This window comes from Ursus arctos, unplaced genomic scaffold (assembly GCF_023065955.2).
Source record: "Ursus arctos isolate Adak ecotype North America unplaced genomic scaffold, UrsArc2.0 scaffold_30, whole genome shotgun sequence".
Classification (NCBI taxonomy): domain Eukaryota; kingdom Metazoa; phylum Chordata; class Mammalia; order Carnivora; family Ursidae; genus Ursus; species Ursus arctos.
In genome coordinates this window covers 8,523,624-8,664,933 of record NW_026622986.1, presented here as the reverse complement: position 1 = coordinate 8,664,933, position 141,310 = coordinate 8,523,624, and the positions used below count along the sequence as shown (strand labels likewise).

The following is a 141,310-nucleotide window of genomic DNA, read 5'->3' as shown; positions in this document are numbered from 1 at the left end:
ATGGAGACGGATGGAGCAGCATGAGCTCCTTCATCCTTGCTGGAAAGGTCCCAAGAAGGGCTTATGCCAATACTTTCCTGCTCAAGACTCGCGGTTTTAGAAATCTTACAGTTTACCACAAGGGAACCAGAGCAGATCTCTGAGCAGTTCAGATAGCAGGTCTTACAGCAGAATATTCTGTCCTTTTAGTTAATGGTCTCAGCCTTTAAACATTGCAAGGAAAGGTCCCCGAACCCCTTTCTGGTTATGGAGATTTGTATTTATAGACATATCTCTATCGAAGAAGATGTGTCCCTGAAAGTCTTTTATTTTTTATGTCAGACTTCATGACTAAAGGCAAAAATGAAACAGGAGCCCCAAGAGAACATTTAGAGATGTCAGGGGGAGAAAGTTGTGGCAGGTGGCACTGCTCATGTGGTCTAACAGCATGGTGGAGAACATTCCGAAGGGCATAGAATACTCTCGCTGGTGGGTGTTCCCGAGAGGGCTGGAAATGTTGAGCTCAGACTGGGTGGGTGTGCTAGGCTGAGCAAGGGAGGAGAGGCTACGGGACAGCGGGGAACTATGACCACCGGATTCTGACAAACCTAGGGGACATGCCGTTAACTGTTTGAAAGAAAATGCTGTCAGTTAAATTATTACCTGCCTTTGACTATAAGTTCATCCCGATTTCAGAAATGTTAAGATGTGAGACAGGGATGTGCCCACATGGTTGATAAAATGCAGTAATTCACCTTCACGCCCTCTCCCAGGCTTCACAAACACCTCTCTGCCCAGGTGGGGCCTGTGGGGTTGGTTCTGGAATGACCAGACTGTGCTCCAGCAGAACTCAGGCCATCTGCACAAGAAGTGGCCCCCAGAGCTGCGGCTTTCAAACCTGGGTGTGTATCCCAGTGCCTGCAATTGTTAAAAGAGAAAAAGGGGCTGATTTAGGGTGTCGGGTGTGAAAACTAGGACACTTCTTTTTTAACGAGTGGCCATGTGATTTCCACATCCATCGCCCCACAGACATTTGGAGAAACTCTTCTGGAGTCTTCAGAAGCGATTCAATAGGGCACATACCACAGCTTCTCTCTGTCCTTCCTAGCTTGGAGCCCCTCCTCTTCTCTGGACAAGGGCCATTTGCCCTTCATTTCAGGTCCTGCGACAGCTTCCCTGACATGGCCACGTAAAGGGGTGGCATGGTCTGAAAGTGTCCCCCCCCAAATCTGTATGTTGAAGCTAATTGGCCAAGGTGATGGTATTGGGAGGTGGAGCCTTTGGGAGTCGATTGGGTCAGAAGGGTGGAGCCCCCTTGAAGGGGATTTGTGACTTTTATAAAAGAGACCTCAGAGGGCTCCCTTGTCCCTTCTGCCACCTAAGGACGCGAGAAGACTAACACCCAGCAGAGGGCCCTCATCCAACCACACTGGCCCCCTAACCTCAGATTTCCAGCCCCCAGAATTGTAAGAAATCAATTCCTGTTGTTTACGAGGCACCTGTCTGTGGTTCTTTGTGAGAGCAGCCCGAGAGGACGAAGACAGGTTGCGTAGCTCTGGGATGCATTTCTCTTGTAAGGCACTGACCGTGACGACTGATGGAGCATACTTAGAGTGTCAGATGTCACTGTCCCTTCATCCTAGGGGACAAGCATCTGAGGGTTTACGTCGTGTCTGTCTTGGGAATCCACAGGGCCGAACACAGTTCCTCGCACATCTTGACCACCTAGGTTATCAACAGACCTTCGGAAGTAAGACGGAAAGGAGGAGGAGAGGCTATTAGGTCCTGCGTTGTACTTCCGGAGAGCAGGGAGTCAACACCAGAAAGCAGCCAACATTTAAAACAAGCCTGGGCGTGTTTTCAGCTAGACGTTAACAATTGTTATCTCCGGAGCCGGGATTACGGGTATGGGTGTATGGGGACACACACCGCTTATCTGTTTTCTATAGCAAATTGCGATTGCGTGGGAAAAGAAGAAAGGGTTTAAAAAGAGAAAGAAGAAACAATGGGCAGTGAATTGAACCAAATCCTGAGGTGGTGGGTGGGGCCGGAGTTGCCCGCATTAACTCGGGGTAATTGGGATTCTAGGATTTGGATGGGGAAGGGGCTTGCTGGGGAGGGACACTCAGGGCCGTGGAGACTTAGCAACACAGAGAAGGTCCCAGCTCTGTCCCGGGCACGCAGGGAAGGTGGGCAGAGGGCTTGAGCAGACTTCACCCTCCTGCATGGCTCGCTGTAGAGTCTGTCCTCCCCACACAGCCGGGGCTGGCCCTACCTGTCTTGACGGTGGGCCCTGAGGATGGGCCAAGGGAAGGACCCCCTCTGGAGAAAGCCGGCTGATCCCACGCGGCCTCTATCCCAGTTCACTCTTCCCAGGACCCATCCGGTTCCCCTCACATCTGACCTTATGAAAGTCAGCAGGAATGGACTGCCCTGGTCCATCCCCACCCCTCCTGGCGCAGGCCTACATTCTTTCAATATGGGGCAATACCTTCTATAACAACTAGGGATGAGATCCAGTGCTGGTCCATGCGATTATTGCCTGAAATCTAATCACTCCATGAGCCTGTGTCAATAATTGATATTAGATGAATTTCCATTTGAACAGGGGAAAGGGATTTCTTTTGAAAGGCCCCTGACAGTGAGTTGGAGGCCGGGGAGCCAGCCTCCAAAATGGCCCCCGTAATCTTCGCTCTAAGTTACTCCTGTGCTTATGGAGTCCTCTCCCACATTAAGTAAGGCCGAACTTCGTTACCGAGGGCATGTTGCAAGACTTACGGTGTGCGGATTCTGAAGCTAGATCATAAAAAACACACTGTGGTGTCCAGCTTGCTCTCCCGGATGCCTCACTTTGAGGGAAGCCTGCTGCCCTGGCAGGAAGGAAGCCCCTGCGGCCCTGGGGAGGGCATCATGCGGTGGAGAGCTGAGGCCTTTCACTGACAGCCAGCACCGGCTTGCCTGCCACGGGAGCAAGCCACCTCGGAGGGGACCTTCTCGCCCCAGTGGAGCCTTCCAGAGACGGCAGCTGACATCTTGAGCATGGCTTCGCCAGAGACCTCGGAGCCACCAAGCTCAGCTGCTCCTACGGGCTGGCAGAAACAATGGGAAAGAGTAAGTGTGTACGGTTCTTTCCAACTGCTGTGTTGGGAGGTGATTTGTTCGGCAGAAAGAGAACACTGATCCTGGGTGTTTGACCTTGAACCTGAGCAAGGAAGACAGAAAGCAAAGAGAAACTTGTGATTGCTATCAGGAGAAGACGACATGTCAGCCTGGGGCCTGAGAGGATTCATTCAGACAGCTCCATAATTTTGCCATGGGGTCTGCTGTTTTGGTCTTCAACTCTGGAAGCACACATGGAAGCAGTCAGGAGAGTCATTTCTGCCTTCGGGAAACCCTACATGCATGAACTTGGACAGAGCACTGCGTTCGAATCACGCTGGCGTGCGGCACGGCGTATATCACTCTTGTTCAGTGACTGTCTTTCTTAAAAAGGTCTGTTACATAGAAGATTCCCCGTCGGAGTTACAATGGCACGCGTATTATCTCTGGCTCAGATCCATCCCACATAGGTAAGGCTGTCCCCTGAAGAAAAATTAAGCTGAAGTGGGTAGAATTTGTTGTTTCATTTACAATAGACCATCTTTATTAAGTTTGGGTGCCGCCAGTGGATGGTGCCTGTGGAGGGTTTCGGTTTGTTCTTATTCCAGGGAAGTGTCAAGGTCACAGAACCATTGCATAGATCCTGGTATCGCATACGGTGAGAGAAAACATTTCCTTACGCAAATAAAACGTGGCTTCCCAGAGCAGGTCTCTCCAATATGCCTCGTTCACGGACTATCAGAGACGCTGTGCCAGGCCACCCGTTTCGAGGAGTGACTCTGGGATGAACCAGGAGTCTCCCAGAGTAGTGTCTCCGCGGGCACCCCGCTTTGACAACGCCGAGCACCTGCCTGGATGGAGAGCCCTCAGCCCAAGGAAACTGGGCCATCCCAGAGCCTCTGTCAAGTGGACCTGCATAGTTCCGCCTGTGCTTGAGTGGTTTTTATGAAGAGTAGCAACTGGTCATAAATCCTCCTGCTCAAAGCTGGTGCAGGGCAAGGGGTTGTCCACCAGCGAGGCAGCCAGCACCCACTTCCGCATGGCTATGTGCCTCCCACCCACTGACTAAGTCCAAGGCACGTTAGGGTCCAAAGGGGTGTAATTGTTCGGATTACAGTTGAACAAATGTTTATTCTCTAATCTCCACTCCCCCCTCCCTGGTGCACACTCTGGGGGCAGAGAATAAATCCCTGCCACTGATTGGAGGCTTGGCCACGTGGCCTGCTTTGGCCAATGACGTACCAGCAGATGTGATCTGAGCAAAGACTTGAAATGCGTGCACATGGTTGGGTTTTCCCTCTTGTGCTTCTCCCATTGCCAGGAGAATATGCCCTAAGCAGCCCCTCATTCTGGAAACATGAGAGACATGGAGAGGCCGGCCACCCCAGTCAACCTGAAGACCCACAGCCTGAGGTAGGGTCAGCCCAGCTAACCCACAGACGTGTGAGAGAAACAAATGCTCACTGGGGTATGTTCCTGGAGAGCTTGTGGCCGCTTGTTACACACCACGACAACGGCAGTGCTGCTGCCTGGGACGTGGGCTAATTACGTTTTTTATTTATATACCATTGCATCCGAGGGGAGCATGTACCTGAGAGGTCAGGGCCTTCGGGAATATCAAGAATCTTCTGGAGACAGTGTGTACTCAAGTGACTGTCTCTCTGCCCTTTGACCTTGCGCCTGCCCTGGAAACGGAAGTGCTAGATTAACCTAGGCCTGCTGCCTTGGGAAGTTTCCCCACGCACCCTCTCCCCCATTTGTTCCTGGTGGTCAAGTTGAACTCAGACTTGTCCTCTTACACTTCTTCAAAGGCTATAAGATGATGAGAGGGCTCCTCTGCTTTTTATACTCATGAACATTTTTCTAAAATCCTAACACGAGGAGTTGATGTATTCCTTAGTGTACGGATCTCTGGAGCTAGGTTTCTAAAGGGATGGTGACATGGGAGAGAATAGGAAGTATATTTGAGGTTTGTGGAATCCAAGCTGCAAATAGTTCAATATCAACACGTGCCATTAGCCATTGGGATAAAGGGCTTCCGAGGGGACCGTAGCAAACGGCATACAGGAGTCCCTGTCAGAGAAAAATCCCTTCTGGTAGAGCTGAGCTCGCAGAGGGTGGCTGGCGGGGGGCTCGCTGTCGGTGTGGGACGGCCCTCTGGGAAGGAGCCCGTTCTTCTGAGTGGGAAAGTGGGGGCTCTGTTGGGCTCTTCCAGGGAAGACCAGGGGCCACCCGGTGCGGCCCTCCCCGAGGAGGTGTCCTGCTGCCCTTTGAACGCTAGAGGGCAGCGTACGTTCATGCCGAGGACAGAGATGCTCGGCGTCCCTGTCCCTCCTGGATGTGACAATGGCTGCAGCTTTTCCTGCCAACAGAGCCCACAGGGCAGCTCATCTACAGATCTAGGCTGAGGAGCTTTGCTGAGAGGGGCTGGCGCGGAAGAAAGCCCTTTAAGGGATTCTGCTCCTGGCCCCCCACTTCATTCGTGGAAGAGAAGCCACAAGCCCTTGGCTGGAAGCATACATGGATGGATGGGCCTTTGATGAACCGGAGTTGTGTGATAACTCATGTGACTCGAGCACGTCGCCACAGACATGCGTCTTGTGAGGATTAAATAAGATGGTGCATGCGAAGGGCTCGTCCCAGTGCCCGTTCAACCAGTGTTAATCGGCTGTCATACTGGAGAACTGACTGGAAAGAGGCTCCCACTGGGCACAAGGCCCCTGAAGAGACCGAGCCGCAGGCTGCGGCCCCTGCACAAACCCCTCCCCCAGGGGGTGCAGCGAGAGCCCCTCGGGGCCCCGCATCTGTGGAAGCAGAGACCTCTGTCCCGGGGCCACATGTCCTCTTGAGCCTGGCAAACTTCGCAGCTCCGAGGGAACCCCTCAGGGCAGGACTCCTGAGGACGGAGCAGAGATGGGTGTGTGGGTGTGAGGGTGCCGGCTGACCCCCACCCCACAGGCCTGCTGCTCCCACTCCTCCCAGGCGGCTCCTCCATGGATCCCCCGTGGGGCCCGATGGTTCTGGGTGTCGGGAGTTCTCTCTTGTCCCTCTGACGCCCAAGTTGGCAGGCCAGGGCAGCCCCGGGAATCATTCTGATAACCCAGAACAGAGCCTAGTTATTTCGTGCCCGTATCACCTGTTTTCAAATGAGCTCAGCCTTGGAAGCTTCAGAATGTTCTAAGGGAGGTGACTGCTGAGCGCTCCCGGGTGTTACAATTTGTAGATTGTAGTGGGGACGAATGAATGAGAGATCATCTTGCCAGTGGCCTGGACTCGAGACTTCTCAGTGTTAGACGTGGCAGTTCACCAAGCGGCTGGGTGGCCGTGGGCAAATACTTAACCTCTTCCTACCCCAGGCTCCCGAGCCAGAGAAGCGGCAAAAAAAAAGTGATTTCTGTCTCTCTCTCCCTCCCTCCCCGCAGGGCAATTGTCACAGTCCATGAAGCAGGATCGTCTGTGCGCTCACCCCTCACACAGCACTTTGCAGGGAGACAGCTCTCCACGGGTCTCCTGCCCTGCTGTGCCTTGTGCCCACAGAAAAGCCCACTGCTTTTGTTTGGACGTTGCTCGGGACCAGCTTCCCGAGGGTGTGTGCAGAGTGAACAGCCTGGGGAGACAGAGGCTGCGCTGTCTCGCATCAGGCAGGGCTGTTCACTGGGCAGGGGAATGAGGAGAATGCATCCCTCTGGGGCAGGGCCCGGCTGGGTCCTGTCCCGCGCCCTGCGCACCGGGCTTCGGGGTTGGGCGTAAGAGACGCTGCTGCCCTGCCCTGCGAGAGCCGGGAACAGCACGGGCCTGCACCTCTGACCCGAGAGAGTCCTGTGTCTTCCACCACCGCCCATGGAACCCGCAGGCTCACGGGCCCGCTTCCAAGGAGGGCAGCCGTCCCAGCGCCTCCCTGCTCCGAACCAGGGTGAGCCAGAGTGTCCTTCCCAGCCTCCCGACTGTCCGTCCCAGCCTCCTCGATGGCCCGAGGGCCAGCACGGCAGTGTTTTCAGTCCCATCCTGCAGGTGAGGCACCAGAGGCTCAGCCAGGTGCCCCCTGACACCAGGAGGGGAGACGCTTCCTTCTGGAGCCTAAGTGAAAACAGGCCTTGCTCCAAGCCTCTCTTCTCTTCCCAAACCTGCACGGGGCCACTAGGAGTTACATGCTTGCTTTTCCTTACTGTCCACTTCCCTACAGAGAACCAGGGGTGGCAGTGGGGTTTTGCTCTTGCCCTAGGGGCCAAAGTCATGGGGGTTTCCCTCAGCCACTCCTCCAGCGCGGTCTCCCCTGCGCTGGGGCAGCCACACGCCTGGACACCTGTGGCGGGAGGCAGGGCTCTCTCCACTCAAGGAAATGCCTGCGGACCCTGAAAATCGCCCCACACCCCACCCCAGCCTCCGGGCGCAGGGGTGGGGCGGGGTGGGGGCTGAGCGCAGTAGGGAGAGGAAAGGGCTGTGGCTGGGCCTCCCAGCTTCCTCAGCAACAAAGGAGTTGGCCTGCGGGGCCTGGAGGCTCAGTGATAAGAGGCCGCCCTTGCAGGAGGAGAGGAGGGGCGTCTGCGGAGCACAGCGAGGAGCTCTCCTATTGTGTGTGTGTCTCTGTGTGTGTCTGTATGTGTGTGTGTGTGTGCGTGTGTGTCTGTATGTGTGTGTGTGTGCATGTGTGTGTGTAGGGAAGGTGAGTGTACACACTAGAAAGGGGGAGAGGGAGGACTAGGCATTTGGTATCTGGTGATCACCTCAGGCTTTTGATAGAATAGAACTGATACGATGCGGCCTGGGCTCCGTGTTCGTTTGTTGTGTGTTGTTTCAGGCATGAGGGATAGTGATTATTTTCATCGCCCCCCAGCTGATTCTAAAGCCCTGCGAGGCCTCAGGCCACCCTGTCCAGCGTGCCCACCACAGGCCAGTGTCCATGGAGCCCCTATGATGTGGCCTGTCCCAAGATGTGCTGTAAGTGGACACTACACCCTGATTTGAAGGCTTTATGAAAAACACAGATGTAAAATAGCTCAGCATTTTTGTATTACACATTGAAATATTATTTTCATATACTGGGTTAAATGAAATACATTATTAAAATTAATCGTACCTATTCCTTTAACTTCAAAGGTGCTGCTAGAATTTAAAGTCACCCATGTGGCCTGTATTTGCAGCTCACATTGAATTTCTACCGGATGCTGCTGTGCTATCAGCCACTTGGTGTCCCAGAAAAGGGGCGGAGATGAAGTGGCTTCCTAATCTCACACACCTGTGGCAGGCAGGGCTGGATCTAAGGCACGGCTCTAGGGACCCACGCCTGCCCCAGAGTCAGGCGGCCGCACGCTGGCTCGGCATGCAGCCCCATGCGGGAGCCTTTTGGAAGGAAGCTCCGTCTCGAAGCCAGAGACATTCCTGTTGTCCTCATCGCTGGCCCCTTGCGGCAGCTCGCACAATGCCTGGCACACAGCAGACTATCAACTGAGGCAGGTTGTAAAGGGAATCCTCCGTGCTTGTTGGCTCTGGAGGCGAAGTCCTGGTCCTCCAAAGCCTTGGCAATGCTGCCCCCTGCTGGCTATTTCCTGCAACTGCTCAGTGAGGTCCCTCTGAAGCAACTGTGTGCGGGTGTTAGCGCACTGTGTGCGGATGTGAGCGCACTGTGTGCGGGTGTGAGCGCACGTGTGTAAGGTGAATTGCCTGAGCGTGTGTTACACGTGCACGGGTTGTGTATGTGCATTGCATGAGTGTATTACATGCGCTGTGTAGGTTGTATGAGCGTGTCTTACAAGAACAGGTGTTGAGTGTGTGTTGCAGGTGTGTGTTGTATGAGCGTGCGTTGTATGTGCATGTCCCGTGCTGTACTGTGTGTGTTGCGGTGAGCGTGTGTTGCGTGGGGGGGGGGCTGACAAGGCGTGTGCACAACACTTGCACCTGCTTTAACACTCCAAAGGTGATAGCGTCCCTTAACTTAAGCCTTCCCCGCATCCGTGTAGCGGCAGTCCCAGGGCTACACACCCTCCGGCGGCTGGGGGAAGAGTCCGCTGCTTACCGATCAGCGGCCCCAGACTTCGTGAAGGTCTGCTGCAGACCTGGGTCTTTCTACAACACACAGTTGTTTCTATAGTTGTACACGAAGGTCCTCTGATGGCCACAAGAAGTCTCAAGTAGGAAAAATTCTAGCTCAGACCCGGCTTTGTGGTTCCCATGCCCCCTGCCTCGCACCACCCGGCTGCTCTTGGGCCCCGAGGTGCGATTTTCTTGCGGGAAGGGGGCAGTGAGTGATGGAGAGCACAAGCGGAGAGTTGGCTTCTCCACAGTGGAGAGACCCTTGTCTTGTGCCAGACAAGAACAAGACGAGACACAAATGTCTAATGGCTGAGCCTCCTGGAGACACCAGAACCATGCGGCACAAACCCCCCCGCATCGGCAATGTGCGGAGCAGTGACCGTCCTCGCTCCCCTGCCTACAGGCTCATCCAAGTGTGGCGCGGAGAACACGGGCGGGGCCCCGGGGACGCAGATGGCCTTCCCTCAGTCCCTGCTGCGAGAGTAGAATGAACTCATATCATCCCTAGAAGCCACCCAGGCAGGGACCACCTGTGAATCCGCTTTCTCCTCCAACGGGCAGTTAAATTGCGGTTTTGTGGACAGGAATTGAATGGCTCGTCTCTGGGACCTTATGCAAATCATCTCACTTTCGAGAGATGGTTTCCTCATGCTTCAAATGCCCCAACTTCTGTGAGTGGGCTGGCCGATCACTTGAGGTCCTGCATGCCGCCGGGCCTCAGTCCCGGTACACGTTCAGGAAGACTGCCGCCGGGTGTCCATCCAGACCCGCTCCATCAGCACTTCTGGGCGCCTGAGTCAGGCATGACTGTCTGCTCCGGCGGGGCCGGACTTCTGTCCGTCACATGATGGACACGTCTCTCCTTCTGCCATCCTCTGGGCACTCCCAGTGGCAGATGGGGCGACAGAGTCGGCTTTGGGAGAAGGGTGAGCAGACTCGCTGACGTTTGACTTCACCTGGTCCTGCCTGTGGGAGGAACCGGACCAAGGCTCCCCACAGGAAACGCGAGCCTCGGGGCCAGGCTGTGCAGCCTCAGCTACTCTGTGGCTATAGGTCCTGCACTCTCCCTCTGCCTCACCCCTGCCCTCTGTCCCTCCACAGACCCCTTCCTTCGGTTAGTCTTTCCGAGGCTGCCCTGGAGATAAGGGGAGGGCTCATTTCCATTCCTTCCCTCAGCCAGGCCAGGTGTAGGTCTGTGGACCAAAAACTCACAGCAAGGGAAGCCCCTTTGCTCTGTTTTATCGTTTTTCCCAGGCCCTTATGTTACGCGTACTTAGCTCTGACTAATGGTCAGAGATGGGAAGGGGAGGAAGTTGGGAAGGTAATGAATTCCCTCAGCACAGAAATTCTTCAGGGAGGTAGAGAAAATGTCAGCTGCCCATCGTTGGCATTCCCACAGTCCTAGCGCGGTGCCGGCTTCGGGAACACCCCCAGTGCTGCTAGGGACGTCCCCGAACCCACAAGCTGGTGTGCCCTCATCGCCTCTCAAATGACCCGGGCCCTCAGATGGCTTACTGTCTCCTCCCCCAGCACCGTGGTTTGGGAAAAGTAGATGCCTGTCTTTAAACAATCTTTGGTCCCAAATCAAGGAATATGTGGAAAGCGAGTACAATCTAGAGAGATTAGAAAAAAACACATTACTTGGAGATTAATTAACACATTAAGTGGAGAGTCACCACTTCAGAATTTGGACAGGAATTCCTCATTTGGTAAACTCGGGTCACTCTTCTCCCACCCTGATCTGCTCTCCCTTTCTTTCTGGGTACATGACCCCGAAACTGAAGTCATGTATACACACCCCTGCCTTCCTGTGGCTGGGTGAGGCCACATAGCTAGTTGTCATCCGTGGAATGCGAACAGAAGAGGTATGCGCCCCTCCTGCCTCACTTGCTCGAGAAGGAATTTGCTGCCCTGGACCCTCTTTCTCGTTCAGTGACATCTCATGATCTGGCTGCAGTCTTGCAGCCAAGGACAGCACCCTAGGAGATGGCAGGGTCACGAGACAGGCATCTGGGTCCTTGCCAGGAAGAGTCAAAGCTCTAATCTGTTTCGCAGAGCTGGTCTCGCAGTGTGGGGACTATTAATGAGTGGGGAATAGGCATCTGTCTTCCTTAGGGCACCAGTGTGGGGCCTGTTTGTTACAAGAGCGTAGCCTCTACCCAAATGCGCTCACTCACCGGGTAAGTTTCATGGACCACATCCCCTACACCTGGGTTCACGCCTCTCGCGGCCATTCATGCCTGTCTTCCCAAGAATGGCAACTTGCATGCCTCTATTTTCAAAATGCCCTGAATTCCATCCACCTTTCTTGTAATCCCAGGAGAAGCAGAGGGTTCTTAAAATGGAATGACATCCTACTTAGGGGTTTGGGTCTGAAGTCAGAGCATAAAGTGCGGATCATGCAGAGTCCACGTCCTCATTGAAGAGTCTTGTGGCACCTCTCCTCATGTCAAGAGCATCTCTCCACGAGCCCACCACGGCCAGCTCTTCAGCCACCCCAGATAAAGTGTCTGGGTTGCATTCACAAGTCATATAGTAGAAGAAATATATATATATATATATATATATATGTATATAATTTATTTTTTAAAGTAATCTCTACACCCAACATGAGGCTTGAACTCATGATCCTGAGATCAAGGATTACATGCTCTTCCAACTGGCCCAGCCAGGCACCCCAAAGAAACGTCTCTGAATCATGTTTAGTGTGACAAGATACGCACAATTTGAGACGGGCGTGGGTTCTGAGGTAGAAGGAAGGACAGATTCCCAAGCTCACTTTCTCGAGGGCCCTGGTTCCCAACCAGAGGCAGTTGTGTCCCTCAGAGGCACATTTGGCGATGTCTGGAGATATTTCTGATCGTTAGGTTTGGGAAGGGGGTGCTACTGGCATCTGGTGCGTAGAGGCAGAAATGCCATTAAACATCTTACAATGCACAGGACAGCCCCCTTAGAATTCTCTGGCCCCCAGTGTCTATAATTCTGAGGTTAAAAACCCCTGCTCTATGACATAGGTTTATTGAGAGGAATGGCAGGTGAGGTTGTACATGAACTTTCCAGAACTCTTCCTAGCCCTTTCCCTGACCTGCACGTGTTTACTTTAGTTTTAATTTGAGAAAGTTACACATACTGCTATTGCAGGCCTTTTGGACCAGACAGGCTAAAGACAGCAAGATCATGTGTCCTTGACAATTTCCTTGATGTACTAGTGTCCTGGAGACCAAAGATGTCCTATTTGGGTCAATCCTCGGCTGGTTCAGGACGTTTCATCAACAATAATATACAGTGCTTTATCTTGTCTAATGTTTTTGCTTTCTAAGTGACATAGATTCCTACTCCCCTGTTGAAAAGAAGCTCTCCTGACCTGCTGCTTGTGGTCAGGGACAGCCTACAACAGCCAGTCTCAAAGTGTCTCTCCTTGGTTTTATCCTGGAGTGTTTCAGGAAACATCCTCCTCATGCTAGCCTCTCACCACATCAATAGTTGCTTCTGCTCTCCGTGGCCCTTTCTCCAGCCATGCCTTGTAAACTAGCCTCTCTGCTGTCTTCATCGGAGCCATAGCTCTTCTCTAAACCCCTCCACTGGTCCTGCCCATTTTGGTAAGGAGACGCCAGAGGTGAATGGACAGCACCCGTGTGCTCTGTGGGACCTCTCCAGCCCTGCTCTGGGTGGCACACTGGGCAGCAGTCACTGTGGGGGCAAGAAGGGAGGCTTCAGAAAGCTTTAGTGACTGAGGAGCTAAAACAGGCACCTCATTTCACAATTCTTGTGGGTGCCTTTCATGGTGGACAGCCCCACATAGGCCCCTGGACAGAAGGTGAGCCACAGACAAGTCATCTGGCACTATCACAGTCAGAACAATGATGGGAAAAACTAAAAACAAAAGACAAGCCACCATTCACGAGGTTCTGTTGTGCTTGGGATGTTATGCCTGCTGCTTTACATATATTATCTCATTTAACCCACAACCTCATGAATGTTACTCTAGGTATTTATTCTAGGCACCGTGGAAACAACAGAGAACAAAGCAGACAGAAAGTCCCTGCTCCCAGAAGGGCTGCATTCTAGTGAAGAAAACAGACATACAAAACAAGTAAAATATGTAGTACTTTAATTCAATCCTCATCTGTGATAAATAGAAAATTAGGAATAGAACTTCCTTAATATGCTAAAGGGTAACTCTAAAACTACCACCAGCAAACATTCCAATCAATGGTCAAATATTGACGTCTTTCCCTCTGACATGAGGAAGGAAACAAATAAGTCTGCTCTCACCACTTCTATTCATTCTGTTACTGGAGGTCCGAGCAGTTGCAATAAGACAAGAAAAATAAATTGATAAATAAATAACTTTTATAAGAAATGATACTTTTATTATCACCAAGCATTATGATTTTGAACATGGTAATTCAACTATTAGGATAAATAAGTACATTTCTTAAGGTTACTGGATTTTAATTATTTTAAAAACTCAGCTGTATTTATAGCAACAAACAATTAGAAAATTCGATTTAAAATGACATTTACAATAGAATTAAAAAGTCAAATATCTAGGAACTAAAGGTATTCAGTATCTTTACACCAACAACTACAAAATATTGAGAGAAAGTCGAGAAAAACCTAAATAAATGGAGGGACAGCTCATGTTCATGTATTGAGACCAAGATTGGATATCATAAAGACTACAGTTTTCTCCCCAATTCTCCCCAAGCTGAACCAGTAGATTCAATGCAATTCCATTTAAAACACCCGCCATTTTCGGTAGAGATTAGCTGATTCTAAATTTTACATGGAAGTGCAAAGGGCCAAGAATAGCAAAGACAGTTCTGAGGGACAAAGCTGGGAAGTGTGCACTGTCAAATATCAAGTTTATTACAATGCTACATAATTAAGAAAATGTGGTGTTGGCCCAAGAAGAAAAAACAGAGCAGAGAAAAAGAATGGGAGGTCCAAAAACAGATCATCACCTCCACGGTCACTTGATTTATGACAGTGCAGTGGCAAAGAATGTTCTGACCAATCAATTGTGCCTGGGGGTACTGGATATTCATATAAGGGAGAAATCAATTTTATCCCTCCCTTATGCGATTAATAAAACCAATTCCAGCTGGATTTTAGATTTAATTATGGTAGGTAAATCATAAAGTTCTACAAGTTAATACAGCAGAATATCTTCATGACTTTGGGTAAGCAAAGTGTCCTTAAGCACACATACACAAAAAACTGACTTAAAATTTAAAAAAAATTGGGATATATGAAAACGAAGAATTTCTGTCCATTAAAAGCTATCACTAAGAACATGAAGAGGCAAGCCACAATGTGGGAGAATATATTTACAATTCACGTCCCAACACGAAAAACTCAGATTTGAAATACATAAACAATTCTTACAAGTCAATAAGAAAAAGGCAGATAACCCAAAGAAATATTACAAAAATATTGAATGCCTACTAGAGGAAAATATCCAAACGGCCATCAACATAGGAAAAAATGTTCAATTTCATTAGTCACTAAAGAAATGCAAATGAAAACCACAATGTCGTATCTATACACTCATACCAGAACGGTACGAATTTTTTTTTAAAGATTGACAATATAAAGTGTTGGTGAGATGCGGAGCAATGCAGACTACCTGCTCTGCCTGTGGGCATGCAAATTGGTGCAACCACCTTAGAAAACTGGCTGGAAGTAGCTGTTAAAACAACATACAGGAGCCCTGTGACCCAGTAATTCCATTCTTCAGTCTAAACCCAAAACATTAATCAAAAGATGTGTAAGAATAGCCCCAAACTCAGGCACCTGGGTGTCTCAGTTGGTTAAGTGTCTGCCTTTGGCTCAGGTCGTGATCCCAGCATCCTGGGATTGAGCCCCAGGTCGGGCTGTCTGCTTAGCAGGGAGCCTGCTTTTCCCTCTCCCCCCTGCTCATGCTCTCTCTCTCTCAAATAAGTAAATAAAAGCTTAAAAAAAAAAAAAAAAAGAATAGCCCCAAACTGGAAACAATACAAATGGATAACTAAACTATCTCATATCCATACAACGAAATATACACAGCAATGGAGATGAGCAAGCAACCTAGTGCTGTGACAACACGAATGAATCTCACCACACCGAGGGGTGTGCGTTTAGAAGCAGGAGGGCCTGGTCTTCTGCAACCGCCCACACACCTCCTCCTCTCCGAGCTCTTCGAGGGAAGGGAGTAAAGTCTGATGAGGACTTCAAACCGATCTGCTAACCAAAAATTCTACAAGGGACCATATTCAGAGTTATTTTGGGGGGCAATCGATACTGTCACGCACAGTATGATGAGAGTGTAAATTGGAGGCAATCTGGCAGTAATGGGTCACAGGTTTTAGGACACACAATGTCCCATCCAGCAATCAGTTCTAGGGGTGTGTATGTGTGCTGGAGGGTGTCTACTGCAGCATCCTGAGAGGAAAACAAGCAACAATCTAAACGTCAATAGGAAATGATTAAGTGAAATACAGAGCATACGCAGAATGGAATTTTATACATTATGCGGCCATTTAAAAGGATGAGATGAGCTGACGTGGAAATATATTTACAAAAGACATTGTTTTAAAAGATTTATTTATTTATTTATTTGAGAGAGTGAGAGAGCACGTGTGAGCGGGGGAGGGGCAGAAGGAGAGGGAGAGAATCTCAAGCAGACTCCCCACTGAGTTCACAACCCTACTCAGAGCTCGATCCGATCCCATGACCCTGAGATCATGCATGACCTGAGCCAAAACCAAGAGTCGGACACTTAACCGACTGAGCCACCCAGGTGCCCCAAAAGATATTTTTAAATAAAAAAATAAATAATAGAATCAACAGGGGCGATGGTCTGCCTTGGTCATAAGCAAGAGTTCTATAAGCAGACAGGTGGGGCTCAAACCCTGGCTCTGCCACTTCCCAGCTATGTGACCTAGGACAAGCCGCTTACTTCTGTGTGCCTTTTCTTCTTCTCTGTATAATGGGGGTACAGATAGTACTTACAGGGCTATTATGAGACTAAAACAAGTTATGCACGTTAAAGACTTACCATGGTTATACTCCAAAAATGTTAGTTGTTACTATACATATAGTGTATATGTAATGTGTTCATGAAAATCAAGACAATGGTAAACATATGTGTATCGCCACAAATACGTGCTGATACATTTAAACAAGAGCTATATAATACTTGCCTCTGTATATGTATTGGTGATGTAGTATTTTTAATGGTACAATGGCAAAGGGCACATTCTCTCAACTAGTCAAGCTGTATAAAGCAGAGAAATCCCTGCAGGTGCTGTCAACCTGGCTTTAGGATACAGTCTGCCGGATGCTCGGAGTTTCTCTCACATTTCTGAAGACACAGCCTTTTTCGCTCCCCACCCCCACCCCCCAGCTCCACCTTCCACAGCCCCACCCCCATTGGTGCATGATTAGGAGACAGTGGACAAGGCAGGCAGGCGTCCACACACAGTAAGGGGCTCGCACAATTAAAAAGTCAGAGTCTTGCCTCCTCTCTTCCTCCTCTTCCTGCAGTCTTTCCCACTCTGTCTCCCTGCGCTGGGACTCTGTTTCTTTTCCCTATAGAAAACCTCCTGTAGTAAAGTTTTTAATAGACACACTCATAATGAATTCAATATAGGCTGACAAATTTTCATATTTGTTTCCAGAAGTGTTTACCTTTTTTCATGAATAGAAGAGAAGACTTATACACCCAAAGAAGACCCAGTAATTGCACAGCAGCAGAGAGCCATGGTGTGAGTCTCTTCCTTCTAATGGGTGGAGAGCATGCTTCCACGTGTGATGCCCCCTCCGTCAGGAGAGTTGGGCCCTCTATGGCAACCAGAGCCTGCCCTGATGATGCATGTTAATACATCAGGCCTGCTGGTAAGCCCACAAGTCACGGGATTTGGAAGTGAGGCCTGGATTCTATCTTGATTGACTCTGGGATATCCAGAATTATGGTTTTAACGCCAGACCTTAGAAAATGGGGATGATAACAGTTCCTGAGTATTATAAAACTTATGACATTTTACTCAGAAAGTACCTTAAAGTCTCTCAATGTATTAAAATAGTTTAATGTTTTCCCTTTCATGTATATTTATTTAATCACCTAGTATTTTTGCTTACAAATAAATAATTCACTTTCTCTTTCTTTTTTCTTATTTCTACCGGTAGTCAGGAAAACATTCACTGAATATTGCAAGACAGCATCATTAAGAAGCAGCACTGATTTTAAACATAAAATTATCACTTCTTAACCAGTACAATCAAACAAACATGTTGCCCTGAAAGCAACCAAGCATCTTCTCCAATAACGCTGGAATGTTCTGGAAGTCCCAGGGGTTAAGGAATGTAAACTAGTACTGAAGCCTCAAAGAGGACTATCAAAGTAACTCCCTTAGAGATAAATAGTACTCACTTAAATGTTTACCTTTCACACATACTTGTGGGAATATTTATTACTTGAGTTTGACTCACTGGTTCAAGCCTGAATTGTGAGAAAGTTAGAAAGCCTAACAATCCGGTTCCCACGAAGTTTTTAATAGGGTACCACAAATAAGGCAGGAGATGCTAGTAGTCAGTGCTGCATGGACGAAGAGAGAGCAGTAAGGGACATCTGGGGGGCAATGGTACTGCTTTGTCTTGAAAGCCAGATAGCATCAGATGAACAAAAAGCTGTTAAGCAATGTGAGGAAAGATGGAAACAAGGAATGCACAGAGCCTCCAGGGCAGTCTTTCTCCGCTGACTGGGTTTCTACTTCCACCTCCAGTTGAGTAGTCCATTGGGTTAACGGGGGGAGGGAGGGGCGGTGTGGTTGGAGCCTAAGCAATGGAAGGAGGAAGTTACCAGAAATACACTGAGCTAGGTGTTGTGCTGGGGAGCTGCCCCCAGTACACCAGGGGTTTATACAGAGGTAGCAAGTAGCCACGGAAGATTTAAATTATTATTTTCATCATGATAAGTGTACCCCTATTTCACCCATCCCCCCACCCACCTCCCTCTGGTAACCATCTGTTCTCTACAGTTAAAGGTCTGTTTCTTGGTTTCTCTCTCTCTTTTTTTTCCTCTTTGCTCACTTTTTTGTTTCTTAAATTCCACACATGAGTGAGATCATATGGTATTTGTCTTTCTCTGATGGATTTATTTTGTCTAGCATAATACTCTCTAGCTCAAGCCATGCTGTTGCAAATGGCAAGATTTCATTCATTTTCATGGCTGAATAATATTTCATTATATATGTGTATGTGTGTGTGTGTATATGCCACATCTTATATATATTCCACATCTTATATATATGAATATTTCATTATGTGTGTGTGTGTGTGTGTGTGTGTGTGTGTGTGTGTGTGTGTACGCCACATCTTCTTTATCCACTCATCTATCGATGGACGCCTGGGCTGCTTCCATATCTTGGCTATTGTAAATAACGCTGCAATAAATATAGGGGAGCACTTTGGATTAGTGTTGTTATATTTTTGGGTAACTACTCAGTAGTGCAATGACTGGGTCATAGAGTAGTTCCATTTTTAATTTTTTGAGGGAACTCCATACTATTTTCCACAGTGGCTGCAACCAGTTGGCATTTCCACCGAAAGTGCATGAGGGTCGCTTTTTCTCCACATCCTCACCAACATTTGCTGTTTTGCTGTGGAAGACTTTTGAACAAGTGCGTTACTTGATCAAAATAACATTTGAAAAATACTAGTCAAGCAACAGGCACTCTCATTCATTGCTGGTGGAATACCAAATCGTATGAAATACCAAACTGTGAAAGTTTGGCAGATTTTTACGAAATTAAACACATTCTAACTATACAATCAAGCAATTGGGCTCCGTGGTATTTCAACTCATTGGTATTTTCAATTCATTTGGTATCCACCCACACAAAAATCTGCACACAAATTCATAATTGCCCAAACTTGGGAGCACTCCATGGATAGGTGAGTGGATAAACAGCGCATTCATGCAATGAAATATTATTCAGTGATAAAAATAAGCTCTTAAGCCATGAAAAGACATGGAGGAATCTTAAATGCATATTATTAAGTGAAAGAAGCCGATCTGAAAGTCTACAAACTGTATGATTCCAATAACATGCAAAACTGTAGAGACGTAAGATCAGTGGTTGCCAGGGGTGGGACAAGGGAGGTATTACCAGATGGAACACAGAGGATTTTTCAGGCTGTGAAACTAATCTATACGGTAACGTAATGGTGGACACATGTCATTATACATTTGTCAAAATCCATACGATGTGCAGCACAGAGAGTGAACTCTAATGTGATCTATGGACTTTAATACTCTATCAATATTGACTCAAAAAAAGTAACTGAAAAATTTAACTTGGGAATGCTTGGGAATGAGGTTGGCCAGGCTTGAAATACAATGTCGAAATGGGATTTGAAAAGCAGAAATGGATGTAATAATAACCTGGTGTGCTTTCAGTGGGTTCAAATTCTCTTGGGGTTGGGTCATGGGACCCATGCTTTTATGAAATTATTCCAGATGATTGAAATGACCAGCCCATGTGGGAGTTCCTGGTCTTGAGGTTCTTAAGGTGTCTGTGACTTGTGATTCTTTGACTTTGCAATTCAGCCCCAAGAGTAGTCACCTGAAAGGTAATGTTTCCTCAATTGGATTTTAAAAAGCCACTTGCAAGCATTCTCCCATTTCAAGTAGATCTCTCTGATATTTAGATAAGGATTTTGAGTAGATGAAATATTTGCCTAAAATCATTCTGTGAGTCAATGGCCAATGGAATCCACCTTCTCTTCTCATTCAAGCTTCTGCCTCTGGGTGGATTAACCTGTTTGCACACAGCCTTTCTTCTGTGGGGTTGCCTGTCCCCCCCTCCCCCCTGCAGTGCTCTGTGTTGGGCCAGGAGTACAGGAAGTTTCTGGGTGAGATTGGTAAATACTATTTCCAATTCCTTTTTGTACAGGTGCCCTGGGCTTAATGTCAAGACCTTTCACCCAGGCAGTGTAGACTCTTGCTACTCAAAATATGACCACCAGCGCCAGTGTCATCTGGGAACTTGTTAGAAAGTCTCTCTAGTCCCACCCCAGCCTTAATGAATCTGCACTGTCATAAAATCCCTGAATGATTCATTTGCATTCTAGAGCCCCCCTCTGCCTGCCAGGCTCACCTGCTTTTCTTTCCCAGCTTTGTACCTTGGCTCCCCATTCTGCCTGTGGGTCCACTGCCATCTCCCAGGCTTGGCCTGGGTCTCTGGATGTCCACCTCTGTGCCATCAACCCCATCACCATCACCATTTTTCTGCTTATCTGCCTATGGAGACCCACATGGTTATGGGGACAACCAAAAAGAAGCCAAGAGTCATCACAGAAGAAAACCGGTCTGCTAGTTTATGCTCATGGTTTTCTTTTCCTTCCTTCCTTCCTTCCTTCCTTCCTTCCTTCCTTCCTTCCTTCCTCCCTCCCTCCCTTCCTTCTTCCCTTCCTCTCTTCTTTCTCTTTCTTATTCTTTCTTTCTCTCTCTCTCTCTTATAGTTCTCTAAGTGTGTTCTCTGCACCAACAGCATCAGCATCACCTGGGAATTTGTCAGAAATGCAGATTCTGGGGGCCCCAGCCTAGTAGTAGGGAATCAGCAGCCTGGGGCTGGGGCCCAGCAGCCTGTGCTTTAACAAGCCAGTTCTCTCCCTTGCTCTTCAGGAGAGGTTTTGTGTGGTGCTGCCTCCCCTTTAGTAAGGCAGCCCCCCACAGGTGAAATCAGCAGCTTTCTTCAAATGTCATAAGCGCTCTCTTGATTCTCATCTGTCCCCACGTGTTTATTGATTCGGAAAACAAAATAAAAGATACGTGAATGGCTATCGAACTAGCAGATCATGGTATCTTGAGTAGGCTGATGGTTCTGTGGCAATTAAAATACAGTGGAGGGTATTTCTGACATCTGATTATTGATCCGTGGGGCTGAGGAGCCATTTCAGCCCAGTGTGTGAACTCAGCTCCTTCTGCTTCAACAGCAGGCAATTCTGTATTCCAGATAGACCCTCCTCCCCACACAGCCCTAACCCCATGTGATGGGAAAATGATTAGCTGGTTGAAACATTTGAGAGAAAGAAATCAGATTCAGAAGCAATTTTTTGTGTGCAAAAGATTTCAGTTTCGAAAATCCATCTCCTTCCAGGAAGGAAAGGCATCATTTTTTTACATCAGAGATGAGCAATGAATGAGTATTTAAAAAGTGGCTCAGCACTTAAATTTTATGTTCTAGCACTTAAGCTCAGCACATAAAACAAAGCAGAGGTGCAAAATTCCGTGTAAAGGTGTTTCAAACCTTACTGTTCACCTTGATATTTCAGGCCAAGTTCATGGTCATGAGTAACAGGGAGAGATTGTTGGGTCCCTGAAATGAAACTGAGCCCTCGGGATAATTAAGGCCTGCTCTTACAGATAGAAATCTGTGCCTGTGTCCTGGGTCTTGGGGGCAAGCTGTTCCTTGTGAGGCCAGGGAGCCCACATGGCTCCTCCTGCCTCCCGCTCTGTGGCAACCGACTTGCCATGTCCTACTTCTGGGCCCTTCCGCCCTCCTTGCCCCAGTATGCCCTCCTCTCTCCTGTGGCCAATTCCTACTCATCCTTCAAGTCTCTGTTGGTAAGTCATCTCACAGAAGAACTCTGTGACCACCAGACTAGTTTCTCTCCCTTAGCGCAGTTGCCCCACGGTTCCCCGACCTTCTTTCCTAAGACAGCATGTGATTTACTTCAAAATCCATCAGCAGAGACAGCTTGGACTAATTTGTTCCCATTAGTTGAAAGACTAGCGCCTAAGCAGGTACAATCATCTAACACATTAGAAAAATAGTCTGATTTAAAAATAAGCAAAGGGCCTGAATGGATATATTTCCAAAGAAGACACTTGGATGGCCAGTAAGTTCAATGAAAAGATGCTCAACATCACTCATCATCAGGGAAAGACAAATGAAAACCGCAAGGAAATACCACCGCACACCTGTTAGGATGGCTACTCTCAAACAGGCAAAGATAAATGTTGGCCAGGACGTGGGGAAAAGTGGATCCATGGGAATGTAAATTGGTGCACTCACTGTGGAAAACAGTATGGAGAGTCCTTTAAATATTAAAAACAGAAATATTACATTATCTAGTAATTCCACCTCTGGGTATCTATCCAAAGGAAAAGAAACCAGTATCTCGAAGAGACGGGGGCACTCTCACATTCACTAAAGCATTATTAACAAGAGCTAAGATACAGAAACGACCTAGGTGTCTGTCAACGAATGAAGAACGAAGACATAGTATATATACACCACGGAATATTATCCAGCCAGAAAAAAGGGGAAGCCTGCCATTTGTGACACTATGGATGAAACTGGAAGGCATTCTATTAAGAGAATAAGCCAGAGATGGAAAATACCGATCTCCCTTATAAGTATAGTCTAAAGGAGTCAAACTCATGGAAACGGAGCCTAGAACGGTGGTTGCCAGGGGCTGGGAGGGGAGGCTAGGGAAACCGGAGGGATGTTGGCAAAGGGGACAGACTTTTAGTTTTCAGATGAATAGGTCTGGGAATCTAACATACGGCACGGTGACCGTAGTCAATAACACTGTAGTGTAGATTTGAGACTTGCTGGGAGAGTAGATCTTACATGTCCTCACCACACGCGCACAGATGTGATGTGAGGTGACGGATGTGTTTTAACTTGATTATGATAATCATTTCATAATGTATACATATATAAAATCACATTGTACACCTTCAATATATAAATTTTATTTGTCAATTATACTTCAATAAAGTGGGGAAAAAGAAAGCCATGGTCTAAAGGTGACCACTTCAAGCTCTTGTTATCTCTTCCTGATCACCTGTTCATGCTTTCCTTTAGTATATGATCTCCAGAAATCGGGTTTTTAATGTTGAAAATAATGGACTGTCGACTCGTGTGTTAAATGTTGGCAATAAACCCTCATTCATGAAATGAAAGGAGGTCAAGATAGGTGAGCTACGTGGATAGGAAAAATATTTTAGAAAACTCCTCACCTTGTAAAAGGGAGGTCCGTACTCAGGGATGGTTCTGTGGCTTGGCCGCAATGATCTTGTTTCTGATGGACTTTTGGGGGGACATTTTTGTTGCCTGAAGCTCACAGATTCTGTCCATAGAAAGTGCTCTTCTCTGGAGCAAGCTTTTCACGCAAGGGGACACGAGGATATCTACACAGGCAATGGAAGAGCCTTCGTCAAATTTTCAAATTAGTTATCTAAACCATTTGGGGTCTGCACGCTAACAAACATGTGTTGAATACATGTCTCCATGCTGGGTAAAATTTGGTCAAAGCCTTGCTTTTTCGATAAGCCGGTTGAGAGGTGGAGAGGACTGCCAAGTCTCCAGCACCCTGAATTTCTTGAAGGCTGCAGTGGCCGAGCAGGAGGAAGCCAGGCGTTGTGCAAGCCCTGATCGTGATCGCCCCTGCCTTACGTCTGGTTGTTCCTGGCCAAGAGTCAGGCAGGCAGTGACCATTTATTAAGCAGCAAAGAAGCTTCTGGAATGGATGGCCAGAGTGTTCAGGCTTGCCAGTACAGATACATGAAGATAGCCCAGGAACGTGCAGAAAGAAAACATAAACAGACGTAGGAAGCCTAAGTGTGAGAATCCATGTGCCCAGAAAATACTGTGTTTTAGGTAATTTTGCAGAAAAGAATGTTGGCAGGTAGAAAACCAACTAGGGTTTTCATATGCTGACTTTTTTTTTTTTTTAAGATTTTATTTATTTGACAGAGAGACAGCCAGCGAGAGAGGGAACACAGCAGGGGAAGTGGGAGAGGAAGAAGCAGGCTCCCAGCCAAGGAGCCTGATGTGGGACTCGATCCCAGAACGCCGGGATCACGCCCTGAGCCGAAGGCAGGAGCTTAACCGCTGTGCCACCCAGGCGCCCCATATATGCTGACTTTTTAAAATTGAAATCATTTTTCTTTCGCGTGTTGGTCCTTATTTTCCGTAATTTAAAATTCTCTACTTCCATAATGATTGGAGATTCTGTGAGAATATGGGGAGGGGGACAGATAGTTCCGGTATTTTTAAATTACCGAATTCATTGTAAAGTTACCCCGTAGCTCAGTGTCTGCCATTTCCTTGTGCTTCCGTGGCAGCAGGGTACAGAACACAGCGTGTGTAAGGAATTCAAACCAAACCCAAACCAAAAAACAGGAAAAAACCCCCTCCCAGTCCAGATGTGTGATAAGTATCTGTTAGACTGAACGGAGGGCAGCCCAGAATTCCTTCCTTCTGCTCCTTATTGTCTTCATCCATCATCAGGCATGCGCCGAACCTCTCGTCATAGCCAAAAGCTCTTCAGACGGACTACTGATTATCCCAGGAAGGATGATTTCTTCGGTCCCGTGGCTCACTTCTTCCGACCAGCTAGGACTTGAAGGCTAATCAGCGTTGCTCTAGATTCTGCTCTGGAGCCCCTCTGCACAGTTTGGTAGCACCCGGCCACGTGTGGTTCTTGAAATGTGGCTGTGTACAAATACACTGGGTTTCAAAGACTTCGGATGGAAAAAAAAAAAAAAAGAATTTAACATATCTCTGTTATAACGTTTTTCAATCACATGTTAAAATACTGTTTTGGAAACATAGGGTCAAATAAAACATGTTTAAATTTAAGTTTACCTGCTGCTTGTTACTTTGTTAATGGAGATGAGAGGAGATTTTAAATTACATGGGAGGTTTGCTTTTGTGGCTTGCATCATATTCCTGCTGGAGAGCATTGCTCCAAAGAAAAGTTCTGTTGGAAAAGTGGCAGATGAAATGAAGCTGGGGTTATCTGGGCTGTAAGAGGAGTCATTGCTGGCACTTGGCCTCGGCCATCCAAGGTTCCTGCTAAGATGTGCCTCTGGACCTCTGGACCTGGGTAACTCAGGCCAGGTCTAAAGTCCTTCCTTTCTGCTTAGCCCCATTTTTTTCAGGCCTCTGTTCAGTGCCAGGTGACGGCCAGCTAACCTGCTGCATTAATCCTTGTGAATGAGTGACAGGTGGGTTCATGACCTACCCCTTTCCATGCCCCAGTTCTGAAATTCTGCATGGTCTTTGTGAATATACATGACGATTTATCGCCCCTTCATTCAAGAAATACCCACTGACTACAGACTGTGTGTCATACACACTGCTAGTCCCCAGGCCGGAGACACTGTCTTCTGAAAGAGAGAGAGACGGAGAGACAGAATTTCAGTGCAGGGAGCAAGATTCTAGAGCAGTGGAGTAGCGGTCCAAATATGTGAATGGATTTGGAATAGGGAAGAGAATACGAATCGATGTTCAGACAGGCCCAGGGAGCTTTCACAGGGGAGGCAGAGTTTGAGAAGCGTTTTGAATAGTGAGTAAATAATCTCTAGGGGGAGAAGTGAGGAAAGAGCCTTCTACGTGCTCCTTTGGGAATCCTGTCGGGATGGAGAGGGTTCTCCTCTCTCTCTCTCTGTTCCCTTGGGTTCCTGATTCGATGTGAATATAATGTTCATCGCCCTCTCGCTGCCTCACTAGTCCCTACTAATGAAACACTCCATGTAGCATGCAGCTCTGCCTACGCCAACGCTGGCCGGGGCTTCCTCTCTCCCCTCGGGAGCCATTCGCTTCTCTTGCACATGTGGAGTTGAACTTCTCTTCTCCCCTTCCATTCTGCTTAGTAAGCAGACCCTGACTAACAACACCTGCAGGCTATTCACTCTGCAACCCGAGCCAAAGGGTAGAGAAGCTTGTCTTTGGGGGGGGGGGGGTGCTGGGCGCAGCGTGAGGGCAGCCGGCTTCTCTTCCTCCTCATTTCCTATCAAGGGGGGGCCCTGGGAGGTTTCACAGAGACTCGTGTCACCCTCGCACAGATACTGCTGCTGTCACCGGTCGACACGGATATCCTAGCCAGGGCGACTCGTGGCCAGCCCCTCGGTGGCCCCTGCGTCCTTGCTACTTCCCTTTTAGTCCAACAAAAAGTGCACTCCTCATTACGAGCCGTCCTGTCTTCCTAAGGTGGCTTTTGGAACCCAGGAGAAAGCAAAAACAAACCGTTTCCTTCCCAAATGGAGCACTTCGAGCACTGACCTCTGCAAAGCATTATTCACCACGTATAAGGACGGGAGCCGTTGCCTCGATAAACCCCTAGTTTGAGAACGGGGTCCTCCACGTTGACAGCGATAGCCTTGGAGTCACTGTTAGCGGACCCAGGCTCGGCGTGCGCGTACACGGCAGCCGGGTACGTCCCTACCACGACCTCGTTAGTTCTGGTATTTCTAAAAGGTTGTGGGGACGTTAACATCACCAGTCCTAGGAGCCAGATCATATTTGTTCTTCTCTAGACAAACACTTAAGTCACATTTTCCATCCCTTTCTCCAGCTGGGCTTGTGCGACATCCGATCAGCTCCCTGCTGACTGATAGCCTGGGACAGGGACCCCAGGGCTAGCGGCTGAGCACTGAGGCCAGGGGGCCGCACGTCCGCACGTGAATGTGAATTTCTTGCTCGAGAGATACTAGCTAATGCTAATGCTTAGCTGCCGAGCACATAGGGGTCCTGAGCACGGTGCTAAGGGCTTTACGGATGCCTTGTTTATGCTCTGCCTTTTGAGGTGGTTCGTAAGTAGCAGACTGCAAGTGAAAACACTCTCCATCAATGGATGAATGGATAAACAAAATGGGGTCTATACACACCATGGAATGTTATGCAGCCTTTAAGTGGAAGGAAATTCTGACGTATGTTACACATGGCTGGACCTCGAAGACATTATGTGAAGCAAAAGAGTCAAAAAAGACTAATACTATATGATTGCTCTTATATGAGGCACCTAGAATGGTCAGACTCAGAGAGACAGAAAGCAGAACGCTGGTGTCAGGGGCTGGGGAAAGGAAAACGGGGAGTTAGTGTCTAATGGGGACGGAATTTCAGCTGGGGAAGAGGAGAAAGTTCTGGAGATGGACAGAAGTCATGGTAGCAGAACAATGCGAATAACGCCACTTAAAATACTGTCACGTGAGAAACTGACGATGCAAAGAGACGATCTTCAGTTTGGGAATTCCTATCCGAAAATTTCTTTTTATTTTTTGAAAATGCACTGTCTTTAGATTTAACACTTAACAGCAGAGATGTTTTTCGTGAACGACCTAAGTAATATTTTTCCCAATGTCCTAAAAAAAAAAAAAAGAAATTTCTTTCTTCTGTTTATCATCATACATTTCATTTACCTCTTACGTGATAGGGAAGCTTTCCTACCCCCCCTTCCCCAAATGTCTCTCTCTTGGGTTTACTACCACTCCTTTCTCAGGAACTCCAAAGAAAAAGATTCCAACTTGTCTGGGCTGAAGTAACGTGGCGTCGTGCCCATACCTGCAGGGCCTACACACCTGAGAATCTGGAGTCCCTTTCACTGCAGACGCTGCAGGACTGAACCAACCCTGCTGAGGACGAGTGACAGGTTTCATCACGCTGTGGGGATTTAAAATACGGTCTTGTGTGGGGGCCTCTTCCTGACATTCTTCACGATGAAGACCATTCCTAAAAATAGAAAGCCCTAGTCATTGCCAAAAGTGGCTTTCTTCTTCAGAGATGTTTTACGCTTCGCGTTGGTGATAATTAGTTGTTATTTATTAATAATTTGTTAATGTTCTTTGCTATCTGTAAGTGCCTTGATCAGCTTATTTCATCCCCACAACTTAATGGGGTGGATGGACCGTGACATGCCAGTTTTACCACGTTGAGGGGTGAGAAAAATAAGACCAAAGAGATAAAGGGATTTGCCAAAGGCTGTGACTCTTACACTTCAGTATGTTTCAGGGTCACCTCGAAGGCTTCTTAAAACAGTGTGCTGGGCCCCACTCGTAAAGCTTCTGATTCACGAGATCTGTGGCCGGCCTGAGAATGTGCATTTCTCACAAGCTACGAGGTGACGGTGATGCTATTGCTGCCGCCTGGCAGGGGTCCCACTGTGGAAGCCCTGGCCTACAGTCACAGAGTGGGTGGGTGGCAGAACCAGGCCATGTGCCTTCCAATCCCAGTCCTGCACACCAGCCGGTGGTGGTATACGGAGAAGGAGTGGTGCCATTCATAAAACGGACTCCACAAACCATTCCCCCAAGACGTGTCATCATTCACAGTCAGGCAACCATTCCATGAGCCTTGAAGGCAGGACTCATGTTGTTCACCCCTTTCCCTCCAAGCTTCCGGCGCAGTAAGCCATGGGTGGCTGTTGCTTAATAACGCACGTATAATTTGCCGAGAGAAATAATTCACCCGGTCCATCTATTGATTTCTAGGGTGTGCTTTACAAATGGGAAAACCAATGAGCCACGTGGGCCTTGCACTGCACCCTCACCTGCTGGAATGTTCTTCATTATCATGGAGCCAACTTGATGAATTGAACTCCTCCCTTTCTTCTGCCTGCAACACAGAAGGCTCTGCTCCTGGAAACAAAATCTATAGCAGAACACCCTAACACCCGTAAATCTCCTTCTCATGAATCGGGCCTGAAGGCTGCGTTGGCTATGAAGCTGGGCAGGGTCTGCTGCTGTTAGCGAGGCCAACAACAATATGGAGGCTGCTCGCTGTCATCAGGGCGTTGGGGAGTGGCCGAGAGGCTCTCTGGCTCCGAACGGCCACATCTGCTCCGAATTAACGTGGGGCCAGATGATGTCACAGGATCTGCTGGGTTCCTGGGAGGGTTTTCTCCATCTCTCTCTCTCTCTCTCTCTCTCTCACGCACACACACATAGGCACTACTTTATTTGTTCAAACTTCCAGATGAATATATATCCTCAATGACACAAATCATTTTAGCTCTTCTTGTTTTAACCATGTGGAAGAATGAGTTTCGGTTTTCTGGCAAACACAAATATTTAAATATTCGTGTGTGTTTATTTGTTAGATGTGAGGACGAGGTCCACTGAGGCCTAGGGATCTGGCAGGAGGAGGATCGACTGCTTCAGGTCTGAATTCTGGGCTCCACTGGCCTGGCTGACGAAGTCTGACTCTACCCTCACAGGCCCACAGGCCTCCGAGGCTGCATGTCTAAATTGACGGGGCACCATTTTAATTATTTATGTGTTTTTACTTTCTCAGGCTCTGCCAATAACAATGGGAAGCTCTCTGGTTTATATCAACAAAACAGAACAGTGAAAACTCCATTTCTGAAGCATCTGAAGGAGAGGAAAAAGGGAGTTTCTAAAAGTCTGTTTAGCAATTGGAGTTTTTGCTAACAGTTACGTTTCAGAGAGAAGAGAGGAAATGTGTCTGCGCCCCGGGACGGTGTGGGGCGCGCCCAAGAGCAGAATGAGTGAACTTGAATTTGTGGCTATGAGTTTGTGTGGCTCTCTTGGACCCTGAGGGAAAAGGGAAATTCAGTAATGATGATTCCATTTTTATTTAAGGTTGTGACATTTTGTTCATCATGGATTCTTCTGCCTTATTTTTTATTTTTATGGATGTTGTATTAATTAGAGATTTTTGGTGCCCCCTGAAATTCTGCACTTGAGGTGAATGCCTCACTCTCCTGACACAAACTTTGAGTTTGTGTACAATTCTCAGACAGCCCCAAGCCTGAAAACCTAGGTTACTGAAGAAGGTCTAAGGTAATGATTTGGTGAAATGGGTAATTTTGGGGGGACGATACAAGCCAAATTTATGGAGAGCTTTGTATCTGCTGGATACTTCTCATGCTTTCTCTTGTTCTATAAGCCCTGTAAGAGTAGACACCATCTGATTATTCCCATTCTATTCTTCCAAACAAAACAAGGACAGTCCCTACTACCTAGTAGATATTCAATAAATATTTGTTGGAACATTCCTGTGAAGTTAGTGTTATTTTCTTCATTTCACAAAAGACGGAACTAAGCTTTTGGAGGAATCTGATAATGGCCTAAATTCACACAGCTGATGAGTGATGAAGCCCAGACATCCACACCAAACCCTGTGCTCTCCACAGATGACCTCTCTGCGGTCACATAAAGCTGAGGAGCCTATCCCTCAAAGTTTCCCATTGCCCGTAGGAGTTGATGATTGTTACTTCTTGGGAAATCAACTAAAATAACTTTGTGATTGGATGCATTTTTTTTTTCTTGTTTAAGCCTTACTGGATATAAGCATTTTAAAATTCCTTGTAGCTGTCAATCCCACTATTTTATTTTGAGAAATGCTTTCAAGCCTGACCTATTCAGCCTGCTGTTAATTGTAGCAAAGATGTCAAGATATCTAACAGACACAGACAAGGGTGTGCCTCTGTTTCCCACCTGGGAGGCAGCTGGGAGCTTCTGAGAGCCATGGGTGGTACCCTCTGTTAAGTGCCAGTGCCTACTAGCCACCGAGACTTTGTAGGATCTGGTCAAAGTATCCTAAGTATATTCATTCAGAGTATCAATCTAAGATAAAATGCCAGGACCAGTGGCCTTCATGTTCAATTTTTATCAATCCTACAGCACAACAATACATAGAATATAACTGGTTGTACCCATCTATCCACAGCACTTCTCTTGTCTAGGAAGATTGGCAATTGCCTTTACCTGGAAGGCAGAAATGAGAGAGGAGCCGTGAAGCTCTCAGGATGGGCAAAGCCAGAGAGAAAACAGCAGGAGATTCAGCTTTCATCAACAGGAAGCATAATGATCTAGCATGGGGATTAGCAAGCTTTTCTGTAAAATAATAAGTATTTTAAGCTTTGCAAGCCCTGTGGTCTTAGTTACAACTACTCAACTCACTGGGTGAAAGCAGCCATAAACAATATGTAAATAAGGGGGTGTGTGGCTGTGTTCCAATGAAACTTGATTCACGAAAGTAGGCAGCGGGCCAGCTTTGACCCACAGGTGAGCTGTGCTTTGCCAGCTCTTGCTCTAGAATGCTGTTTCCCTTTACTTAATGACGCTATGTTAATTTATCTGTATACCTCCAAACAAAACACATGGACCATAACAAGAACAATGAGGGTTGATACTTGTAGCACACTCGCTACTGACTGAGCACATATGCGACGACTCTCTCTTGGGCCCGCAGAAACGTACAACCAGCCAGTCCCCTCCATCTTGTTTCACACCCTTAATCCAAGCCCATCCTCTCACTTGGACTCGTACAATGGACTTCTAATTGGGCATCCCTTCCTCCAGCCCTGCCCGGGACAATTGACTTCTACGCAGAAGCCAGAGTGGTCTTTTAAAAACGTAAATCAGATCATATCCTCTTTGATGACTTGCAGCTTCTCTTAGGATAAAAACCCAAGTCTGCCCCTGTGACCCACAGAACACAGCAGGGCCTGGCCCAGCTCCTTTGGCCTGTCTCCTGCTGCCTCCTCACTCTCCGGATTCTGGGCAATTGGCCTTTTTAAAGCCACTTGACTCACTGGCTCCTTGCTGCCTCAGGCCTTCCCACAGCGGTTTCTTCTTTCTGGACTCCTCCCCAACCCCCATCCCTCTTTCCTCTTGGTGAATCCCCCACATGCATCTCAAGTATCTGTTTCTGAGGGAGCCTTTCCCGATGCCCAGATGAGGTTGGGACTCCGGTAGTCTGCTTATTCAGCTCCCCAGAGTTTTCCTTTGTAGTGCTCATTTCCCTTGATGAATGATTTCTCCTTCATCTGTCAGATGAACGGCTCCTGTTAGACCATCAGCTCCATGAGGGCAATGACACTGACTGTCTTATTCAAGCTATGTCCCCAGCACCTAGCAAAGAGACTGGCACACAGTGGGTGCCACACAGATACTTCATTAAGGCCCGTGGAAACAAATCAAGGCATGACGTATCCGATGGAATAGGCCCCTCACCCAAGGCGCCATCATTAGCTAGGTTAATGGAAAGGAGGGAGTCACAAGGATGTGAGGTGACCAAGAACCTGGGAGTGTCATTCAGCTCAGAGAGAGGTGGGGAATGGGTGACAGATGCATGTAGAAGGAAGGATAGCTATAAATCTCAGGCCAAGGGAGCAAGCAGGACCACCCAGGAGAGCAAAGGAGCAAGCGGCCTGCTCAGGACAGGGAAGTGGACATCTGGGTCAAAATAGACAGTGTCTACAAAGACGCATGTTACCACAGTCCAGTTCAGTTTTCTTCTTCTTGTTTCCTAACCTAGCTGGTTAAGGTCAAAAGGCTGATGCCCAATTCCTGCATGTGCAGTGTGCCGAAAAGCCACTTGGGCCTTTTGCCCCTCTTGACAACATTTGTGAAAACCCACTGGATGGCGTAACACTTGAATGCAAGCCTACAGTTGAGGTTCTAACAGAAGTTTGTTGTACACAGAATAATGAAATTTAAAAACTACTTTTCCTCCCTTCTCTGCCATGTAGAGTCAACACAGGGTTGAAGGCATGAGATCCAGAGGCCGACTTCCCGAGTATGGATCTCAACTCCACGGCCTATAGCTGTTGATCTGGTGAAAGTTCCAGAACCATACTATGTCCCATCATCTCCGCCTACAACATGGGAGAAATCAGAGTGCCTATCTCAAAGAGCAGTTGTGTGGATTAGATGGTACAATCCAGAGAAAGAGTGACACAGGCCTAGTACATTATACACACAGTGACAGCATCACTATGATGACATCAGATCAGACTGTGGGGTCATCCTGGCTTCAAAAGACTCAAATGATCTACAGGCCATGCTAAAATCTGAGACTTCTTTCTCATTCGGGGGTGAGGTGGTTCTTGGGATCCTGGTGTGGAATGTATCTCCTGGCTCACCCTGGTGTAGGACTGTGACCAGACAGGGCCAGGGGAATGGGATTTGGTGAAAATGGATACAGCCATTCTCCCTGCCACTGAATTGTCAGCTTCCACGGTCCAGAAGAAACCGCTCCCCCTCCCCGGGGCTAAATCACAGGCTTCCTTTTAGGTTCCCTCAAAAGGACACAATAACAAAGCATGGGGGGTGGAGGGACACTTCTTTGATCTCTGTCCCAACCATTCTTCTCCAAATCACAGAACCAGGACCTCCTGCCAATTTCTGATCTTTTGTCCCAAGTCGATTCATGAACACTCACACATTACTTTGAAGATAAAAGCACCACATCAGTGCACCAGGATAACACTATTATTTTAATAAGAGGAGCCTGCACATGTCTCTTTGACATATGAGCTGTTCAAAATATTTGTCTAGTTCTTCTGTTTGGCTGCATGGGAGAAGCACTGCCTTGCCTCTCGTGTATACTCCTACATCTACCATTATGTGGAATGAGCATTGTTTTCATAAAAATGTTGGCCTTTTCTCCAACAAAAGAAATGGATGTTTCTCTTGGGGATACCTCTCTGTTAGCCAAAACTCGAGTAATTATTTTCAGAGATATGTATATTTTAAACGTCTAATTTATCGCCACGCTTACCAAGGCCAATAAAATGTACTATAATAGTCACAATGCCAACAAAGTTGAGAAGAAATTGAGAAGAAATGTGTGTGTACACAATAATGGATTTATAAGCAAACAGAAAAATGGATTCTACTTGAAGAAGAGGAAGAGGAGAAAACATTTTATTCTCTAGATCTACCCCAATGATTATTTTATACCAGACTCCAAAGAGCCTCTCTGGTGAGAGCATATTTCACCAGGTCCTAGCACATGGCTTTGGCCACCTCCACCAGCCCTCTGCAGGTGTTACCAACATCTCACGTGCTCTCAGCTGCTCAGGTTCATTGGCAGCAGAAGCACCAGATGCAGCACCAGAGCTGACCCGTGTGCCGACGGCCGGGGCTGGGCAGGGAACCAAGAAGGGCTGCTGGAGTTGGTGAGGGGCCACGAGCTGGAGGCTGGAAGCGCAGACTCTCTCATAAACCCGGGACCTATGACTGGGGCCTGGGAGTGGCCCTCACACCTGCCACAGGCTGCAGGTTTGTCCCTTGATTTCCACTCCAAGCCTGAGCACGACACTCAGGTGAGCCTGGTTTTGCCTCTCAGCCATGATGGAGTCCATGGTGTGGCCTCACGGCCTTGCCTCAGAGAAGATACTACTCCATTCTGCTGGAGGAAGTCACATTTCCAGTAGCCAGGGCTCCTCCTCTGTCTTGGGCTGAAATCCTTGGGGTTTTGGTTTGAACCATTTTCCTGATTCCTGTTTTGTCCAAATGTTTCCCTAGAAGTCCATCTGGCTTTCCACAGACCTGACTCTCTGCGGTTAGCCAGGGGCTCTGACCTGCTGGCTCTGTCAACTGCCCTTGGACCCCCAGAGCTCCACTGACCACTAGCCCACAGCACCGTCCCTACCCCTCCAGTCCCCAGGCACCCACTGCCTGTCCAGTATCTGGAGTCTGTCGCCCATTTGCCTTGTGGCATCTCTGGCATTGTCGGGTCCGTATTGTAACTCAACTTTTCTTGTCTGACTTGTTTTCTCAACTAATTAGTGCAGAGCAGGAAAGGAAGAAGCAATCTGGTTAGATCCACCCCGAGGAATTCCGATGCCGGGATGCCTGCCCGGCACTGGCAGCCACTCCAAGTCAGTCAGCACCCCACTGGGCTCGGTTTCTCTGACATATGTTAGACTAGACACATCTTAGAATAGTTTAACACCCCCAAAGGCAAGAATATGTTCCAGAATAGTCCCTCAAATACCTCCTGAGGGAGAGGGTCTCCACTCGTAGCAAAACTAACGAACGCATTCAAAGGTCTCTGATCTCTCACTAGAGCAGTCCCCGGCTGTCACAGAGGTGCCCCTCCTATCCCTCCTCTCACTGGCAATGCGGGCTGATGGAGAAAACTGAAGCCCTGACTTCAGGACGTGGGCATTTGTGGACTCCATCTGAGCCGCGGCATTTCCGTGAGGAGTTCCAGGGAGTGACAGAAACATTCTTCCCTGGGACCAAGTGTCCTGTTTTACTGATGATTTCCAGAAGGTGCCAACCTCACTTTGGGCATGACTTACTCTTCAATATGGCGCCGGTTCCTGAGGCCCTGGGGGGCTGTGCCTCCCTCTGCGCCCGCCCCCCGGGCCGGGCTGTCTGGGCGGCCTGCGGCAGCCTCTCTGCAGCTGTGAACTTGCACCCCTGCCTCTCGCCGCGATCTTCCAGGGATCGGACTGTTTTCTCACAGCCTAGACTGACAGAGGCTGGATCCCTTTCTCTCAGGGCAAATTCAGCCCCGTGCAGCTGGCTTTGCTGGCAGTTTTGAGCACAGGACAGGAAATCCATAACATTCACAGGTCGGGCCCAGCGAGCGGCATGTGTCCCAGTCCCCATATGGCGCAGCCTGAGAACGCCGTTCCTCCTCTTGCAGATCGCCGGAGCAGCCCATGAACACAGACGTTCGTCCATGTATAATTGATGACATAATAAAAGCGGCTCTGGCTGCAGGAGGAAATATGATATGGCATAAATCACCCTGCCAGGGCGCAAATGAAATTGAGATCCAAACTTTAAAAATAACGACTGCCCTTTCGCTCATTAAATCCTCATGTGATAAGGAATTCTTCCCATGTCTCAAAACCTCTGGTGGGAAGGGGGGAAAGCACCCTGTTCTGCCCAGGGGGTCACGAGCACGGGGAAGAAGGAAGGAAATTTCTGTTTGTAGGGACACCCTGCTGGTGAATCCTCCTTGTAATCCTCCCAACAAGCTGATGGGGACAGCCCTCATTTGACAAAATGGGAAACTGAGACAGAGAACTAAGAAATTGTCTGCGGTCATGCTGCCAAGGGATGCACGGGGAATTCTGATCTGAATCTTAAACGTGGGGCCCCCTTCCAACGTCACAAGGTAGAAATGAGACAGGAGGACAGGGAGTCCCACTGCGGAGAGGCACAGGCAGGCAGAGGCTGGGGGCAGCCCCGGGACGGCAGGGAGGGGGCTGGGAAAGCAGCAGACCTGGGAACTGGCAGTGCCTGCACAGTCTGACATGCAGGTGGGGGCTCTGGCATCAGAGTGGAACTGGGAACTTCATACTTGCTGAGGAAAATGTGTAACTGCATCCTGAAATGAAAGCGTCCTCTCTGACGGGGCAACGTGCATATTATCACGCACAGAGATGGTCTTCCTTAGCTCCTTTTCCCTCCCGTGGTGCCTGACCGAAGACTTTGCGCAGAGTAGGTGTTCAATAAGTATTCGTGAATATCTTATTGAGTCCAGGATGACAGCCATCATCCTTTCTGTGCCCGCGTGCTGCTTCCCCGCCCTCATTTTGGTGTGCTTACCGAGCTAAAGCTGTGTCCAAATGAACAGCTCACTTTACACCAATGACATCTACGGAGACAGTGTCGTTGGAACGAGTCTCTCAATCCCTTCTCTGAGTGTGTACATCTGAGAAGTGTCTCTTGGATGCTTCCAGCAAGGACTCTAAAGCCATCCAGATTGTGTGCATTGCACAAAGACTGCTTATTCTTCTGCGGACTTTTTCCCCTTTAAATCCCTTCCTTCTTTGGACATATTCATCTCCTATATAATACATCACTGAGACAGAAGAATGAGGGGGTTTGACAGCTGTTTCACACGAAGTGAGAGAGGATGCCCCGTTTTGCAAGGATGAAGACAAGAAGTGTCCCCCTGGGACTAGGGTTTGGGCCCCCGATGGACTGCCCGTGGACCCTTATCCTGCAGCTCCCACAGAGAGCCTGGCCTCACATGCGTGGGGGGCCCAGCGACCCCGGCACTGACTGAGCAGCATCTGCCTTCCCTGAGTGTGATGGCACAAGAGCGCCCCGCACACAAGGAAAGAGGGAGAAGGGTCTTAGCTCCTTACAGACCACGGGGTCATGTTGTGCAGAAGATGAAGAGAAATAAATCCATTGGATGTAACCTCAGTTGGATCATGCCAGAAGTCCCTAGGCATTCAAAAGAAAAGTTTCCAATTCGAAGCAAGTGTTTTCCCTCTTATTCAATAAGCCCAGGTAATCGTGGCTAAGTTCATGGCCAGGTTCATGCCCAAGCAGCTGCTCATTTCCAGTGCTAGCAGCAGCTGGCAAGGACAGCAGGAGATGGGCCCGAGGAGGCAGACCCACCAGGCTTCGTGCCTGGAGAGTTCTGTGAGTCCTTTCCAGAAGCATAGAGAAAAGGAGAGGCTGAGGGGAACGAGAAAGGAACTTTAATATGAAAGAATAGCTTGTCGTATTGCTTCTGCTGTGGTGGCTGCCATTATACATTGTACTTTCCACATGTCTTTAGGGTTCTGGGACCCAGTTCCAATGTAGGGGTGGGGTTTCCCCCACGCCACCAAGGAGCAATTCTCCAACACCAGCTGGATGTCCTACAATTAAACTTGACTCTGACGCTGTCTACCCAGAAGTCGCATCAGCTATCACAGAGTAAGGGTTCTGTCCTACAAGACTGCCCGGCCCGCCTCAGACACCAGTGGCAAGCTCTGGCTATCACCCGGGCTTCTGAGAGAGCAGCTATGGATCAGAGATGCCAATAACCTTCTGCTTAGGTTCACTGAATTTGCTGGAGCAGCTCACAGAATTCGGAGGAACATTTTACTTACTAGATCACCTGTTTCTTTTGAAAGGATAGAACTCAAGAATAGCCAGATGGAGGAAATGCACAGGAGAAGGTCTGGGGGAAGGGGTGCAGAGATTCCATGCCCTCTCTGAGCACCCCAATCTCTGCATCTCCAGTGTTCACCAACCCAGAAGTTCCCAAACCCTCTCCTTTTGTGTTTTTAAGAAAGCTTTATTACATAGGCATAATTGGTTAAATCACTGACCATTCTCCTGCCCCTCACTCCTCTAAGAAGGGCACAGGGTGGGACTGAAAGTTCCAACCCTCTAATCACATGGTTGGCATCCACTGACAACCAGTCTCATCCTTAGGTGCTTTCCGAAACCATCTCATTAGCATAACAAAATAGACACCTTTAAACTCTCATCACTTAGGAAGTTCCAATTCCTGTGAGTCAGGAACCACGGACAAAGACCAAAACCCAAATATACATGAGAAATACATATTTGGTATCTAAATGATATGTATTTTCCTATAGTCACAATATTGCAAAATGGCTCAAGCTGTACAATCTACTTTCAAAGAGGCCAACCACCAACCTCTGGGGATTCAGAGATTTTCCAAGGCATATGTGGACACGATAGGTTTAAGAGAATCAATTTCTAGATTCTCAACCTCCAAATGTACTCCTTTCTAAAATATTTGCAAGAGAACAATCTCTTGGTGGAAACATCAAGCCAATTCTATTGTCTACCTCCCTATCACAAACACCCTTCTCCCACTTGATAAGAGAAATCCATGCCTTTCCCTTAACTCATCTATTACTACAGTGCTAGACTGGGGTGTATCTGTCACTTATTGCTGCATGAATAATTACTTCAAACTTAGTGGCTTAACACAATACACATTTATGATCCTGGTTTCTGTGGGTCAGGAGTCCGGGTGTGGCTTGGCTGGGTCCTTTGCTTCAGGGTCTCTCAGAGACTGCACTCAAAGGGTCTTTGGGGTTAGGGTCTCATCTGAGGCTCAACTGGGGAAGGATCTGCCTCCTAGCTCATATGGTTTTGGTCAAGATTGGATTCCTTGTAGGTTGTCAGAATGAGGGCCTCGGCTCCCAGCTGGCTGTCAGCTGCAGGATCCTCTAAGTTCTTGGCCACATGGGCTTCTTTACATGGTGGCTTACTTCATCAGAGCCAGCAAGGAGAGAGTCAAGAGCGTCTGCTAGGAAGACGGAAGTTACAAGCTTACATTACAATCACAAAAGTGATGTCCTGGGGTGCCTGGGTGGCACAGCGGTTAAGCGTCTGCCTTCGGCTCAGGGCGTGATCCCGGCGTTATGGGATCGAGTCCCACATCAGGCTCCTCCGCTATGAGCGTGCTTCTTCCTCTCCCACTCCCCCTGCTTGTGTTACCTCTCTCGCTGTCTGTCTCTATCTCTGTCGAATAAATAAATAAAATCTTTAAAAAAAAAAAACAAAAAAAAACAAAAAAAGTGATGTCCTATTCACCCTTGACGTGTTTTGTGCGTTAGAAGCAAGTCACAGATTCTTCCCACATTCAGTGTGTGGATACCAAGAGGTGGGTATAAGTGGGGACCATCTTAGGGTCCATCTACTACAGCAGGGCACCAAAAACGGGATCATTAGAAGTATTGGTATCAGCAGGATATCTCATAATCAAAGCATCATGACACCCCCTAACCATCTCATTAAAGATAGATTACCGACAAAAATTTTTTTATATTTAATAATTATTTTCATCACAGTTTATTGTAATGTATTTGTTTTGAACAAATGTGGACTGATATTAAAGTAACTAAATCTGGAGAAAATATTTTTAATTTCCATTTTTATACATTTTCTGTGGCAGTATGATGGGCAAGCAACAGAAGATTTTCAATAATAAAAGTATATATTCTTGAAATAAATTCCTGTGTGGAAGAGGGAATGGGAAAGCAATTTAAAGATAATACTTTCCAACGGCTAAAGAAGAGGATGTTGAGGGGCGCCTGGGTGGCACAGCGGTTAAGCGTTTGCCTTCGGCTCAGGGCGTGATCCCAGCGTTATGGGATCGAGCCCCACATCAGGCTCCTCCGCTATGAGCCTGCTTCTTCCTCTCCCACTCCCCCTGCTTGTGTTCCCTCTCTTGCTGGCTGTCTCTATCTCTGTCGAATAAATAAATAAAATCTTTAAAAAAAAAAAAAAAAGAAGAGGATGTTGATGTATTTTTAAATGGATGATACTGGACATGAGATCACTAGAGTGTTTACCTTCCATTAGATATATCTGAAAGAGTGATGAAACCTTTTTATTTTAAAATATCAACATTTGCATTATGCTGGAAATTCTATCTTTTGCAGCTATTTAAACTTAATGAAGAAAAAATGTAGGTGTCAGCTTAAAAATGTGCAAGGGGGAACACTTTTAGGGTGTGAGTTGTAAAATGCCTGGAAGACAATGGTTGCTTTACAGAGATCAGGGTTACTGGATCTGAGGTACAAAAGAATGAGACCCATCGTTGCCATGGTATCTTATTAAGAAAAACTCCCAGGATTTTATATCAAATTAACACATATTTTTGCATAGTCTTCAACTTAACACATTGCATGTTCTCTTCCAAAGCAAGATGAACCTCTCAGTTCTGCTCGTTTCCAACTTCTTGATCTCATGCTGTTTGGGATTCAGGCGGTCTGAGCTGAGGGTGGGGACATTAATTGGGCTCTGCTTTAATTCAGCCACAACTGTATATATTATATATATATATATCAATGGATTTATAACGTACACCTATTTTGGGCAGATCAGACACGTGTTTGGCTGTCCTCTTTAAAAATACTTATGATAATCTTGATTAACCACAAAGGAGTCATGGCAAAGGTTCTAATACCTGTTTTTTTAGAAAATCGGTGGGCTGTTGGCACACAGCTATGTGTACTGTAATGTCAGACCAGGGCCGGGAGCCCTGAGTATGTTCTGCTCGTGTTTTAAATAAAGTGGACAATGGTTTGTAAAAAAGGAATCTGGAGGCTGTGGTTTCCTCTTGGCTGCTACGCCTCATTCCTGGGCTCCTATCAGAGGGAGGAGAGACAAGAAGGCTCAAGTGACAGAGCCCAGGGCCAAGGCCGCCTGCTGGCCCTCCAACAGCGCTCTGTTTGTTACTTGAGCTGCAATAGCTGCGGGATTTGTCCACACCCACCCGGGGCATGTGACTCAGCTTCGTCTAGACTCCACTCTGATCTGCTCCCGGCATTTACACGGTTGGCAAGTGGAACCACAGCCAGGTTAATACCCTCCAAACAAAGGGCCATGGGAGGCAAATCTCTTTCTTTTTTCCCCCCAATTTCATTGAGAAATAATTGACCTACATCACCGTATGAATTTAAGCCGTGTAGCGTAATGGTTTGATTTACACGTATTGTGAGTATCATAATAGGTTCAGCTAACATCCATGTTCTCAGATAGGCAAAATATAAAGAAAAGAAAGAATAAAGGGAAAAAAATATTTCTCCTTGTGAGGAGAACTCTTGGGATCGCCTCTCTTAACAACTTCCCTGTCTGTCACAGGGCGGTGGTAGCTGCGGTCATCACGGTGTACGTGCCATCCCCAGTGCTTACCTGTCACTGGAAGTGTGTACCTTTTCACCACTTCCTCCAATTCCCCCTGCCCCACCCTCCATCTCCGATAACTGCAAGTCTGATCTCATTTTCTATGAGTTTGTTTGTTTTAGATTCCCCATATAAGTGAGATCGTACAGCATTTGTCTTTTTCTCTCTATTTCACTTATAACATAATGCCTTCAAGGTCCATCCTTGCTGTCACACATGGTAGGATCTCCTCATATTTTATGGCCGAGTAATATTCCTCTGTGTGTGTGTGTGTGTGTGTGTGTGTGCGCATGTATCACAGCTTCGAACTTCAGGGGTCAGGAAATCCCACACAGTACTACTAATCTCTCAGCATTTTGAGTGTCATCCTTTTCATACGCCCCTTGGCTGGCAGCCAAGCAGCTTTGTACCCATCACCTTTCAATATATTCATCTGCTAGCAGTACTCAGTAAGGCACAGCTTTAAGTCCATGTTTCTGAGAAAGAAGGAAAAGAAAAGAAAATCACACTGTGCACCGTGCAGGACAGAGGCTGACGACGCTGCGTAGTGTGTAACGTCTCCCAGAACAGAGATCTGTGCTCCAGGAAACAAACAAGCAAAACCCACAGAACCTTGGCTTCCTTGTCTCTACAACAGCAATCATGATACTCCGTAAGCCTTCAGGGATGACACCTGTCACAACGCGTAGCTTAGAGGTGGATTGGAAAGAAACGTGGAAGGTGCTAAGACTTCAGAGTATTAAGATGTAGTGAAATGTCACCATTAAAAGCAATCTTGCACAGAGCAATCTTTCAATAATCCTGAGCTATTATGACTCTACTTTGCCTTAGCAGTGGGCAGTGGTTTCTATCCAGTTCTCAAATCATTCCCCCACTTGCAGCTGTTCAATCCCCCTCATCATTGCTCCACATCGGGAAGAATAATTCTGGACACTTGTCCATGGGAAATTCTCCTTTCCCTCTACCCAGCCTCCCAAGAAAGTGTACGTGTGTGTGTGTGTGTGTGTGTGTGTGTGTGTGTGTGTGTGGAGTGCCATGTCCCACCCCAATACATCTATTTCCGTTCTTTCCCAAAAGGAAAAGACCTGGACTTGGGGAGAACATTCCTGTCCACACTGGCCAGGATATTTGCATGTTATATGGAGTGTCTCTTCTCTGGCCGTTCCCCCATAGAGTAAAGATGACTTCCCGGCACTATCACTTACCTGGAGAAGACTCACAAAGCCCCACAGGCCACAGCTGGAGAAGACCATGGCCCATAGTTCGGAATGAGTAGTTTCCGTCCAACAGGGCATTGGCATGGGTTATAATGGATTACAGGATTTACACCTATTCCTCACAGACAGGCCCCAAGCCACCAGGAGTGTGGATTCTCAGACCCTAAGAGGGATTTTGGTTTGGCTCAGTTGCTCAGTGTAATGGCTCGGTGAGCTTTCCAGGTGCTGTCACAGGAGTTTCTCGAGAAACAGAAACCACAAGTCATGTTGAATGTATCATATCCAGCACATTTATCCTCAACTGGACATAAACCTGATGTCTCAGCCAAGTTTTTCTATACAACCACAATGTTCCATGGGGAAACAAAAGTTCACTTGGTGAGTGGGGCAAAGGCTCCATACTATGGTTTGTAATAAAGGTCAAAGGTCTGGGAGAGATTTGGGTGAAATCAGCTAAGGTTCTTTGCTCTGCTTGGACCCGGAGCTAGCTGGGGTTTCGGATTTCGAAATGAAACTTTTGCTCAGCAACAAGGCTTATTATGTGTCATTTAGAAACTAGTCTTCATACCCAGAGGCCTCTTTAGCATGCGTGTTGCTTGAAATGTTCTAAAAGCCAGAGGGAACATTTTTCCAATGAATCACAATCTGTCTGGGATGTCAGAGAAATCAGTCAAATAAGCCTCAATTTTTCCTTGGACCATTTGGACAATTCAGATAACAATGTACTGTGGCTGCCGTCCATGTTTTTTCAGACCTAAAGATGAATTTGTTTATTTGAACATGGTGGAGTCGGGAAGTGAAAGTCTGCAAAGGTAAATGAAAAAGGGAATGACTTTAGCAAACAGACCTGGGCTACATTTTCAAAGTGATTTTTCCAAGATTCACTGATCCTGTGCCCAAATCCTACCATAGGAGAAATGTCGGAATTCCTTTGCCAAATGGTGTCTGGATTCCTGTACCACGGCCAAAGGAAGAGGCTAATTAGCCCAGGAGTACCTTTCAGGCTGAGAACCAAAACAGCCACGGGCAAAGAATGATAAACAGCCACGGTGAATTGCAGGCTCCCGTGCTAGAACCCATAGTGTGGCCTGTGGCATTCACAGTTCTTCACACCTCATCGAAGCCAGACGAACAGTAGCTGCCATTCAGACCAAGCCTTGTTTGCACAGAGCCTGCCTGTGGCTGGTTTCATTTGGCCCAGTCCAAGAAACCTAAACAGCTGGTTCTCTACTTCAAACTCCCTGTGCGTGGAAAGCGACTGCCTTCCAACTGGAGAGAAATCAGTGCACGGAAGACCCGATAGTGACAGTTCGGGGTAGCAGCTGGCCTGACACTCATCCGTACACTGTGACAGAATGAACTGTCAAGCATGTTCAGAATATGGGCACAAGTTGAGGGCTAGGGGGTTTTTCTGAAGCTCTTACACACTTTTCCAGTGTTTTTGCAAATATCCCTGGAAGTAGCAACAAACGTTGAAGACTGGTCAGTGGTTCTTCTCCATATGCCAAATCAGGTCTGTTTTATTAGGACTATGCCTCCTATATGTTTGTTAGGGAAAGATCACAAATTAGGCTCGGAAATTTCTCTAAGTCAGGCTAAAAAGGAAAATACTTCCAGTTCCATTAAGCTACTGTGTCTACAAGGTAAAGGTAGCCTCACTGGCTCAGGACAGGCACAGATATTAGGGAGAGAGGAAGGCACATTGCCCAGGGGGCTTGGGATCAGGACAACCAAATATCCCCATTTGCCTCAAGACTCAGGAAAGCCCCAGGATGTGTGCCTTTTGGTGCTAAAACCAAGAGAGCTCAGGCAACCCAGGATAGGCTGGTTGGCCTCTCACCCTGGCGTGGAGCACTGTGTCTCCACTAGCAGGCTGACTGTCTCGGGGCCTCCCGTGTATTTCAGACCCGCAGCTGCAGGTGCTGACCTTGGAGTTCCTGCAAGTTCTTGACCCTGCAAGCTGCTGGCTCAATGTTTACAAAAAACAGTCAAAGCCACAGGGTGTGGGAGACTGAAAGGACAGCAAAGGGAAAGGGGGACACTTGCGCATGGAAAGCCGAGCAGAAGCCGTGGCTTTGACTGCAGGCTGCAGCTACAAGGAGAGGGATCAGTGCGGGAACCTGCCCACAAAAGGCCTTGTGAAACACGGGCTCAGGTCATCTACCTCAAATAGGCCCAGTGAATCATGCCGGATGCCTCCTGGGCACCGACGAGGTGGCAACAGCTGGCGTCCCCTCGCAGGGCAGTCTGCATTGCGCGAGCAAGCTTCTGTGTCTGGCTAGCTTGCTTGGACCTTCTTGGTTAGCTCACCAGAAAAATCCTCCGACTGACTGTTAGCCATCAAAGCCTATGGTGTGGACCTGATAGGGCAGCTGTCATGGTGTCCTTTTCCCTGGTGGTGTAGGTGAGAACTGGGCACCCCTCCCTTTCATAACCAGCGATCCAACATAGCTATCCTTGTGCTGGGACATTCTGTCCTGTGTCAACAGAGCCCTTCATCTCAGCACAGTGACTTTTGCTCAACAGAGGGACTTTTGCAACCCTATTCTAGGAATACGACATAATTCTGCCAGCCCCCACAGAGTCATCCTCCTTGGAAGGGTGACAATCGCTAAGGCTTCCCAGGCAAAAGAAAGCTGCCTCCTGGCAGGACGTGTCTTTCGCAGACTCTCTGTGGGGTCACTGCCCTTCCTTCTAATAACACTGATAAGGAGGCTGAAAGATCATCCTCCATCTTTACTTGTAAATTTTTTTCTTGCAAATAACCTGAGAGAATTTTCCAGACGTCTTAGAGAAGGTGAAAGACTTCACAACACCACAGTGTTTCAGCTGGCACGCATCCGAAGCTGAGACAGACCCAAGCAACCTTGTTTTTAAAACAGTCTTTTGGGCTTTTAAAAAATATATGTAAGTTTTTCTAAAAAGGGGAATTTCAACTTGTATCTTCCATGAAATAAAACGCTTGCCAAATTAAAAAAAAAAAAATCTTTTGGGGTTGAACGTGTCCCAATCAATGATTCCCTGGGTATTCCTGAATAAGCCCCCTGACCTGAATATTTCCTGGATAGAGAAGGTAAAGGTGTAGTCCCTGTCCGTGAGGAGTTTGTTATTTATTAGGAGAGGAAGATAAACAGCCACAGTAATTGTGATCAGTGTTACCAGAGACAGACACACACATGGGCCTGGGGAGAGACCCAGAGCAGAGGGCACTGCTGGGCTGAGGGCAGAGGGGCACAAAGGGAAGGCTTTCACGAAATGAAGTTGGGACCCGATCTCGAAGGATGAGTGAAATCAGGCATCGAGAAAGGGGAAAACCCCATGTGAGATGGTGGTTTGTGCCTCAAAGGGCAGGAGATAAGCCTGGAAAGGTAAAGCAAGGTCAGATCTTAGAGGGGCTGGTGTGCCAGGTGAAGGACACCAGGCTTTATCTTGTGAGTGCTGGGGTTTACTGTAAAGAACTTCAGACAGAGAAGTAACTGGATTTGCACCTGCTGTCTCTGTAAAGAGGTAGAGAACAGTCTAGAGGCAAAGAAACAAGCTAAGAGCTTTCAGCAATGGTCCAGATGAGAGGTAAGGGGGGGCTGGAAGCAGTGGTAATAGAGGAGGTGGGGAAAAGGAAGCAACATTACATGCTATTTAGGAGGGAAAACTAAGGGGGTTTTATAAGTATTGGATATTGGAGGTAAGGAGGTGGGAACATCAAGAAAAACACTCCTTAGAAGAGAAAATATCCCTTTGAAGATAAGACAGTATGCAGGCATCAGACTCCGCCAGGTAGCAAATACTTGGAAAAGAGTCCCCTTCTAAGAAACTAGACTTAATTTCTTGTGTGGGAGGAAGCCCATGGTGTATCTGGAGAACGCGGAGTGTTCCAAGGGGCTCAAGGCTGCAGAAGCAGTGCAGCAGAGCTGACAGGTAGGTGGGGACTGGACTGTGGAGCAGAGGGCTCAAGCTTAAATGCTGCTTGTCCTTCTCCTTGCACGTGGAAGGAAGAAGTGACCCGGTGAGGGTTCAGAACACTCTAATGTTCAAATCAGGGTCATTCCAGGCTACCTCTACACCTCACTTTGACCAGGGAAGATGTGAAGGGAGCATACTACGCTAGAGTCACTCCAGAAAATTCTGTCCAGTCCGAATGGGTTCCCTTCCAAAGAATGAACCTAGGAGGTCAGAACTAGCACGTCCAGGGAGAGGAGATTTACAGGGAGGTGGACCGATCACTGCTGTGGGTCACGAAGGCTATGTTGCCAATTTACCCTGAATGCAAGGAGAGTGGCTCTTCTAGGATCCTCAACATTCCTGCCTTATAGGAAAACTTGTTTTAGGGAAAATGTTTTATGACTAACCTAAGGAGAGGCTTGGGTGGTTTGACAGAAAAGGAATCCCCAGCTGTATGTCCCTTGTCTCCATGGAGGCTGGTTCAACAATCCTACCTTTTCACTACTTTCTTTGTACACCATTTAGCCGCCATAATAGAAGCACTCTTACCCGAGTTCCCTCTAAGACGACCACATAAACCATAACCTCTCTTTTCTTAGGAAAACACACGAACTAAAGCAGGAAAACACACAGAGCATGCAAGCTGGTTAGCAGCGCTCCAGGAGACGGGCCCCCTTCTGCTCTTACTGGTCAAGTTGTGTGGGTGCCAAGAGTCTGCTATGTTTGCTGCCAGTCAGTTGCATTTGTTTATAACAATTGTGTAATTTGTTAATAACACAGGCATATGGCATTTTATTACACTTCACAGATTTTAAAAATATAAATTGAAGGTTTAGAGCAACGCTGAATCGAGCAGGTCTATCGGCGCCATTTTTCTAAAAGCATTTGCTCCCTTCGCCTGTCTGTGGCACAGTTTGGTAATTCTTGCACTATTTCAAACTGTTTCATCATTATTTGTTATGGTGATCTGTGATCAGTGATTATGACGCACTGAAAGCTCAGTAAAGAACTTTTTAAGTAAGGTATGTACACTGTTTTTTCAACATCGTGCTTCGCACATTTAATAACTATCGTGTAGTGTGCACATAGCTTTTATATCCACTGAGAAACGAAGAAATCGATTTGACTTGCTTTATTGCAATATTTGCTTTATTGCAGTGGTCTGGAACCAAACCCTCAAAATTTTTGAGGTATGCTTATATGTAAACTAATGAAATATGAGTGCAGAAAAGAGGAGTTTCTACGAAAACAAAGTTGAATGCCTTGCTACTGAATTATATACTGGTGAGAAAACTATAAAAGAAGAGGGAAACAGTGAACAGTCCAGGAGGATGCTGCATTCAGAATGCTTCCCATATGGGTTTTAACTTCTTCCTCTACTCTGAAGAAATCCAAATTATGGGTAAGCCCTACGGGTATGGTTCATACCAGAAAGCCAAGGAGGAAGTTCATCCAGAAGACCCAGACTCCAGAAGACTTTGGCTCTGCACCCAAGACTGGATGATGAAAGTATATTTGTATTGAGTTAAAGTAAAACAGTTAATAGATATATACATATATAATTTTTTATTATTAATGATTTCCCCACTTTGTCTCTTGATTACATATCTTGCCCTCCATCTCCACACTCATCCTTGCTTTTCCTCTTCTAATCTTGGACTTGGTTTTCAATTCTCTGTACAACTTGACTGACCCTTTCTCACCTTCCCACCCAAACTCATTCCCCATGCACTGGCCTGGTGGGCATCCTCCACCCCCAGATACTGGCTGTCCAAGACCCATCAGGATCCAGATTTTGGGTCTAAAGCTTAAATATAAACATTAGGGAACCCTCTTCAAAGCATGTAACACATTAAATAAGAACTTCAGTTTAAAAGCAAAATTTAGAATTTTTTTTAAATGATGACAAATTACAAATGCTGACAAATACATAAACATCAAAAATTCCAGAACTCATAAAACTCAATAGTAAAAAACCAAACAATCCAAATTAAAAATGGGCAGAGGATCTGAGTAGACATTCCCAAAAAAGACAACCAGATGGCCAACAGACATATGAAAAGATGCTCAACATCACTCATTATCAGGGAAATGCAAATTAAAACTACAATAAGATAGCACCGTGGACTTGTTAAAATGGCAATTATTCAAAAAGACAAGAAATAATAAGTGCCGTTAAGGATGTGGGGAAAAGGGACTCTTGTGCACCGTCGGTGGGAATGTAAATTGGTGTAGCCACTATGAAAAACAGTATTGAGTTTCCTCAAAAATTTAAAAATAGAACTACCACATGATCTAGCAATTCCACTTCTGAGTATCTATCCAAAGAAAACAAAAACATGAATTTGAAAAGTTCTATGTAGCCTCATGTTCATTGCAGTATTGTTTATTATAGCCAAGACATGGAAACAATCCAAGTGTCCATCCATAGATGAACGGATAAAGAAATTGTGGCATGTATATAGCCAACCCTTAGACAACATGGATTTGAAATGTGCGGGTCCATGTATATGTGGATTTTTTTACAGTATGGCATTGTAAATCTATTTTTCTCCTTGTGATTTTCCTAATTAACATTTTCTTTCATCTAGTGTACTTTATTGTAAGAATATAGTATATAATGTATATAACATAAAAAATGTATGTTAATCAACTATTCATGGTATTGGTAAGACTTCTGGTCAACAGTAGGCTATTAGTAGTTAGGTTTTGGGAGAGTCAAGTTACATGTGTATTTTTGGCTACGTGGGGGTCTGATGTCACTAAACTTCACAGTGTTCAAGTGTCAACTGTACACTTGAGGCCATTATGCTAAGTGCGTAAGTCAGAGAAAGACAAATACCATGTGATCGCACATATATGTGGAATCCAAAAAACAGAACAAACAAAAAAACAAGCTCCTAGATACAGAGAACAGATTGATGATACCCAGAGTGGGACAACTAACTATAATTGTAAGTATCGATATAACTGTAACTTATATACAATATTGACTGTAGCATATATATTATATATACTTTATATAACAAAAAACATATATAATATACAGAGAATATATATATAGTCATTCAATTCTAGAGAGAATTGAAAACAGAGTCCAAGATCAGAGAACTATGTAAGTATTGACTGTGGTTAACAATACCATGTTATTTGAAGTTGCTAAGACAGATCTTAAATATGAGAAAAAAATTATGTAATATATGTGATGACGGATGTTGACTAGACATTGTTGACTAGATCATTCTTCAATGCATACAAATATTGAATCATTATGTCATATACCTGAAACTAATATAATGTTATAAGTCAATTATACGTCAATAAAAATAATCCAGAAAAATAGCATAATGTTTTGTATTAATTAGCCACCTAACAGAACTCTATAATACTTATTCCCAAATTTTTTGCAGCATCCTCTTTGCCTTTTTATGACACATTTTTGTAATATCATTTTCTATAGAAAAAAAGAGAAACATAATTTAGTCTATCCTCTGATATGTTGATTGTTACTTTTATTTTTAAATTTGTATTATTGATAGTTTATACAAGTTGTTTTCAGCTTCACAATTCTTTCTTAGGAATAACAAGCAAATTGCTAAAATTATTATCAAATTTCAGAAAATCTGTATTGAGTTTCTTTCATGAGAGCTATAGGGTTTCAGAGCATTCCAAGTTTTTTTCGCAGCAACTAATGGCTAAAATTAAAAAACAAAAAACAAAAAAACCAAACTGACATCATTCAGTAGCCAGTTTGTCTTGGGTATCCTTTAGAGACAATTATGACTTTTCTGTTATCTTCATCGATATCTATGCTCCAGGTCAAATGAACCAGGAATGAAGAAGGACCTCTGTAGATGCAGTTGGGCAAGGTCATGTCAGTCATGGGAACAGCATGGAGAAGAGCATAGGGTGGCAAAGACAGAGGGTCCAGAGTTCAGGGGCAAGCTGGAGGTAGGTGTACGAGAAGCCCAGAGTCTCGTAGGGAGGTGTGATATGCTGCCAGGTACTAGCAAGTGGCTGAGGACAGATCATCTTGACCTTAAGTTAAGAAGCTGATGGATGGGGTCACTAAACTATGAAAAGCAATAGAGGGTAGTTTTTAGATCATTACCACAGGAGTCAGATGAACCTCACTTTAAACCCACCACTTCCTAGCCTGTGAAAGCCAGCTACCAATAGACTGATTATATACAGAAGTGTCTGCAAAGCACATAAATGTATCCCATAGCTATGGACTGAATGTTTGTGCCCCGCCCCCAAATTCCTATGTTGAAATCCTAAACTCCAATGTAATAGTATTAGGAGTTGGGGCCTTAGGGAAGTAATTAGGTCATGAGGGTACTAATGCCGTCGTAATATAGACCCCAGAGGGCTCCCCTGTCCCTTCCGCCACGTGAGGACACAATAGGAAGTCTGCAACTCAGAAGAGAGACCTCACCCCACCATGCTGGCACCCTGAGCTCAGACTTCCAGCCTCCAGAACTATGAGAAATAAATTTCTGTTTTTTTAAGCTACCTAGTCTGTGGTATGTTGTCATAGCAGCCCGGACAGACTAAGACACTCCTAAAATCTCAACGTATGCCCAGTTCAATGTCCCCGAGCCAGACTCCCAATATGCCACAGCCACTCCAGGGCCACCTAACCAGAAGGGAAGTGAGCCAAGAGAAGGCTGAGTGAAAGAGGCAGCATCTTAATCAATTCCTGCGAACACATCTGACTTCTGTTTGTACATTTTACAATAGCAAATGACCATGGGAACACATAGCTAAGGTTCCTCCCAGCCCTCTGTGCATTTTGGTGGCGAGAACCACAACCACAGCCTCTGGCAGTAGGAACTGGGGAGATTTCCCTGGCTCCCAGCCCCTTAGGAAGGAGGGCCCCTGAGTGCTTCTCAGGCTAACTCTAGGCAGTGCCTCAGCTAGGCAGCTCTGGGAAGGAGAAACTCCCACCCACTGGTGAGAGAGAGGAGGAGCTGGAAGCTTCCATGCCTTGTAAAGGGTGAACCCAGGGCAGGCAAATGCAGATCCCTCTAGAAGCCTGGGCAGGGGAACAGACAAGGTGGGGAGGCAGATGTGGCAGTGAGCTCTGTGGCTTCTCCAGATCTGGTCAAGTGTTGCTTAATGACAGGGCTGGCCTCATGGACAAGCAACCAGTCCGGGTGTACAGGGATCTATGCTCAGAAGGGCCCCACATTTGGATTGTAATGCTCTTCATATAATTGTTTTATTATCATAGTTTTGAATTTGTGCTTTGTAATGAAGTCTGCTGGGACAAGTGAAGTGGCCCTGGGAGCTTCAGTTCACTGATGGCTGTCTTTACCACCTCCCCAGGGAAGTTCCCGGCCCTCTACTCCCCTAACTTTCCAGGGCCAACCGGGCCTCCCCCTCTCCCCCACCCGCCAGGACTCCCGCTGCTACTCTTCCCCTGGGTGGTAACCAAGCCACGTCAGTGGGAGAGAGGTAGCCAATGTTCTTCCTCCTCCACATTCACCTTCACTCTCCACTTCCGGTGGGGTCCAGGGTTTGCGCACCAGGAAGGCCAGGGTCGCAGACACTTTCCCACCCTGAACTGGCAGCACCACAGTGCATTCAGCAGATGAGTCAATGCAGGGGAGCCTCTCCCACTCCCTCAATCCAGGAATCAAGTGTGACCCAGTGAGGAGGTGCCATCCCACGGGGGGGCACTGTCCGCAGTGGTCGGGCATCAGGCCACGGGGAAGGGGAGACAGGCTTTCCTGGCCTGGCTGGGACACCATGACTACTCAGGCTTAGGCAGAGGGGACCCTGCAGCAGGGGGGCCATGCTCATGGAGTCTCCATTCAGAGCCCCCTGTGCCTGTGAGGGTCTACCCTAGCCCCATGGGAGGCTCTGCACCCCAGGGGAGCACAACATAGCAAATGAAAAGCACCATCAAAGGTCCAGAGAGAGACAGCAGAAGAAAGGACAAAGTTTCACATATGAATACTTCCATGGTACTTCCCCCATTTTTTGTACCAGGGGCCCTACATTCTCCTTGTGCACTGGACCATGCAAACCATATAGCGGGCCCCCTGCTCTGTGGGAATACACGTCGAGTGTTGTCAGACTTCTGACCTACTGAAAGGAGGGGAAAACTGGAATTCTTTTTGTTGGTCTCTTTGACACTAAATGCTGGCAGTAATTTTTTTTTAAAACACTGTATAGGCCACAAACCCCAAAGACTAACTGTAGTGATCATTTTTTGATACATATCGGCCATTTGGGTTTGCTCCTTTAAAAATGCATATTCATACTTATTTTCCATTTTTATGGGTTGTTTTGGTGTTTCAACTTGTAAGATGTTTTATCTATTATATTATCAATGCTCTATCTGCCATATGTTCTTAAGATCTCTATTCATAATTTTTCTTTTGACTCTGTTTCAACATCTCTAAAAGATACAAAGAATAAAAAACGCTATTAATTCTTTTGTAGTGAAGCAAGTATTTTTTTTTTTCTTTTAAAGCTTTTGAGTTGTCTGTCCTTAACCTATTTGATCTCTACAACCTCTAGGTTATAAAGATGATCTGCAAAATACTTTTCTAACGTTTATATTGTTTCATTTTTAATTTTTTATTTATTTATTTTGTTTTATTTTTAAAGTTTTTAATACAATGGAAATTTATTTTTGTCTATGGTGTGAGGTAGGATCAACTTCTTTTTCTTATTAAAGGAGAGCCAGTTTTACCTATACCATTTATTAAATAAAATTGTTCTTTCCCCCAGAGTTGGAGATCCCTTTGTTGTACACCAAATGCTCATACATGCTAGGATTTATCTATTTCTGTTCCACTGATATACCTGCCTATTCTTATGCTAAATCCATACTGTTTTTATTACAGTGGCTTTAGGGTATGGTTTAATATCTGATGAAGTAATTCCTCTTCATAATTTTTTTGGTTCTTAAACATTTATTGTTTCATATAATAAGCTTTTATTTTTTATTATTTTTTTAAAAGATTTTTATTTATTCATTCGACAGAGAGAGAGCCAGCCAGCGAGAGAGGGAACACAAGCAGGGGCAGTGGGAGAGGAAGAAGCAGGCTCCCAGTGGAGGAGCCTGACATGGGGCTCGTTCCCAGAACGCCAGGATCACGCCCTGAGCCGAAGGCAGACGCTTAACGACTGAGCCACCCTGGCGCCCCTCATATAATAAGCTTTTACATACTTTTTCCCAAGTTTAAGAAAAAGCCATTAGGATTCTAACTGGAATTGCATTTAATTTCTATATTAATTTAGGGATAATTAACATTTTTGTGATTTCCAGTTTTCCCATTAAAGAACATGGTATAACTTTCATCTATTCCGATCTTGTTCCATATATAGATGTGATATAAAAACATATTTTCTATGCTTTTCCTGTTAAGTCTATCTCAAGTATTTTATAATTTTATTGCTATTAGGAATGAAGCCTACCCCACCCACTTCTATTGCTATGTTACCATTGCAAGAGTAGAGTACTGTTATTGAATTTTGTATGTTTATCTTGTGTCCAGCCAACTTACCAAATAACAGTAAGTTTTCTTTTTCCTGGAGCATCAGGGGTTTATGCAATTTATTTAATTTTTGTATTTTTTGCATTCCTTGTATATTTCTTAATTATATCACCAGTCAGGAATCATTTTATATCTTATTTTCCAGTATTTTTATAGCACTGCTTTTACTTCATTCTCTCTAGTACCTCTGAAACAATTGTAAATGAAAATAATCTTGTTCCAATGGAAATGGCGTTAGCTTCTCACCATTTAGAACTGCACTAGTCAATATGGTAGGTAGCCACTTAGTATAAGTGATCACTTAAATTTATATTTAAGTTATTAAAATCAAATAAAACTAAAAATACAGTTCCTCAGTCCTACTAGCCACTCTTCAAGCTCTCAATAGCCATGTGAGCTGATGACTACCATGCTGAACAGTAGTATTGACACAGAGAGAATTTCCATCATCACAGAAAGATCTGTTTGGACAGAGCTACTTAGAATGATGTTTGCAGCTGATTTTTGGTATGTGGTGTTTACCTTTGTTTCTTTCTATTCCTCTTTTTGTTCAGTTGTTATTAAGGATGATAGCTGAATTCAGTCAGCATCTTTGATATGATTACTTTTGCCTTTAATTTATTAGTATAGTAAATTATGTTGATGCATTTCCAAATTCAAGGTTGCCCTGTATGGTTTTTAATGGGATTTCATCTGTATAAGCATATGGGGGGGTTTAGTAAGTTGCACTTTCAGGCTGTCTTTTGGAAACACCCCTTCTCTCTAACAGTTGTGTCACACCTCACTACGTCTCATTATTTGTCATAATATTTCCCCCCATGGCCCTCCTGGCTAGAGCAGGCAGCAGGCTCGCTCAGTAGAGAGAGAAACCTGATTTTCCCAGGGTACCAGGCTGAATTCTGTTTTGTGGGTTTAACTCTTTTTGAAGAAAATACTAAGGCACTCTCTGAAATCTCCTGTTCCCAATCTTTCTTCTTTTTTTTTTTTCAGGCTTTCCACTTAGAATTCCCAGAATTCTGACTGCTATGTCTCTGTGGGTTGATGCTTTCCAGTGTAATTGTATATCATACCTACGTAAGTTTTTAAAATAACAGCTATAGTAAACTCTTGTAGTATTGACTGTACTTTAGGAAATGTTCTAAATTATATACACATACACAAAATACAAATGTATATTTGTACATAATTATAATTTACATCATTTTCTGTAATATATATTAACGCATTTAATCCACACAAAAACCCCTGTGAGTTATATAATATTATGATACTCGTTTTATTATTGAGAATAACTGAGGCAAACGGAAGTTTCATCATGTGCTCAAGGTCACCCAGCCTAAGTGGCAGAGTGGGATTTTGAACCCAGGCAATATAAAGCATTTTCATACGTACTCTTTCATTCGATCCTCTGAATGCTCATGAGGGCTATTTTTAGTTTGCATGAGGAAACTGATCCTCAGAGACATTAAGTAATTTTCCCAAACTCACTCAGCCAGTGAACTCAGTGTTTCGTCATCTATTACATCACATGGACTTTTCCACATCAGACCACCCTGTAAACTGTAAAACACACCCAAGTAGAATAAGGGCTTGGAGTCCAGGGATGGTTTATTGTAGGATCCACCCTAGCTGGGCACTTGGAACTCTGGGAGACAGAAAATCAAAAACACTAATGCGGTTAGCGCACTGGACGCCCGCAGGCTGCCCGTCAGCTTGGGCATCCTGCGGACCAAGGTGGAGGAGTGCTGTGCCCGCAACTGAGCACAGCGAGAACCAGCAGCCACGGCAGAAGCACTGTAGTGGGTGGGACTGCGGAGGCTGCGGGGAGAGACAGAGCCCCAGCGAGCATCTGATGCCTGTAGGGAGACTTGTGTTTACTTCTGTGGGATGCCTCCTGGGGATACTGAGGGCAGACAGAGACGTCTTACATGGACCTAAAAGTCCTGCATCAGCAAGTTGGGGAAATGAGTGTCCCAAACGTGGGAATTAATGCAGTGTGTACTTGCTTATACCCCAAACCTGGTGAGCTTTAGGGGCAGTGGGCCACTGGTATGACATCAGATACAATACAGGGAAAGCTGTATTATCATTTCTGTTGTAGTGTCCCAAGATGTAAATAAGGTGGAGAGATTCTGATGGTGTATGGAGAAGGGTATCACAGAAACTCGCAGAGGAGAGATGGATATCACAGGAGCTGCTGAATCCTAGGGGAACAGCATTCACAAGGTTTGGGGAAGTAAGGGGACATTATGTGCAGGGGGAGAATTGATGCCTCTGAAGAGGAAAAAAAAGATTACAGTTTGGAGGAGAGCAGAGGAAGCATGGTGAGAAATGGGGCAAAAGGAGCATGGTAAGGCTGACTGGGGCAGCTGCGAAGATCCTTGAATGCTCTATGAAGAAGCTCAGCTTTAGAAGGCCAACATGATAAAAACCTGTTGAACATGGTAAATAACAGGATCAGATCCTCTAGTCAACTGTTCTCAGAGTTTAACATGTAGTGGAATCACCCAGAGGGTTTCCAATCTGGGAAGCCTGGCCTGAGATCTGGAGATCTGCATTTCTAACATGCTCCAGGTGATGCTGATAGGACTAGTCTAGGGACCACTCTTTGAGAACCACTGCCATAGTCCGTGGGGCTTGGAAAAGAGGCTGCAGACAGGGAGGCCAATGCAAAGCTTATCTTTTACTAGAGTCTTCACTAACATTGGAGGTCTAGAAAAGGGAATGATTTGTCAGCCATTCCTAGGGTAGGATGAACATTTCTTGGTGACCAACTAAATGTGAGGGATAAGGGAGATTGGATGGACAGTTTGAAGAGGACTCTGAGGTTTGTATGTAATTGAGGATGTGGGTGGTGAAGCCACAAATTGAGATATAAAATACAGGAAGAGGAATCATTTTAAGGAAGAACCAAGGGCAGTGTCAAGGTAGGAGAGATGAGGGCAACCAAGTGAGGCACCGGCCAAGTTCATTCTAAACATGTTGAGTGTAAGGTAGGGGTGCCCAGGGAAATAGTCAACAGGAAATGGGAAAACCATGAGGCAAACCAAGATGGAACTATAGATTAGGGAGTTAGCCCTATGTGAGTACCGCCATGGGAATAGTGGGAGTTGTGAGGGATGAAATTTATAATGAGAAGAGAAGAGAGGCATGGATAGATCCTTGGGGGATGTTATGGAGTGAACTGTGTCCCCCCCAGAAGATATTCCACGCGCTAACCCTAAGGCCCTGTGAATATGACCTTATCTGGGAATAGGACGTTGGAGATGTAATCAAATTAAGATGAGGTCATACTGGATTAGGATGGGCCCCAAATCAAATGACTGATGATGTCTTTATAAGGGAAGGAAAGGAATATTTGAATACAGACATGGAGAGAAGCCCACGTAATGATGGAGGCAGAGATGGGAGTGAGGAAGCTACAAGCCATGGCTTGCCAGGAATGCCAAAGATTACCAGGAGACGTAAGAAGCTGGAGAGAGGCACGGGACAGATTCTCCTTCAGAGAAGCAGGGCCTGGCTGACACCTTGATTAAGGACTTTCAGCTTCTAGAACTGTGAGACAATAAATTCCTGCTGTACTAAGCCACCCAGTTCACGGCACTTTGTTCCGACAGCCCCAGGCAGCTCACACAGGCAGCAGCAATGCCTCAGGGGTGGAGGAAGAGGAGCTGCAGCAGACGAGAGGGGGAGGGGCAGTTGAGTCAAGGGCAAAGAGTCTATCAAAGTTCGGCAAGTAGATTTTTGCAGTGGACAGGTGGGAGAGGAAACCAGATTTCTATGAGTCGGAGAATACACAAAAGATAAGGAAGTTGTAGAAGTTAATGCAGACTACTCTATCAAAAAGCTTTGAAAGGAAAAAATAGAGCCTTCTCAAAGTGAGGAGGGCAAGCACCCCCAGCCTGGGCACTGGCCCCAGTTGAGTATTGCAGAGAACCTGCTGGACTAAAGATACCACCCCTGATGAAAACAGCTTAGACAGGGGTGGCCCTACACTTATTCTGCAAAGTGTTCATGGCATTGTCCAGTCAATTAGTACTGAAATTGATAGAATGTTCTATGGATCTCCTTCCTGTTTTTCCCATGCTCCCATTTAGAAGTTTCTTTGTTCAAACTTCCTGGCGTGTTCAAATTGATGTTTCTGTGAGAACTTCCCGGGATCCTGGTCTCGTGGAGAAAGACTGTCCTATGTCACAAGAAAGGGTCTTCTCCCGTCAAGCAAGTCAGAAACGTTAGTACAATGTCGGTGTAACTTGTGTGGCCAACACGGGGACCCTTGCCAGAGTCCCGGCTGCAAGCAGACCTTACCGGTGGGGACCATCTAGCACAAAGGGCTTTTGCTGGCATGCGTCCTCATCCACCACCAGGAGCATAGTCCCCAACACAACCCATCACCCTACATCGTGTTCCCAGTTCTGCTGTGGCTGCCGCTGTGGCATGTTTTTGTGGCAGGAATAAAATCTTGAGAAGAGAGCCATTCATGGTGAAGGGCTGGCAGGTAAAGAGGACAAGCCCAAGGGGGTCCAATGTGGACCCCAGCCTCAAAAAACACTAAACTACCTGAGTTGTCCATAGAGACAAAATCTGAAAGGCTGAAACTGTGGCTCTTAGCGGGCCAATTGTGCTCGTCCTCCAGTCCGCTGCCTAGTCTGGCCATGAAGCTTACAGTAGCTGCTGTCTCGTATTCCCCAACGAGAAGAAAGCTGACATTTTCCCCTTTACTGGGCAATCTCTTAGGCTCTGAGCCCTCCTGAAAAAGGCTCGTGCAAACTCCAGGGCCCTGTGGAAGCCAGGTAAGTTTGAACTCTGGCAATCCTTATTACCAAGCCTGGTGGGATTCACCTGGATCTTTCCAAATAAGCATGGCACCGAGCTGTGAAAATATTTGCTAAATTAAGCTTTACTTAGCCTGTATTGACCTCCTCTGCTCTCTACTCTTTTTTTAAAACATCAAAAACATGGGCGCCTGGGTGGCTCAGTCAGTTAAGTGTCTGCCTTCGGCTCAGGTCATGATCCCAGGGTGCTGGGATTGAGCCCCATGTCAGGTTCCCTGCTCAGCAGGGAAACTGCTTCTCCCTCTCTCTCTTCCTTTCCCTCTGGTTTGTGCTCTTTCTCTCTCTCTCAAATAAATAAATAAAATCTTCAAAAAATAAGTAAATAAATAAATAAAACATCAAAAACTAGACCAAACTAACTAAATCCTTCATCCTACCTAAAATAAATAGTCTAAAGATGATTATGTGAATTCTGAGCAGTGATAATTATTACAATAATCAGAGAAGAGGCTGTTGATTGCTTAAGCAATGCCCTGAGTGCTTCACTGACTTAACTCCTCAGGTCCTCAGAAGAGTCCCAATGAGGTAGAAACTGACAAGATCTCAGTGAAGTTCTTCTGTTTTTTTTTTTTTTTTTGGAAAGATTTTATTTATTTATTTGACAGAGAGACAGCCAGCGAGAGAGGGAACACAAACAGTGGGAGTGGGAGAGGAAGAAGCAGGCTCCTAGTGGAGGAGCCTGATGTGGGGCTCGATCCCAGGACTCTGGGATCACGCCCTGAGCCGAAGGCAGACGCTTAACGACTGAGCCACCCAGGCGTCCCCATCTCATTGCTCTAAACCATGTTTTTTAAAATGCCAGCTGGCTTAGAAAAAAGAGATGGTCTTCTACCACTTTCTACCACTTTGTACCCATTTGTATCTGAAGAAAATAATATTGCTAATTACCTATAATTCTAGTCTGTTTATCCAAACAGACTCTCCATTCTATAAATTGTGTTAACTAATATATACGGTTAGTAACGATACGTAAGAGAAAATGATGAAATACCACCCTATTGTTCAGATTGTGTGTGGGTACGCAAGCGTGCATGCAGACACGCTGGGTATTTTTAAGTTTCGTTGTTGTTGGTTTAACTTCTGCTGTTTCAGTTTGGTCTTCCCCTCAACACATGTAAGCAATAGCCTGAAACTGGCAACAATAAAAGATGGATAAACAAGCTGAGGCATCGTCATACAAGAGAATACAGCTCAGCAATAAAAAGAAAGCAACCACAGGGATGGATCTTCCAACCACTGTACTGAGAGAAAGAAGTTTTACGTGAAAAAGCACAAATGATGTTGTTCGACTTACACAAGTTTTTAGAAGAGAGGAAAAACTAATCCGTAGTGGAAACAAATCAGAAAGGGGTTCTTCTGGGGGTTGAGTGGAGGCCAGAATTGACTGGGTAGGGGCACAGAGCAAACTCCGGGGGTGAAGATAAAAGTTGTCTATGTTGCTGGGGATTTGGGTTACGAGCATGTGTGCATAGCCCAAAACTCAGCCAACACACACGGAAGATTTGTGCATTTCATCGTACATAAACTCTACATCAAAAAAACAAAACAAAACAAAACAAAACAAAATACCCCCACAAAAACCCTGCAAACAAATACTGAACTCTCACTCATTATATGCATGCTGGAATATTTAGGGGATGGTGTCCTGATAGCCGAAATTTACTTCACAGAGCATCATAAAAAATAAGACAGACTGGTGAGCAGATAGGGAGACAGAAAGGTATGTCATTTCAACACAGTGGAATGTTAATTGCAGAATGTTGTGGTAGGTGTCCATTATAAAATGCTTTCAAGTTTGGTGTACATGTGAACATTTTCATAATAAAATGTTGGTGAGGAAAAGCCACGTAAGAAGAGGGCAGAAGAGAACAGGCATCCTCATGTCCCTTCCAGAAGGCTTTGGCATCGGTAAGAAGCTGGGTTCGGAACAGGTTTGGTGCCGGGGCCATTGTGGGTCATGTTTTGATACCCTGGAGTATTTCTATGGCAATGACAGATGGAAAGACTACTGGGGACAAAAGATCAGTTCCCTGTTCCAGCCTGGGGCAAAACAAACACCTGCAGAAAGGCAGCAGGAAAAGCACAAACGTACCCCAAACCCCACACGAGATTAGCCATGTTATCAGCAGAGACAAGCCGCGTGAGGGAAAGATAGCGCCCGAGCCAGAACGCGGGCTAATCTCTGCAGGAATTAAAGCTTCATTAACTTGTTTTCAGTATTTCTCAGCAAGAATCCACAGATTTTGAACTTTGACCATTTGAATATTATTTCTTCATATCTCTAAGGGAAAAAAAGGGAGAAAAAATCAACACAATCTGCCCCACAGTGAGTGATTGATAAGGAAGACATGATGCTGACTGCTATTTGCATCTTGTCACTTACTGGCAATGTCCTTCTTTTCGCCTCCGAGTCTGCCCCTATCCACACTTTGGGCAGAGACACTCACTGTTCCCCTTCCTCTCTTTCTTTTATTTGCTCCTTGAAGGGATCAGTGGTGAAGGAAGGGTTGGCCAGGAAGCACCACTCTTTCTCCTCTCAGGTTCTCCTGTCTGGGCTCACTGCCTCCCAGGAACGGGGCCATAGCATGTCCCTGATGGAGGCGGAGGAGCGCCTTGTCCCCCTGTCCGGGGCACCGCCACCTCCTGAGACAGGGCTTCTCTGGAGCCACAGGAAGAAGGCAGAGGCCAGAGGATCTTGGGAGCCTCCAAGCTCCTCCCAAAGGGAAAGCGAGTTTCCTGGAGCGTGTGTGTATATGTGCGTGTGTGTGTTCTGGGGAGGAGTGAGGTCAGATAAGGACCACAGAGAAGCAGAAACTATTCTTCGCACACCCGCCCCCTTCTAGGGACTTCCCACGGCCAGGTCCCTTAGCTGACGGGTTCTTACACTGTCGTCTAGTTTGTGGTTTGGGGGATGCCCCCTCTACAACATTCGATAGAGATATCAAGCCTTCAAAACATGCCTGCAGTGACACAGCGTACACAGCAGGAAGAGCCTGGAATTCTGTGTTGGGAAAACCCAGATTCCAGCTCCATGCTGTGGGTGTTAAGGCCTCAGGCAAGGGGGTCCAGCGGGGGGGGGGGGCTAGGGGGCGGGCAATGTCAGTGAGCCGTGGGCCCACACACAGGCAGGATCGGTGTGGCTTCCGTGGGCCTCTCAGTGCAGGTACTTCTAGCCACGGTGGTGCCCACAGGGTGTTTGGGGTTTGCAAGAGGGGGTGAAGGTATAAAGGGGAGAAGACTGAAGGCATGTTCGTGTTCAGGGAGAAGTACTGCTCAGTTGTCCACCCTGAGGCAAGGGCCACTGTCTGGCAGGCACTTTCCTCCTCCCAACAGGCTGGAGCTGTGGTGGAGGGGAGGGGCTTATACCCATGTTCTGTTGGGAAACTAATTACCAGCAACAGTGGCTGAAAACAACACATGGTTTCCATCTCTCAGTGTCTGGGGCTCGGGCGTCCAGAGGTGGCTCAGGGTCTCCCCAGGCTGGAATCAAGGTGTTCACAGGAGCTGTGATCTCATCCAGGGTTCAGGGTCCCCTTCCAGGCTCTCTGGTTGTTGGCAGAACCCAGTTCTCGCAGTGGTGGGCCCAAGGTGCCGTCTTCTTGTTGACTGACTTTTGGCACGGGTTACTCTCAGCTTCCAGAGGCCACCCATGGGTCCTGCCCTGATCCGATCACCCACACACACAGCATGGATGCTTAAAGCTGCAGGAGAACGGCTCTCCCTTCGAATCTCCCTGCAGGCAGGTACAAGACGCCTTACCCAATGCAACACATGGACTGTGACGCAAGTGTGCCATCCCTTTACCAATGTAATGTAACCTAAGGCTGGGAGTGGCTAGCCCATAATAGTCACAGGGCCCACTCTCTTCAGGGGGAGGGTTATATGGGATGTGTACACCAGAGGTGGAATCTTGGGGTTCATCTTGGCATTTTTAGAATTTGGCCTCCCACTGGGAAAAACTGTTTTGAGCCTGGTAGCAGGGAGGGGCAAGGGCGGAGCTGCCCAGTTAGCAGGAGGCCTTGGTGCCTTCTTGGCTTCTAGAAAATACCATTAAAGTGACAGGACTTTGAAAGGGCTAGGGTAAAGCTAGAGCAGGCCCAGCCAGGTTTATTTCCTGACTTTCCTTTAGAATCATGGGTGTTTTCATCATTTTTAAAGAAAGAAAGGCGTATATTGAAGAAGTATTGGCAGGGGCTAGGGGATGGGAGCGGAGCAGGTTGTTTTTAATGTTGCTTTTCTGAACAACTTGGCCCAGATCTATTTCTGAGACACATGACATTATCAGACACAGAGGCGTCTAGAAGTTGGACGCATACAGAAATCGTGCCAGCCAGCAGAGAAGTTATCTTCCCTTTAAAGACCTCCTTTAGAAGGGCTACCACCTTTTAAAGAGACTTCTCGAGTGCTTCAGGACCCTATTGCCCTAGTTCGTACCTCTAACTGGCAGGACTGACTGTATTTGACTGAAATTCTCCAAGCTAACATTTCTTCTTTTTGCAGCCATGATGAAGGCAGAGCAAATGATTCATAGATTCCCAGATGAGAGAGAAAGAAACAGAAAGCTACAGAGAGGCAGAGAGAGACAGAGACTTATAAATCATCCATCCCTCATCTCAATGACTAAGAACGCTGCAGTTTGGGGTTGGGTATCTCCAAAGACCAAGCCACAAAGCAGGCTAACTCTCCTAATGCCAGGGAACAACTGAGGCAGGGAAGCAGAACTACGGCTAGCAGTGAGGCCATCAGGCCAGTGCTCGTCCTCTGAACACCGGTGTGCTCCAGCCCTATCTTTGTACGCCTACCTTGGGCTGTTCTAGGTCTTTCCCGTCCACTTTTTGCTGGCGTTGCTTGGAGCAAAAGCATTCCATAGGAGCTATTTATTGTGTGCTTACAATGTGCTAGGCTCTGTAGGAGCTCAATAAAGAGGCAGACATGAACGTGTGGAAAATTAAATGGCAGGACTGAATGCAGAAAAGACAAGAGATGCCAGGGGGTGGTGAGTGATTAATTGCCAGAGGGTGGGGATAAAAACCTTCAAGGAGTTCAGAAGAAGTAGTGATCGCCTCATGCTGGGGTGCTGAGTCAGAGACTGACTTGATGAAAAATTCTAGCATGGGCTCGGTCCAAACTTTTTCCCCCCTTTCCTCACACTCCTTTCCCCTCTCCCCAGATCTTCTGGATGTCTGGAAGTAGAGGTGTTTCCCAAGCAAAGTTCTAAGAACAGCTGTCAGTGGGGGTTCAATCTGAAGTGGCCTCCAAAGAACAGCAAGAAAGCTCAAAGAGGTAGCAGTTTTTTAAAGTAATAATTCTTTTTTACTTGATGCAGTGTCTTCGTTTCAGCAGGAGGTACAGAAAGTCATGGATTGCTACCTTTTCCTTTCATCAATAACTTCTAGTCAAATAGAATCAAAATACTTAATCACTCTGTTTAATGCCAGCTGGTCACAGGTGGTCAGCAATGCTGTTGATTCTGACCTAACCTGAGGGGCTCGAGAAGTCATTCAAAAAGTGTTTACTGAGCCCCCACTTAAAGAACAAAGAAGACTCTGAATTTGTCTTTCTAGAACTTTAGTTTATTGGCAGAGGGAGAAGTAACAGGTAATTACAAATCGCTGTGTTTTGGTTATCTATTGCTGTGTAAAAAAAAACATCCTAAAACTCAGTGATTGAAGAAAAACCAATGACTTTTCTTTCTCACAATTTCGTGGGTAGAATGGGCTCAGCTGTACCAGCTGCCTTCAGCTGGGAGCTTGGTGGGAGCTGGAAGGTCTAAGATGGCCTCTCCAGGTTCATGCAGTAGCTTAGCTTGGGCTTCCTGACAGTGTGGTGGCTGGTTTCCAAGGGAGAATGTTTCAAGAGAATGAGCCCGTGTGCAAGTCATAGCAATCATTTGCTTGTATCATTTTGACTAAGCTTCCAATGGCCAAAGCAAGTCACATGACCAAGCCCACAGTCAATGTGGGAGAGACCCACATAGATTATAAAAACCAGGAGATGTGGTTCTTTTGGCGGCCACCAACATAGCAATCCTTCACAGCATGTGATAAATGCAACTAGAGCAAAACTTGGTGCACCTGGGAGGGGGACCTAAACCAGATTTACAGGTCAAGGGTGATTTTCTGGAAGAACAGACGTTAACCTGAGACATAAAGGATCGGTAGTTATGTCAGGGACATCCATAGTTCTTACCTACTGAGCAACCCCACAATTTGTTTTTTCTTGGAACACTAAGATTTGTATTAGGTATACCAAGCATATAAAGTGATTAATTTTTTCTATTCACAAGAATTGATCAATAGGCAGAAGACAGAGCCAAGAACACGCTTTTCACGTGACTGTTTAGATTGCCACCATTTTTCTCCTACTTGCTCCTATCCGGGTTCCCAGCAATATTGACCCTAACTTTTGATTCTACATAGCATTTCCAGCTCTTGCTTTCAACTTGGTTGCTCCTGCTTTCAACTCCCTCAAACCTTATGACCTTATGTTGATTGTTAAGCTTTAATTCTTTTAAGATTATGACTTCCTGATTCCTCAACTGATTTTTCTTGAGATTCTGAGAAACATGTAAATTCCACCAGGAATGCCTGAGAAGGAATTCTTGCACAGGTAAACACTATTATTGTGGCTGAAACTAAGAATAAGAGGGGGAGTCAGTCAAATGAGGTAGGAGAGGTAGACATCATAGGAAGAGGGTCTCATAAGCCATTTTAATTTAGAGCTTTATCCTGAGATAAATAGGAAATCACTAAAAAGTTTTAAAAGGGGAGTGGCAGGATCAGAATTGCATTTCAGAAAGACTGCCAAGGCTGTGGTGTGGACATTGGATTGAGACAGGGAGATCTGCTTGAAAGCTGATGAAATCATCCTAGAGGGACGGAGTGGGGGATCTGAACTAGGTAGGGTCCAGGGTGATGAGGAGAAGTGGACCGATTTAAGAAATACTTAGGAGGTGGGGGGCTCCTGGGTGGCTCAGTCTGTTAAGCATCTGACTCTTGATTTTGGATCAGGTCATGATCTCATGGTCGTGGGATCAAGACCCATATCAGGCTCTGTGCTAGGCATGGAGCCTGTTCAGGATTCTCTTCCTTTCCCTCTGCTCCCTGCCTGCCCCCCACCCCCCACTTGTGCGTGTGCTCTCTCCCTCTCTCTCTAGCAAGAAAGCAAGAAGGAAGGAAGGAAGGAAGGAAGGAAGGAAGGAAGGAAGGAAGGAAGGAAGGAAGGAAGGAAGGAAGGAAGGAAAGGAGGAAAGAAAGAAAGAAATACTTAGGAGGAACATTTGACAAGGCTTCCTAATTGATTGGGCACAGGACATAGGGGATTGGGTGAAGCTTTTGCGGACTTTGGTCTCCTGCCTGATGACCTACCCAAGAAGATACCCTAGGTCTTAACTGTTCAGAGAGCAGAGATCAAAACCATTTCTCCTTGTAACTACCCTTCTGCTTCCCAGGTTATTTCCTTTTGTGGACTCTCTCTCTCCCTCCTTATTCAGTATCTGCCTTAAACTTGGAGTTTCTTAAATAAAACTTGTTTTAAAATTATGATTTTTCTATCATAATACTCAAAGGATCTCCCAGAGACAAATCTGTCCCATCATGTCTATTTTAAGTTTAAATAGTACTTTATCTCATTCTTCTGTCAAGACTGAGCCAAGACAAATTCGAGTTGAATTCCAAGATAAAGGAAAGCAGTAGAGAAGATTTCTTTTCATGGAGCCACTGTGAGCCTATATGAAGCCTCTGTGCTCTGAAAAAGGCACAAATTCTGCTTGGCCCATGCAACACCCCGTGATTTAGTTTCTGGGTCTTACAGCTTAGAATGCTGCCTGATTTGATGAGATAGGGCAGGCAGTGAGAAGCACATTCATGACACCTGCCTTCTGCAGGGAGACAGGTCTCCACGGGGTCTCATGTTTCTGTACCTCTTGCCCACAGAGGCACCATCTTTTCTTTTTTTTTTTTTAAGATTTTATTTATTAAATTGACAGAGAGAGACAGCCAGCGAGAGAGGGAACACAAGCAGGGGGAGTGGGAGAGGAAAAAGCAGGCTCCCAGTGGAGGAGCCTGATGTGGGGCTCGATCCTGGAACGCCGGGATCACGCCCTGAGCCGAAGGCAGACGCTTAACGACTGAGCCAGCCAGGCGCCCCGAGGCACTATCTTTTCAAGGATGTTTATACAGCAAATAGCCTGAAAGACAAAGATAGCATCTCTGTCCAGAGAAAAACACAAGTTTGTTTACTATACAGTATAGCAAAGATGACTCCCTCCAAAGCCACAGTCAGACAGGTTTGCTTGCTTCCCATTATAAAAGATGGGGGTTCCCTAAGCATGGGGCTCCTCAGCTGTGACGCCAACCTGCTGCGTAGGTGGCATCCACCTGGATGTCTCCATTAGGACTTAGGAGCCAAGGGAACTGATGCATAAGCACAGAGCTCACGCTGCCTCCTGTGCTGTAAAGGCCTTTGTCTGTGACCAGGAGCCTCTTGCCTTCTGCCAGCATCCACTAACCGGCAGCAGGCTAACTTGTTAGCTTGTTAGCAGAGTAAAACCTCAGGTCCTTCGGATTTCTCATGGAGCTTACATTCTCACTAAGGAAGAACAAACCAGTAAACAAATTAAGTAATTGTAAATTGTCCAAGTGGCAAGAAACCGATTAGGGGTTAAGACAGAGAATGTCAGGCATGGCAGGGTGCAGAAATGGGATGGTGAGGGAAGACCTCTCAGAAGTGGCACCATTCAAATGTCTACTAGAGGAGTCAGGCAGAACCACCATGTGAACAGTGAGGCCCAAGGAGCCCAGGCAGAGGGAACAGCATGCCCGTCCTAAGGCGTATGAGAGGAACGGAAAAAAGACCAATGTAGCTCCAGGATGGCAATGAGAGAGAGCTGTGGTCTGAGAGGAGGTGGGAGATGGGGGCATGGCACGATCGCGTACAAATCGTTGTGTGTCGTGGATGGGAGTTTGGCGTTTTGCCAGAGTTTTCAAAGAGGGTGTGAACTGACCTGGCTGAACTCCTGGAAGGTCACTGTTTCAGTGGCACTCTGAGTGGCACAAGAGAAGACCAAAGAAACACCTGGGGAGAGAATGTAAACAGCACGTGGTAATGTGGGGGAGGTGAACACCAAGACCAGAGATCTGGCATCAAACTCTGATGATGGGCCAGAGTGCTCCAGTTTTTAGAAATGAGCCCAACTCTTTAGAAGAGGTTCAGGGTTGTAGTAAAACATCTATAGACACATTTTATAAAACTAACATTTCCCCAATGACTTACTTTCGCGATGGCTTTATCTCCAGTTTGATTTTCCCTTGGCAATGCCTCTGAACACTTTTCTCTGACCACCCTTACTAGTGGCCTATAAAGAAAAACTTAACTGTGCTAGGGATGTTGCTATTTAAAGGAACTTACAAGGGGCACCTCGGTGGCTTAGTTGGTTAAGTGTCTGCCTTTGGCTCAGGTCATGATCCCAGGGTCCTGGGATCAAGCCCCGCATTGGGCTCCCTGTTCAGTGGGGAGTTGGCTTCTCCCTCTCCTTCCGCGTGCTCTCTCTCTCCTTCTCTCTCTCAATAAATAAATTTAAAAAAAAATAAAGGGACTTACAAAATGAATTCTCTCTCCTTCGTTTCGCAAGCTCTAAGAGCCGTGTTCTTCGGCAAAGAGTGTCCATGTCACTTAGGCTGAGACTGGCTGTAGTGACAAGTCTACACCATGAGTCGTGCAGGCTGACAGGGCACTCGGCTCCACATGGGCATTCAGGGCCTGGTGGATGGCTGCACTGGCTCTTGCAGCTGCACCATCTGGAACATGTGCTCTCCAGCAAGGAGAACCAAGAAGCAGATGAAACCTCCTGGTTTTTAAGGTCCACAGCTCAGAAATGGCACATATCACTTCCACTTATGGTCCAATGGCCAAAATCAGTGATCTGGCTTCCATGTACGGGGAGGAGAGTCTGAAAAATGTAGAAAGCATGTGTAGTGTCTGGGGAACATTGTTTCTGCCACGGTGTATCTAGAACACATTTAGTAACCAAAAGGGAGAGGAAATGACATGGAATTTACTAAGTGGTGCCTTCTCGGTGTCAGGCACTTTGACTTCTGTCCCCATATGCATTTCCTGTTGCTGCCACAGGTCTAGTACCTTAAAACAACACCCATTTATTTGCTCACAGTTCTGTAAGTCAGAAGTCTGGGTGGGCTCAGTTGGGTTCTCTGCTCGAGGTCTCCCACCAAGCTGAAATCAAGGTGCTGGCCAGGCTGGGCTCTTGGGGCCTCTGGGGAAGGATCCACCTCTGAGCTCATTCAGGTCATTGGCAGAATCTAGGGCCTTGCAGAGGGAGGACAGAGGGGTTCTCTCTCAAGCTCCCTGGCCCTGGCACATGAAATCCTCCTCATGCTTCAAACCTCTCTGTCTTCTCCTTCTGCTACCAGTCTGAGGAAACTCCGTTTTTACAGAGTGATAGAGGAGAAGTTATGAGATTCTTAGGCCTGGGCAGGTCTCAAAAAGCTGGGTGGGGTCCCACCCCCAGCTTCTCAGGCACAGCCCTTGGAAAGAGAGCCACTGGTGGTGCAGCAGGTCAGGACCGAGGGCTCCGTCATGCTCTTGGAGCTGTCTACGCCCCAGCATGGAGTAGAGGCAGCAACACTGCGCCTGTGTCCTTGAGCGCTGCGGAGGGCCCAGAATGACTAGAACGTAGAGGCCATGTGGATGGGATCAAAGGATCTCCCTGCGGCTACTGCATGGATCAAGGACAAAGGCCCCGATGAAGTGCCCTATATTTGAGGAGGTACCTATATGAGCCGACGACAGTTTGGGCCACCCACTGGCTCCTTTAGTGTAATGTAAGCTCCCTGGAACTTGACAAAAACCACAACCTCAGGGAAAAGAAAGGGTGAGTTTCCATCATGTAGGATATAATCTGGAAACAGAAACCTAGTTGAGATGCAGACAAATGGGATATGCTTTATTTCTTACACACCTTGATCTTTGCAAGGAGGTCTATATGGGTGTCCTCATTGGGCGTCTTGAGGTTGTTGTCCCCCTCGGAGGCAGTGAGCTCCCAAGGTCATCCCAAATGCACAGGGCACTCAGTGTTGAGCCCAGACAGAAAAGGAGCTTTTACTTAAAGGGAGACATTAATTCAACAACGATTTGTGCATCCACTTGGTACTATTCCAGGCAGTGGAGATGTTGCGAGGAACAGTCAGGCGTGGAGTTTATATTCTAACGGGGCGGCGGGGAGAGGGGTGACACCCAATAAATAAATAAAAGATGTAAATGCTAGATTGTATGAAGCACTACAGACAGAAATAAAGCAGGGCGAGGAGCCTGGGAATAGAGAAAGAGCTGTGCAATTTCAGTCGGGTGGCTGGGGAGGCCTCACCTGGGAGGGGACATGTCAATTGTGACCTGAGGAAGTGTGAGAGGGAGGCTTGCAGATACCTGGGAGAAGGGCCTTCCTAGGAGGCGGCACAAGAGCTAAGGTCATGAGACAGGTGCACACCTGACATTCAGGAACAGCAAGGAGACTGAGGTCTAGAGCAGGGAGGACCACAGGGGTAACTGTAAAGAGGCATCAGGAACCCAGTACTGTGTGCCCATTATGAAGATTTTGGCATTTACTCTGACTGATATGGGGAGCTCCATCAGGATTTGATCTTTGGAAATTAAAGAGGTAGAACCTGGGAGAAAACAAGGACAAGGGAGCACACAACCATCAGCAACATCCTGACACTCTTAGAAAACTAGGGTGGTATTTACGACTTTGTTTCTAAGACGTATCTCAATGTTGCGCAATACTTCACCATTTTCCTCTTGAAGAGATAATGCGATGACCAGAAAAATCACTGCCCATCAGCATTTGTGCAACTGAAACAACCCCGAAGGTTTTCAGCAGTTGCAGAGGGGCAGGCATCTTACTTAGGCCCAATGGTCACCTTGCGGATCCCTCATTCAACAGGTTGGGGGGGGGGGCAGGGCTCTATTTCTTTCCATTTGATTCCTTCCCCAAAAGGCAGCAACCCTGCAGGGTGAGTCCTGGTGGATAAACGCACTGTGGACAGCGTACCTCGTGGTGCCTCTCACTGGCTTTTCCTGGGGTTTCCCATGAGGGACCCTGAGGCCTATTGCACTGGAAGGATACTAGGACCTCCCCTCCTCAAAGTCTTCCCAGGGCACTTTCCAGGCAGCCCATGGAACTGTGTGCCCTCAAGGGTGGGGGCGTTCACCTTGACTTGTTGTTGGGGCCCAGACCTGAGGCTGGTCAGGTGGCGTCTCCTATCTCAGGGTTTTGGCCATCTGTTTAAGACAAACCGAGTCCTCGGGAGGGGGAGGGGGAGGAGGAGGAGGAGGAGGGGGGAGAGGTCCAAGGTTGGAATGGTGCAGCTCTCATCCTTCTGCTCTGTCTAGCTCCAGGAACGAATCCTCATTGGTGTTCCTCCCCTACCGCACTGCCATCCAGGGTTCTGGGTGGAGACAACAAAGGTGCTGTTTCTGGGTCCTACTCAATGCTGGAGCCACGAGAACTCCTACTACATGCCTCCCCCGCCCCCAGCCATCAGCTGAGCCCTGTGTAACTGTGTAGACCACGTCTGAGGTCTCGCATGGCTCTGTCTGGGCATGCTGTGGCCTCCATGTGTACATACCCACAGTCACAGGGATGAGTGTCATCTGTGGGCTGTGCAGTGTCGTTGTCAAGAACCCTGTGCACCTATGCAAGTGTACCTTCTAGAGCTTGTTACTTTATACTTGTTATAGAATAGATTGTGTTCCCCCCAAATTTGTATGTTGAAGCCCTAACCCCCCAATGCAATTACATAAGGATTAGGACCTTTAAGGAAATGATTAAGGCTAAATGAGGTCATAAAGGTGGGACCTTAATCCAATATGACTGGTGTCCCCATAAGAAGAAGACGGGATAGTAGGGAGGCAACTGCATAGAGAAGGGGCCATGTGAGGTCGCAATGAGAAGGCGACCATCCGTAAGCCAAGGAGAGAGGCCTCAGGAGAAGCCAAGCCTGCCAACACTTTCATCGTGAACTTCCAGCTTGAAGAAGTGGAGAAAATGAATTTCTGTTGCTCTGCATCTAGTCTGTGGTATTTCATTATGAACGTCCCAGAAACTGCTAGAATTCTCCTGTTTTTATGATGGGGATACTGACACATGGCATGACGGTGGGGGGTACTGGAGGGAGACAGAGGGGGGCTAAGGGGAGAGAGAGGGAGAGGGAGCGGGGGGTGGGGGAGGCATTCTATTCTAAGGCATCCTCACTTTTTAGTAAGACAGAGCTAGGCTGGGAATGAAAAGCAGGAAATGGGACTAAATGCTCTTCAGTTTTATCATGACCCCACAGGATCTCCAACCTATGGGTTGCATCCTGCTTCTTTTCCCTAATTATCATCAGGAGCCTAATACAGGGACAAATGTCCTCCCATAGCCTCCCATTTGCCAAGAGAAGACTTCTAGCTGGGAGCTTATGCAATTCTCACTGCAGCTGGGCTTCCCCACAGCCCCCGGGCCTCGGACAAGTCCTTCGGGATGAGCCCCTACTTTTCTCATTGAAGTTGGAAACACTGGTATCCCAGGCAGGCGTGTGTTAAGCTGGGACTAGGTGCAAATAGCTCTCTGCATTGTTCAACTAGAGCACAGCTCCACGTGCCTTTTAAAAATAGCAGTGCTGTGTATGAAATTTTCCAGAGAAGACATGTAGGGTGTGTCTATGTGTGCCTGCCACGCCCTCCTCTGTGTTCATTGCAAGGAGGTGCAAAATTAGAACATTTCCCAAGGGAAAGGGGAAGGAAAGACCATGAACACATGGCCACACCCACACACCCCCTTCACCTCACTTCCCAATGAGGTCCTCACAAGGCACATGGCCTACAGACAGGGCTCTACTAAGGGCTTGTCTTCTCCAAGCCACACGCATGGACCCATAAGGAAAAGTGCAAGGAAATAAATGTGTAGACTTAAAACTCAGCCTTACTGATTGAAATGAGTTGAAAAAAGCAACACTGAGAGAGACAAAGAGGAAGAGAGTAGAGTGACTTTATTAATGGGCCAGAAATTGCGAAGGCAAACTCTCTCCTGCCCAAGCTACCTCAAAGCCCTGAAGCCACGTTGGCACGTGGGAGCAGGAGTGGGTGCAGACTGCAGGGAGCAGGCTCCAGGCCTCCACCCACCCCATCCCTGACTCAGCTGGTTTTAGCTCTGTACCCAGCATGGGGCGTGACTCCAAGTGAGAGGACCCCAGGCGTTCGGACCCTCATGAGCGAAAATAGTGGTGCTTGCAAGTGACAGCTGGGATAGTTGGAATTGTTATGAGAAATTCCAAGAGGGCCAGACACTTCCAGGAGAGCCTGTGGGTAGAGGTGGGAACGAACCCTCCATGTAAGGAAAGAAAAATGTTTCGAGAACCCTGTCATTCCCAACCATGAGCTCCAAGTTCCAAACCGAGCAAAATTTGCCTTGGAGAAAGAAAAGAGAAGCTTGGCTACAAACCCCATATCCAGGAGGTGGTTGGCATCACTCCTGCAAGGGCTTCGAGACCTTTCCACAATTCAGGCCACCTGAATCCCACTGGCATCAGCAACACCGCAGCCCTGCTTACGCCCCGGAGGCTCCAAAGACAGCTGTCTTCTGCTGTGGCTCCTTCACACGACAGACGTTTTACCAGAGACCAAGGCTCAATTCCTGTATCTCTTCCACTGCCGTTTTGGCCAGCTTTCTCCCCTCCCTGCTTCCTGGTGCTCACTCGCTCCTGTTTTCTACACAAAGCATCAGTTACTGAGCACTGAACCGCACCTGCGTGCTAGCCACTGGGTCAGACACTGAACAGACTCTCCGCCGTCACAACCGCCCTCCAGAAAGAGATATGATCCTCCAGCTAGGAATGGAGGAAACAGTGGGGGCCAAGGAGGGGTTCCCACGTGGACCAAGGCCATACAGCTAGGTAGCATGAAGACAGGAGCCCTGCGCTGTCCGGCCTCACAGCCCCGTGATACTCCAAGCCTGCGCCGCGCCCCACATCCTTTAAGACCTGCCTGTGGCATCAGGACCATGCGGGGACGGCTTTGGCAGAGTGTCCCAGGCAAGACTTCAAGATTGCTGCCAGATTCTAAACGCTCACCTGGAGATTTCCAAGCCAGGGCCTGCTGCCCTCTCCCCCCAGTGTGGGACTCCCCCATAGGCCCAGGGCCCCGCTTCCCTGGGGCCCTTCACCATCACCACCACCACAAACTGCAAGCTGGTGGTAGAAGGCAAAGCAACCCCTCTTACAGGAAGGTTAGGGACCCAAGCCCAGTTAGTCACAAAGATGAAAGTGGCCCCAGAGAGAAAGGGAGGGTGTCTTCCAACAAGATCAGACAGAAAGCTGACTCTTTAAGTACACTGTTTACAAACCTCAGCAGAAACTTGGAGCTTCCACATGGGAAGAAAACCACCTGGAGCTAGCCCTTCTCTGACACACTGCTCATGGCCACACTGAGCCCGTTCATCCGCCCCCAGTCCCTCTGGCCGCTGGTGGGCCCTGGACACAGGGCCTGGCTGGCCTGGCTAGGGAGGTCTCTGCACGCGCGGCTGGTCCCAGCAGGGCTCTGGTGAGAAAGCATCAGAGCCCAGGTTCCAGTATGAGGAGGAATCCAGGGCAAGGCTGGGCCTTGAGCAGAGCTGAAGTGCTAACCCTTGTAGTGCTGTTTCACATGCACCCAAACTCTATAACATTCAGCTCCCCCAGAGCACAGTGTCTCCCCCAAACCAAGTACTTTCTTTACCCCCCAGCTTATTCCCTAATCTTGCCCACCATCTTCTTAAAATAAGCAAAAATTGCTTGACTTCCCAAAGTGGGGGGGGGGGAGTTAAGCCCAGTGAGGGAACTCCAATTAACTATGGGATTAGTGTTAAAATCAGATCCTGTGGGAAACAGTGATTTTTGGCACTTGCTCGAGTTGCAGACACCCTCTCGGGTTGCAGGTTAGCACTCGGTGTAGCCTTGCTTCGGGGCAAAGGAAATGCATAGAAGGGAACAGGCTACTCAGCTCCTAGGGGCAAGTTTGCAAAAGATACAGTTTAAAGCCCTGGAGGAGAAAAATGGAAAGAGAGAGGTGTGTATGGAATGAGAGGTAGAGAGAGGAAGGAGACAGATGCGGGGAGGAAGGAAAGGGGCAGGAAGGGCTTGGAGGAAAGAGGAGATGAAGAGGAGGGGAGGGAAGGAGGAAGATGAGGAGAAGGACAAAGAGGAGGGGGTGAGAAGAAGGGGAGGAGGTGGGGAGGGGGGAAGGAGGGAGGGGGGAGAGGAGGGGAACCAGAGACGGATCTGTGCTCTCAAACTGTGGTTTCCAGCTCTCCAGCCAGAGCAGCTTGCAGAGCCGCCAGGAGCAGAAGGCTTGGCAGGGACAGCACCTGGCTGTATTTGCTCAGGTGACCTGCCGCCTCCTGCAAGCTATGCGCAGGCTGCACACGGTTATCCGCTGGCTGGAGGATTTGCTCCCTGAAAAGCAGCAGCTCCTCCTGATTGGCCTTTGCTTGGGGTCCCTAGGCAGAGAACTCTCTGAGCATTTCTCTGGCTCACCAGGTGACATGCAAAATGGAGCACTTCTTTTCTGGAAACTGTCACCATGCTTGCGGCTTAGGAGGAAGCAGATCAAAGCAAATGAACGCTTTCTTTGGGAAAAGCATCAGCTGTAAGGATGGTCTACGGTCTGGGTGAAGGGCAAGGCTGCTTATGGAATCTGTATGCTAAGCTCCGACCCAGGGGACTCGACAGCATGTCCATGGCTGTGGCTGATACAGAAACTGAGCAATGAAATGGTCCACCTGATTTGCTGAAATGCAGTGACGTGGTTCCAGAAGCACTAAGACGTGCGTTTCTGGGGGCTCCCCACCGTGCTTCTGACATTTCATATACCATGTTAGGATATATGCAAAGAAATTTAGAATTTTCTGAGTAATGAAAGAAAGGCCCTGCTCAAGAAATACTACTATAACATTGTGATGTGAAGACTGATATCACAACAGTATTAAGAAAAACAGGATTGCCTTATCTAAAGCTCTGCTGCTTCCTTTCCAAGCCATTACTAAGACCAGAAATGAAACAGACTCCCCATGACTTTAACCTTCATAAAGTGTAAACTTGGCCAACCTGTCGAGCAAAGAGCACGTAGTTATGGTCAGCCTCTGGCCGGGTGTTACTGGGCAAACATCACAGAAGTAGGACACTTGCTCCCAGGTCACAAGGCCTTCCAAGCTACAGCCAGGACAGTCCCAGGCAAAGTGGGACAGCTGGTCACCCTTGGTATAACACACAGACGGGCCCAACAAAGGCATTCCTCTACTCTCTGCCTAATCAACTCTTGCCCCCGCATGAAGGCTTAGCTAAGTCTCTCAACTCTCAATGCCTGAACCTGAGGGAATTCCCCTCGAAGAATCTCCATGATACCATGATCTACCTAAATGTTCTCCCACTTGGCACTAATGACGTGGTGCTCCTGTGCCCTGCTCTTCTAGAGATTCCAGCCTCAGCACCACCTGGGAGCTTGTTAGAGATGCAGAATCCCAGCCCCCACCCCAAATCTGCACATCTAACAAGATCCCCCCAGAGGTTGGCACCCACGTTGGAGGCACGGTCCTCTCTCTTTCTCCAACTGATTTGAGAGACGGTCTCGTTTTTCCCAACCAGGGTATCAATGTCTGCACAAAATGAGGGTCCATTTCTTGCCACATGAGGCACACAGTGGACGCTGGAGTACCTTCCATGCTTGAATTGGAAAGTAAACTGGCAGGGTGCTGTGGAGAAATTATATCATCCTCTCTTTTCTTCCTCAGCCTCCATCACAATACTCCCTTCCTGTTTCCAGCTGGTTTGTAGCCTCCTCTCCCTGGGTACACCTTATTGCTTCCTGTAGGAGTTAACAGACCAAAGAAGAACATGGTCACAAAAACACAGTGCTATGGCATCTGGTTAAGGAGTGTGGACATTTGTGATTCTTCTTGGCAACTATGCATCTGAGCCCCTCCTGTGTGAGTAGAATCCCCAGCCTTGAGTCTTCAGGGGAGGCAGACAATGCCTGATTTATGTTTTCCTTTGTGGACAAGACTTTGAGTAGTAGAACCTGGACAACAGCATGTCCTCACGTGTTCACGAAGAGTGTGAGCACATGACCTTGTTTTCGCCCTTCAGACACTCTCCACACCGGTCCTTGTAGATAGAACTGGTTCTGCAAAGAACAGGGGCCCAGGCAACTACTCCCACTGGAGGTGAGGGCAGGTGAGCAAGATTCCAGGGGCAGACAAGCAGTGATGCCAGATGGGACGGTAGAGCAAGATGGCGGCTCCAGACCAGCAAGAGACGTGGTGGTTCTTCCACCACAACAAAGTACTTTTTGTTTTGTTTTTTTGTTTTTTTGTAGCAATGAAGTCTCAGAGCCTGGTTCTTAGATTTTCCAATTCTTTCAGCCACTCAGTACATTTTCAATACATTCCATTTCTGCTTATATGGTTTCTTTTAAAAGCACTGACTTATAGGAGATAGATGTTCATTTGGGAGGGCAAGGACCTCCTTTCTGGATAAAGAGGGTTACAGATATCAAGGAAACAGGAGAACCCATGGGATTCAGGGCAAGTAATTAGTGCCTGAGAATCCAGTCCAAAAAATTACATTTTTTGCTTTCCTACTACATTCTCTAAGCATGGACCAATCAATGATTTGATTACACTGGAAGATATTCAGGCAAGTCCCAGGGACCTATGGAATATCGCACACATTGTACTCTTTAACACAGGAAAAGAAAGCCATAATTATTTTTTTCACTTTGGAAACTGCTTGATCTGGCACAAGAGAACTCAGTCAATCCATCAAAAACTATGTATTGAACACCAACCATATGGAGACTTGGCTAAAAGTTTGCCCAGTCTGCTTGGCGGAGAATATCCAAGCCTAGACTCGCATCACCTCACAACTGGAATCAGTTAGGCTGATTTGTAGTCCACTTTAGAAACTTTTGAAAAAGTAAATGTCTTCCTCAACCTTCTATTCCCCCTGCAGTTCTTTTTCCTTCTTGTTGGGTGATGTGAGGAAGAGAAGGACAGAACACCATCCCCCCGAAGGGTTTATTCACTGCTTACCAGAGTATTATTAGAGAAACAAAGACAAAACCAAAAACCACAGAGAAAAAATTATCCTCTACTGGCCAGGAATTAACCACAATTAGCTGTTCCAGTAGAAGCCTGACTCTCACTGGCTAGAGGCTTCACAACTGTACAGCCCAGAGCAGGGAGCAGTCCCTCAGGAAGAGTGAATGATGTTCCTGAGCTCGGCGTGCTCTGGCCTGGAGCACCCTTGGGACACCTCAGAAGAACAGTACCCGCTAGTCCACTGAACAGACACCTTGTGGAAACTTGGAGGAGGTCAGTAAGGCAGAACCCGTTCCACATGGGGATCAAAGGGCATCTGAGACACTGACAACAAAATGGAACTGCTCCAGCCTTCAGGACACAAACGAGATGTTCCTTCCCATAGAACGATGTCAACTCTACAGACACCGTGAACGCACCCACTGGAATGCTGCCGTAAGCAACGGAAGAGGCCTGTCTCCTGTCTTTTCCACGCTGCAGACTGGCTATTCGTGGAGTTTACATCTTGTGATACTGAGATAGTAGTTACTACAGAGTGGTAAAATTCGGTCTGTTGAAAAGACATTTTTTTTTTTTGTTTTGGAACTTACTGGAAAGACAGAACAAATGAAAAATTTTAAAAGTTTGGCTAACCCTTGTATTTGGCTATTGTTGAATAACACCCGATCTTTTTTAGTAACCTTTGAAACACAATCAATTTGGGGATTCTGCTTCCTGTGTGGAAATTTTGCTGTAAATGTTTGGCACTCCAGCAGCTCTTACAACGCTGTGGATGGAGGCTGCACTGTATAGGGAGGGTGGAGGGGGACTGTCCCTAATGACTTCACAGAGCTGTCCATGTCTGGGTTCCTTTACAGAAGAGAATAAAGCCTGTATGTTTAAGCTACTGGAACCAGGTTTTTAGTTGAGTACAATTCTTAACTGAAAAGGCTTTTCATTGCGGCATTGTTCAAAGGAAAAAAAGAACACTTAAATCTCCAACAATAAAGCACTGACTAAATACTTTATAGTAATATATCACTGACCAAGTAGGTCTTCATTCAACACTCATTCATTCCTTCATAAATTATTTATTAAGTGCTTACTATGTGCCGGGAATAGTGCCAGAGGTTGGTGATCCAGTGGTAAATAAGCAAATATGGTCCCTGCCCTCAAGGAATTGTAGGAAAATGCAAAATGGGACAGAAAGATGTTCCTATATGGGCTATGATCACGTGACATTGTGCTTCCAAGGTCTGTCCTTTGGGCAGGACTACTTGAGTGGTCATTCTGGACCCCTCCGTTGTGAGGACGTTTTGGGATATTTCTTATTCTTCTTTTCTCAACCTCATTAAAATTCAAGTTTGGATATCCCATAGAACTCAAGAAAGACACTTTCAAAGCAGTGTCTTCTTGAGTACAGGCATGATGGGCTTGGGCAGGCACCACTTCTTACATAGGGTGTAGGGTGGGCTGGGTTTGGAGGGAAATGGGGGCACAGCTGCTGTCTGCAAGGCCATTGCAATCACTAGGGTGAGAAGAATTCCCTGATGCAGTGAAAGTAGATAGAAAGACAAGGGGACACATGTCCAAAATGTTAGAGAAGGAGTCTGCAGACCACAAAGACCCCGGATGCAGGGGCTGAAGTGAAGGGGAGATTGGAAGGCGGCTCCAGATGTCCAGCCTGATGATGCAGGATGGCATGTCCAGTGCTGCAGTAGGGGGTGGGGGAGCAGGAATAGTTCTCTGGGATGAAGATGAGTTACCAACATAGAGCGAGCGGTACTTTTACATACTTCGCTGTGCAAAAGCAAAGCTAAGCAAAACCAATTCAATTGGCAGGCAATTCGCACGCACCTGCTCTGCACTTAGCACGGCATATTCTCTAATCTTGTTATCAAACACTGCTGGGAAATAAGCTGGTTACACCTCCCCTCCACAAGCGCTTCTTTTTTTCAGATGTCTAAAATTTTTTGCTCATCTTAACTATTTTGGGTGGGAAATTTCCAAGCTGTTATTACAGATTTTCTAACTTGTGAGCTCCATTAAAACAATCGTCTTAGAGTCCATAGTCTCTCATGCTTCATTCCCCCCCTCTGATTTACCTCCCCTTTCTTTATCCCTTTCACACAGACTGAGGGCTTCAGAGGGGAGGGGGTGGGGGAATGGGATAGGCTGGTGATGGGTAGTAAGGAGGGCACGTATTGCATGGTGCACTGGGTGTTATACGCAACTAATGAATCATAGAGCTTTACATTGGAAACCAGGGATGTACTGTATGGTGACTAACATAATAAAAATATTATTATAAAAAATAATAATAAATAAATAAATTTGACAGAAAAAAAACCAAGCGTCTTATTCATCCGTACCATCCCTACATCATTCCTAATTCTTTGAATATGGAAGGTACTTGGATTGGATGAAGACATTTAGCTTTCCATACCGACTCAGAGAGTGTTACATGCATCGACTATGTACAACACAGCCAAGTGTGCCCAGTACATTCCGTAGATGCGTGTCTGCATTGCTGGCTCTCTCCCTCCTTTACAGGTCTCTCGGCAATCATTTATAATGTCTGCAGACCCTTCCCGTGACAATCTCTGCATCCCTGACTTTGTATGCCAAGACCACACAAGCAAGGGGAGGAAAAACCTTTTTTTAGTAGAGCCAGTAGGCTCTGAGTGACAAAATAAGAACTTGTTTTTTGAGAAAAGCCATGAACTTCTGTGCCAGGAGGCAGCCCCAGTCCCAAAGCTTTAGTGAGCAGGGAACACAGACTGACCAGCCACCACACAAAGTGCTTCGAGAGTGTTTCTATCCAGTCCCCCTCCAGGGCAGGTGCTGCTGCGATGCCCATTTTGCATAGGAGGAATCCGATGTGAGGAGGTCCCGTCAATAAGTCCCAGATCAGAACTCGAACCTATGTTGTTGGACTCCTAAACCCATGCTTTGTAATAGGGTTTTACCAATTCCTGGAGGCCTTTCTGCTCTGCCTCTTTTCTCTCTTCCTCCTCTTCTTCCTCCTCCCTCTTCTTCCTCTCTCTTCCCCTCTTTCATTTTCATTTGTTTCAGCATTCAAGGTTTTATTCCCAAGACGCAAGTATGCCAGAGCCCAATCTTCAGATAAGCTGTTTCTACATGATTTTATATTTGTCCTCAAGTATTTTAAAATGTGGTTGAAGACTCTGGGCATGGGATACAACATGAGAACTGCAGAGATCGTGTCTGACTCCGTGATCAGCTGCGTGTAACGAAGAGTTTGTTCAGTCTTTAACCCCCACCACAGTCTGTTTTCAGCCTCATCGCCTACCACCCTAGCCTTTGGAATGCTATACCCAGTCTTGAATGCTTTCCAGGTTTGGACTTTCTTTCCTGGAGTGCCCTCCTTCCCTCACGTCCCCGTCCATCTGAAATTATATTTAGTCTTCAAGACACAGTTCAGGTCATACCTTCAGAGTGCCTCCCAAGTTCCAGCTGCAATGAGCAGCACGCTGTGCGCTCTTTTTCTACCTGATCAGATCTCTCCTTGTTCTTCTTCTTTGGAGTTTATGATGGTGCGTTTCTCTCCCACTAGATTATGCCCAAGAGGCAAAAGCAATGTCTCAAAACTTTTCCCAAGTCCAGAGGGGGGCTAGCGCTCCTGTTGCTGCGTGTTAGCTGAAATCTTCCCATGGGAAGACACGAGGTCTTTTAGCACGATCATGCGTACAGAATCTCCAACACAAACAACGCAGCTTTGGGGAACTTTATTCACTCTTGCTCTCCAACGTCCCTATCAGTAGGAAATTGCTTCTAGCAACATAAGCCTTGGGATGTGCTAAATTAAGTTGTATGTCTTTGTCCTGTTCATGCTACAACAGGCACAAATGGTATGACGCTTTGATTCTTCTCAGGAAGGGTCAAGAGGTTTTACAATTTAAATTAATAAACCTTCAAAATTTATTTTAGTGGGACTTGATGAAGCTTGCTTTAATCTCATACCATATTCAATGTAAGTGACTTTTTAGCGTATTTGCTTGAGACTATGACCTACACCACAAATTACCGGAAAGGTCAGCAAAATAAATTGGTGGCTGTACCTAAAGGTTTGGGGGACACCGCCCAAGATAGCTCAGCAGTAATGGTCCAGTATTTTTTATGGCTGCCCAATCAGTATAGGAAAGGTCAGCTAGTAAATCTTCCCTAATCTATATAGTTATTGCTTCTTACAAATGACTGTGACCTATCCAAATACATGAAATGAAAACATACCTCAATAAAATTTTCAGAGGATTTCTGTGTGTTATTTACTTAGTTAATTCAAATATCTATCAACTGCTTACTTTGTGCCAGACATAATTCTGGGCACGTGAGATCTAGTCGTCCATAAAGCAGACAAAACTCCCTGCGGCAGGGAGCTCTTTTGGATGGATCGCCTAAGCACCGCACTCGGCAAGCTCGCACTCTGCTGCAGCGGATTTTAGCAGGCTCGATTTCTTGATGATGTCCTGAAGCTCCTCCAGAATAGGCAGCTGGATCAGATTAACCAGCCAGGCAGCAGACAAGTCTGAACCCACATCAGTTCTTCCGGTTGCAAGTCTTGCCTCTGTTGTACTACATGTCCCAAATCTGTGTCCTGTGAATACTTCTCCGGAAGATAGGTGTTTCATCCAAGCTCATGTTCCATATTCCAGGACGTTTGGGAAATTCTTTTTGTTACAGGCTGGGTTCTCCTAGAAGCAGCTGCTCAGACGCAGTGGTGGGTGGAAGAGGATTCTTAGGGCATGCTCTGAAGGTCAACGCCTGGGAAGGGAAGGGGCAGAAGCAATATGACACAGGGAGGAGGCGAGCTGCCGTGCAGTCTCAGGGGCAGCCTCGGCTGATGATGCAAGGTTCTGAAGATGAGAGGGCTCTCCGAAGCTGGCCTGAGTTGGGGGCCTGTCTATCTCCACGTCAATCAGTTTCTGGGTGTGGTCCCTTCCCAGAAGGGAGCATCACCTTGAACAAGGTAGCTCTCTTCAGCTGAGCAAATCTCCAAAGGGGGCCAACAGCCGAGGTGGAAGGGGTGCTCCAGGCACTCCCAGCAGGTGGGGCAACGAGTCCTTCATTCCTGAAAAGGTACATCACAGCACCCACTAGCCTGTGGTATTTGTAAGATGAGATTAAATGGAACAAAACAGGGTTCTTTACTGTTGTCTGCTGAGAGCCTTTCACGGGCAAATATGTGCTGTGAACTTCAAAAGGGGAATTTACTGTACAGACTTCCCCAAATTTATTTAAGCTTAGAATACTCTTGATGGTCCATATTAATGAATGTACTCCGAGGTTAGGATATTTAGGACGCATGTGTACCAGAAATCACAGTGCGACTGGACAAGTGCAAAATAAAGGAGACACACAGTGCAGCAGAGTACAAAAATGGACTCAAAATGGATCACAGACCTAAAATTATGGGACTTTTAGAAGAAAGCATAAATGTAAATCTCTGTGATCTTGGATTAAGCAATGGTTTCTTAGATATAATAACAAAAGCACAAGTGACCCAAGAGAAATAAAGAAATTGGCCTTTATCAAAATGTAAAACTTCTGTCCTTCATGGAATAAAGAAAGTAAAAAAAGCAACCTACAGAGTAGGAGAACGTATTTGCACATCAGACGACCATCTGATAAGAGACGCGTATCCACCGTGTATGAAGAGCTATGACCCAACAATAAAAAGGCACACAACCCAGTTTAAAAATTGGGAAAGAATTAGAACAGACATTTTTCCAAAACAGATTTACAAATGGCCAATAAGCACACGAAAAGATGCCCCACATCATTAGCCATCAGGGAAAGGTAAAGCAAAACTATAACATGATGCCACCTCACACCCATTTGGACACGGTCAAAAAGGCAATAGTAAGTGTCAGGGAGGATGTGGATGATTCGAACCCTCACACGCCGCTGGTGGGAGTATAAAATGGTGCAGCTGCTTTGGAAAACAGTTTGGCAGTTCCTCAAAAGATTAAGCATCACATTACCATAGACTCAGCAGTTCCACTCCTGGTTATATAGCAAAGAGAACTGAAGACCTAGGTCTACACAAAAAATTGTACATGAATATTCATGGAAGCATTACTAATAATAGCCAAAACGTGGAAACAACCCGAATGTCCATCAGCTGATAACCCAAATATGGAATATTATTTGGCTCTAAAAAGGAATGATGCAATGATGCATGCTACGACACGGATGAACTTTGAAAACCTCTTCTTAAATGAAAGAAGCCAGATACAAAGGTCACATACTGTGTGATTCCATTTATATGGAATGTCCGGAACAGGCAAATCCATAGAGACATAGAGCATATTGGTTGCAAAAGGAAGTAATGGGGAGTGACCACAAATACATATGGTATTGCCTTTTGGGGTCAATGAAAATGTTCTAAAATTAGAGAGTGAGGATCATTGCACAACTCTGTATACATACTGAAAACCACTCAATTATACTTAGAATGGTGAAGTGTATGGTATGTGATGATATCTCAATAAAGCAATAGGGGCATAAATGAGAGGACCACGGATTTTGTCAAGGTGCACTAGAGAAGTCTGTCAAGAGCTCTCTTACTTGCAAGTGACAAATCTCAAGCTATATTGAGAAAACTTTAAAAGAAAGTGGAAGAGGACATTATTGACTAGCATAACTAGGAAACTGAGAGGTGTAGTTTGCTTCAAGGTCTCACCAGAGGAGACGAGATGGCACCAGGTATCCACAGACTCTCCCCCTCAGTGCCGAGTGAGTCCAGAAGAAAGACAACTGTTCTCTTCCAACATCCTTAGAGCGATCAAAGGGCAGAATCTGACTCACGCTGCTTGGGACACACAGTGATTCCTGAACCAATCACTGGGCATAAGAGGGCTGGGATATTCTAATTGACTGTCATAGGTCATGTGACTATAGCTGTGGGCGGGTATTTGGAGGGAAGCCTTGGTGATTTACAGTCTTCCAAGAGAGCTAGAATGTAAGCTCGATGCAAAAGGAGAAATGAGTTTGCAAGTGAAATAGAATAGAGAAAAAAAGGCAAAGGAAGAGAATTCCAGTAGAAGGATCAGTAGGATACCCTTTCTCTTCCTGTGATTTTTAATGTCATTTCCCCCAACTATCAGAGTCCTTCCTAGAGGATTAATAGGAATAATAGTAATCTAACAGTCTTACGGTAGTTTTATGTTCTACAGTGAAAATTAGTCAACCACATTCTAAAACGCGATGCTTGGTATGAAGAAGTAATAAAGACTCCAGGTTAGGACTTAAGCCTTACTTAGCATTTCCTTCCTTCTGGAAATTCTAGCTCAGCTAGCCTATTCTGACCCACCCCAAGATCTTTTTTTCTGCCTTTCTTCTCATAGCCCCCATTCTTGGCCATGAAAGAAATGGGCACCACGTCCCCATGGATCTACTCTTCTGAAGAATTAAAATTCTCCCAGTTGCCCAAGGCAGAAACTTGAAACCACTTTTAACTCCTCCCTCAACATCTAATCTTTTATCAATTAGTGGAAACAATCCTTTCAACTGTCTCAAGCATTGCCCTCTCACCTCTATTCCCAATGCCAATGCAGTGATTTACCTCTTCATGACTTTTGCTTGGACGACCATAATGGCCTCTCCCGGTGTCCCTCCTCCATCCCCTCAATTCACCCTTCATACTCCGGCCACAGTGAACTTTTACAAATGCAAATGGCTCCACCCAGGCTTAAAAGTCTGTGCTCAAGACATAGTCCATTGTCAGTTCCCTTGGATGTATATTCCCAAATCTTCTGAACTCAGGAAGCCACCCAATCTTTGGTGTGTAAATAAAAATACCTCAAGCCCCCCATCTCACCGTGATGGAAACCCAGAGTTCTCATTTCTCTTCCTCATCTTAGAAACCTGAACCAGACCCGGTTCTGACCTTAATTTATTTGTTTCTTCTTTGGTCCAAGGGCCTTCAATATAATTGTGTAATATATCAAATCAGAAGCACTGACTGAGTATGTTTTCAAGTGCGAGCCACTCTAGGGCTTGCAAAAAGAATTAGCCAAACATTGTTAAACTCTCAAGACCCTCCCTCACTTTGAGGCTATAAAGTCAGTCAAAAGTGGATTTGAAGAGGAAGGATTTATGAGAACAAGTTCTCTGGAGAGCTGTGCTAGCAGGCCCTCCCCCTCCAAGCAGGTAAGGTGAGGGATGTGCCCCCATGATCTCGAGTTCAAAGCAGGTGGCTCCAGGCAACTACTCAGAGACTTGAATAGGTGTGCCTGATTTGGGGGAATAATGGTGGCACCAGACATGACCGGTGTCTGACTTTCTACTGAAAAGTTTAAAATGGAAGGGACAGGCTGGCCAGATGCTCATGAGCAGATTGAAACAGAGGTGGAGGCCTGGGATCAGCCTGCATGTCTGGAACTTGGTTGGACAGATAAAATAAGAGGCTTCCATGGGCCTGATGTGGGCCACAAGCAAGAGTAAGCCAGTGATATCAGCTTAAGGAAGTTACTAAAAGCTTCCGGCGGGATGTGTAGACCTCATTCTAAGTGTGGCAGAAAGAGTAAGTGACCAGCTAACCCAGGGAAATATCCACTCAGGTATGGAATGGGGACGGGGAGTGGGGTTGAGAGAAATGGGGTCTCCAAATAACCTAAAAAGTGTCCCTCAAGATAAAGAGCTTTCAACAACTGCCAACATTCAGAAAGCACAAAGCCATACTATATATTTCTTATTCCCGTGACCTGTCCCTCACGCCGAAACCTGCACTAGTTCAAGTGATAAAAGCCGGGGGAGAAGACGGACAAAACCATTTCTCAAGAGTCAGGCAACCTTCCGTGGAAGGCCAGATAATAAACTTGCGAGGCTTTGGGGGCCATTCAATCTCTGTTGTAACTGCTTAACTCTGCTGTCATAGTGTGAAAAGAGCCACAGACCATCCTCAATGAATGGGTGTGACTGAGTTCTAAGGAAACTTCATTTATAAAAGCCGATGGAGGGCTAGACTGAGCTCATGGTCCATACTTTTTGGATTCCTGCCCCAGACTGCAGGTTTCTTGAGGGCAGGAGCTCTGTCTCATTAATATTGTATCTGAAATGCCCTGCACATTGTAGATAACAATGACCCCAAAAATAGTAGTGGCTTCTCCATTACAGATAATGCAGATCCATTTAAAGACAATGAATCTTTTTGTTAGCTTTCCATTAAGTCTCAAGAGAAAAGAGCCAGTGTCCTTGGAGAGAAGAAATTGAACTAAAAGACATTTGACTACAGTCAAAGAGCTTCTTCCTCGGAGGATGAGCCACACGCCGTAGGAGCCCGCAGAGAAGGTAAGCTTATGTAAGTTACGAAGGAGGCATATTCTAGCACATTAAATGCTATGCATAGGCTTGTAACTGCATCACTAAAATGTAAGCTTCCCATTGGCCATGGCTTATCTTATTTTTCCTTTCAAGATTGACTTGGCTTGACATCCTGTCCATAGGGCACAAAGATAAATGGAAGATAAAGGAAGGCCAATTACATTTCTAAACAGCCAAAGGGCTACTCAAAAATGATTGAAGACAGATTTTTACTGAGAACATTCTGTTAATTAAATGTGTGGTAGCAGGAGAAGGAAAAGAGAAGTTGAGATCAAGTTACCAGCAAGGAGCACTATCTGATGCCCAGGAAGTAGTTTTATTACTTGAAAGTTTATTGTAACTTTATTTTAGGACTACATGACGTTTTGTTAATGACACATACTTCTATGAAGATCTTTTTCACTGACCGTGTTAATAGCACAGGTATCACTGGCATTGAGCTGCTAAGATCTCCGGGCTGTATGTATAGAAATGCTAGGTTTGCAGTTGAATTGTTCAGATGCAATGAAAATGAACTGGATACTATGTGCCAAACATCGTGTTAGGTACTTCCACCTGCATTATCTGGGCAGAGGACATAGCATACTGCGTTCGGGCCCCAGTCCAGAAGCCAGACTGCCCGGATCTGACCACGGCCGCATCACTGACTAGCTGTGAGACCTTGAGAAATGAAACCGCTCTATACTTTAACCTCAGTCTCCCCATCTGTAAGAGGGTGAAGAAAAATAGTTGCTTCCTTGGAAGCTGTTGTAAGGATTAAATGAGAGAATATGTGTTCAGGCCTTAACACAGTGCCCAGCCCATACTAAGCTCTCAAAAAATATTAGCTATTATTATAGCTAATTTAATTAATTAGCTATTTAATTTATCCTCACGACATTGCACTGAGCTTGGTCTGATTACCGCATCTGACCAAAGAGGGAGCTGAGGCTCAGGTGGTAATGTCCCTGAGGTCATCGGTGGCCAGTAGTCAAGGATAACTGAGTCAAGTTCATTATACCAGGAAGCTTCTTGGAGGAGGACAGGGTCAAGCGCCATTGTATGTGCATCTCCAGCTTTGATTCCAAATTTGCTTTAAAAATCAATCTAGGGGCGCCTGGGTGGCACAACGGTTAAGCGTCTGCCTTCGGCTCAGGGCGTGATCCCGGCGTTATGGGATCGAGCCCCACATCAGGCTCCTCCGCTATGAGCCTGCTTCTTCCTCTCCCACTCCCCCTGCTTGTGTTCCCTCTCTCGCTGGCTGTCTCTATCTGTGTTAAATAAATAAATAAAATCTTTAAAAAAAAAAAAAATCAATCTAATCCCTGCACTGAACCGTTTCCATCTCCTCTAAAGTTTAAAATTATTCATGAGAACCTCCAAGTAGAGTCTACATTGAAAGTACTAGATTTTCCTCTATAACAAAAGAAAAAACTATTATTTGAAAATAACATTGCTTTGTTAGGAAGTGTAATAATAGTCATCGTCTTGTGTAGTGTCCCTGGCTGCTATTCAAAGCCAAGCCCACTGTCCTTGCATTGTTTTTTCTTTAAATCAGGAAAGACCTGAAATTTGGCTCAGAAAATTTCCTTAATTTGTAAGAAGAAATATTCCCCTGGAAGTCCAGTTGTTATGACCAAAGAGGAAAAAGAAAGCTCTAACAAGAAATGACCAGCACTGAAACCACGGGGTTTTCAGAATTAAACTGCTGAACTCATGTCACATCCTTTCTTGGCCATTCTCTAGATATATCTGCCAAAACTAACAAAAACTGTTGCTCCAAGCAAAAATCTTCATAGGTAGTGACACTGATAATACCTCCCCACGCAGCGCCTCAGGGAAGCATCTGGATGGAGCTCAAAGGCAGGGATGTGCTGAATCATTCCCCCAGGGAGGGGATTTCTTTAAAGCAGCTTCAGACAGAAGAATAGCCACCCTCTGACCTCTGAACAGCTTTCTCTGGCAATTTCCAGAATGTCTGCTTCCAGAAACATGTCTTCCTTTGTTTCACCCCCATCAAAAAGCACTTACAAGACCCTCATTCACCTCTGGGGAAGCATCAAAGATGCAGGGGGAAAAAAAATCATATGGTCCCCGTGGTCTCGGAACTTATAATTTAAGATGCAGACACACGTAAAAAGGTACACAGACAGGAAGAGGTATTATGTCAATACACGGCCAGACAGCAAATTACAGTACTTACATCACATTTACCTAATCTACTTACTCGTCTCCAGCCTCAGTTTCCTTTTTATAACTGATGGAGGTAGGGATTCCATTGAGCACCAACGTTCTGTGAGTTGAGGATGAGTAAACATGGACACTGATGCAAGCCACACACAAGCCCCAGTAACCCTCTGTCCAGGCAGATGAAGGAAATGCACGACCTGCACAGATTCTGGAAGAGACAAGCCTGCTGGAACTGTCAGAATGACAGAGGAAGCGATGGCTCTGGGCCCGAAGTAAGAGACAGAGAAATATAGTTTTCAAAAGTCTAGAATAAACTTGTGTCAAAGCTTTATTTAATTCATTAATGAGGAATCCGGAGGACAGTCAAAGCTGGTTCAAGGAATATTTGAGAAACTGGGGTTTTTTTAGAACTGAAGAAAGAGTTTCGGAATAAGACTGCTAGGTTAGGTTCAAAAGTGGTTCATGTCCTACAGGGCAAAAGACCAACATGTGGAGTCTTCGTTTCTACTGTAGTGAAATAATTTATATTTTTATCAGGCAAAACCTTAAAAGTTAATACATTGCTTCAGAGAGTTTGGGACCCAGTCAATAAGCCAAACAACAGGGAAACCCTATCAATAAATAATCCTTGGGTGGGCCTGTTAGCTGTGCTAATAGCTCATTTTCCTCATTCCCAAATTTTGGATAGAGCTGGTGATCATAAATAATCCCCAAGAATAATTTTTGATTGCACGTATAAAAAAAAAACCCTCTGCTCTCCCTGTGTTTTTGTCTTAATTTACATAGAAAGAGGGGTCAATTAAATATATAAGCTTCATTGAGTATGATCAGCAAATATAGTCATAGAATGACACGAAATGTTGGCAACTTCATAAGCAATCTGGGTTGCATTTTCAATGGCCTCTACAACCTCAATTATTTCGTAGTGTTTTCTTTGTTTTGTTTTGGGAGTTTTTTTTTTTTTTTAATTGGCTCTTCTATTCCATGCTAGGAAAACATACCTAAGAAATTCATCTCCACTGGTTTCACATGCAGTAGCTACACATTTGAGTGAATTCTTCTCAATCTCTCTCCCTCCCCCCTGCCCCCGCCTCGGTCCCCATAATGTATGAAGGTTCCTGGCTGCCAGGAAGTGACCTTCTTTATAGGTGGGGACCCTGCAAGCTATAGAACAGATTCCAGATGAGTTTCCTAGAAAGGTTTTATGAGTGTTAGTCCCACATGGGAAGCACAGCTATTCTCCTTTTATGGCAAGTTTGGCATATCTGATTATATAAAATTTATTTGTAAGGATGACATTCCAGGTATAACCTTGGTTATATAATTATTTTTTCTAATTATATTCAGGTTAAAAAAAAAGCTTCTTAATGAACCTACGCAAATAACTATATTATCGTGAGAAGGAAAGAAAAACTCACTAAAAGAATTTTCCCTGAATTCTGAGAGGTCACAGAAAACAATTCAAATATTTCATTTCAATTGTAAAAGCACAGCCTACTGTACTAAGTGCTAAAGATAGATATAAAGGAAGAGAAAAAAACAACAAGGGGGCAAAGAACTTAAATAGACTTTTCCCCAAAGAAGATAAACAAATGGCCAATATGCCCTTGAAAATATGCTCAAGACGACTGTCATTTGGGAAATGCAAATTAAAACCACAATTAGTGGGGCGCCTGGGTGGCTTAGTCGGTTAAGCGTCTGCCTTTGGCTCAGGTCATGATCTCAGGATCCTGGAATCAAGCCTGGAACAGCATCAGGCTCTCAGGCTCTCTGCTCAGCGGGGAGTCTGCTTCTTCCTCTCCCTCTGCCCCTCCCCCTGCTTGTGCTTGTGTGCACAGATGCTCTCTCTCATTGAAATAAATAAAATCTTAAAAAAAAAAACCACAATTAGATACTACTTTACCCCCAATTACAGCTTAAAAAAAAAAAAGAAGCTAAGAGGCTTTGGTAAGGGAAGGGGAGCCCTTGTGCATCACTGGAGGAAAGGTACGACGGTGTGGCTGCCGTGGACACAGCATAGCGTTCCTCAAAACATTAAACAGAACTACCGTGTCATCCAGCAAGTCTCCTTCTGGGTCTATGCACAAAAGACGTGAAAACAGGGACTGAAACAGGTATTTATACACCCATGTTCATAGCGTTATTCACAATTATAGCCCCAAAGTGGAAACAACCCAAGAGTCCATCACCAGCTAGATGGGCACACAAAATATGATACATACACACGATGAATTATTATTCGGCCTTGAAAGGGGATCAAACTGTGACACACACTACAGCACGGCTAACCCTAGAGGACATTATGCTGAGTGAAATAAGCCAGTCACAAAGGACAAGTACGGTATGATACCACTTACCTGAGGCATCTAGAGTAGGGAAATTCAGAGAAACAGAAAGTAGGCCAGTGGTTTTCAGGGACGGGGGCAATGAGCAAGGAGAGGCAGTGTACAATGGAGACAGGGCTTTGGTCTGGGATGATGAAAAAGCTCTGAGGATGAATAGTGCTAATGGTTGCAAATGAATGTGAATGGACTTCCTGCCCCTAAACTGTACTTTAAAATGGTTAAAATGGGGGCACCTGGGTGACTATCGGTTAAGCGTCTGACTCTTGATTTCAGCTTGGGTCATGATTTCGGGGTCATGGGACAGAACCCCACCCTGGGCTCTGTGCTGAGTCTGAAGCCTGCTCAAGATTCTCTCTCCCTGGGGCGCCTGGGTGGCTCTGTTGGTTAATTCTCAACCTTCAGCTCAGGTCGTAATCCCAGGGTCCTGGGATTGAGCCCCGCATTGGACTCCCTGCTCAGCTGAGATCTGCTTCTCCCTCTCCACTCGTGTTCTCTCTATCTCTGTCTCTCTCAAATAAATAAATAAAATATTAAGAAAAAAAAAAGATTCTCTCTCCCTCTCCCTCTGCCCCCCTCCCTGCTCACACACACACTCTCTCAAAAAAAAAGTAAAGGGGGGTTAAAATGGTATTACATTTTACGACAATAAAAAAAACGTACACTGAAGGTAAAGCACAAACCGACACAAAATGTAGGCATGTGCTGGGCATCCAGGACACTTAACATACGTAATGTGAATACACTCAATGCCACTGAATTGTTTGATAATAAAACCCAAAGGAACAGCTTCTCTGTAATGCATAAAAACAAGCAAAAATATGTATACACATAGAGAACTGATTAGCTAGTTTTCAAGACTTAGTGCAAACTGAAAAAACATATGTACATATACACACATACATGTAATATCTGATTCAATAAAATTTATTTTTAAAGATGATGTCCCAGGTATGACCTTGGTTGCCTCACTATTTTGTCTAATTATATCCTGGTAAAAAGAATATCACATTTCTAAAATGTAGTTGGTTCAGTGTTTCAACAGGTTATTGTATTTAAAATACAATAAAACTTTGGTTTAATATTAATCCAAGGTTTTAATTTTAACTAAGGATTTTAAGAATTATATTTAAGCCGTTAATATAGAAAGAATATGGTAATAGCTGATATAAAAATTGTCAGAACTATAATACAAATTAATGAACACAGAATTCTACACTTCTCTTAATTTTGAACATTACACAGAAGTGACGTTAGTTCATGTGATCAGTAATCCCTGGAGACACACCCTGGGAACCTGGAAAGGCCACTCTTGGGCCTAAGGAGCACACTGGGCACTTCGTGGGCAAGTGAGCCTTTTCGGGTCTTCATGAGGGGCAACCTCTAAAGCTGCCAAATTTCCAAAATGTTAAAACCATGAATGCATAAAAACAGAGTAAACGTGTCAAAGATTTATTTTACTCATTCATGAAGGAACAGGCAGACAGACAAGCCAATTCAAGGAGCATTTGAAGTATGTATGGTATTTACAGCCACTGAAGACGAATGTGGGATGAGAGAGCTACTAGGTTAGATCTTCTAAACTGGTTTAGGTGTCTCCATAACCATATCCTTTGGGATTATCTGTTCTACCAGACAGAAATCATTTGTGTCTCTATCTGACATAAACCTCCAAGGTTTATAGGTCCTGATCAATAGCAAATGGTGATTCAAGCAAAGGTCAGGATCACTGAGTAATCCTTGGAAGGGCCTTTTGGATCAAACTCCAGCATGACATTGGAAGGACATGCATTTCTCCTTTGCCTGATTTTCACATTGTGGGTAACTTTTCTTAGCAAGGCAGGCAGATGGTGCAGTTAGGAGGGGGGATCTGGGCAGGTGAGCCTGGAATGAGCAAGCTGGCTGAGAAGGCGTGGGCGCAAAATGAGGGGCCTTGTACGATCGCCCTTGGACCTGCAAGGCCCAGGGCAGCACGGTTCTCCGGAAGAGGAGCTTGGCTGTCAGGACTGACAAGGGGAAGGCTGGAGCTTGACCTGGGAGCTGACTGGCACAGAGCCCTCAGGCAGGACACCCGGAACCACTTCCAGAGTTCTCTTACTCTGACTGCTCTCTGGCCTGAGCAGTTGATGCGGGTCTCTGTCAAAGGACTTCCAGAGTGTGCTCTAGAGAATGCAGTCACATCACCAGCTCCAGTGTGCGTGGGAAGGGATGCCAAACCACTGCCCACAGGTGACCCTGCGAGCCTTCCCTTGCTTGAAGAGGGCTCTCCCCGAGGCTCTCTCATTGCACATGGAACTTGCTTCCTGATTCTGTCCACACCTCTACCCTCAACTACCCTCACCATAATACCAACCAATACTCTACAGTTCGAAGTCACCAGCACTGTGCCAAAGACAACCCTCCGTGCTCCCCACCCCCGCCCAAGCTCTGTCTGCTTGTCTAAAGCTTTCTGTCTCATCGTCAGCCCACAGGTCCTTGCCCTGTGGGTCCCCTCTAAGATTGCTCAGTCTGTCCTCTTCTGAGCATGCTCAGCTACCTTTCTCCCTCAGCAGCCATTTCTTGGCTCTGGGTACCTCCCCCTCCCAACTAACTCCCCGCTCAGCATAATCCCACACCTTGACAGGCTGCACACCACTGTCCCGAAGTACTCTGCTTTCAGCTTCTCTGTGTTCTAAATCTTCCTCGGCTTCCTTCAGGCTTGCCCCTCCACTGTGCTTTGAGACCACATCCCACTCTCTCCAAGGTTTCAAATGCACACCAGGTGGCCTATGGATTAGACCTATTGGTCCCTGGGGTTATCCAGGACTTTGGACCATATCCATTATCTTTGCAGCTGCGGCTTTCCCAGGTTGGCTTCAGGATCTGCACATGACCCAAGGCTGGGGTGGGATTAGATGTGGAACCCCTTCCTTGGCCCACGTCCACCTGCATCTACGATCTCTGGAATCAGCTCATCCCCTTAGGTTCTCAGAATCCCAGAACAACCCTGTGTGAACCTCAAAACAGCTTTAAAATGGAGCCACGCTTCTCTCTTTACAATCAGGCTTTCCAATTTTTGGAAAAGCTTGAGATATAATTAGAGGAAGTATTTGTGTCTATTATCCAAAGCCTTTAGAAAAACCCACACAGGCAAGAGCTTTGCTCACCTCTTCTACTGGCCTAGGGACTGAAGAGGTAAACACAGGGAAAAGGAGATGCCTTTCTGGCTTCCCTCCCTCTCCTCCAGCCATCCTCAACTCTTCAGGCTGCCAGGGGAACCCTCATGGGGTATGAACTCCCACAGTCCTTTTAGCACCGGCTCTGGGCAGTACGCGGGCCAAGCAACACGCATCGGGGGAGCCTTTCCTCTGATGCTTCCAAAGGAATCCAGAGGCCCTGGTCTCTGCTGCTGATCTTCCCCCCAGAAAGGGTAGTCAAGGAACCACAGAGTTGCTGGTTCCTCCTAAAGGGGCCCAAAACTTACAGCCCCAGTTCTGAGTCACTGGCATCTAATGGTATTTGAACGACTGACTCATAACTTGGCACATCCACAGTGTGAAAACTATTAAGGCCCATCGTACAATTCACAGAGGTTTTCTGAGGACCAAAGGAGATTTAAATCACTTTGTAGACCATAAGCATTAGCTAAATGTTAGTATTACCATTCATGGTAATAACATAATAAGTAATAATAGTAAAATTTAAGTGTACCATTAATACACTAATCATAGTAACACCTATTCTAGCGACACCTACCATAATAGCAGATCTTAACAAGTTCTCAGTCTCCCCATCAACCACTTTTTCTTAACATCACAGAGTGAGCCTCTATTTCCCCCATTTCTCTTGCCCATGCAAGGCATGCATTATTTCCTGGGGATTTTTTTTACACCCTCTTTCCCACTTCCTCCCAAAATTTCCTCCAAAGACCCACACCTTGGACAGCAGGTCAGAGTTACAGAGCACGGAGGCATGCCACACCCCAGCCTGTCCCTCTGTTCATCAAGCACTTTCTTCCTCAGCCGCTAGGTACTCAGCTCCAGGGTCACCCATGACACCTCCCAAGTGACACCCGGGCATCACACGAGCAAGGGTTTTGTGACCAAGCACATCTGGGAAATAATGGACAAAAATTAAACTTCTTTTGGTTTGCTTGTTCAACTGCAAGGCTTCTTAGACTTATGCACTAACATATGCTAACAGATTTCTAGGTGAACGATGCAGCGTGCTGCTTCCCAAACCTACTTGGCCACAGAACCCTTTTTTTCCGGCACAGTATCTCACTGCGTCAACGTGCTGTGCACACTTGTCTTCCCCCCTCAGTGGGGATCACTCTTCTGATCTACCAGCCCAAACCTCACCCTGCAGAGATGCTTCCATCCACGCCGGGCACCCGGTGCTGCCCGGCGCACAGCTCTGTCAGTTCACAGGCTAAGGCAGAGTCCTTCATCTTCCCGCCTCCCTCGGTGAACACATCTGGTCCACGTACAATCAGGAGGAACTCAGCAGAGCGGGGACTCCCCGGCTAACCTTAGCAAAAAGTCAAGGATAAGGTGGCTGGGGCGAAGGGTTGCAAGCAGGATGAAGTCTACAGGTCCCTCTGGCACCAACTTCCCTAGAGAAAAAAATCCCAATCTGCCAAGGGGTCCAGGCCTATGGTCTCCTTGGTGGCCCCGGAGACCACCCCAGAGAAACTCCCATCCTTGACAGACAAGGAGAGATTTATTATCCCATCCCAAGCAAGCAAGAATACACTTGTCTCCTGGGTATAGGGGGGAAATTCCACCTCCCCTTTGAAACTAGTCTGGGAATTTCAATCCTACTTGGGGATCTGGGTTTCTCCTTCAATTTAATTTTTTACTTGAGCTTGCATGCAGCCATATGCTGGCTGAGTGCCAGGTACTCTGCTAGGCCCTGAGGGAGGCAAAGCTGAAAGAGAACTATCATCATGGGGGCATGATTTGCACTTGAGGGACTTGGGACACATGCCTTCTTTGTCTTGCCCCCTGTAACAGAGATTCTAGGAGCAGCCTTAGTTGGGGGGGGGGAACCAAAGCCCAGTCAGGCCACCAGGGGCCATTGTCCCTGGTTGCTGTGACTATGCCTGAAGGGTAAGTTTGGAACAATAGCCTAATTGCCCTCTGCTGACAGCCCATGGCAAGCAGCAGACATAATTTACTATGAAGTTAGAAGAGCTTAAGCTTTGGAGCCTCTGCCCTGAACAAGCCCCTTCCAAGATCCTGTCCCTGCCTTTGGATTTATAATTTAGCTGCTTTTCCTTATTCCTCAACTGAATAGATATGGGCTCCACAAATCCTGTATCAGCCGTCGGTGGTTGAGAGGCACATGCCTCTCTAATTTGGTACCATTTCGTGGAACGTTCCTGGGCCAGAAGATGGTTCTGGACTTGATGTAACATGACAGAGGTCCTATGATCGGCTCTCAGGCCGGGCACATTTGCAGAGAAGACCGTGTCCTGGGCAGGCACTGGAGCTTCTGGGGCTGAATCACCGAGAAGGCCCCAGCACAGCCATGTGCACCATGAGACAACTGATCAACCCCGCCACTGAGCTTGAGCAAGGGAGCCTGCTCAGAATCCCCCTGGCCAGCGGGCCAGGCCGCAGAATGAACAACTCTTTTCCTACCCGACCTCGTTTCCAGGACAACGCTAGTGAACATCGGGAATCTTTCAGTCTTCTCAGCTTGTTACTGTATGTGTATGTTTCCCCCCAAATCTTATTTTTTTTCTTGACACAAGTGCACCGCATCGCGAGCTTCCACAGCCAGCACGTAGCAGGCAGAGACATAAGTAAGGACTAGTGTTCGCAGTGACACGCCCTCCCAGCCAAGTCACGGTTGTGTCTGACCAGTGTGGGGCTCATGCCCTTTGCCTCAAACATTCCCACCAGGGTCAGCTTCCTGGGGCACAGCCCCCCTTTGTGTCCTGAAACATCAAAGTGAAATGTTTCCTTGTTTCAGGCATGTCAGAACTCGCTGGATTCCCTTTAAAGTTCTCTAGAATCCCATTCCCCTACAAGAAAAATCCAAATGACAGTTTCAGAGCTGTAATTTATTTGTGCTGTTCCCCATCCCTTGGGGGATTAAAATAAAAAAAACCCGTGCTATTGCCCCAGAGAGCAGCCTCACTGGAAGCATGAGACGGGCTCCACGGGTGGAGAGCCAGTGCCAGGGAGACAGGCGGCTCACAGATACGCAGCGCGGCCGCCCTGTAAAATAGGAGGGAGCCCCAATAAAAAAGGCAGGCTTTGAAAAAGAACCCCCAGGGCCAGGCCCAACTGGTGGGAAACAGATGTGTCTGGGACCGGGACCGAAGGCGATTTGTGGGCCCCCTTTCTCATCGCGCCACCCCCTCCCCCGCTCGTTGGCGAGCCCAGCGTGGAGCCACAGCCTCTGGCTTGCTGAGAGTAGAACTGCGCCTTTCAGCTTTCCGTTACTGCTGGGTGATTGGAAGTTCCCTGCACTTGCGACCCTAATAAAAGCGTTTCCAATTAAAAAAAAAAAATGTCTAAACAGGGAGCAGGGAAGGGATCTCAGATCCGGTACTTGGACAAAAAAAATTGTTAGGAAAAAGTGTCTTAACAATATGTCCTCCTTTGTTTTGGGGAAAAAGGAATTGATAGCTTTCTCTTTTTACTATTGAAGTCCTCTCCCTACAGAAAAGTAAGAAGGTTTCACACCTGACTTCTTCCCATAGCTGTCTGCCTTCTGTCTGCTCCTTAACTAAACAGAGGGTCACATTCTGCCCTCTCCCGCCCTTGGGCTGCTGAGCCATGGGGGGCTTCTTCCCAAGTCAGTCATCAGGTCCGGGGCCTGCGTACTGTCCTTGTCCTGTTCTCCATGAGCCGCAGGTCACCGCACGTGCCTGAAGCCACATCCATACGTAGAAGGCTTACCTCTGGTTCCTGTTGACTTTATAATACATTTTATATATACATATATATATATATCTTAAAGATTTTATTTATTTATTTGAGAGGGGGAGAGGGAGTGAGCGCAAGCAAGAGCACAGGAGCAGGGGGAGGGAGAAGCAGACTCCCCACTGAGCAGGGAGCCTGACATGGGGCTGGATCCCAGGAGGCGGGGAACATGACCTGAGCCGAAGGCAGCCACTTAACAGACTGAGCCACCCAGGAGCCCCTCTAATACATTTTATGTTTATAAGAATGTTGACAGTGTCCTGATTTTCTCCTGGTGTTACACTGTTAAGATGGAAGCTGGGTCCCCCATCCTGTCTCAAGTCCATGAAACAATGTTTACCCTGATTCTGTTCAAGCCTGACTGCGAATGGAGGTTTGGTGGTTAGAGGTACCTTCTCCTTTGTCCCCCTTTTCACCTTTGACCTTTTGTTTTCTTTGTACTAACAGAGAGTGAGCACTCGCTCTGGGGCATTGCACATTCCCTCAGTGTAACGCTCACAGCCGACCTCCATCGGAGAAGGAAGCACTCGGAGCCCAGAGAGGCCGTGCAGCTGGGCCAGGTGCGCCCAGTGCCAGAGGCAGAGCTCTGACCACTGCCCCGCACCGCCTCACTCCACTGCCGGCCCACTTACAAGCGCAGAAGGAACGGAGCTATTTGGAGAGGATCATAGAGTGTTCGCACCAGAAGAGACCCCGGTGCCCCCAGACTAGTGCCGTCCTCACTGTACAACGGGAATGAGTGAGCACCAAACTGGCTTCCTTGGGATCAGCCAACTTATTAATTGAAGATGGAAAGATAATATGGAAATCTAACAATTTTGCCATTGTGTGATGTCTCTGGGAGAGATTTTATGAGGAAGATGGTGGAAACCATGAGCGAACTTTGGGGCTGAGATTTGTGTATGGATCGGTTTTTCCAGTGCTTCTCCTTTTCCCACATGGTGGAAATACTGAGCTGACCACGTATAAGCACCCCATAAAAATACGGGATTTCTGCATGGAAGGTCAATAAGGGGGGAAGCTACTCTCTAACAGCCTTGTGGCTTTTCACATCATGTCTCCTGTAACCCTCCTTTCCCTGCCCGGCCTGTGGCAGCTGAGGTGACAGTCATCTCGTCATCACCTGAGGTACAGACACTTGTTCACAACATCTGGCCTCACCGCAGACATCTGGGTGCCCCTGGCTACCCAGGATAAGCATGGCCGGAAATCAAAGATCTGTGGTGTGACTGCAATAAGCCAGAACTTTTCTGTGTCTCCTCTCTGCCATCCTCCGATGGGGACACTCGGGTCCCCTCTTCCATAATGCTGGCACCTCATAGCAGAAGCTGTTCTCAGGGAAGAAGCTCTCTCCATGCTCAGAGGGGAAACAGATCACGCTCAAAAATAAGCTGAGCCCCCTTCCTAATCTTGGACGTAGTATCTGGGGGAAGCCAGCCTCCCCTTCACCTCCCTCAGCTGATAATCAGGCTAATTTCTTAAGGTCTAGCTCCAGTCCTTCCTATCCTTGTCCTGGACTCTCGGCTGATAAGCCAGGCCACAGCGATGGGCCCCCTCCCCGACCTCTGTGAACTGCTCTGGTCTTGAGCCAGAGCTAGCTGGACACTTCACTTCCTTTTGTTTTGTTTTATTTTGTTTATTTCTTTTCTTTTTTTCGTTTTCTTTTTTTGGCAGCTCCCATCATACCGCCTGAATTTGGAGCCCCTTGAGGACCACAACCTGGCACATCGAACACCTGGCCTGCCTTATACCTAGCACAGCTGAGAAAGGTCCTTGGGGATGACCCACCCATGACAACACAGCCATCTGTGACGCGGTTCCTGTGTCTTGAAAGAGGAGGCCAGTGACACAGGTTTATAAAGAGTCTGTCTCTCTCCAGAACACTGGCACTTGTGGGGCAAAGAAAACTTTTTATACATGAAGTGGTACTGCTTGGGGCTCGGAATGGGGAGCTGGGCCAAGTGAGGAAAAGGAAATGCTTCTTCTCTGCCTCACCTGTGGGTCGTGAAATTGTTCTTGTCACTCTTGTCTGTGGGGAGGGGAAGAACATCCATTGCCTGGCCAGCAGCTTTTCTCCAAAGGCTTCTGACTGGAAATGCAGGCCAAGGGGGCCCAAGCAGCAAGGTCTCAGCCTTCCTCAGCTGACTACCCCCAGGGCGAGTCAGGCCTGTTCCTCAGGCCTGTCAGACAGGGCTTTTGTTCCTTTAATAAATAGTGCGGTGAATCTCCCCCCCCCTCCCCCCCCCCCCCCCCCCGGCTGACATTTGTCAAGACAACATTTCATGAAAAGTCCCAGTTGAGAAGGAATGCTTGCTGGGCTCAAGCCACTTCTGAGAACAGGCAGCTGCACAAACCCCTGTGATCCAAAAGGATGTCAGAAGCCGGGCTTGGGAAAACAAGGTGCTGAGGGAGCCGGGGGAGGGGGGCAGTTCACAAGGTGGACCTGGCACTGAAGGGTGGTTAAGATGGGAATCCTGTTTGAGAATAAAGGAATCTAGGATGTTCCCATTACCGCTAGATTAAATTATTTTGGTTTGTTGGTGTGCAATGAGCCTGGCATGATGTTAGGTGACACTTGAAAGCAAAAAAAATACTGATCACTGCCAGAATAAGTACTTAAGAGGCAGGGCTCCTCTGGGCAGTCATAGGGTAGAGACAGATATGACCAAACATGGTCAAAAAAGGCTGGTGGAATTTGTGTGAAGTCTACAAGGATAGTATACTAAGTACAGGTGTGTGTGCGTGTAGGGGGTAGGGTATATCTGGGGGTGCATCCCAGGACCAGGACACGGCCTGAAATGCACAAGAGAAAATACGCACTATGTTTAGGGGTAGCGGGTACTGTAAGAAAGTGTAGCCAGCTGGGGCAGAGGGGTGACTAGTAGCAGATAGGAGTAGAAAGGCAGAGTTTGTCAGTCATGTTGTGGGGTCCTGTATGACAAGCAAGGGAGTTTGGGTTTTCTCCCACAACTAAGGGAGAACCGCTGGGGGCTGTAGCACATGGAACGGAATGATGGGACAGGTGTTTTGGTGAGCTGGCCCAGCATCTGAAGGCAGAGGGCTGCTGCCATGGTTCAGGCAGGATATTAGTCTGTACCGCTATCCCAGAGACTGGGTGTCCACTGCTCAGCAGAGGACAGAGAGAGCAGGTATTTTGGAGAAAGATCAATGTCCTAATGGCCCTTCCTGCCTGGACAATGTGTTTGTTTCCCTTTCCAGCCAACTTGACGCACCACCAAAGAATTTGAGAAGAGTTTTGAAAAAGCATTGTTTTAGTCTTACTGCTCTTTCATCCACAACCCCGTAGCTTCCCTACTATTCACCACATGAAGCTCGAACTCCTCAGCTTGCCTTCAAGACATATACCAGTGATTTTCACATTTTTTTTAAAGCAGCACGACCTTTTCTTCCAAGGTGACCTTAATGACCAAGAGGTAAAATGTCAAAAGCAGAGCATTTCTGCTCAACTCTGCACACAAGCCTAGCACATTCTCCCTCTCCAGGCAGCTGACCCCCATATGTTTTAGCCACCAGTCCTTTAGCCGTCCCACCCTGTCCCTATTGCCCCGACCATGGAGTCTCTCAGACCCCTCCAAGAAAACTCCAGGGCCTTGAGCACAGCTGGAGTCCATTTTCCTGCCAGGTCAACTTCAGTCTGCCTTTTCTCCCACTGTCCCTCATGCCCATTAGAGTGCTCAATCTCCTGCCCTAAACACACATACTGGACCTTGGCATTCCACTGCTGTCACTTGTCCTCACCCTGAAATGATGACTCTCGTAGCACCTTACGTGCTTCCAAACCTCGCCACACCCTGCTCATGCCTATGCTCTGCCATCATTTTCATCATCACCATCACCACCACCACCATCATCATAATCATCACCACCATCACCATCACCGTCATCATCACCACCACCCATCACCACCATCACTGACATGATCACCATCATCATCACCACCATCAATATCATCACCATCACCACCATCATCATCATCATAATCATCACCACCATCACCATCACTGTCATCATCACCACCGCCCATCACCACCATCACTGACATGATCCCATCATCATCACCACCATCAATATCATCACCATCACCACCACCACCATCATCATAATCATCACCACCATCACCATCACCGTCATCATCACCACCGCCCATCACCACCATCACTGACATGATCACCATCATCATCACCACCATCAATATCATCACCATCACCACCATCATCATCATCATAGTCATCACCAACATCACCATCACCGTCATCATCACCACCGCCCATCACCACCATCACTGACATGATCACCATCATCATCACCACCATCAATATCATCACCATCACCACCACCATCATCATCATAATCATCACCACCATCACCATCACTGTCATCACCACCGCCCATCACCACCATCACTGACATGATCACCATCATCATCACCACCATCAATATCATCACCATCACCACCACCACCATCATCATAATCATCACCACCATCACCATCACTGTCATCATCACCACCACCCATCACCACCATCACTGACATGATCACCATCATCATCACCACCATCAATATCATCACCATCACCACCACCATCATCATCATAGTCATCACCAACATCACCATCACCGTCATCATCACCACCGCCCATCACCACCATCACTGACATGATCACCATCATCATCACCACCATCAATATCATCACCATCACCACCACCATCATCATCATAATCATCACCACCATCACCGTCATCATCACCACCGCCCATCACCACCATCACTGACATGATCACCATCATCATCACCACCATCAATATCATCACCATCACCACCATCATCATCATCATAATCATCACCACCATTACCATCACCGTCATCATCACCACCGCCCATCACCACCATCACTGACATGATCACCATCATCACCACCATCAATATCATCACCATCACCACCATCATCATCATAATCATCACCACCATCACCATCACCGTCATCATCACCACTGCCCATCACCACCATCACCATCACTGTCATCATCACCACTGCCCATCACCACCATCACTGACATGATCACCATCACCATCACCACCATCAATATCATCACCATCACCACCATCATCATCACTGCCGTTATCACCATCACCATCATCACCACTATCATTACCACCATCACTATTATCACTATCATCACTACCATCATCAACCAAAAGGTTTACTGAACACTTACTATACCTATTTAATAGAGATTTTCTCATTTCATCTTCACATCAACACACCCAGGTAGGAATTATTATTTCCCTCACTTTATAGACAGACCAAAACTAAAGCATAGAGTGATTAAGTAACGTTCTCAAGATCACCTGGCTAGGGAGCAGCTTAGCGGAGATTCCAACCCAGGCAGCCCAACACAAGAGCTCCCAAAACCAATAAGCACTCTACACAGCCTCCACAAACACATATATGTAGGCTGTGTGATGGATTAATTAGGTTGATGAGTGAGAGAATACAAGTAATAAAAGAGAAAATTCATCAATCATTCAGCAAGTATGTATTAAGTTCCCCCTATGAGCCAAGAACTAGGCCAGGGTCCAGTGAGATGGTGGAAAAGGTGAACATTACTTCTGCTCCCCTTGGAACTCAAAGTCTGGGGAAAGAAGTCAGAGATGACCATGAATTTTCCAGTGCGCGTCATTCAGAGGTGAACTGATAGTGCCACTGGGAGAAAACTCAGGAAGAGGAGTGAACTCAGAGGTAAGAATATGATTTTGGCAGGTGGTCTGCTGTGTTTCTGATGCCAGGGTAAAGCAAATTAACAAATGAAATTGTTCAGCAGGTGATGGAGATACCAGCTGGGATCTCAGAGAGAGAAAGTTGTGGGAGATGTGGACCTGGGAATTACATAAATAACATCAACAGCTAAAGACAGGAGCCTACAAGCCAAGATTCATATAGAGAAAATTAAGTCTAGAGACAGAAATTAAGCCTTGGAGAATGCTCCAGAGGATGGACACCTACTGAGAGAATAAATGGTCATAAGGTATCAAAGAGGCCAAGAACTGAGGTGTGAAGGAGAGGACAAGTGCCAAAGATCTCAGGTAGAGCAACAAAAAAGAACACGAGTTTTTTCCATTTCACCTTAAAGAAATTTCTGCTGATTTCTAAGAGCATGGTTTCAATAAAGGTGTGAGGACAAATCACACATTATAGGGGACTTGAGGGGGGGGAATGCATGATGAGGAAAAGGCAATAGCCATTTGCTAAAGCCACCTCACATTGAGAAGTTGGCATGAAAAGAGAATAGTAATGGTCAGTTAAAGGAATAAAATAGTGAACAAAATCAGTTTTATTAATGACGTGACCTGACCCCAAATATGAATAAGTTCAAATATGACAGCCACTGGATTTAGAATAGAACTCTTTAAAACCATGCCAACTAAAATGGAACCCCCAGAGTTGACCCACCCAAATCCCAGGAGCTCCTGCTCGAATGAATGGTGGTCTCTGCTCTCTGTTTTCTGTTTGGGATCATAACTGAGTTTAGTTCAGCAGATTCTTTCTTCCTTTTATAACAAAAATTTTAAAAAATAAAAGAAACAGTCTGGTTAATCCCCCAAATGTATTTATCCTTAGGGAAACATTTACATTCTTATGACCCCAAATGCTAAGCCAATAAAAGCAGCAGCAGAAACCATTATTCATTGTTATCGGCAAAAAAGCAGAAGGGAATGAAAGGCTCAAAGAATTTTGGTGTTTTGGGGGGAGAAAAATGACTTTTTTGTCTTTGTATTTTTATCTCCTCTGCCACCATAATTTAGATAGACAGAAAACAGGCCTGGCAACTGGCGATGTACATAGCTTATTTCCCAGAAGATGTAGAGAAAGATTGTTGGGACTTCTTTACAAAAGCATGGCAGACTCAGACCTGGGACCACAGGAGATCATGAGAGTGAACTATTTCTTATTGAAAGAAATGGCTAAATTCAACACCAGAGTGCACTGACTTGGGCAATCATGAAGATACAGTCATCCTAGAGCACTCATCACATACTGACCTCTGTTCCAGTTCAGGCCCAGACACTCAAGCAGTGGGCAAATCAGACATCATGAAATCGCAACAGCCTTGAGGAGAGGCAAAGGCAATTGAGGTCATTTGGGCAGAAAAGGAGGAAATGGAGAAAAGATACGGATCATATGAGTGGCTAGCAGCTCTTTCTATTAAGAACCAAACAAGAAGAAATGGTCTAAACTCCCACAAGAAGTCTTAGCTTGAGATAAGGAAAGACTTTCTCACCAACTGGTTTGTAAACATGAAGAATATTGCTAAGGGTCATTAAGATTACTCAGGTTCAAATCCCATCTCCTCCTACGTGACCTCAAGCAAGTTACTTAACATCTCTGTGCCTCGATTTCCTCCAATGGGAATTTAGTGGTACCTGCATCGTAGGGATCTCATGGGTTAGGGAACGACACATCAACACTACATGAGCCACCATTATCATCACTGTAATACCCAAGCGAGCTCAGATGGGAGGGAAATGTATTACTATTTTTCTAAAACTGAATTTAACGTCTATTTTAAGCCCTCATTTGGAGGAAAATGCATCTCTGGCAATTCAGGGTCACCTCCTTTGCTTGTGAGCAGGGAGGGCTGTCTTCTGTATGGTCAAGGTGCTGGGGGAGGGGGTCCTGGGGTCGTCGTCAGCCCACACTGGCATCCTCAGAGATCTGCTGTGGTCTCACGCCTCAGTCCACACGGGCAACTACTACCCCTGAGGCCCGCTCTCTTTCAGCTACTCCGGTGATCTGCTTGGGGACAGATGGCCATGGGATCCTGGGAGGCTCTTCATATGATTCTAGACCCGAGCAGCCATTTCTATTAGGGGATCTAGTTACCTCCCCAGAGCGGGGCACAGGAGAAGTGAGACCTAGGATCTCTCTACCACCTGATTTCTCCACCATCTGACTTCTCCAAGAAAGACCTTTTATTCCCTTCCTTAGGTCTTAGCCCAGAGAGGGCAGGGTGTGGGACCTACCTTGTTTGAGACCCAAACCTCTATCTACACACCTCACTTCCCCTCTGAATCACTCTCCCCTATGGATTATAAGAATAAGTGGTGGACTAAAGCTTTGGTTTGTTCACAACGTTATCCCACTGTACTCTGGACATTAATCTTTCACTTCAGCCCCCAGTAGAAGGCTCCTGGTGCGGTCTTCTTGCTGCTTCTCTTAAATAACTTCCAACCATCTACATGGAAGGGCTATAAGAGAGACTCCTCCAAAGAGCAGCCACAGAGGAAGGCTTCCCTTTGTGCCCTTTCCAAGAGGCCATGTAGACGGTTGTGAAGTCAGCCACCTACTATTACGAAAGGGAACCTCAGGGCACTTACCACAGGCAAACAAGATGATGTATTATAGCCCCATCAGGCCAAGTGGTTCAAGTAATGCATGACCAGAAACATGACTTAATTCCATTCTATGTATGTATCTAAATAACGTACACAAAACACATATGGTGCAAGACAAAAATAAAGGGTGAAAATGGGGCAAAATGAAAATAGGATGAATTGGGAATTCAAGCCATATGCCTGGGAGTCTCAACTTACTATAGGACAGCCACAAAGAGGACCCACCTTCCCAGCACCCAGGGCGTGAATGTCCCCATTCCTGAAGTCCCCCCAGGGGCTCTCGGGGGGGGGGGGCACACTGTACAATGGATAGAATTAAGCCTCAGTGATATCTGTACAGGAAATAATACAGTGAGCGTCCCAGGCTACTTCATACAGCCACCTGGCAATGCACCCAGAGTGTCTTGACAAAGGGAATTTCAGGGTGCCTGGGTGGCTCAGCTGGATTTTGGTTTTGGTTGGCTCAGGTCATGATCTCTGGTCATGAGACTGAGCCCCGTGTCAGGCTCTGTGCCCAGCGTGGAATCTGCTTTAATTTCTTTCTCCCTCTCCCTCTGTCCCTCCCATGCATGCTTGCTCTCTCTCTAAAATAAACAAATCTTTAAAAATATATATTTTTTTAAAAAGAAGCAAAAAACAAAGGGAATCTCAGTAAAAGTAATTCCACAGGGACCAGTGCTGTACAATTCACCCACACATCTCTCTGCTGTTTAAATAAATAATAAACAAGCTAAAAAAATTCAAAAATAATAAGCTAAATAAACCTAAGTCAAGTTCAATAGGCTTAAGTGAACAAACTGTGTATATTATTCAGGCAGCTCTTCCCATACTGTTCGTGCCGAGTATTTGCCAACACTAAGTAGAAATAGTGTGACCAACTATCCCATTGGCCTGGGACTAAGGGCTTTTGGTGTTAAAGCCAAGACAATTCCAGGCAAACTGGGATGGTTAGCCACCCTGGGTCAACATGACAATTCCTGCCTTTATACATGGATCTCAGCTCTCTCGTGTTGCTGATTAAGTGCAAACTTTAAAAGTCAGACAGTCTGAGGTGGGGTTGATGCCTTCTGAGAAGGGCTGAGTTGCTGACAGGAAGTAGCAGCTGCCAGACCTCCACAGAGAGGAGCTGAGGGAGCTGTGCAAGTGGGCTAGATCCTCCTCCAGAAGCATCATCTCTCCTGAAATGCACACACAGGTCAAGATGCTTCAATATTCCCAGCCTAGTGTTTTGTCCATTCTAGGTGCTCAATAAATACCGGTACTCAAATTGAATTGGGCTGACTAAGGGAGAAGATTTCTCAACCTCTTCCAGATCCTTTTGCTTCATCTTCCCTTGCACACTTCTCTGGGGCACACATCTCCCTTGCTAATCTATCCTCGATTCTACCCTCCAGTCAGGGTTGAGCTGTGTGTCCCGGCTGCAGGGCCCCTGGAGACAGAGAGACAGGTGCCTAATGGGTGCCCAGTGCTCTTCTGGGCTACCTGGAGACTGACCTAACACCTTCCCTGGTCCCTACTCCAAGAAATTTTCTCAGTGGATATCCCTTTCCCCCAGTCTCTGGGCTGTTTCTTTGCAAACATTTTCACCTCCCCCTGCTTCTCAGGCACCCCAAAGACCCAGGATGTTGGGGTTATAGCACTGAGGTGTCAGACAGGAAAAAAACACAATTCTTGCCCATGAGGGTTTTCTGGTCTAGTTGATCAGAGCAATAAGTAAATAACTAAATGAGTCTTCTTGACTTTCTTTTGGAGATTTGGAAATAATTAGCAATTAAAACAAAACAAAACCAACCACAACAATAAAAAAGAAAACAAAACCCTCCCAGAACTGAGCTCTCATGCCAAAATTAAACCAAAATAATTTAGTCTTCTGAAAATGATCTCAAACTCCCTTCCTCTAATGATACCTCTTCCCTGGCTCTTCCCTTCCACTCTCTGGAAAAGAAAAAAAAATCAAATAAGTGGATTCTCTAACTCTTGATGTATTTATTCCGTACCTATAGATCGGTTACTCATCTCTTCAGGGCCTGAGTTCTTTCATCAATAATATAACTAATAACAATAACAACTATTAGAACAGTGCTAGTGATGTGCCAGGCACTGCTCTAAGTACTCTGCTTATATTAACTTACTTTAACTTCCTTAACCTTCACAGTAATATTGTGAGGTACATGCTCTCATGATCGTCATTTTACAGATGAGAAAACTAGGACATAGAGAATTTAAATAACTTGCCCAAGGTGATATAACTGGTAAGTAAGAGGACTGGGATTCAGTGCAGACTGACTTCAGAATGCATGCACTAATCATTACACCACAGTGCATGAAGAAATAGATGGGGGATGGAGGATAGATCATGGATGGCAGATGGATGGATGGTGGATGGTAGATGGACGGATGATGGACGGATGGTGGATGGATGATGGATGGTAGATGGATGGATGATGGATGGATGGTGGATGGATAGTGGATGGTAGATGGACGGATGATGGATGGATGGTGGATGGATGGTGGATGGTAGATGGATGGATGATGGATGGATGGTGGATGGTAGATGGACGGATGATGGATGGATGGTGGATGGATGATGGATGGTAGATGGATGGATGATGGATGGATGGTGGATGGATGGTGGATGGTAGATGGACGGATGATGGATGGATGGTGGATGGATGGTGGATGGTAGATGGATGGATGATGGATGGATGGTGGATGGATGGTGGATGGTAGATGGACGGATGATGGATGGATGGTGGATGGATGGTGGATGGTAGATGGATGGATGCATGGAGGAAGGGAGGGAGGGGCAGATGGTGGATGGAGGAATGGGTGGTGGATGGTCAGATGAAGGCACTAGGCCAGCCATTGCTCAGATACCTCTCTTAGGTATATATGATGTCAATATTTAAAATTTGTGCTCTGAACATAAAGTGTAGTTTTTAACATTCTTCTCTTTCAAAATGAAGTGGAGGAGTGCCCATTAGGAGGATTACCACCTCTGAGCTGTGTAAGAGCTCAGCCTCTAGTGTATTACACCTTCCTTGGAAAAGAAACGTCTCCCGCCAATACTCATTTAAATCTCTGTGGAATTGAAGCAAAGAAGTTATGTTTTTCCAAAATGAATTAATCTCAGAAGAGTTCCTTGAGAATCTTGGATATGAAATGTTCCTTTAGAGCCAAGACTAACACGCCTCACATAAAAGTGAAAAGAATATTTCCAGTTACCAACCCCCTGCCCCGCAAACATAGATTACTGACTCCAGTCAACAAGAGCTTATCTTAAACCTCCAAAGAATTAGATGAGCTCTCCTTAAATATTACTCTCGAATTAAGAGACCAGTTTGAGGTTAGCCAGATCTGTGGCTTTGGCTTAGCAGTCACCAAACCTCGGTAACAGGCCTGTTTTTCCATCCCTACGATATTAATCTTTTGACCACCAAAATTTTTCTTTAATAAAAGCAGTTTGTGTACCTTACTCTTAGCAGACTCCTAGAGACTGATTAGATAAGAAAGGAAGGAAAACACTGTAGATGTATAGAATTGAGTAAGACTGAGTGCTTACTCTGCCCCAGAATAGCTCACATGCCACGAAAACCATTATCTTTGGAAAACTTAACCTTGGTAGATTTTCAAAGATGTATAAATTTGCCTTTTTCTGATTTTGTTTAAGACATAATAATTAAGTTTTATTTTCATTTTAATTGTTCAATGGATACATCTCATTAATGTCATCAGTATTTTTCATTGGTCTGAAATTCAACTGTGCCTATGTGAATTTAGTTTTTGCACTCCATTTCAGCTAGCTCATGTTCTGAAGAATTCTGCAAGGTGAACAGCACTGGGGAGAAGACTGGCATATTACTTGGGCTCTGTTATTCAGAGCCACAAAACCCACCATGAATCACTGGACATTTCTCAGCATCAGTTGTCCGACCAGCAGCACAGAGAGAATGCTATTCAGTCTACTATCCAGGTATGGTAAAGAATGTATCATCATCAAAGCTGGTGGCAAAGTGTACTGATTGATACAGTTAAGTAACAAACAAGGGGAGGCATTCTGTGAAGCAGAAGAAATCATGATAAAATAACACTTGCATCATTATATTAACATGACTTTGAATCTACAGGGCGGGTTGTAACCAAGCGTCATGTACCACACAAAGACAAATTCCTCTGAAGATACCAGTGAGGCAAACAGCAAAATAATTTACCATCATATATAGATAATACATATATAGATAATAATATAGATAATACATATATAGATAAAACACAGTTTCTGTTACTGGTAATGGTGTAGCCTACATGGCCTACATTTAGGTCTTTTGGTTTTATCATTAAAACACTATTTAAAAAACTTACCATTACTCTTAGAATGGGTAAAAGAGGGAGCAGGTTGGGCATCATGGTATTATCAGGGGGAGGAGGCACTGTTAGGGGGCCATCGATGGTCTTTTCTCAATTTCAGTTCTTTACGAAAGATGCGGGGGAATTTATGAGGATGAACGAGCTGGGATTTCTGGTAGTTGTTGTTTCTAAGAGAGTTTAGAGCACCAAAGAATCCATAAGCTTTAATTGCACCCATCTTCTTCCTCCTTGTAAATAAAATTCTCCCCAGAGATGGCTGTATAAAACGCCAGGAGCAAGTACGTTCTAGAGCCATTAGATTTGCTTCCCTAGTACTACATCAGATTCTGCAGCCTGGCCCTCTAAAGACTCTTCCCAGAGTCCTAAGCACTAGTTAGGGGCTCAAATACCAGCCAGATGAGCCCTGACCTCAGAAACCTCTGGGACTCTAAAGATGCTTTGTCCATGTCCTAATGGCCAAAAGAGACGCCCTCGTTCTCCTTCACAACCTCTTATCACTTAAGTAGTGTCTATTAATAGCTCTTCCCAGTGAGCCTTGAATGGGCCCAGCCCACTCATTTCCAGTGTCTCCTGCTCCAGCTAAGAGAAGGAAGGGTTTAGGAATCATAACACATGTGGAAGGCTGAAGGAGCAAGAAAAAAAAGTCTTAGAGGGGACAAGATCACTGATTTCAGACACTTAAGGACATTTTTATAAAAAAAAGGAACTATATTTATTTGGCATGACATCAGAGAGAGCTGAGACCAAGGAGTGGAAGTTATATGGAGGCAGACTGCTGGCTCAGTATCATGAGGAACAACCTTTAGCGTCAGATGGACTGCATTGTGGGTGGAGAGCTCCTTAGCCCTGAAAGTACGCAAGCGGAGGTGCTCTGACCATGTATTGAGAGGAGGGTCTAGCACTGAATAGAAATGTGGTCTACGGGCTAGACTCAAAGACTCTGAGGCCCTTTCCAATGGAGATACCAGGATTCCAAGTTCATTAGTGAGTTTTCTCAGACCTGGAAATTCCCCCATCATTTTTCTCAGGCCAGACCTCCCCCTTCAATCTTTGCAAAAAGCCTGGAGTCAGAAGAGTTCACATTCTCCAGATGTCATTCTCCCCACCCAGTTGAAAAGGTGACTACGACAGACAGCCACCTGCAAAATGGGGTTCTTATTACTGTCCCTGCGGGCAGAAGCAGGAAGCTAGTAAATGAATTTAGCATTCCCTCGTTTGCTCAGAAGCAACCTTTCTTCTTGCAAAACAAAGGAATTTGTCGAGTTCATCCCATCCTTCTCCGGAGTTCACAGAGACTAAAACAGGGCCTGGGATACAGTAGGTATTCACTAAACCTTTCCTCAAAGAATGCATAAATACGTTTGAAAAGCAAGCGAAAACAGTGTACAATGCTTGACCCTGCAGTTAAATATCTTAGCCATTCCAGACTCATCTCTAAGACAGGGGCGAATACACTGATGGCACCTTGCTTGTGGGTTGCCCTAAGAATTAGAGGGTGCACTGAAGTGGTAATGTGCTTAGCAGAGTATCTGACACATAACCAAGGTTGAAGAAATGCTAGCTCTCTTCACTGCTGTTATTTTGTTATTATTACTGTTATTTTAAACAATACCATCTGGGAGGGGGTGGGGAAGACAAAAAGGTATTTAATATTAGAACAGAACTTCTTTCCCATTACCTCTTATATCACATCCTATCACTCCAGCTGGAGCTGGCAAACTATTTCCTGCTGATTTTGAGAAGGCAAATCTAGGACTTCAGTTAGCAAAAGGGATGCATTTCCTTGCTTTCGAGTTGGATTCCTTAGAGCACCTGGGACTGATGCTCACTGGTAATTAGAGATTGTCGATGGGGAATTACCCAAGGACATGAGCCTTGGGCTTCAAAGGGGTCTCGGGTAGTCTAAGAAGACTTTATATAGTGAATACTTGCTGAAAAGTGTCGTAAAAAATGAGTGTGATTTAAATTTTCAAAGTACTTATCAACAATGAGACAATTTGTGAAAAACAAAACACGTGTTTTTAAAAATCTTGTCAATTCTAGCTGTGAGCCCTGCCAGTCACCCCGGGTGGGGCTTGGCCCACTGTGCCTGTGTCTCTCTTCTATGGGTGCTTTGTCTGTTGGACCCCAAATGAGGAGGAGAATGGAAACGTGAGGAAAGCACGAGGTCTTCCCCGATGAGTAGTCAGCACACAGATTTAGAATCTGCAGTGACATCTTTCTTTTGTGCTATCATTCCAGTGAAGGACCCTTCCTTTATAAGCAGCAAAACTCCTCAAGCATTCTGCCGAATGAAGACATAGTACAGAGGCAGATGATTTATTTATCATTTAAAAAAATTACAAAGGCCTAAAGAGATTTTATTATTTCTCAGTAGCCACAAATTATTCATCTGCTAAGTGGCGTGAGGGCCAATAATCCAGGCTCCTAATTAACCATGAAACCGTATGCCCCGGCAAGTAAACCTCAAAAATTATCTAGTTACACCAATGAATATAAGCACTATAAAAGTACTGGATAAAAGCTCCAGGACAACCTGGATATGACTTATTAGCAAGTTATAAATCAAGCCCTTTCTAAATAGGCAAGTAATAACAGGCCTTTCAAACACCTTTCCAACATAACTAATTCCACCAGGTCCTGCTATAGCATAATCGCAATCAGCAAATGCAGCCTGCACTCCCTGCCTTATGAATTCAAGATGGCACGTGGATAGTGACTGTCAGAAAAGATTTCTAGAAAAGTAAACTGTGTTCCTCTCATTCGTCAGAGGAAACTGAAGCATGAATATAAGTAATGTGCTTAGTTTTAGACTATTTACATAATTAAAACCATATCCTAGAAGAGATCTTGTAGAATTACCTTTTATTAAGTGTAGGTAGTCATGACACTATTGTCCTAAAACCGGAAGCTGTCTTTTTTTTTTAATCTGAACTTCCTGAGTGCTTCTCAAAAGTAACCACTACAATGTTCCCCAATTGATGTGAGTTTAATCTAAATTCTATGATGAAGAAGCTCATTGTAATTTAATCAACCTTTGCCTCTTTATTTGTCCAACGTGATGGCCATCTGACATCTTTGTTTCCTTCTTCTAGACCTTGGCCAGGATGCCAGCCATTGTTAAAATAGAACAGCACATTCATACCTAATTTCAGTGACTGGTTGTCATCAGATAATCACGTAGTCCGTTATTGCACAAACAAAATTCTAGTGTAACTAGTAAGCAATTATTAATTAAATGGAGTGCGACGGGATGCTTAAAGTGACCCCAAGATTAAACTCTCATTTGGAGTTTGTTTGATGACTAAGGACCACTATCACCAATTTGAAGATATTACAACAAAACTCTGCTGCTGACAAAAATATTAACCATAAATGATGAAACGTTTTCAGCTGGGACAAGAACATCTGGAGCCCATTAAAACTGGAAAATTTTCCCTCTAAATCCTGATTGCCAAAGTTAGACTCAACCACCCAGAAACTGTGGCCCTCATGCTAACTCAATGTTTATGTTTCATTACAAATGATTTCAAGGATTTATATCTTGCTCTATATGGCCCAGCTCCCATGATTACAGCCTCAAATCTCACCAGGCATGTCCTTGTGCACAGCAACGTTCCTCATCTCTCGGGTTTGGAAAGAGGAGCTTCCTGGGGAACAATTCCAGGTTCCTTTTTCACAGCTAGAGGCCCAGCAGGAGTCTGAAGAGCACACCATCCTGAGATAAATAAGGAGAAGAAAACAAGGCTTCAAGATCCAACATATTAATATTAAATTTTAAAAAATGCTGTGCCAGGATTTGCTTCTAAATATATAATAAATATATATAAATATAATAAATGTGTAATATGTTATAAATATATAATTATATTAAATATATAATGTATATTAAAAATATAAAAATAAACATAATAAATACGCAATAAAAATAACTAATGGAAGTTATGTAATTTTAGCGATGTATTAGTTTTCTATTGTTATCAAAACAAATCTCCACAAATTTAGTGACTTAAAACAATACAAATGTATGATTTGCATTCTCTAAGTTCGAGCCCAGCACGGGTCTCACTAGGCTAAACTCAAGGTGTTTGCAGGGCTGCATTCCTTTCTGGAGACTCCAGGAGATAATCCAGGTCTTTGCCGCTCCCAGTTTCTAGAGGCTGCTCACACTCCCAGGCTTGTGGCCCCTTCTTTCATCTTAGAGGTCAGCAAGGTTGCACCTCTCTGACCCTGCTCCACAAGCACAGTCTCCCTTGATTAATTTGGGCCTATCCAAATACTCTAGAAAAATCTCCCTAACTCAAGATCCTCAACTTAATCACACATGCATAACCCTTTGGCCATAGAAGGTAACATATACCGGGTTCCATGGATCAGGATGTGGACATCTTTGGGGTGGGGCATGATTCTGCCTTGCATAATCTATTTGCAGACTCCTGAGAGTAAAGAAGTTTGAAATCAAAATTTCATCAATCTCTTCCCTCCTTATCATTCCTTTCAGAACTGAATCTTACCCTAGGAAATAGGAAACAAGTTTTCAATGCAAAATGCCTTAAACATAGAATAATCCCACAAGTTTCACTAGTCCACAGTGAATTTTTTGGCTGAAAGTTTTCCAAAATTTTCAGAGACGATTTCAATTTTAGTGGTAAACATGAAATCTCTTTAGTTTTACTGTTGTCTATCTATATAAGACACCCAACAATGGTTCTTTTGAAATGCTAAAATATTCACTGAAAGCATAAACTGTCATGTCCCAGAATGTATGGAAGGGTGCCTGTGGTTGGTAAAGTGGTTTCTTAACACACCCTTCACCCTGAATTTACTCCTGGCGTGGACTTCTGCGCATGGCAGGGCATACAGCAGCCTCAGCCGTGCATGTGTTCACAGAGGTCAGTCCTTTTCTCAGGCCTATGTTTCCTACCTGCGCCTGGCAAATGCCTAAGTTGAAGCCAGCACCCAGCAGGTTAGCTCTTCCTGCTGCTTTGCAACGCACACTACCATTGTGACTTGATGCTTGGCAGAGGGTATTTCTGCTACCCTGAGAACTGTGGGTTTGCTCCTATTTTTTAACAGTGGGATCCTGAATCATTGTTAGAAACAGTCTCAGCAGTATTAGTAAGTGTGCAGAAATGGCGTGATGTGCCATTTTGTGTCTTCGAGGAGTGGTTCTTTTTGGCAAGAACATGCATTTAGGGGCACTGACCCATGTTCTTGTAAAGGTAAAGGCACTGACTGGATTCTAGGCCCTGTGCTAAGAGCCTTAAGAGCATTCACTCATTTCACTTTACAAAACCCTGTACAATGGACTCTCGCAATCACCCCATTTTACAAACAATGGAAGCAAGACTTGAAGTGACTTGCCCAATCTCACAGAGCTGATGAGTGATCTGGCTGGGCAAAGTCAGGACTGGATAAGGAAAATGAGGTGCTCACCTTGGGTGCAAAATGTAAAGGGGAGCCCCAAAACTCAGTAATCAAGGCGAAGAACAGGTTAATGGAATATTTTAGAAAATCAAAATTAATGAAAAAATCCTTGATGAAAATATACTGAAATTCTAAATAAAGACAAGATTTGAACCTCTATTTGTAGGACTCAGCCTTACTTGCCTGATCCTGATCCCAGCCCCGTGAGATCCTGTCCCTGCCCTGGCTGGGATTTGAACCCAAGACTGGCTAAGTTCACAGCCTGTGCTCTGACCCACTTCTCTGGGGCACTCATCTGCCTCCTTTGCTAGCAGGGAGGTAACGATGCTGACAACCTGAGCTAAGTCTCACTCCACCCAACCTTGGGAAAGTCATTTCCAGAATGGACTGAGAAGGGCATCTGTGATGGCGAGAAATCATGTGTAATGGCCCCCAATCCTTGCCATCAGCCAAGGTGACTCTTGATAGAAGTCCTAGTTTAGGAAAGGAGCATTTCCCTGAGCAAATCAACATCAAGCAAGCTCTGAGCAAATTTTCTTTAGTTAGGGAAAGTGCCGTGACTCAGTTCAGATGGATGGAGGGTCCCCTGGCAACTGACTGTTCCCAAGTGACCTCTACCCTCTCTTCCTCCCAGCCCACTCCCTTTAGGTGCCACTGTGGGTTAGGGGCCTCCACTCCTCCTAGAATAGAAATTCCTTTGCCCAAGTCAATTGGAAAGGGATCCTCCTTGTTAACTTCTCAGACTTCTGCAATGTGAACAGCTGCCAAACACTGCCCACTGCTCCCAGGCCCATCGGTCCAGGACAGGGAAGCAGCTTCTGTGGCTCAAACACTCGAACCAAATTCTGCCAGGGAGGGTGTAGTGAACACACTCCATGAAACTGTCATTTCCTCTGCCTTGTTCTCCTTTCCAGCCACATCTGAACTTAACAGCATATTTATTCTTACAGCATCTCCTTGTGTACCTCCGATAAAACTTTAGGCTTTAATTCTAGTGTCCAAGCTTTAAAAAATAGTGTTACTTTCTTTAAATGCCATCAGGAAATAGGGCAGGGCACTTTGCTCTGACATGAATCCACAGGAATGTCTGTTCACTCTCTGAGCTCCCTCTGAGCTCCAGAAGCACTGCTCTACTTCCCCGCTGAGCGCTCTGTTGGACACCTGTGTTCTTAAAGGGACAGTGCAGCTATTAAAAAAAAAACAACAACAAACTTTGCTCTTTCTTCCAAAAGCCACAGCCATGATTTTCTCTACATTTTCTTCTGCTAGGAGTGTTAACAAATACATTCTTCATCTATTCATTCAACAAATACTTGTTTACCAAGGGCCAGGTTCCATGCTATCTTGTAGATTTTCCTTATAGCAGCTCCCTTTCTCCGAGAGTCTAGCAGATATTATTCCTTTTTTTTCTTTTAAGATTTCATTTATTTATTTGACACAGAGAGAGAGAGAGAGAGCCGGCGAGAGAGGGAACATAAACAGGGGGAGTGGGAGAGGAAGAATGGGAGCCCCATGCAGGGCTTGATCCTAGGACCCTGGGATCAGGCTCTGAGCCGAACCCCGAGCCTAAGGCAGACACTTAATGACTGAGCCACCCAGGCACCCCTAGCGGATATTCTTCTAAACACTCATTGGACCTTAGATACTGACTTTAGCCAAGGGGTATGTGGATAGTTAAAAAAAGAGAAAGAATGTCCTAGTCTGTCCTAAAGACAGCTGAGTTGAACAACAACAAAATAGGAGAATGTTCTTTTCTGAAAACAGCTCAACAGTTGTTCCAGTGAATACTAGCTAGCTAAGTTTGCCATGAAAAATAATGCATGAAAGGTAAGTAAGCCATCGAGGCACACGCATTTCTAGATCGCATTTTAACCTACCACTTTCTACAGACTACTTTGTTATTGTTTCCAATTAAACAATAACAATACTCAAAACCAAAAATTTGGAAAACCCAAAAGAGCATTAAAAAAGTCAGTCATATTATATGTCAATTATATCTCAATAAAGCTGGGGGGGGGGGACTCAGAAGCCAAACATCCAAGGTAACAACTCCTGACATAATATGTTTGAAACTAAACTCAATATTTTTCCCTATGCATATGAAAAACACATGTATTATAGCCAAAAACTGACATATGCTTCCTACTGGAGTATTTCCTGCACTGGTTAACATGAACCTAAATAGAAACTGAATGGTTGCACCCTGTCCTATGAATACACTGTAGCTTTCTCAAGCAGAATTGGACACCTAGGCTGTCTCCAAAATTTGCTGTCATAAATAATGTTTTAAGGAACTTCCACATCCAATTCTTTGCAGACATCTCTTAATTCCTCTTGGGGTAAAGTCCTAGAAATTGAAATGCTGGATGAAGGAATACACAGTTTTTAAAGCTTTTGATAATATAGTAACAAATTGTCCTTAAAAAAACATGCTAATCAACAGCTCCACACTGTGTAAAATTGCCAGGGAAACTTAGCTATCACAGAAGGGATCTTGGTTAAGAATGAGGCAATTGTTTGGGCAGAAGACAAGAACAGACATTTCTCCAAAGAAGACATACAAATGGCTAACAGACACATGAAAAATGCTCAACATCACTCGGCATCAGGGAAATACAAATCAAAACCACAATGAGATACCATCTCACACCAGACAGAATAGCTAAAATTAACAACTCAGGAAACAACAGATATGGGCAAGGATGTGGAAAAAGGGGAACCCTCTTACACTGTTGGTGGGAATGCAAACTGGTGCAGCCACTCTGGAAAATAGTATGGAGGTTCCTCAAAAAGTTAAAAATAGAACTACCCTATGACCCAGCAATTACACTACTAGGTATTTATCCAAAGGATATAAACATACTGATTCGAAGGGGCACATGCACTTCAATGTTTATAGCAGCAATGTCCACAATAGCAAAAAATATGGAAAGAGCCAGATGGATAAAGAAGATGTGGTACACACACACACACACACACACACACACACACACACACAGAGGAATATTACTCAGCCATCAAAAAGAATGAACTCCTGCCATTTGCAATGATGTGGATGGAACTAGAAGGTATTATGCTAAGCAAAATAAGTCAGAGAAAGACAAATACAACATGATTTCACTCATTTGTGGAATTTGAGAAACAAAACAGATGAACACACAGGAAGGGAAGGAAAAATAAAATAAGATGAAAAAGGGAGGCAAACCATAAGAGATTCTTACTATAGGAAACAAACTGAGGGTTTCTGGCAGGAAGGTGGGTGAGGGATGGGGTAACTGGGTGATGGGCATTAAGGAGGGCACTTGATGCAATGAGCACTGGGTGTTATATGCAACTGATGACCTGCTAAATTCTACCCCAGAAACTAATAATACAACATATGTTAACTAAACTGAATTGAATGAAAATAATTTAAAGAAAGAATGTGGCAATTTTTTTTTTCGGAGAGTGTCAGAAATTTAGCATTGGAAAGGATTATTGCGGAAGGTCATTCAATCTTTAACCTTAACAGTTACACACTAGCATCATCTGGTGAGCTTCTAAAAACTGCCAATATTGGGCCCCACTCTTAGAGATTCCGATTTTATTAGTCTTGGATGGATCCTGGGCATGGTATCATCTTGAAGCTTCCCAAGTGGTTCTAATGTCAGCCAAGGTTGAGAACCACTGAACTCAAGGTATTTTTAAACAAAAGAAATTTGCAGAAATTTGGGTTCAGATGAGTGTCAAACACATTTTTCAGGTTTTTCCTTTAATCCTTTGACTTTATAAAAATATTTCTGAGAAAACTGTGACAGTGTATAAACCTCTGAGAGGAAATCATGAATATGTTTATGACAGGTTCCTTTAATGGTGTCCAGGTGAACAAAAACATGGTGGCCCCAGTGCCATCACCAAGACCACAATCAGAGGAGAGAAAGTAGGCTGTAATTGGGTGGCTTTGCTCTCACAATTTGGTCAGAGATGGAAAGAGCCCCGTGTGGACACAGACTGAGACCTAAAGGACAGTATGAAATAGGGGAAAGGGCGTGGCTTTGGGGACATACAGACCTATAATGATTTTGACTTCTGTCATTTGTTCCTGTTTGACCCTGAGCAAATTCTTTACTCTTCTGGGTCACCGTTTCCCATCTGTAGAATGAGGCCATATTGCAACTACTTCGTAGGGCAGCGGCAAGGTCTACTTACACTATGGTCACAATGTATGGTTCCTGGCACTGATCAAAGATAACCACCTCTCCTAACTGGCCCCTGGATGCCTCATGCACAGCCTCCTGTGCAGTGCGCTTACTTCTTGGTTTATTTTCAATATAAGGGAACCCACTTGTTCTGACTATACTCCCAGTTAGGACATGTAGGTTCTGAGCCCAGCTCTGTCACTGCCTAGAGTGCAAGCCAGAGCTTTGCAGAGCCCCGATTTCCTTGTTGACACATCTCAAGGCCCCTCCCAACTTCAACAATCTCTAAAGGAGATCTTTTCCCTTGCTTGGAACTTTAGATATTCAAATTAACTGTACCATAAGAGAACATTCCATGGCATGATTTAAAAAAAAAAATCTGTAATTTAAAGAGTGCCTATGAGGTCTATTCTGCACATATGTGTTACAGCCTTTAAAGGTCACAACCGCCACGGGAGGTACATATTTGTATCCCCATTAATGGGTGAGGGAACAGACTAACTGAAAAAATACCTTATCTGTAATTACACAGTCAGCATTTGGCACAACTGAGATTCGAGCACAACTTTATCCCAAAGCTTGTGTCCTCAGCATGCTGAATTCCTAAGTGCTGCTGGTTATCAAAACAGGACTTCATCTTCCTCTTCTTTCCTACTCTCTGACTTCTTACCAATTGTTTCATTAACCCCTCCATGAGAGGTTTTGCGGAAATGGGCTGATTTTCTAGATTCCTTGGAGTGGCCCACATCCATATACCCTACTAAATTCAAAGCGAGTGCACCCTCAACTCATCCTTTCTTAGCTGGATCCCACAAATGTCCCAGACCACCTCAACCCCACCCAAGAGCTGAGGAAGCAGAAATTGAAGCAAATGGCCGTCTTAACAGACTCCAGCTAAAATAATCACACCTTTTCCAGGTTTATGAAATATATGAACAAGTCATCAGATTTCAGAGGCCCCTTCTAGGGCCTTGGAAGGGATTCCTTGAAATGAAGAGTCCCTAGGTATAGCAGGAGATCCACCTCCAGCACTACCGGACTCAATGGCATTTTGCAATAAGACTTGCTCTCATTCACACATGGCTACTAATACATTCGCAGTTAAACGGAAATAATTATTGCTATTAAATATAGCCTAAGTTCTGTTATTACCATCGTACATGATGAATTTTCCTTCTTGCCTTAAAATTCAGAATTACTTGATTTTAATTATTTTCAGCCATCACATAATCAAAAAACTTCAGAGCTCAACTAATACACAAACCTTCTGGATTTTCAGGGAGGCCACGTGACTCAGGCAAGCTCCAGAGACAGCTCTTGTCCCTAGCAGAGCACTGTTGAATGCTTATTCTGCCCAGGAGCGGTGAGGCACAGGCATGTTCACCATTTCCAGGGATTCTGCTCTTGTTGGGGAATTTCTATATGTTTAATGCAAGACAGTAGCTGATTAAAGTACAATTATTGTCAGAGGCAAGAAGTGTGATCTCTACCCATTCAATACTTTTAACATTTAAAATATAAGACGCTTAGTAGCTTCACCTATCAAACATGAGGCTCCTACCACTTATTCATCCAGCTTCTCCTGAACCAGTGGGGCTATGAGTCCTGCTAAGACATCCCTTAGGGGTTGAAGATTATATGATTTGAAGAAATTTCAAAGGTCCTCTCTTTTTATTCAAACATTATTGGTTTTGTTAGAAGCAACATAACACTTTACTGTAAGAGACAGGTACAGTGTGTTCCATAAAGTATGGGTGTGTGTGTGTGTGTGTGTGTGTGTGTGTGTGTGTGTGTGTGTGTTTAAATACGACAGAATATGAGGTTTCCGAGAACAGAAATACAAAACAGTTGAGTTGATCCTTGGGGAAAAATGATCAACCCAATAAACTGCTTTCCAAATTAACTGCATCCTCTAAAATAATTTTTGGATCAATTTTTAAAGAAATCTTCACAAATAGAGAAACTCCATATAATGAACCCATGTCAATATTCAAGTGCAAAGATGCTTTACTGCTTCTGGTCATGGTCTTCAGTGAGAAGCAATCTTGTCCAAATGATTTCCAGATTATAGGAGGGCACAAAGGAGAAGTGGGATGGGTACCCTCACTCCAACATTAAGGTTTTAACAGTTTTCTTTTTTTTTTAAAACCATGGAATCTTTCTTCAAATGGAATGGCATGAGCTCAGTAGATAAACACAATGGAGGAAGTTAAGGCAGGGGTGAAGGTCCTGTTCCCCCATCTTTCCCTTGCCCACATGGACACACAGACACACTTCCCCAGTCTCTAAGGCACCTGTGAATCCCCAGGAGCACTTGAGGCACAGGTTTTTAAAGCCCAGTTAATGAGCACTACAAATAAATACAAGTTAAGGAGCTAAAAAAGTCCGTGGATTCATGGACATGATGTGGAACAAGATTTTTGAAAAAGCTTATTTAAAATTGAAAAAGATCGGGACGGCTGGGTGTCTCAGTCGGTTAAGTGTCTGCCTTCGGCTCAGGTCATGATCCCAGGGTCCTGGGATGGAGTCCCACATTGGGCTCCCTGCTCAGTGGGGAGTTTGCTTCTCCCTCTGCCTGCTGCTTCCCCTGCTTCTGCTCTCTCTCTCTGACAAATAAATAAATAAAATCTTTAAAAAATTGAAAAAGATCAAAGACTCTAGAGTACTGCTGTCTCATAAATTTTTGCAATGATGGAAATGTTCTATGTCTGTGCCACCAAATACATTCACCACAAGCCACGTTTGGCTCCTGAGCCCTTGAAAAGTGTCTAGTGGGAATGGGAACTGAATTTTTAATTTTATGTACATTTAACCAATTTAAATGTTAATGCAGATGGCCTCATATGGTTAGTGGCTAGTACACAGAGCACAGCAGTTCTAGAGCATTTCTCTCCTGTAGGTAAAACTACAAGGACAGACTCTGCAATGAAATACATGTCTATTCTCCTTTTGGAAACATCTGAGGAAGCCCATCACCCCCTCTTCCTAATCTCTTCTCTGTTGCACCAAAAGGGAGGCTCAGACAAGAGCCCCTCTGTATTAGCTTACTACTCTTGCTATAACAAATTACTACAACACAACTCCTGAGGTCAGAAGTCCACAATGAGTCTCCGTGGGCTAAACTCAAGGTGTTGGCAAAGCTGCATTCCTCCTGGAGGCTCTAGGACAGAACCGGTCTTCTTGACTTTTCTAGATTCTCAAGGTTGCCAGCATTCCTTGGCACATGCCCCTTTCTCTATCTTCAAGGCCAGCAGTATAGCATCTTCCAGTCTCTCTCTGTTTCCATCATCACATTTTTCTCCTGATTCTCTCTTGACTCTGACCCTCCTGCGTCCGTCTTATAAGGACCCCTGTGATTACCCCGGGCCCATCTGGATAATCCAAGATAATCTCCTTAAACTCAAGAACTTTAATTTAACCATAGCCACAAATTAAGAGGTAACATATTCACAGCTTTCTAGGTTGTGGGCATCTTTGGGATGGGGGGCATTATTCTGCCTATCCCACCTTTGTTATAGATTAACTAGAACTAAGGCTAGTACCTTTCATTAAATTCATTAATACCCAGCTTCTAAAAGATAGCCTTGGTTGGCAAGGCTTCAACACAATTACCCATAAGTGAGGTGAGGTCTTCTCAGTGTTTAGTTTAACCTGGTGGTTCCTCAAATTTAGCCAGCATCCGGTCACCCATGGGCTAGTGAAACAGATTGCTGGACTCAAACCCCGGAATTTCTGATTCAGTGGGTCTGGAGTGCGGTCCAAGAATTTGCATTTCTCAGCCAGGTGCAATACTTTTAACACATGTCCACAAATTCTTTGACATCCCTCACTTCAAAAGATGGGGCCTTACTTTTGTCCTTTTGAACATGGACTAGATTTAGGGACTCAATTCTAACTATATTTGATGGATGTGATGGCACGTGATTTCAAGATAAGGCTTGCTCTTGCACTCACTCTCTCTCCCTGAGCATTAGCTTCCAGCCCCAGTTGAGCCTTCAGATTACTGCAGCTCTGGGTGACACCTTGACTGCAACCTCATGAGAAACCCTGCGCCAGGTTCACCCAGCTAAGTCACTTTTAAATTCCTGACCCACAGAAACTGTGTGAAATAATACTAGTTTATTGGTATTTAAAGCTACTAAGTTTGGGAGTGACTTCCTACACAGCAAGAGATAACTACATATGTCAGGTGATGCTGATACCACTGGTCTGGGGACCGCAGTGTGAGAACCACTAGTCCAACCCACACCCTCTGTAAGGCACAGGCATTTCTCCTGCCCATGTTGAGATGCTCCAGAGAACCAGAGGAAGGTAATGTTCTCTGATTTGTATATACTGCATATTCATTTTCTGTTTTCTGCAGACATATTCCATTACTGCCAGGCCACTCTCTTGTGGAGTGCTTTTACTGGGAAGAATAACAACAGTATGTCAAATGATAGCTGTATTCTAGAAGCCCATTTCTGTTCACTCAGGCATAAAAGATGTTCTACACATGGGTGAAGAACCAGACAGATATAGGGAGAAGAGGAAATGATTGAAAGACTAGACCATCTCTCTCTCTCACACTCTTTCCAGCCTGGAGGTGAACAAGATGAAGAAAGAAAACAAAACTATTCTTTTTTTTTTTTTTTTTTTTAAAGAAAACAAAACCCTTGACAAGAGAGGGAAAGATAGTACTAGGAGCCAGGAGAGCAAAGGGGTGTCCAACTGTTAAATAATGAGAAACTGAAGCTTCCCTCATTGTGTCAGAGAGGCTAATTCCTGAGCCAGCTGTAGAGGAAATGGGGAGTTTACATTATCTGGGATGTCAGTAAGAACTGAGTGGACGCATTTCCTGTCTGCTTCTCCCCAAAGATTAGCAACCTCTTCAAGCAAAGATGGTTTTCCAGAGGTTTCGTTTGTTGTTTACTTCCCCGGGTGGCAAATGTGGTCCAAAGCGGGGAAATACAGCTTCAAGAGCAAGGGAAGGCAATGGTAGTGAATGCAGAGCAAATACCACACAGAAGGGAGTGGAGGGAGAACGTGAGGTGAGGAAGGACATGATGGCAGCTCTGCAAGATGGCTGTCTCCAGTTCAGGCAGCGCCAGGCAAGCGGGCCAAGCAGGTTCATTTCAGTGATACCCATTCTCTTTGATGGGGTTTCTCTGGCTTTTCCATTTATTTTATAGAAACTTAAAATATGACATATGATTCCATTTATATGAAATTCTTGGAGAGGCAAAACTAATCTAGAGTGACAGGAAGCAGAAAAGTGGTTGCCTCAGGCCAATACTGAGGGGGGAGGTGACTGCAAAGGGCCACGTGGGAATGTGGGGTGTGATGACAACGTGCAACGTTTTCCTTGTCCTAGTGGTTACGTGGGTGTGCACGTGTGTCAAACTTCATTGAACTGTAGGCCTGAAACGGGTATGTTTTATTGTACATAAATTATATCTTAATAATACTGACCTTAAAATAAGTATGACACACATGGAGCCCTCTGATGGGGCACCAAAGACTGATTTGGCAAAAACAAGAGTTCTCTGGCAGAAAAGGGATTCAGCTGGTCCTGTGTGGCCTGAGGAATGGAACCAGAATAAATGCATACATATTCTAGGAAGCAGATCTCTACTCAGTGTATTTATGTCAATCATTTGTTTAACAGTTTCATTGAAAGGCCTATCTACAGAGGTCTTGAATTCTCAGATATACAAAAAAGGATAACTTAGCTTCTCTATTACCCAACTGAATTTCTATTTAAAAAGCCAATTTTGCAAAGAATGCAGTATTAATTAATTGGAGGTTTTCCCATTTCCCCTGAGGTGTGTCTGAGTTCTAGTAGGTTCTCTCAGTGCTGAGGCATTGGGGGGATGTCTAGTCCTTGATGCCGACTCCATACATCATGCAGGGATCTTGCCACTCTCAGCCTTGGCCATGAGCCACATGGCTGCAGTGCTGGCCCTTGCTGCAGTCCAAGTGACCTCCGTGGCCTTTTGCACCATCCCTGAGCCATGTTAAGGGAAGGCGTCACAGTCACTCTGCTGCTTTTGTGCCATGGTGGGTATAGGAGAGACCACACCAAACTCTCTGCAAGTCTGTCTCTCACCCCGTTTGCCTAGAAATGTGACAAAGACACAGTACGCGTGTGGCACTGCTACTCCGCAGGACTCCACCTTGCAAAGCGGACCACGGGTCCTCCAGTCTTGGGTGCCCCAAAACATCGTGAAATCGTGGACAGGCAGCATTAGCATAGTGGTTAAGAGCGGGAACTCTAGAGCCAGACTCCCCGCATCCCTGCCCTGGCAGCTGCCAGCTGTAGAAACGGGGCAAGCATTCACCCTCCCTGTCTGAATCTCCGCAATCTGAGGGGGACGCTGGTTCCTACCCCACAAGATGGCACTCGGAGAAGAATGTGTGGCACACAGGACCCTCCACCAGAGGCACAAGACCCTTGCTTAGGGACTACTCGCACCTCCGCGTGCTTGTTACCACGGTTTTTGCCTTTGTAACTGCTGCTCTGACTCTTTCCTTGAGCCGTTCCTTCACGGAGAGAGGTTTTTGCCCCTTGGGCACCTGCCATTATCTCTTTAATGATCCTGCTTTGAGGAAACACAGAATTCAACTTGATATTTGATATTTTGTTCCTGCTTTCCCCAAGCAGGTCTCTCCCCTGAAGCAAAGAGGAAAGAAGAGCTGTTTGAAAGAGCATGGAGGGGAGCAGGAAATACTGAGAGGGAAACGTTCATTTGTGTTGATGTCACCAAGTCTAACACTACATCAAATATCTCATTTCCATGAAAAGGAGCATCTCACAATAAGCGAAATGTTGCACTTCCTCTACACGATACAGTGTCTGTTCTAAGCAATACAGGGATGAAGGAAACAAGCCCCTGGCCCGTGGAGCTCCCTTTAATGCACGTACAAACCAGTGACTGGATTGGGCAGGGGTGCAGAGGTCAGGGGGTGTGAGGAACACGAAGAGGATCCTGTGAGAGATTCAGACCCACCTAACTGAGGCAGTGCGCGTGCGCCGGCGCTGTCTCCTGGGGACCGGTATTTAAGCTGAGACTTGAAAGAATGACCTGGCAAAGAGCAGATGGAACACCAAATGCAAAGGCTTTGAGGCTTTCAGGGGAAACGCTGGACCTTTCCAAGGACTGACAGAAAGCCAATGTGAGCCAATGGTACGGTGTGTAGACGGTATCAACACGCCCAAGGCATCTGCAGGTGGGGTGGGTCCCGCTGGGTGGAAGCAAGTTTCCAACGACCAGGTATGCTCAGCGCGGACAGGCAGAGGGGATTTCATACAGGGACCCAAGGGTAAAGTGGAGGGCAGAACATGTATCAGTTTCCCAGGATTGTCATAACAAGTTGCCACAACCCGGAGGGCTTAAAACACAGTGATTGTTCCCTTACTGGTCGGGTGTGAGCAGGGCTGGTTCCCCCAGAGGCTCTGAGGGAGAATCTCCCCGTGCCTCTCTTCCAGCCCCTGGGGGCCGCCAGCCGTCCTGGGTGGGCTGAGGCTCGCAGCTCCAGAGCGCCAGTCTCGGCCCCCATCGCCACATGGCCTCCCCTGGCTTCTCCGTTCCTCTTGTCTGAGTCTTCTCCTCTCCTTGTGAGGACACCTGTCCGTGGTCTTAGGGCCCAGCTACATCACCCAGGATGATCTCATTTCCAGATCCTTCATTACATCTGCAAAAATCCTGTTCCCAAATAAGGTCACATTCAAAACTCCAGGTGCACATATATTTTATGGAGCCACCACTCAGGCCGCTACAGAGTAGTTCAAATGTAACTGAGATTCTAGGATCCTACATTATTTACACTAAAAGGTATGTGGTTGATGTTCAGTACTTTCCGAAAGGAAGTTTTGGAAGGCAGTGAAGATGGACTATCTGGTTGAAAGCTAGGGAAAGAAAGAAAAGAAGAAAAGAAGGGCCAGATAACTCAGAAGAAAACCATAAGGTTTCCTAAATCTTTCCTACTGCCCAATATATATATTTTCTAAACATTTAGCCACATGTCATAATTACTGTGGCCTGAGTCTTTCCACATACACAGAAAGGGAGAGAAACTTGGCCACGGCCAGACAGCCATTCCTCCTAAGAGCCTCAGGAAGCAGAGAGGACAGGTTCGCAGATACTTATTTAAATAGTCCCGCCCTGCCCTGCCCTTAAATCTGTTTTGTAACTGTGATCTGTTTTTCCTGCTTCCTAGGAAATCTCTCAAAGGTGTGGCCCTCAGCCTGAAAGCAACAAAAGCTCTGGCTCTGTGCGAGCCCTCTGGTGAAGGATAAAATCTCGAAATACTTAGAGAGGAAAGTGACCTTATTGTAAGAGCCCCTTTACCAATGAGGAGACTATGGTAGAATGCTGACACTTTAACTCTTCCTGGAGGGTCGACGAGGCATATTATGTACAAATTGGGATGCTTTAGGTTGGAAAGAATAGAAATTCTAACTTAAAATGGCCTAGAAATTAGAAAGAATTTAGTAGGTCTCACAAACAGAAGTCCAGATGTATAATGCATTTTAAACTTGGACTGATCAGGGCTCTGGTTCCATTTTTCTGCAATTCCTCGCTTCTCCTCTTTCACGCACGTTGGCTTAGACCTTAGGTTGGCTTTCTTCTTGGTGGCCAATGGTTACAGTTATTCTAGGCTTTGTATCAATATTCCTACCACAACACATAGAAGAGAAACTTTTTCTCCCCCTAAGCACTAATAAAGACTTGGAGTTTCAGTCTGATTAGAATAATTTAAGCCACATGTCTTCCCCTGAACCAATAGGTAAGATTATTCTGACTGGCATTAGATTAACCAAGGCCGACCCAGAGCAGGAACGGGCACAAGGCCCCAAACCAAATGTGACTCCACCGCCAAGGAGAGACGGACCGATTGTCAAAGACGCAGCACCCTGCTGTTCCACTAATGCCCCCGCAACCGGAGCAGCAAACGTTCTTTCTAGGCACATTTCTTCCTCTAGGTGTTCATAAATGCTTTTCACAATTTTGAAAGGATGTTTACTTGAAAATCACATAGTTACAGAGTAAATCACATAAGTATTTAGTGCTGAGATAAAAAATAATTAACCTAATGACCTGTGATCTTTTCAGAATTAATTTTCTCTGATCTGTAGCATAGTATGATGAAGCCCCAGGTCCTCTGTGTTTAAGAATATGTTTGTGAGGGGCGCCTGGGTGGCACAGCGGTTAAGCGTCTGCCTTCGGCTCAGGGCGTGATCCCGGCGTTACGGGATCGAGCCCCACATCAGGCTCTTCCGCTATGAGCCTGCTTCTTCCTCTCCCACTCCCCCTGCTTGTGTTCCCTCTCTCGCTGGCTGTCTCTATCTCTGCCGAATAAATAAATAAAATCTTTAAAAAAAAAAAAAAAAGAATATGTTTGTGATTAACGTGAGGTTTGCCCATAAGAACAAACATCTTGTTAAACTTGCCTCCAAGAGGTAATAAGAGGAAAGAACAAAACAGATAACAAAATTAATCCAGGAAAGAAAGAAAGAGAGAGAGAGAGAGAGAAAGAAAGAAAGAAAGAAAGAGAGAGAGAGAGAGAAAGAAAGAGAGAGAGAAAGAAGGAAGAGGGTTTTTTTTGGTCAAAATAGATGATTTGATGTCTATTTTCAAGTGTCAATAGATAGACAGACAGATAGATACATAGACAGATAGATAATCTCCCAAATGTTATTCTGGATGTTTCTATGAGGGTGTTTTTGGATGAGATTTACATTTAAATTGGTGGACTTTGAGTAAACCAGTTGCCTTCCATGTGTGGGTGGGCCTCATCCAATCAGTTGAAGGTCTGAAGAGGGCAAAAGGTTCATATCCTGGGAGCAAGAGAGAACTCTCCAGAACAGCTTTCACTCTCCCTGGTTTTCAGCAGATGCCTTTGGACTCAACTACAACTTGCTGAGTCTCCAGCCTGCTGGCTTCACCCATCAGATTTGGACTCATCAAGTCTCCACAATTGTGTGAACCAATTCCTTAAACTAAATCTCTTCCTATATGCAGACACATCCTATTGGTTCTGCTTCTCTGGAGAACCCTAACTAATAGAGACGGTGATACACTCAAGTGTGCCCAGTAGAGGTGAAGTTACAATATTTGTCCTGAGAACTGGGTTGTTCTGGTAATTATTCCTGCATAACAAACTACATCAAAATTTAGTGACTTCACACAACAACTAGCTTATTTTTTCTCAGAATTCTTGACAGCTGAGTGGTGGTTCTTCTGTTAGTATTACGGGGGGTCACTTGGCTGGGCACACGCAGATGGTCTGCTAGTGGCTGGACTTCTCTGTCTATACCTAGTGTCAGGGCCTCTCTCTCCATATGACCTTTCCATGTGTCCCTCCAGTGGTCCCTGTCAAGGTAGCTTGACCTCTTACACAGAGGCGCAGGACATCTAAAAGGGTAAAGCAGAGGGGCGCCTGAGTAGCGCAGTCGTTAAGCGTCTGCCTTCGGCTCAGGGCGTGATCCCGGCATTATGGGATCGAGTCCCACATCGGGCTCCTCCGCTGGGAGCCTGCTTCTTCCTCTCCCACTTCCCCTGCTTGTGTTCCCTCTCTCGCTGGCTGTCTCTCTCTCTCTCTGTCAAATAAATAAATAAAATCTTAAAAAAAAAAAAAAAGAAAGAAAGAAAAGAAAAAAGAAAAACCCGTATGATGAGATGGATTTCCTCTCAGGCCCAGAGACTCAGTCTCACTAAATCCTAGTGGTACCTGTGAATGCTCTCTTTTCTCATTAGCCCTCATCAGTATCTACTGTCCATATATGTATCATTTTACTCTCCCTGCCCAGATTAATCTGGTGACTCTTATTACATGATTGATTATAACCAGATTCTCACTCAAAACAGGGAGTGGAGGATTAAAGTAATTAACCTGATCCTTCAGGCAGGCAATTTCCTATATTAGGTATTAATGTCTTCATTTTATCATTCAAATAAGCAGGTGAAAGTTGGAGCTTTGGAAACATTATCCTTAGACAGCCTTTTTCACCACGGGCTTCTGTACCATGGCTCACCTGGCAGGTGTTGTCAGAGGAACCCCATGCAGTGTTCAGTTCCCAGATAAACAAAGCCCATTTGAGCCACTATCTCATCAGTCGTCCTTGAGAAGAGCACCTAGGACCCCCAGACAGCCAGGAGAGGGTAGGACAGAGAGTCTGGGGAGCACACACTGGTGCTGGTGGGATGGATTCCAGGCCAGCCTGTGGAATCACTGGGGTGCTAGACCTTCCCGGCAGCCTGGGTGATGGCACAAGAAATCTGTGCTCAACCAGAACCTTCTCCAAGACATTGACTGAAAGCTTCCCAGGATTTGGCTACTTGGCTGTGCCTCCGAAAGCCCAAGAAACAAAGTCAAGCCTTGAGGAATACATTTCAAACCCATTCCGTGGCTCCTGGCAGAAGGAAAGCCTAAATTTAGATTTCTGACCAAACAGTTTCAGACACAATGGTCTTATGTGACACAAAATAAACAGGTTTTCAGGGGAGAGGGGCCAGCTCCTCACTTACGGATGTATTCACCACATGGGAGTGGACACAGGCTGCACTTACATGCTAGGCTCCATGGAAGAGGAAGGGGAGGTGACACAGAGGAACAAAGGTGACCCTGCTTTGAGATGCCTTCAGTCCAACAGATGTGGATGCTACTTGCACTGCCTAGGTCCTGCCTCGCTTTGTGGTCACACAGGGGGCCAAATGTGCTGGGAGATCACACTGAAGACAAGAAGGTAATACTGAAAGAAGTAAGAGTGGGCAGAGCTGTGGGCAGAATGTGGCCTCGCGATGTGGCTGGGTGAAGGAAACTAGCACCCTAATTATGTTCGATAGTCCTTCACCTTTTTATCTCAACTGACCCCCACGGTGTTCCTCAGCAGGGAGCACTACTGTCTTTTCTGCTGATGAGGGCACTTTAGACCACAGAGGAGAAGCGACTGGCTTCAGGTCACACGGCCAGCTCAAGGCAGGACTGTACCCCGGGCACAGCACTCAGGCCACAGAGATCCTGATGACGCAGGGGAGACTGGGAGGAGGAACATCAGTCTTCTCGCCCAGAACAGGCATCCTGCCAGGCCTGAAAAGCGAAGTGCCTTGGGTAGAAGACAGGCTGAAGATGAAGGTAGCCCCTTGGCCATCTGCCCAAGGGAGGCCGGCACAGTCCCCTCCGACCTGGGGACAGTGGCCTCGCCTTTCCCAGACAACAGCACCTGCTCGTCTGATCAATCACCAGGCAGACGAAAAACAAACGTCTGACAGCACCACATCTTTCTGAAGCTCTCCCCAGACACAGTGCCCATGGCAACCAAACAGAAGACCAACAGCACTATCCCTAAAGCCCTGAAGAACCCCACAGAACACAGGCAGAGAAATGACAGCAGTGGGGCCACGCACCTAACTGAGCCCTTACTGTGCACTAGGCACCCCCACAAGCATTTGCAGTGGGTTACCTAACCTTTCCACAGTGCTGGGAGGAAACACCATTACTACCCTGCACCCCCCCCTATCGTCTTCACACCATAACTTCCCCTTCAGACACTCAAGTAGCACAGCCTCTGGGAGAGCCCAGCAAGTGACAAGTGAATGACACAACAGAATATAAGCTCCGGGAACCCAAAAGCTGTAGTCTGTTTTGCTCAAGCTTCCCAAGCTTCTAGGACATTGCTGAGCACATGGGAGACTTTTAATAAATATTTGTTGAGTGAAGTAAAGAACCATAAAACCATCCTAAGATGCAAATGCTGAGTTGGCCAAGCAATTTGCTCCCACACATTGGCCTTAGAGACTGAAACTCAGATTTTTCCTTACTAAGGCCTAATAGTAAAGTCCTGAATGATGTAATTCTACATACGACGTGATTGGTGAATGAGCCCCATCCTCTGCCCCAGCCCTCATTCACAGGGAGAAGGCTGGCAGAGGAAGGTGACATACTTATTTGCTCCAGACAGCTGCTGGCCCTAGGTGGACTTGGTCTGGCTGGACTCCTATCACTCCACCCACTGCCCCAGGGTCGGCTCTGGTCTCATCTTAGATTTGTCCCAGTGACAGTGAGTGTAGAATTGGCTTGAACTAATATCTGCCCCCGAGCAGTAAGAGGGTTTCTCCCACACTGGCATTTCGCTAGATCTACACAATCTGTCAAGTGAGTTTGTTTTGCTCTCCAGATAAATGAGGAGCCAAAGGGTGTTTTTCTGACTGTGAATTCCTGGCATTTTTTTTCCGGGCTTCTAAATAAGCAAAGTTAACTCTGCCAGTCTTCTCTGGTACTGCTCAGGACTGTTTAATGAATAATAGAATCACGGATCGTGGTGGTAAAAGGGCTCAGAAGTCACCCGGTGCGGGGTTTTTCAAACTTATTAGGCAATGGAATCCTTCTTTCAAATATAAGCTTACCCAGAAGTTTATCACACTATATTACCATTCATATCATATCCTACATATCACATATTACATCATAGCATACGAGAAAGCTGGCTGTGCTGTGGAGAAGTCAGGGGGCAGCCGGGTCCCCTTCCCTAAGCCCTCTCTTACCTTCCTTCCGGCGTCCACGACGGCTCCAGAAACACCAGTCTAACTTCACCCCTTCCTGCAGTGATGGGAAACAAAGGGGCTGAGAGGTGAAGGGACTGGCCCAAGGTCACACAGCAAGGTAATGAGGACACCGGTCTAGCGAAGCTCTGGCTCAGGATTTGGCACGCGCCTGCGCAAACCCTGGTTACCACAGTGCAGCGCCTGCGCAAAACCGCTTACCACAGTGCAGCGCCTGCGCAAACCCGCTTTCTAACCCTTGCACTGGAAGAAACACCTGTCCGGGCACGACAAGTACATAGAGAGGACGCTTCTGGTCCCAGAGTCCCTTCTTAGGTCAAGGGTGTTACTTATGAAAGATGATAAAGGCTGCTTGAATATAAAATCTTAACTTTAAGACAGAGTGCACCCAATTCCATCCTACTTTAGACATCTGAAAGGCAACAAAGCACTCACTGGCCTTAACTTCCTGTGTCTCAAGGAAACTTCAGTCCTCAAAATGTACTCTTTATGGCAAAGAATACACAAACACCAACAAGACCTCTGTTCCACTTTTTTATTTACCAGAAATGAGATCTTAGGAGTCACGTTAGGGACAGGGCCTTGTAAGGGAACCCGGCCGGTGCTAACCTGGTGCAGACACCCAGGCACAGCATCGTCCTCCCTGTAAAGGGCAGCATGTGACTCTGTGGTCTCGAAGTTTCCTCCAGCTCAGGGATGCTAAGAACCTAACAGACAGAGGAAACAAATCACTTATCCCTGACTTGGAGGAGTTCCTTCCCATATAATCTCCTACAAGGCAGGGAAAGAAGTGTAACCAGATGAGCTCTGGCCTGCTGTCAGGGCCAAGTGTGCTCCCCTTGAGGAGAAAGGCTATGAATAACACAAAAACACTACAGAAATGCCTCCAACCCCCAAATATCCCTGCTTCAATAGGTCTTTCTTTCGCTCACCTTCTCAATTACCTTTCTCCTTAGCTTAAACTCCTTTACAAAAGCTGTCCATATACAAATGGAGCCCTGCATTTTTCCCTAGGCCTCTCTCCTGTCTGCCTTGTCTCAGCTGATAGTCTGGTGCCAGAGACTGAAATGGGACGCTCCCCTTCTGCACCCTCCCCTTTGTGGTCTGTACCCCCCTCCCTCCCAGCACCCTTCCCTCCCTTCTTGCACCCTTCCCCTCCTTCCCTGTACTCTCCTCCTTCCTCCCTGCACCTCCTCTGCCTCCTGCACCCTTCCCTTCCCTCCCTGCACCCTCCCTCTTCCACCTTCACCCTCCCCTACCTTCTGCACCCCCTCCTCCTTCCTGTGCTGGCCTCCTCCCTCCCTGCACCCTCCCCTCTTCCCATACCCTCCCTCTTCCTCTCTGTACCCTTCCCCTCCCTCTCACACCCTCCCCCACTCCTGCACCCTCCCCCCTCTGCACCCCTGAGGAAAGTCACAGGGAGAGTCTTTGGCTGGAACACTCAGTGGTGCTCAGAAATCCTAAACACTGTGGCCTTTGCAGCGCCTGCCAGGGAGAACAGGGAGTCCTCTCTCGGGCCAGAATCAAGCAGGCAAGATGCAGGAAGCCTTATTAGGTCATGTAGCCCAAGAAAGGGGTGAGACTCTTTCCTCTACTCGCCAGCCCACAAGAGTGAAACTCCTGACCCAGACATCTGCATCCCTCTGCCACTAACTCCTGTGTCCCCCGCCTTTGAGGAATTTGCCCTCCTCCAAAGACCAACCAGTCCCTCTGTCTGTGCCTCACTCCCCTCCAAACCTGGAAGGAAGGTGCAGGGAGCCGACTCCTTTCCCAGGGAGTCCACAGTATTAGTTGCAGTTCTGCTCTCCCCTCACCCATGGGTGCCCTCCACATTTAGCACCTTCATAACATATCACATCATGTCCCCATTTGTTATGTTTGTTTTTGTCCCCCGCCTCCCGCGCTAAACCGTAACTCCTTGAGGAAGGGATTGGCTGTTTGGTCCTGCGTACGTCTCCAGTGCAATTTCAATAAATATTTATTGAACGGATTTGTTGTGCACAGATGACCCTCAACACACAGTCACTTGCCGTGTGTCCCATGCTTCTTTTTCTCAGCTATTTCTACAGATAAAGTCCCTTTATGTTCACACACAGAGAGAGCACGAGAACGTTTCCCTGGTCATTTCCCTGACTTGGACCATCTGGAAGTCAGCAGTCTCCCTCCATCTTCTTGGGGGAAGTGGGCTGATCTGAGTCAATCCTCACTCACTGGCCTGTAGAGCATTCTCACAGGTCACAGAGGATGAGAAAACAAAGCAACCCAGCGGCCCTGAGAGCCCCTATGCAGTCCGGGCCCCGGCCTCCTGTCCCAGCACCCAGGTGTCATACTGTCACCTCCCAGCTCCCAAGACTGCTCCCAGTGCAGACTCTTACAAACTGCCACACTGAGAGGTGAATGCTGAGTGAGGCTCGACAGCTTTCCTCTCCAAGAGCAGCTGTACTTCCAACAGGCAAGCTCAAGTCAAAGCAGCACAGACCTGCTGGTAACATGTCAGCTCCTACAAGATGGCTGGGGGCTGGCCAACCAGACAGCCTGGATCTCTGATCTCTGAATCCCATAAGCCTCCAGTACCACACCGACTCTTTTAAAATACTGATTTATGTTTTTTAATTATAATAATAATGTGTGCTTGCAGAAAATTTCAAATTATGAGATTAGAATGAAAACACACTTCTTTTTAGTGCACACGTAAATAGGAAGCAATCATACCTCTGGCCTTGGTCCTTCGGGGAGGAGAATTGTTATCTTGCCAAGCCTGGTTACAATTTGCAACCATTTTCTATTGGTGCAAACTCTGTCCAATCGTTTTCAAAATTAATTGAATTTAAATAAAATAGGTCTTTTAAAAAAGAAATAAAAACGTACAAATAAAAATGTAATATTTTGTATGAGATACAGTGAAGCAGGAAGGGGACTCAATGTTTCTCCACACCTCCTGTCATCCACGAGCAGAAGTTACTTCTGCTGAGGTCGTCTGCCTCCTGTGTCTACTCCTCGAGAGGCCGCCTGCCTACGGGACAGGGGCATTATACGGCATAGATTGTGATCTGGGGATTTCTTTTTTTTCTGTACAAATTTGTTTTTTAAAAAAAGCAATTGTTTTTTTTTTCCCCCAAAGCTTCCCAAGCAGATTCTGAGATGCAGGAAGGTCATTTCTAAAGTCTGTTTTTAGATCTAACTTCAGAGTCTGTATAACATAGGAGCAAAAAAAGCCTTGTATTTACTGACTTGCGACTGCCAGGAGAGCGGCCCCGTCCACCTACACAGACCTCTGGCTTTCACAGGTGCTCACAGTGGGTCTGCACTCAGAGAGCCGGATGTTTCCACAATGCCGTGTCACAGGACAACTTCCAAAGGCAACACATGCTGTCAGTTGTTCCCTCTTCCGTCCTCAAAGGGTTAAAAAAGAAGGTGGGGCAGGAGTGTCCCTCAGGCCATGGGCTAAATTCTTGATTGACCTTTTGTCAAGATCGAGTCTATTTCCCAATTAGTACTTACCCAAAGCTCATGGATGAGGTAAAACATTCTGTGCAGCGTCTCTGGGTTGTTTCTTTTCTATTAGAAGTTCTAAAACATGGAGAACCTGGGACGCCCTGCGTGGCTCTGTCGGTTAATTGTCAGACTCTTGATTTCGCCTGTTCAGTGGGGCATCTGCTTGCGGATTCTCTTTCCCTCTGCCCCTCCCCCAGCCACTCATGCTCTCTCTGTCGCTCTCTAAAAATAAACAAATAAATCTTTTTTAATAAGGGAGAATCCATTTTATATGAAACAAAAAGTTTAGAGGTGAAAGGGAATGCAATCATAATCTCTCGTGTTTGCAAGCATTATAAACCTCACTTCGAGGTCCTGATACCAGGTAATGAAGACCACGGGGCTTCTGTCTTCACCTCAGGTTGGGATCAGAAGCAACAGCATGATACACAACGGACTCTTCTGATAACCCCTACAAATTCGCCATAGCACGTGTTACCCAGAGCCACAGTGACACACGCATACACACGATTAGGGAAAGCGAGCTGTGTTCTCGGGAAGGTCAGCCCCGTTAAGTATTGGGGAATGTTTTTTATGCAACTCCGCTGGCCCAGAAACACCCGAGAGCTTTCTCAAGTTCGTGCAAATGTATGCAGTCTCCTGCTGCCTCACAGAGTGTCCGTTTCACAGTAATTAGTGTCTTAGCCTGAGGACATGTGCATCTATGATTGTTATGCTCCCGTCCCTGAAGTACGACTCCTTTGGCAAACTACCACTTATGACCTCAAGCTCCATCTGATTTTCATCAAATGTGCTCTTTGCGGTGAAAGGAAAGCCAAGTCACACGTTTACAAGGTCAGCACAGATACATCTTTGCAGGTGCTACATTGTGTATATGAAAAATCATAGAGGTACGATTTCTAGAAAACAACCCGTTTTTATAGCCGCTGTGAGTTTTATGGAGGAATGAGTAGAAGAAGTCAGCCCCTGGGCCATCGCGGCATCTCATCCGCTATAAATAGGAGACCTTGAGCAGTGCAGATGTTTGAAACATACAAAGGATCACAATCCAGGGAAAATGAATAAGGATGTGGACTTTCTGCACACCTGACCATATGGAAAGTGAGTTAATTTTATTCCAGTTGCATTACAGTCAAATGAGAGATTGCCGCTGCCAGTGTGAAAAGCCAAACCTCCGTCTGGGTGCAATGAAGCTATTGATTTATTACAAACCTTCAAAACGAAGGGGGGAAAAGGAATCCAGTTCTGGGACCAGAGCCATTCTTTCGTCGCTGGAGGGGCAGGGGACGGTGGCCTTCGGGGTCTGATTTGATGAGCAGCGCAGGCTGCCCCGTGCTTGAAACGTCCACCCTCAGGGAATCCTCCATTTCGTTCAGATAGCGTATCTCCCCGGATTCCAGAAACCTCCGGGGCAATATCCCTAGCTGGATACTTCCAGGAACAGGAAGCTAGCTAGGATACGACATTCATTCTGGAAGATTCTTTCTTGTGTTGAGGTGAAGCCTTTCCTGTCACTCCCATTCATTCATCCTAATCTTTCCTCTCCCTGACTACCATGCAAGGACTCTCTTACCCTTTCCCCACAACGGCCCTTCTAATGTTAGAGGACAGCGAGCAAGCCGCCGCTAAGCCTTCTTGTTTCAGGCTCAAAACGCGGGGCTTCCTCCACCAGCTTGAAATGACGGCGTTTCCAGAGCCACCCTCACTTTCAGTCACCTCTCTCTGCACCTGATCATTGAATTGTGAAGCCAAAAGCCTAGGCGCAGTTGCGCAGAGTTGGTCGGCCCAGAGCGGACTGCGGCAAGCTGCCACGACTTCCACCGACTTATTTTCTTTATTTCTCTCAGTGCATTCTAAGGTCATGCAAATATTTGGGGGTAATTATGTTGTGGGTTCAGACAGAGCTCATGGTAACTAAAAACCCCTCAGGATTCTTCTCATGAATTCCTATTACGCCAGGTCTGCTTCCATCTGAGCATGCAGACATATGACATAGATAAATAATACATAAGAGTCATCTCAGTTAAACTTCCTTTGTTGTTCTGGTCAAGATCTTTTTGAATCCTGACTCTTCTATTCAGGCCGTCACTCCCCCACCCCCCAGTTGTTATCTGTAAAGTGACTTAAAAAAAAAAAAAAAAGCTTTGGTTTTCTTTTTTTTTTTTCATTTTTCATTATTTATGTGTTTATTTATTTATTTATTTTTTATTTAATGATTTTTTATTATATTATGTTAGTCACCATACAGTACATCCCCGGTTTCCGATGTAAAGTTCGGTGATTCATTAGTTGCGTATAACACCCAGTGCACCATGCAATACGTGCCCTCCTTACTACCCATCACCGGTCTATCCCATTCCCCACCTCCTCCCCTCTGAAGCCCAGTTTGTTTCTCAGAGTCCATAGTCTCTCATGTTTCATTCCCCCTTCTGATTACCCCCCTTTCTTTATCCCTTTCTTCCCCTACCGATCATCCTAGTTCTTACGTTCCATAGATGAGAGAAATCGTATGAGAGTTGTCTTCTAATCCAAGTTGTCAGTAAAAACGAGAAACCCAAATGGCGATGGACAGTGGTCCACCTTTGGGCACAGGGATCTATAGCCAGACAGAAACCTGCCTGCAGATAGAAACATCACCTAGTCTATGTTTCCCAAGCTCGCTCACAAAAGACATCATGCAGAGTTTTTCAGATTCTGTGCCGAATCCAAGCATGGGATACAAAGGTCTTGCATTCCCTTAGTCTTTCAGTCTCTTTGGTTTTAAATTTCTCTTTGCTTTCTTAGCAATAGATGAAAAACCATAATTAAAAACCCCAGCCCTCAGTAGGAATTAGGTTCCGTTCGCCAGATGAATTTGTAGGTAGCCTTCGTATGTGCTAATGGAGATGGGAAGAACATTTATAAAGCATATCAGGAGGTAAAACTTGAGTAGGGTAGGGCTGGGAAAGCATCCTAACGAGATGATTGTGTCTTGTAGTTGGAACGTGGGGACAATTGATGTGCCCCTTCCAGAACCTTAATGGACAGTAACAGTGGCGGTAACAATAAGAACCAGTGAGCAAAAATATGACTCTGAGGCCAAGCTGGCTGATCGTAAAGCTGTAGGAGACGACAGTGCTTGGCCCGTGCAAGATGGGCAGGGGGGCGACATGGGGGCTACATGGGGGCCCATGGTGAGGCAGTGGACTCTAGAGGCTGGACTGCTCCTGTGGAGGGAAAGTGTGCCCTCGCTTCACAGAGGAGGGAGGTAGAGGTTTTAAGATTAGCCACCCCTTGTTTGGATTCATACTTGCCAAGTAACTTGATATAACTTGGTTTTCCGTGTAACCACATCATTCATGCTGACATAGTTACATCTGTCTGTAGGGTAGAAGTTATACATATCACGACAAAATAATAAGCTGGCTGGTTTATAATGTGGAAAAAAATAAATTTCTCTTAGCTTT

At 46.0% G+C, this 141,310-nt stretch overlaps 2 long non-coding RNA genes across 3 annotated transcripts; one reads left to right on the top strand and one right to left on the bottom strand.

Annotated features, from left to right (window-relative positions):
* The first annotated feature begins 49,055 nt into the window (after nucleotides 1–49,055).
* On the top strand, nucleotides 49,056–57,812 carry LOC123000266 (uncharacterized). 2 transcript variants are annotated; one of them, XR_008956545.1, is made up of 5 exons: nucleotides 49,080–49,163; nucleotides 53,906–53,995; nucleotides 54,081–54,230; nucleotides 54,714–54,797; nucleotides 57,066–57,812. It is a non-coding gene; the product is annotated as an uncharacterized LOC123000266 (long non-coding RNA). The 2 variants fall into 2 exon arrangements; XR_006408155.3 differs by lacking the exons at nucleotides 53,906–53,995; nucleotides 54,081–54,230 and having other exon boundaries at nucleotides 49,056–49,163.
* Nucleotides 57,813–61,463: 3,651 nt separating this feature from the next.
* Nucleotides 61,464–134,562, bottom strand: LOC125282805 (uncharacterized). The gene is made up of 4 exons (XR_007190104.2): nucleotides 134,352–134,562; nucleotides 114,811–114,938; nucleotides 68,159–68,507; nucleotides 61,464–67,633 (listed from the first exon to the last, which is right to left on the bottom strand). It is a non-coding gene; the product is annotated as an uncharacterized LOC125282805 (long non-coding RNA).
* Nucleotides 134,563–141,310: the final 6,748 nt, after the last annotated feature.